The sequence below is a fragment of the Carassius auratus genome, linkage group LG36F (assembly GCF_003368295.1).
Source record: "Carassius auratus strain Wakin linkage group LG36F, ASM336829v1, whole genome shotgun sequence".
Lineage (NCBI taxonomy): Eukaryota > Metazoa > Chordata > Actinopteri > Cypriniformes > Cyprinidae > Carassius > Carassius auratus.
The window spans coordinates 1743268-1866459 of NC_039295.1; the positions used below are offsets into that span (position 1 = coordinate 1743268).

Here is a 123192-nt window from a genome sequence, read left to right on the forward strand (position 1 = left end):
ACTTTTCCATCCTGGTCCAGAGAGAGTTTTCTCAGAACTCTGCCGCAATTACTGGATAATTAGAGGGAGTCAAGCTGTAAAAAAACATCAGTGGTCTTGTTTGCAAGTGGAGAGCTAAGCCATCTATCCCTCAAATATCAGATCTGCCAAGCTCCAAGCTCCGGTTGTTTAAACCTCCCTTTTGGTCCACAGGAATGGACTGTTTTGGTCCTTTTCATGTCAATATTGGCCGTAGAATGGAGAAGAGATGGGGCATTCTTTTTAAATGCCAGACCACTCGATGTCTGCATCTTGATTTGTTGAGCAGTTTAAATGTGGACAGCTTTCTAATGGCCCTACGCCGCTTCATATCTAGGAGAGAAAGGCCTTATGAGATTCTTTGTGATCAAGGAAGTAATTTTCGTTGAGCTGCAAGAGAATTAAAGGAAGCTTTTCAAATCCTTACAACTGAGCTTCAAGTCAAGTTGGAAAGTCAGCAGATAAATTCAACTTTAATCCACCACAAGCTCCTCATTTTGGAGGGTCATGGGAAAGAGAGGTACGTTCAGTTAAAACCGCTCTGCGGGTGGTACTTGGCAGTCAAACAGTATCAGAGGAAGTCCTACGAACAGTTTTGACTGAAGTTAAAAGAGTGTTAAATTCGAAGCCACTTGGTTACACCCCTTCAAATATTTCAGATCTTGACCCCAACACTCCAAATCTCCTCCTCATGGGGCGGCGAGACTCTTCTCTACCTCAGGTGATTTATGCCAACACTAAGCTCTTTGGCCGCAGATCTTGGCACCATAGCCAAGTCCTCGTGGACCAGTTCTGGACATCCTTTATCCGATATTATCTACCAGGTCTGCAGCTAAACTAAATGACTCTGCTGTGGTGTTAGTTATTGATTCTCAACTCCCAAGAGCATAATGGCCCATGGGTAGGGTAGTATGTCTCTTACCTAGTCAGGATGGGCGTTAGATTAGCTGAGATCGTTATTAATGGAAAGACATATGTACGTCCAGTTGCTAAATTGATTCCGATACCTAAAATAAATTCACCTGTTGTGAATTTCACCCTAATCTTTAATTTTCTTTTTTTTTTCTTTTTCATATATATATATATATATATATATATATATATATATATATATATATTTGTACTACATATTCCACAATTCCAAGCAGACTACAATATTCATGCAAGTGCACTACATTACCCAAACACTTCCTGGTCAAGGTCTATAAGTAGACCTCACTTCCTACCATTGTTTCTCTTCCTTTGGTAAGGTGTGGGTGTTTAAATGGACACTCAACCATGTCCTTTGCGTCCTTTCCTTAAAGGGGGGGGGGTGAAATGCTCGTTTTCACTCAATATCGTGTTAATCTTGAGTACCTATAGAGTAGTACTGCATCCTTCATAACGCCAAAAAGTCTTTAGTTTTATTATATTCATAAGAGAAAGATAGTCTGTACCGATTTTTCCAGGAAAAACACGAGTGGCTGGAGGCGTGACGTGTGGGCGGAGCTAAAGAATCACGAGCGCCAGTAGGCTTTTGTGTTGAGAGCATGTGGAAGCTGTGACATTACCGTGAGGGAAAAACCATCATCCAAAACAAACCATGGCTTACAGTCAGATTCAGCCGTATATTTATGATCCAGAATCAGATCCAGAGGCTGAAACTGAACGAGAGCAGCAGCAGCAACGACTCGCTCTGAGCGGGGCTCGAACCCGGGTCTCTGGCATGGGAGGGGACGCACTAACAAGGAGGCAGAGATATTTTAAGCAGTTTTACTCACCGCCTGTGGTTCCAACACACGATCGTGACCCTTTTTCGTTGGGATTGCATCATCCTTAAGAAATAAACAATACGCAAATCCGTCGTCAAACTGGGCCTTGTTTGTATTGCCCTGGCAACCAAAAACACACTTCTTTTGTGACTTTTCGCGACGCTCTCGCTCTGATCAGTGAAGTCTGTTGTGCTCTCAGTACTCTGCTATACGGGAGCGCGCGCTCTTCCAGCAGAAGTCCCTTAGGGTCCATATAAAGAAATTCCACTCCATCTAACGTCACACAGAGCCATACTCGAAAAAAACTTTCAGAAACTTGGGAACAAAAATACTCCTTCAAACGTACAACTTAATTTTTGAAACTTTGTCCATGTTTAGCATGGGAATCCAACTCTTTAACAGTGTAAAAAACTCAGTATGCATGAAATAGCATTTCACCCCCCCTTTAAGATGCGTTAAGTAAGTTTGTTTGCCAATATATTGTTTGGATTGAATATATATATATATATATATATATATATATATATATATATATATGCATGTGTTGTTGAAATGTTTGTTGATGAATTGATTTCTTTTATTGTACTGTTTGTAGTGACTTAAGACCATCTTGTACATCTTGTACATTTTGTACATGTTGCCCATCCAGTTCATCCTGTCCATCTCCATGCTATGGGAATTATCTATGAATAATCATCTTGAACTTAAAATAAAAGAGAGCAAAGGACTGGTATCTGTCCTGTGTTTTAATCAGACACACCAAGTTTCTACACCTCCGATGAACTTTGGATATATTAACATCCGATATCCTACAGCAAAGATTTTACCCCTACTGTTAAATAATGTCTGTGTAATCATTTGCAATCAAGTCAACGATATCGCTGACCCCATTTATTGTCAGTTATTGAACAATTAAACATTTTTTTTATTATTAGCTAGTTAAACTACACATTCTGAACAATTACAGGTTTAAGCAATGTATTACTAGTTAGTTAGTATGCTACACTCCAAGAAGAATCTGTAAAAATAGGGCACAATATGAAGGAATTTTGTGTATTGATTTTTCTTTATTTTTAAGTTTTTGGGTTACAAGGTTAAAATGGTTTATGGATGCAAACCATTTCCATAACTGGAAAATAGTTTTTTTTTTTTCCTAGATATTTTTCTTACATCTACTGAATGATCAACAATCACAGGTACACGGTTCTAACAAGATAAAAACAGCCCGTTTCTGCTTCGATCCTAAACAGGCATTTTCAAAATAATATAATAAATGATATGTGGGGTATTTTGAGCTAAACCTTCACAGACATATTTATCTCCCCATTATTAGAATCCACATAAACAGCTCATAAATCAGATGATACATTTTTTTTTTTGGTTGTTACATATAAAAGCATCCGTTTTTCTGACAAAAGTTACATCTTGTTTATTTCATGTGACAAAAATTGTGATTGCAATAGGAAGCAGAAAGTTTTTTTTATTTCTAGGGCTGCCTTTTTAACTGGTCCCTGATTACAAGCATCAGAAGAATTAAGCATGCTCAATGTAAATTAATCATCAGAAGGTATAATATATTAGTCATCGGAGCATCAATGCAATCTGTGGCACCGTTTATTGACATAAGATGCACAATATTCATGAATAAAACAATCTCATCTGTGATAACTGATAAATGCATTAATGTTAGACTTAACCAAATTAACAAAATTGGCACCAGCAGCTACAAAAACAATGTAATGTGCATTGGCAACTAGGAAAAAACTAATTAGTAAAAGAATTAACACAATAAACACAAAAAAAGCAGTTTACTGAAGCACAACTAAGTTATGATTAGAAGGTATTTATGATACACAATTTAATATTGTTGAGAGTATAGGTAAGAAAGTCTCCTATCACCTTAACTAGCAGAAACACCTGCATTACACTCAAAAGTTTCTATTGTATGTACAATTTTAAATCCAATTTTTTTACGAGACCCCATGAGATTCCTTTTCTACAGATCTCTATTTTCTGCCTTAAAGAGTTAAGTAGTAAGTCAAAGAAATTAAAGTCCAACCTAAACTTTTAAATAAGATTTCAAAATCTACAGTCAAACAACATTAGGTCATCAGCTTGACAACATATCCAATTTTCAAAAATAAAATTAAGACTATCAAATCACAAAATATAATCAAACTATATGTAATCAGATTCATAATGAAGCTGCTGACACGTATTCAGCTCACAGATGTTTTCACGCTCATGACAATTACTTCTTCTCCTTTTTCTTGTCCTAAAAAATAATAAAAGAAGTTACTCACGGAACAAAACAGATACAAGTAATGATTCTGTTATGGACAGCACAGAGCTGATGCAGTTATGATGTTTCAAATACCTTCTCATTCATAGAGAGGATGATGAGAAGCTTTCTGAAGATGGTCACAAAGTCCAGGAAGAGGTCGACACAATGCCTTCATGAAAAAACAGAGAACAAACAGAAGCCTTGAAGCGTACGAACAAAAAACAGTGCCTCTCTGCATTCCTTTTCATTATGTACCACCTTTGGATGGTTAATTTAAATAATAATGAATAATATATATTTTAGATGCAATTAAATGGGACAGGATGAAGCAAACAAGAATTCTTAGTATATAATGCACTTGTGTAAAATGATAATTTAGATAATAATAATACAAAATGCACATTTGATTTCTTCAGTTTATCAGTATAGGCTGATATTGGGTATTTATTGGCAAGTGTTAGACTATAGTTAGGACTATTCAAAACGAGTTTAAACCTAATTTATAAAAAACCAAAGCAATATTAACCCAATTTACATTCACACAATACATCGTCCTCATGTCAAGCAGTTTAAAACCCCTGGGTTTCCATGAGGTCACGGAAATGCATAAGCTGTTCTTGCATTTACATGTTTAAAGACGCTACAGTAAAGTCACTTCACGTCATATTGTTATAACACTTTAAGCAGAAGACTGCTTTAAAGCAAGCAGCTTTACAGTACTAAACATGAAGAAACAGCATCAGTGTTGCATTTAGTTTGAAGTGATGTTTTTATCAGCTGTTTGGACTCGTTCTGACGGCACCCATTCAGTTCTAATGTTTGTTTTTTGTCTTTTTGTGGGGGGGCTGGGTGCAATAAAATCACCTCAGTCCAGAATCATGCACAATCATTAAGTGAGTATCTATGAGGTTAGCCAAAGCATTGCTGCTCAGATCATAACCTTTCACATAATGCATTTCAGCGAGTGCATATTAAAATGGTTATTTAGCAAGTATAAAATTAATTTTTAGCAATAACTTGAAAAGCTTTCAATATATGATAACTATTGGTACACATGTAAACACAGTAAACCTCTAAGCCTTACCAGATGTAATCTTTGTCTCCCATTTCTGCCTTCTCAATAATCAGCTGTGTGTCAAACAGCACAAAGCCACACATGACGACCAGACCCAGATACACATGAGCCTGAAACCAACAGACAAAGAAACCGTTACACAAACTAGCACACAACTTCATCCCCCTGCTTTCATACAGTCACATCATGTACCTTAAAGAGCAATTCAGAGGCGAAGAACATATTGAAGACTGAGACGAGCAGAAGAACAGTCAGCGCTGACATCAGTGTGCCTTGAGGAAAAATAGACCAAACCAAAGTTACAGGTCAAGACACAAACAACTGTACATGACCAATGACCAACATGAGTAGCAGATGTTTCAATGTTTACCTCCCAAGAAGAGATAACTTCTGCGCTGTGCATAGAGAGCGCTCAGGGTGAAGCAGGTGAAGATGACCGAGGTGCCCAGGAAAGCAGTCAGGATGATGCTACACAAATGAATACAATCATTAGCCACGTGTCGAAAAATATCATTATGTGCAGTTCCACAGAGAACATGTAATCAGTACATGACACACAACAAAATTAAACATTTCAGGGAAGCAACAATGCCAGTAATTGTTATTCTTCTGAGTTTTATTCCATTTTCACTCCATCACTTACTCACCAATGCTGCTCTACAATGGCAGAAGACCTTAACTCGCTAGACTTTAAGAGTTTTTTATTTGTCCAGCCAAATGTATTATAGATAGGCAGTGAATGGGTGCCATCAGAATGAGAGCTAATAAAAGTATCACAATTATTTATTTATTATAAAAAATTACAGATTATAGACTATGTGTTTGAGTTAAAATCATCTTAATGCTGGATGTGTTTCATCTTTTGTCTTCTCCAGATGTTCACTGATGGACAGGAGTGCAGTGGATTATTGTGATGTTTTATCAGTTGTTTGGACTCTCATTCTGACGGCACCCATTCGCTGCAGAGCATCCATTGATGAGCAAGTGATACAATTAAACATTTCTCCAAATCTATTTACATGAAGAAACAAAAGGATGTAATGGTGAAGGTTTATACATTTTCCCTAAATGGTCATTTTTGAATATTACCTCGGGTTGACACTTATGACGTAGTCCATGAGCGGGCCGAGTCCAAGACCTGTTTAAGGCACAGATTGAGTTTTAAACACATGATCTAGGAAATGAAGTTGCAGAAAAAAGCATATAAACAGCTCACCTGTGAAGAAAGCAAAAGCAGCGAGGATGGCCAGCCTCTTCTTCTCGGTCTGAGGGCTGTGAGGGGTCATGGCAAGCCAAACCATCATAGCCAGTGATCCAATCATGGTCAGCCCACCCTGAAAGACCAGATCATGATAATGTGTGTTAGAGAACCGCTTTACAAGAATCTGTGTACTAGCCGAGGTCCTTAAGTATTATATGCTCTACTTCAGCCCCTTGCGAAAGTATTCATGCCCCTTCCCCCCGGAGTCCATAAACTCATCAGTCAGCTAGAACAATAACTATAAAGAGAAGCATTTTGCTATATTTATGTTCTATTGCATAGTAATATTTTGAATATTTTAAACCTGCTGTCTAGGCTTACACGATAATAAATGCAGGAATGCAAGCTAAAGCTACAATTCAACTCCTCCTACAAAATAGCATGAAACTAATGAAGAAAAACAGGCTGGATGTGTCAAAGACATGAAACATTTACAGAATGCATTGAGGAGGAGCCCAAACTAGAGTGACCCTTATGCTTCATGATATCGGATCAGACTCTGTGGAACTGTAAAACATTTCTTTGTGGCTTCAAGTTAGAAAAGATGTTTAGTTCCCACTTCAAGGGAACCTTAGCTCCCAGGTCATCTACAAGATGGATTAAAATGCTGATAAAGTCGATAAGACAAAGCTACTGTTATAAGCTACTGTGTAAGTTAGGCTGCTTAAGAAATTGTATTCGCACTCATGCTCCTTTCCAGTTTGCATCTCTTTTTAGCCACTAATGCGAGTGAAATGCTCACACTGCTGAGCCCTGACAGTTAGGAGAGAGAAATGTAAAGCCCAGAGCTGTTACCTGAAACATTCTCGTGATGAAGAAGACGTATGAGCCAGCGGCTGCCACCAGCATACACAGAGCCAGACTGGAGTAGACATTCTTCAGATGCTGCTGAGTGGAGCGAGAGCTGGACACACACACACACACACACACAACCGTTTCAACACATCAGTCCGTTCTAGGGATGTAACGATATGATCAATATCTCGATATCTTGGTCACATGACAATATGAAACGATAGGTCTTCTGGGCAAAATCAAAGTTTTTAAATCATATTTGTTTTGGGTTTACTGTGACATGATCCAAAGTTTATAGACAGGAAAACGAGAAGGCAGAAAGTAGTTTTCTTTTTTTCTTTTCTTTTTTTTGTTTATATCTGTATACCAGCATTGGCTACCGCTCCATCAAGATACATTAATATGAAAACATCTGGATTTGTGCTGAATGAGAGGTGGGCATCAGTTTCACCTTAAATTCATTTGTTTTTGGCCTGACATTTATATAGCTTAAACATTTAAATTGACTCGACTTTAGAGGATTTGTTGTGCAGAGAAGGGAACTTCAACTGTGTTTATTATGTTTGTAAACATTTTACTTTTCTGACATTTTAGCCTGCATAATTTCTGAACGTAATCATAAAATGCGATGTGAGCATATACACGATTAACCCTATGTTTTTTTTCCCTCTCGAAATGCAATTTTATACGAGTAGTGTTGCAAACATTTTTAAATATCTTGAAAAAATACTTTAATATCTTTAAAGCATTGACCAATTTTATTTTTGTTTAGTAGGCTACATTTGGCCAAACTCTAGAAAAGGCTACAATTAAGCACAGCAGGTTAAGATACTAGATTTTCCTTTTTTTTTTTATAAAGAAAATGCTGTACTATATGTATTATTATTATTGTTATTATTATTATTATTATTATTAATAGTAGTAGTAGTTATAGTAGTAGTAGTAGTAGTATAAGCAAAGAAAAAGTTGAAAAAAATAACAATTAACCGGTATTAATTGGTTTCAAAATGGTAATAATAAATGAGGAACACAGGAACAGAAACATTAAAATATCGATTTTGCTTGGAGAGAACCAAATTATTATTTTTTTTAAGCCCTGGTTGGAGCTCTTAATTTTGAACTCTCAAACTGCATTAGATAGAATAATTTACCTTTAAAATGTATAAAATGTTCATTTTTTCCCAATTCCTCATTTCTCTTTTTAAATATCGTATTGAATATTGTACTGTGAGATTTTGATATCGTTACATCCCAATTCTTTCGTTACAATCTATTACAAGATTCTAGTTATTATAGTAATGAAATCAGAACCGTGGGCATCATGAATATCATACAGACCTGTACACATGTAACAACTACAGAGGTGATCAAAACACACTTACATCTGAGAAAACTTAAAGAGAGCGTCAAAGTTGATGCTGCGATCAAACACGTTCATTTTTCTGCTGCTTTAGTGATCTCAGGAAACCACCTACAAGAAGACACAGAAAACAGAAGAGATGAACGTCACTAACCCTAAATCCATCAGAACCAATCAAATGGTCCTGTTCTCTAAGAGCAGTGAGCATCAGCTACACCAAAGGAATATACATACTAGCCTCACAAGCCATGGTAGCCATTAACTTCCATAGTATGGAGAAAATAACAAATGGAAGTCAGTACCAGTGCTGGGAGTAACACATTACAAGTGAAGTGAGTGACATAATCAGATTACTTTTTTCAAGTAACTAGTCCTATCCTAATGATGAGAAAATCGTGTGAACATATTTAACTACAGTAACATCGTGAACATACATTTACTCAAACACTGTACCAAAACAGATTCAGTGTTCCTCAAAATGAATAAAAACAGTCAAATGCAAGATTATGACACAAACCTGCAATAGTTAAATATATATATTTTTTTAATTAACTGATGTCTTGCTGCTCACCTTCGCTGATTCAATTCAACTACACTAATAAGAAATAAAAAATACGTTCGATAAACTAGCATTTGTGCTTCATTGTTGTATTTGCTGAAGAGTGCTGAACTTTCTTCTCCTGTGTTCTACTGTACAGACGTGAATCTAGCTTTGCTTCAGCCTGGGGCTTTATATTTGACAACAGAACTGTTTATATTAAAAACAAATAAGCAAGCTACTATATAGAAAAAGTAATGCATTACTCTCCATTAAAAGTAACTAAGTAACCTAATAAGTTACTTATTTAAGGAGTAGACTAATGCAATATTGTAATGCATTATTTTTACAAGTAACACTGGTGACTCTTTCACAACCAGAAACAGTCTAATGGTCTATTTTTTTTTTTTAATGGAAACTGCAGTCTAGGTTGTTTAATTACATGAATAAAGGTATTATTAAGGCTGATATGATTAACAGCCCATCCATGGGAAGGCATGAGCAGCACTTTCTGGCGTTGCAAGCGGTAGTATATCTGGACTAGGAAAACAGGGTCAGAAAATAACAGTCCTGGGGGAAAATGACACCAGAACTTATAAAAATGCCCTCCAAAACTCAAGAAATGGCTGCCTCAGTATGATTTTTTTTAGTTTTTATAGACTAATTATAACATACAATTTATTTAAGCAATATCACAAGCAAGAGTGTTGTTTTTTCCTGAATATCAGCACAAATACGAAGAGATTTTAATATTCTAAAACCAGTTTACTAAACTAAAAGTTAACATTAAGTGACTTTGTAGATAGAGTATTAGTGGTTCGACCGATATAATCGCCCAAGGCCAATGTATCGGCCGATTTTTGGCTTTGTTTTCTTATCAGCATCAGCCGCTTAGTTTTTCTGCTTTTCATTAGGGGTGCTCCGATCACGATCGGCCGATCGTTAATGCGCATCTCATCAGTAAAGCCGGTTCTCTAATCAGCGTTTAATTCCATCAGGTGCGTGATTTCACATAGAGCCGTTGTTAACTGAGAAGATGCGCCAAAAAACGCTGAAAATTAACGTGATTTGCGCATCTTCTCTATTAACAATGGCTCTGTGTAGTAACAGCTGCTCTATGTGAAATCACGCACCTGATGGAATTAACCGCTGATTAGAGAACCGGCTTTACTGACGAGATGCGCATTAACGATCGGCCGATCGTGATCGGAGCACCCCTACTTTTCAACTATGATTAATAATCAGACAGAGCGTTTAAGGCCATCCTTAAAAATATTCTTGTTTGCCGTAACCCAACCGACCCTGTCAATTTAGGACCAACTCTATTATTATTGTTTTTTTGCTTTTAGTCCGACCGACTTGCCGGTTGTACATTTTTGCATCAAGGCCGACCAACGTTCTTTCTAAAAAAAAAAAAAAAAAGGAAAACCCGTGACATCATCTGTGTTTACACGTTGTTTTTCGAAAATGTTGCACTGCTGTTTGTCATTGTGCACGTAACTTAATGCCAATAAATCAGAAATATTGGTCTTTACCAATATATCGTATCTTTACGCCTGTTGTCAGTGGATTTACCTGTATTTGGTGTTATTTGCCGTATAAAACTTATTTAGACATGCAAAATAGATTTTACAATCAATGAACACTTGTCACTCAAATCAAACAGGATTTTTTTCACAAAAGTGACGACCCAAACGTTCTCTCATTTGTATGTTGTATTGACACCTAGCGGTGGATGCAAGTAAAACAGTATAATACCTCATTCTTTTTTAAATTCATGCAATTAACATGTTTTTGACAAAGATTTCAATTTGTTTGTGGACTATATAGCCTGCATCAAAATGAGGTTCGCAATGATGCGCCCGAAGGCACGGGTTGAAGACCCAGTCAGTGACGTCACGATATGCTAATTTGTTTAAATTCATACCTACGTCATCACCAAAATTGTCCTCTTTTTTTACATTAAAACTTGAAAAAAAAATATAGACCTATCTACTGATTTTTTTTTTTTTTTACTGTTACTGCAAACCAAAATATTTTTAAGGATGGCCTAAACAAAGGAATTAATGTATACAGAAAGTATAATAACGATTGCTTTTATATTATTAGTAATAGGCAAACATTGTAATACTTTCTCGTTTGCCGTCAGCATTAAGAAAATACGCATTTATATTATTTAAACTAGGGATGCACCGAAATGAAAATTCTTGGCCGAAACCGAAAACCGAAAAAGAGAAAACCAAGGCCGAAAACCGAAACACCGAAATAAATTATCCCAATTATTAGTACCATTGCATTTATTGCTATGACCGTGTACTAACTTTACTAAAATTAAGACATTGCAATTGCATAAATTAATATTAAAGTTTCAAAGATAATTACAATTACATAACTTATAAAAAAAAAAAACATAAAAAAACATAATTACAAATGATGTAAATATTTATTAAGCACATTGCAACAATGCACAGTATAAAATAAAATTCAAACTAAAAATTTATCCCACTCATGTGTATATTTAATAATAATGTACAGGCCTACTGGCCTGCAGAAAGGTTTTAAAATTAACAGTTCTCTCATAAAAACAAAGTGCATTTAGGTGAAGTGCATTTTAAATTTTTCTATGTAGGACTAGAAAGTGCATCACTTCTCCAGTTGGCAAGAGTGTTATCACTTCTGCGGATGGGGACTTCAGACAGATAACCATCTAGCTGTTGAGCAGTTGAGCTTGTCATCTGCCTGACATTTGAGAAATATTTGAGAGAGTGTATTTAAATAGGGCCAGGGCATAAATAAACATTTTTATCAAATTAAAGCAGAAATCTAGCAGAAAATCTAGCATAAATATGGCTACAATCTGATATTATGTATGTATATATGTTTGTGTGTGTGTATAAGAACAAAATAGCCAACGTATTATTATTATTTGAGGCACTTTCTTGCGGAATTCCACTGAACATATCAGACAACGATGGTGCATGCCACTCATCTGGTGCAGAGACGAGTCTTTTTTTTCTGCGCTCTGATCTGTCTCCTGCGCTTGGCGCTTCTCCGCATCCAGCGGCGCCTGGATCATTTCTCGTGCGCGCTGCCTTATTTCCGCATCCAAGTAATGGTCATTATAACGCGGATCAAGCACATTCGCGATGAAGTGCAGAGGATCCGAAAAGATCTCAGTGAGACGTGTGCTAACAGACTCTATAAGACTGTACTTTTCTTTGTTTTCACTTCGTGGTCCGTCTTAATCTCTTTGTTAGGAGACGTTTTAGTGCTGCGAATAAAGGAATACGAAGAGAGAGAATGTTCTAACTGGTGTTAAGTGAATGTCGCGCGGAGCTCGTTGTCTTTGCTATGCAGCACGTGCAGGTCGCGGTTTCTGTTTGCGTCATCACAACATTTCGGCCGTGTTGTTTCGGTGATACAAGTCTATCGGCCGAAAACCGAAAAGGCCATTTTCGGCCGAAAATTTTCGGTGGCCGAAATTTCGGTGCATCCCTAATTTAAACAAATATTTTTTATGACTAATGAACATTTAATTTCACAAACCATGCAAACAGCTGTGAGATCTTGTGAAGTGTGTATGTGATCTGCATGATCGTGTGCTCTCTGTGTGACAGTCTGTCCGTGTGAATTGAATACTATAAACTCATGATGTCAAATTATACAGTGCCTTATGCATTTGTCATATTCATCTCATATTCTCTGTGTTATGTTTGTAAAATGAGTTGAATAAGTGATTCAATGACTCACTCATTAAGACTCGTTAATGCACACACAAATCTTTGTGGGAGACCTGCATACAAATGTTTACATGAACAAATCATGATTCACTAAAATCTTCTGTACTAAAATGTATTCTAAATTTTTAATAATGCATCTTAACATATGTTTCACCTTAGGATGATAGTTAGCCTATTTTACATATAATTTATATATAGTTACCATAAAACATAGGCAACATTCCATCTTCAAAATATTTCATAAATGGTGAGAGAATATGAAACACTGCTTTAGTGCCTATCTTTTACAAAAATTAAGCATGGGTAAACTACAAAAAAAAAAAATAAGTGCAAGGTTCTTCTAAATGAACTTGAACAAGAAAACAAGGATACGGTTGACTGAATATGACAGAAAAAAACTAGCAAGGACATTTTAGGTAAGACTAAGAGTAAATTAAATAATATAAAATCAAAACATTGTGTTAAAGGTCACATTCATTTATTTATTGTTATGAAAGGATAGCAGGAAATTATGCCATTCGGAATGTTCACTGTGAAACATTTTCAGTTTAACCTTTGGCCTCATCTAACCACCATTACACAATCATCTGTCACCATTACACTTCTGAAATAAACGGAGAAAATGACGATGTGTTTACTACACACTGGGCCTCGCAGACTTTATATTGGTGTTTAAATCAGAAGTAACGTTATTTAACTCCGGACACCGAGAGATCAACACCGAACTTCCTCACGAAGAGTGAAAGTAAAATCTAGCGTTAAACAAATCTTCACCAGCAGCGGCGTAACGAAAGTGACGTTACAGAGAAAGCACCATATTTGGTTTGACCAACTTCACAAACAAACACGCAGCTGAAGCACTGTTAGCAGTTTAAACACAAACACTTACACATTATTCTCAATATTACGCGATAATACTGCTGTAACACAGACTCAGAAGTCCGTTATCAATCGATCTGATCGTGACGTGTTTAAATCTTCTGCGCTGCTCTCGCTCACTGCGTCGTGGCTAACGTTTACTGGTAATTTCTTTATCATATATATCTATATATATTATTTCTCCTCATTCCATAAACATTAAGTTCACTTTATTACCATAAGATGTGAACTTCCCGTCTGTTGTAAGAAGGCCTGGATCTGAATCAACGAGTCCTCGACACGTACAGCGACTGAGTGACAAACAACGCGATGACGTCACACGCTCGTCTTCTTCTTCTTCTTTAGTTTTTTTTCAACGAGTTACCCTATCAACATTATAGGTGCATACCGCCACCTACTATATCGGAGTGTGTCAAATAATGACTTCATTCATCTCATTTTATATTGTTTGTAGTCTATTTTTTCCCATTTTCTTCCTCATATTTCTTACAGGCTAATAGTCCTATAACATTCGCTACATTTTGAAACCTCACATCTATCTGTGTTTACGTTACTCATTAGAAATGATGTATTATTAAGTCTTGTGTGTCCTAGCCGTAGCCTTGTATAACCAAATTTCTTCTGTTCTGCTTTTAATATATATATTTTTTTTTTTCACTCAAATGACTTTTTGAATATCTAAGTCCCAAATCTTTGCCAGTGATTATCAATGTTACTTTTAAATATTGTTTTTACTTCATTTTCTCCAAGGGAGATATCTATTTTGTCATTCCGATTAACTTTTATTATTATTTATTTATTTATTTATTTATTTATTTATTTTTGCTAATTTGTCATTTGTTTCATTCCCTTGAATTCCTGTGTGTGCTGGTATCCAACAGAAATAAACATCCTTTCATGATCTCTCAGCGTTTAGTATTACAGTGTATATCTCTATTACAATGCCATCTCTAGTTAATAATAATTGGGATAACATTGGTGCAGAATACACATTCATTATTCATCACAAATAGATTTTCATTCTATCTATACTTTCTAAAAAATTATGATACATAGAATACTGTTCCATCATTAATGAATAACTACACAAATAATCAATAACTAGACAAGCACACGAGTAATGCAATATAAGCATTCTAGTAACTACTGTTATCTAACAAGAAACTCTGATTAATGAAATAGTAAGTAATAGGGCTTAGTCAAAAGTGGTAATTCACTATTAGCTAATCATCATCTACTGTTTTTTTTTCATACCTCCCAAAGAACTACTCAACACAGGTTCATAATTAATATGAATAATGCATAAGGTTGAATTAATTCTAAAATCAAGGTCATGGTAACCCACTAGTTATGACTTTTACCAAATTCTTCATAAAGAATTGCTAATTATTTGTTACAGTATTACTTCGTCCTTCTAAACGAATGACTCATTTATTAGATCAGTATTCTAAAGTGAAGATTGTGATAACTCCCTAGTAATTACTGGAATCATTTTAAACTTTTGATGTTTTTGTAAGGTTCTGGTTTGTAATTAATTTAGCTAGATTTGGTAATACTTAATTCATTACTAGTGGGTTAGATTAGTGAACTTCACTTTAAAATCCTGATCCAAACAAGTAGTGATTTCTTCAGAAGGATACTCAAAACCTTCCATATATCTCAAAAGCCCACAATAACATGCCCCATTACCAAAATTATCAATCTATCCATGTCCCAATTTCAAAAGTGGAGACCCTTATACCATTTCAAACTACAGACCCATCAGTATGTTGCCACTCTGTTTAAGACTGCAGAGAAACAGATAGTAAAACAAATGATCTAAAAACTACACCCTAAGCTCTTCACACTACACAGTTTGTCTTTAGAGCCAATTATTTCTCCGAAACTGCTACTTGCTTCTTTACTGAAAACATCAGAGCTTTATTGGATTGAGGTGGGGCTGTTGTATTCCTGGATCTTAAGAAGGCTTTCGACGCTGTCAATCATAAAATTTTGCTTACAAAATTATGTTGTTTTAATTTTTCTTCAGATGCACTTAAATGGATTGAGTATTTCCTCACTGACTGTTCCCAACATGTCAAAGTCCAGTCATTTAAATCAGCAGCTCTCAGTCTGTCCACCGGTGTCCCTCAAGGATCAATTTTAGGACCTTTGTTGTTCTCACTTTAAATAAATGACCTTCCCTCTGTCTGTCCAGATGTTTCTGTGCATCATGCATGCTGATGACAATGTAGTATATGTTTATGGTAGTAATATCTCTCAGGTAGCTGAGAAAATCACTAACTCCATGGTTAATATTACTGCTTGGCTAAAAAACATTCTTGTCTGCAGTTGAACACATCCAAAACAGTAGCAATGTTTTTCACCAAGTCCAATAATAATTTTAGTGTTGAGCCAGATTTTTTTGTGTCGGGGAAAGGCACCAGTTTGTGTCAGAATACGAATATTTGGGGGTTTTAATTGATTCAAAGTTGTCATTTAAATCACACGTAAAAAGGTTATGTAATCAAATTAAATTCAACCTCGGTAACTTTAGACATTCGCCATCAAATGGCTACACAGGCAGCAGAAATGAATACGCACTCTATGATCTTTTCACATTATCACTTACTGTATACCTATTTGGTCACAAGCTTTTGTTTCATCTCTGAAACCTACTTATGAACTGTAAAAATTCTGGATAAGAAACTAAGCATGTCTCATCATTGTCCAATATTATAAAAACACAGATTATTCAGTTGGGAAAACATGTTAACATTTTTAAATCTATGTCTTGTTTATAAATTTATTCATGTTTTATCATCACCTCCTCTCCATCAGTTAGTCAACATCTGAACAGCTGATCATAGTAGAATCAGAGATGCAGCGAGGGGAGATTCTATTATTCCCTTTAGGAAAATTGTATTTGGCCAAATGCTTAAAACATTGTTTACTTAATCAACTAAATCAGTGTAAGGTTAATTTTGATATACACTGTGTGTAAGTACTCCCTATTTTGTTCATTCCTCTGTTGGTTCCCGTCGTGGTTTGATGTATTTTTGTGTACTAAGTGGAACCTCACCCCCATAAACATCAGAAATCTAAACACAAATAGTACATTAAGATCCAGTTAAAGATATGGCTTGTTAATAATCAGTGTGTTACACATAATAAATGTGTTCATGTATTTGTCTAATGTTTGTTTGATTGTTGGTCTGTTGTGTTTTTAATATACATAATAGCTTAATATTACTTTTTATTAAATGTATTGTAATTGCTTTATTGTTATGTAAATATGTATTTTTACTTTCTTTTATGGTGACTATTACCGTCTGTCTAGGAACTGCAGGTGAAAAATAGCCTTCTGGCTAACTCTGGCATATTGACAGAAATGTTTATTAATGCATTGTCGCCGTAATAAATATTGAATTCATTGAATTCAGTGATGTCATCTCTGTTCAGTTTAAATCGTGTCTGTGCATTCATTTGCAATCAAGTCAATGATATCACTGTAGATGAAGTGACTCCAATTAAGCAAGCCAGAGGCGACAGCAGCAAGGAACCGATACTCCATCGGTGACATAATGGAGAAAAAACCTTGGGAGAAACCAGGCTCAGTTGGGGGCCAGTTCTCCTTTGACCAGACAAAACCAGCAGTTCAATTCCAGGCTGCAGCAAAGTCAGATTGTGCAGAAGAATAATCTGTTTCCTGTGGTCTTGTCCTGGTGGTCGTCTGAGACAAGGTCTTTGCAGGGAATCTGTATCTGGAGCTGTAGTTGTCCTAGTCTCCGCTGTCTTTCAGGGCAGTAGAGGTCCTTTCTAGGTGCTGACTGGTCTGGATACGTACTGGATCCAGGTGCCTGCAGTGACCCTCTGATCTGGATACAGACTGGATCTGGTGGCTACGGTGACCTCGGAATAAGAGAGAAACAGACTAATATTAGCGAGTGGGGCGTGGTTTGGCAGAGTATGTAACTGGAGAGAGACGATGGAGAAGAGCGAGGCGTAAGTAGGTCAAGTGCAAATAACGAACACGTGTTTGATTTCAGTAATTGCCTTGGAGAGACCGGATATAAGCCGGACCATGACTCAGAGAGAGAGAGAGAGACAAGCTGGGACCTCGTGTTGATGCTGGGGAGTCTGAGTTATTTGAGTAATATTGTGCAAAGGGCACACTGATCGCGCTTGAGGCGCAGTATTGTTTTATTATTATTATTATTGGAAATAAAAACGAGCGTCTCAGCAACCAGCCGACCCCTGTCTTCTTCCTTCCTGTTCATAACTGTGTCGAACCTCATCACACTGGTGCCGAAACCAGGGAAGACGGAAGATCACCGCCGCCATGCAGTCCCGTCAGGCACACCATTTGCGGACATCATCCAGTCGCTCGCGGGTCTTCACCAAGAACAACATCAGCACATGCTGGCGTTCAAGGAGGAGCAGGACAAATGCTTCGAGGCGCTCCTCCGAGCCCAGCATGAAGACCGCGAGCTGTTCCGGAGCTAGGTAGACCGGGAGGTTCGGGCCATCCCCTCATCCAAGGACAGCACATCTCCTCTGCCGCTCAACAAAATGGGGCCTCAGGACGATCCGGTGGCCTTCCTGGATCTCTTTGAGAAATCGGCAGAGGCTCGAAGATAGCCCCCCGAGGACTGGCCCATGCGACTCATCCCCCTGCTGTCAGGAGAAGCACAGGTAGCCACCCATCAACTGCCAGTCCAAAACCTCCTGGTCTACCGGGACCTCAAGCGTGCCATCCTCCAGCGGGTTGGTCGGACCCCGGAGCAACATCACCAGAGGTTCAGGACCCTGACCCTGGAAGAGTCTGGCCGGCCCTTCGTGATGGCACAGCAGCTCCGGGACTCCTGCCACAAGTGGTTGATGGCCGACAGTAGCGACGTCGAGGATGTAATCGATCGCGTGGTGCTGGAGCAGTTCGTGGCCAAGCTGCCAAGAAAGACGGCGCAGTGGGTCCAGTGCCACCGCCCGACATCGCTGAACCAGGCCATCCAGCTGGCGGAGGACTGCGATCCCTTACCATCGGCATCTCTCTCTCGCTCTCTCTCTTCCCCTCCCCTCTCTCTCTCCAAACCTGTCCCTCTTCCTAGGTCCCGTGGAGGGCTTCCGCCGAAGCCAGCGCCCAGGTGGAGGACAAGTTATGCGGCCGAGCCAGCAGCGGCACCCTGGGCTCCTCCCAGGGGAGGGCGTTCGCCCACGGGACTCTTCCCACAACCCATGCCCTCTCCGCTCTCTCAACGGCAATCGCTTGACCCACTTCCTGCTGCCAGGGCGGCGGCAAAGTCTGGGCCGGCCTGTTGGTGCAGCGGGTCATTTTGGTTTGGTCATTTACAGATCATTCAATCCAATCATTCAAAACATAAACACAATGACCTGGTTCAGGCAGAAGCTAAAGCTTATTGTGCCTGCCCTTAAAGCTTATTGTGCCTGCCCTATTTCATTGATAGATGTCCATTGATGGAGGTGGGGACATTGATCCGGGTCCCCGAAGCGCCACAGGCTGCCCTCGATCAAGCTGGCCTATACCAAATATCAGTATCAAGGGGGGTACATATCAGGCTTTGGTGGATTCAGGATGTAACCAATCCTCCATCCATCAAAGTCTGATCCATCCGAGGGCATTGGATAATAGCCGCATGGTTAAGGTTCGGTGTGTATATGGGGAAGTGGTGAATTATCCTATTTTGCCTGTGGATATTCAATTCAGGGGACAAAAGCATAGAATAGAGGTGGCAGTTAATAGGCACCTCCGGCATCCAATAATTTTGGGTACTAATTGGCCCTCATTTAATAAATTATTGGGGTATTTATATGCGGATGCCTCTTGGGGGAAAAGAGACAAGGCTATAGTAGCGGTTGCGCAGTTGGGAGAGGCTGAACCGGAACCTCCGGAGCCTGTTTCAGGGGAACAGAGTGCTCTGGAGCAGAACATCCTTCCTGAGCACGATGATTTTCCCCTGGAACAGTCCTGGGATGAAACACTGAAAAACGCCTTTGATCAGGTTTGTTCTATCGACAGGCAGCTTCTTCACCCTGATCAACTGCTCTCCTATCCTTATTTTTCAATTTTAAAAGATAAGTTGTATCGGGTGACCCAAGACACCCAGACAAAGCAAGATACAACCCAGTTACTGATACCTAGAAGCCGTCGGAAAATGCTTTTCCAGGCGGCTCATTGTAATCCAATGGCCAGGCATTTAGGTTCAAACGGCTACACTAAACCGTCTCATGGCCCGTTTCTTTTGGCCGGGCATTCATGTGAATGTGCGCAGATGGTGCGCGTCTTGTCGTGAATGTCAGTTGGTGAATCCACCGGCCACCCCAAAAGCACCATTGTGCCCCTTACCTTTAATGCAGGTCCCCTTCGAACGAATTGGTATGGACCTCATCGGGCTTTTAGAGCTGTCAAGGCAAGGAATGCTTTGCATTAGTTCTGGTGGACTATGCAACGCGATATCCTGAAGCAGTGCCTCTCCGCACTATTTCTGCTAAAAGTGTTGTGAGCGCACTGTTTCAATTAATCTCCCGGGTGGGGATTCCGAAGGAAATCCTCACCGATCAGGGCACAGCGTTTATGTCACGTACTATTCGCAAGCTCTACGAGTTATTGGGCATTAAATCGATTCAAACAAGCATCTATCACCCACAAACAGATGGGCTGGTCGAACGATTTAACGCACGTTAAAATCCATGATTCGTAAGTTTGTACATGAGGACGCCAAAAATTGGGATAAGTGGCTAGAACCCCTCTCGTTTGCTGTACAGGAGGTCCCGCAAGCCTGCACGGGGTTTTCCCCCTTCGAGCTTCTCTATGGACGTCAGTCCCGCGGGGTCCACGACGTCCTTAGAGAGGCTTGGGAGGACGGACCTTCTGATAGCAAAAATGAAATTCAATACGTCATGGACCTGAGAACAAAACTCCACATGTTGGGGCAGCTGTCAATGGAGAATTTGTTACAGGCTCAGGACAAACAAAGTCGGTTGTACAACAGGGGGGCTAGACTACGTCAATTCGCACCGGGAGATAAAGTGCTTGTATTACTCCCTACGTCTAGTTCCAAATTACTCGCGAAGTGGCAAGGACACTTCGAGGTCACACGGCGAGTTGGGGATCTCAACTATGAGGTAGCTCGAACGGATAGGGGCGGGACACATCAAATATATCACCTCAACCTGCTTAAAAAATGGTCTGAGGCAGAATCAGTGATGCTGGCGACGGTAGTGAGTGGGGAGGAGGATCTCGGTCCAGAAGTGAATTCAAAGTCTCAATCTCTCGCTCTGGCCCCTGAATGAGACCACCTCTCGCCCTCTCAGCTCACTGATATAAAGTCAATACAAGCAGATTTTGCTGATGTGTTCTCGCCCCTGCCTGGCCGAATGAATCTCATTCAGCACTATGTTGAGACTGAGCCGGGCGTGGTGGTTCGCAGCCGGCAGTATAGATTACCAGAACATAACAAAAAAATAGTTCAAGAAGAGTTGGAAGCGATGCTAGAAATGGGAGCAACCAGCAACCAACCGACCCCTGTCTTCTTCCTTCCTGTCCATAACTGTGTCAAACCTTATCACATAGTGTGTTATGTGTAAACTAGGTTAAAGAGATGGATCTTTAATCTAGATTTAAACTGCAAGAGTGTGTCTGCCTCCCAAACAATGTTAGGTAGGTTATTCCAGAGTTTAGGCGCAAAATAGGAAAAGGATCTGCTGCCTGAAGTTGATTTTGATATTCCAGGTATTTTCAAATTTGTTCAAAAATTAGTATCGTTATCAATAAATGAAATTATCGATAAACGTTATAAAAAATGAATTTTGAGAACGCTGTGGACGTGGAGGATTATAATGTTACAGGATCTCATTCAAATAATGAGGTGCTAAACCATTCAGGGCTTTATAAGTAATAAGCAATATTTTAAAATCTATACATTGTTTGATAGGGAGCCAGTGCAGTGTGGACAGGACCGGGCTAATATGGTCATATTTCCTGGTTCTAGTAAGAACTCTTGCTGCTGCATTTTGGACTAACTGTAGTTTGTTATGAAGGTATTTTTGATTCAAATTAACTGAGCACCTGTGGCAGTGCGATTTGTAGTTGTAGAGAAAAGCCACACATGTGTATCAGTAAATTTGAAGTCACAGAGTGAAATGTTTTAAGAGTTGCAAACCTGTAGCCTTTTTTTCTCTCCCACAAACACAACACAACAGTTACACCTTCTCAAATTCTTCATTGCAGGTGCACAAATCCTATTCTACAAATCACACATTTAGAAACTCGTACGCTCACATTTTTGAAACAATTGCTGCAGTGAATGTGGTGCAAAACGCATTTACACACCCGCATCAAGAAATGTGCAGTCGTGGAGAAATGTTGAACATCCGCAAATCAGTACGTGAATTCATCAAATGAGAGTTGCACACTTGTAGAATATTTTCTCAGAATGTCTTGTATATTTTTCTACCACAAACACAAAGTACATAACTACAGCTTCTTGAATCTGCTGCGATGAAGCTCAAACACTGTTTTTTCGCTTTCAAGCGACAAGTTTCGCGCTCTCCCTTTTGCACCGAGATATTTGGTTCAAAAGTGATTTGTGCATCTGTAGAGGTAGTGGGCGGGACTGTTTAGAGATTATAGAATTTCAGCCAATCAGAAGAGCTTACTGAGCCGGTAGATATACGCCCCAAGCAGTTTTACGCCCCTGTTGTTCCTCATGCGTCCAGTAGGGGGAGGCAGTATATTAGTATATGAGCCCAGTCATTTATAAGAACAGCAGACCATATCTATATGTATGATAGCAGCAGACCTTCTTGAAGCGATACGGATGAGGTATGTTAAATAATCTGCTAAAGTACTTGTTGTTGATTGCATTGTGTAATGATGCAACATTTATTATTTATAAAAGATTGATCAATTAAATAAGAAAGAATAGCGATATCAATTCAAAAGATGGATCAGTTTATTTCGAGAGGCAAAAGTACTTGATTGAGTCAGATGTTCTGTCTGACTCAAACTTAACTAACCACAGTCTATCATCAATGGACAAAAAAAAAAAACAATCAAAGTGACTTGACACTTTTTCCAAGTGTTCCATCAATATTGTTCATTGAAGATCAGGAGCGAATTGATGTTATCTACACTCAGATGACTTCAATTTTGGATGGCACACCTACACACACCCACAGTGACCAGATCAGATTCATTATGGATGTCCCTTTTCCAGAGGTATGGTCTTGTGTGTTAGTTGTGCTCTGCATGGTGTCATATTCACATTGTTTTTAATGTCAAATAGTTTATCCATAATGTTAGATAATTTCTATAAAATAATAGTTTTGTGCTTAATATAGAAAAGGAACTTTGGATTTTGTTGTAAAAAAAAAAAAAAGCAAAATGATGCTTGGCTTATTTGGGCTGTGATAAATCTTTCTCTGGTAGTCCATCATCTGTGCTCTTGCTGTTGTGAAAGATGTGTCCATCTTGGAGGCTGAGGAGAAATTCCTTCGAGGACCTGTCATTGATGCAAGCTACTGTAAGGATCCTATAAAGGAAAAAAAAAATTGAAACATGACATCCTGCCATTATTTATAAATAACCATTGTTTTCTACCACTATGCAACTTTTGCTTTTTTATTTATTTTTATCAGTGAGTGGGATCACTTTGACAGCAGGATAAAGAAACCATTAAAGAAGAGTGGCAAACCATTGGAGAGTCATCTACAGGAGTCATGCTGTTAAGAAATTTTTTTTGTGAACAACAATATTGTCTTTCTTTTAAATGACCCTTGGAACTTTAGAAAATTGTTAAATTTTGTTGGTCTTCATAAAATGCTATGTAGAACATGTTCTGTTGCTGTATAACGAGCAATTGTGAATTGTAAAGCAAATATTTCATTTAGGATCCATATGATTACACAGTACTGTATGTCTAATGGCCTGAATATGGTTAATATCTAAATATAACTTAATATAAATTCACAACATCATATATCAGTCAATCTCTGTATATAAAAACAGTTTATAAATATATATAAATAATACATTTTACAGTAGGTCATAGGTCTGCAGCCTCCCCCTACTGGACGCATGAGGAACAACAGGGGCGTAAAACTGCTTGGGGCGTATATCTACCGGCTCAGTAAGCTCTTCTGATTGGCTGAAATTCTATAATCTCTAAACAGTCCCGCCCACTACCTCTACAGATGCACAAATCACTTTTGAACCAAATATCTCGGTGCAAAAGGGAGAGCGCGAAACTTGTCGCTTGAAAGCGAAAAAACAGTGTTTGAGCTTCATCGCAGCAGATTCAAGAAGCTGTAGTTATGTACTTTGTGTTTGTGGTAGAAAAATATACAAGACATTCTGAGAAAATATTCTACAAGTGTGCAACTCTCATTTGATGAATTCACGTACTGATTTGCGGATGTTCAACATTTCTCCACGACTGCACATTTCTTGATGCGGGTGTGTAAATGCGTTTTGCACCACATTCACTGCAGCAATTGTTTCAAAAATGTGAGCGTACGAGTTTCTAAATGTGTGATTTGTAGAATAGGATTTGTGCACCTGCAATGAAGAATTTGAGAAGGTGTAACTGGTGTGTTGTGTTTGTGGGAGAGAAAAAAAGGCTACAGGTTTGCAACTCTTAAAACATTTATCTCTGTGGCTTCAAATTTACTGATACACATGTGTGGCTTTTCTCTACAACTACAAATCGCACTGCCACAGGTGCTCAGTTAATTTGAATCAAAAATACCTTCATAGTTTGTTTACTAACCGTGCAGAACAACCACCCAATAAAGCATTACAATAATCTAACCTTGAGGTCATAAATGCATGGATTAACATTTCTGCATTTGTAATTGAGATCATAGACCATTATTTAGATATATTTTTGAGATGGAAAAATGCAGTTTTGCAAATGCTAGAAACATGGCTCTCTTAGGAAAGATTGCTATCAAATAGCACACCTAGGTTCCTAACTGATGATGAAGAATTGACTGAGCAGCCATCAAGTCTTAGACACTGTTCTAGGTTATTACATGCAAAGTTTTTAGGTCCTATAATTAACACCTCTGTTTTTTTTTATAATATATATAATTTAGCAGTAAGAAATTTCTCATCATCCAGTTTTTTATATCGACCATGCATTCCATTAATTTTTCAAATTGCTGTGTATCACCGGGCCGCAAAGAAATATAGAGCTGAGTATCATCAGCATAACAGTGAAAGCTAACACCATGTTTCCTGATGATATCTCCCAAGGGTAACATATAAAGCGTGAAGAGTAGTGGCCCAAGTACTGAGCCTTGAGGTACACCATACTGCACTTGTGATCAATATGATACCTCTTCATTCACTGCTACGAATTGATGACGGTCATATAAGTACCATTTAAACCATGCTAATGCACTACCATTAATGCCAACAAAGTGTTCAAGTCTGTGCAAAAGAATGTTGTGGTCAATTGTATCAAACACAGCACTAAGATCCAATAAAACTAATAGAGAGATACACCCACGATCAGATGATAAGAGCAGATCATTTGTAACTCTAAGGAGAGCAGTCTCAGTACTATGATACGGTCTAAATCCTGACTGGAAATCCTCACAGATACCATTTTTCTCTAAGAAGGAATATAATTGTGAGGATACTACATTTTCTAGTACCTTGGACAGAAAAATGAGATTCAAGATTGGTCTATAATTAACTAGTTTTTTGGGGTCAAGTTGTGTTTTTTTTTATTTTTTATGAGAGGCTTAATAACAGTTTGAAGGTTTTGGGGACATATCCTAATGACAATGAGGAATTAATAATAGTCAGAAGAGGATCTATGACTTTTGGAAGCACCACTTTTAGGAGCTTAGATGGTATTGGGTCTAACATACATGTTGTTGGTTTAGATGATTTAACAAGTAAAAATTTTCCTCTCCTATAGTATAGAATGAGTGGAACTGTTCCTCAGGGGATCTATAGTGCACTGTCTGATGCAATACTGTAGCTGACGGCTGAATGGTTACAATTTTATCTCTAATAGTATTGATTTTAGAAGTAAAGTAGTTCATAAAATCATAACTGCTGTGATGTTGGGAAATGTCAACACTTGTTGAAGCTTTATTTTTCGTTAATTTAGCCACTGTATTGAATAAATACCTGGGGTTATGTTTGTTTTCTTCTAAAAGAGAAGAAAAGTAATCAGATCTAGCAGTTTTTAATGCTTTTCTGTAGGATAGGTTACTTTCCTGCCAAGCAATACGAAATACCTCTAGTTTTGTTTTCCTCCAGCTGCGCTCCATTTTTCGGGCTGCTCTCTTTAGGGTGCAAGTATGCTCATTATACAATGATGTCAGACTGGTTTCCTTAACTTTCCTTAAGTGTAAAGGAGCAATTGTATTTAAAATGCTAGAAAAGAGAGAGTCCATAGTGTCTGTTACATCATCAAGTTGTTCTTAGGTTTTGGATACGCTAAGGAATTCGGATAAACTTAAAAAGCAGTCTTTTGTGGTAGAAGTGATGGTTCTACCATCTTGTTTGCACAAAACTAAATAATGGTCTGAGATATCATCACTTGGCTGCATAATTTCAACACTATCAACATCAATTCCATGTGACAGTATTAAATCTAGAGTATGATTTCGACAATTAGTAGGTCCTGAAACGTGTTGTCTAACCCCAATAGAGTTCAGAATGTCTATAAATGCTGATCCCAATGCATCTTTTTCATTATCAACATGGATATTAAAATCACCAACTATTAAAACTTTATCTGCAGCCAGAACTAACTCTGGGGTATTTATGTGCTAAAATTACCAAACTCTTTAATAAAGTGTGTATGGTGCCCGGGTGGCCTGTATACAGTAGCCAGTACAAACATCATAACATTAACATTTGTTTCTCTGGATAATGTTATATGAAGCCCCATTACTTCAAACGAATTATACTTGAAGCCTGCCCTCTGAGAAATCCTGAAAACATTGTTATAAATTGAAGCAACACCTCCCCCTTTGCCTTTTAGACGCAGCTCATGTTTATAACAGTAATCCGGGGGGGGTAGACTCATTTAAAATAATAGTCCTCATTATTTTCTATACAATACTGAATCACAGTTTATTTAATTAAATACGCACAGCATTTTTATTTATCACCTTGTATTAACTGTATTAATTAAAATTACAAGACCCATGATTTATTTTTTACAATGTGTGGTTACTTGTTGCTAGACTATTATTGCGTTGTTACTTGTTACTACACTATAAATGTGTTGTTACCTGTTACTACACAGTTAATGTGTTGTTACTTGTTACTACACTATAAAGGTTTTGTTACTACACTATAAATGTGTTGCTACTTGTTACTACACAATTAATGTGTTGTTACTTGTTACTACACTATTAATGTGTTGCTACTTGTTACTACAATATTAATGTGTTGCTTCTTGTTATTACACAATTAATGTGTTGTTACTTGTTACTACACTATAAATGTTTTTACTTGTTACTACACTATAAATGTTTTGTTACTACACTGTAAATGTGTTGTTACTTGTTACTACACTATTAATGTGTTGTTACTTGTTACTACACTATGAATGTGTTGCTACTTGTTACTACACAATTAATGTGCCGTTACTTGTTACTACACTATAAATATGTTTTTACTTGTTACACTATAACTGTGTTGCTACTTGTTACTACACTATAAATGTTTTGTTACTACACTATTATTATGTTGTTCCTTATTACTACACTATTATTATGTTGTTCCTTATTACTACACTATTATTATGTTGTTCCTTATTACTACACTATCATTGTGTTGTTACTTGTTACTACACTATCATTGTGTTGTTACTTGTTACTACACTATCATTGTGTTGTTACTTGTTACTACACTATCATTGTGTTGTTACTTGTTACTACACTATCATTGTGTTGCTTCTTGTTACTAACTATCATTGTGTTGTTTCTTGTTACTACACGATCATTGTGTTGTTACTTGTTACTACACTATCATTGTGTTGTTACTTGTTACTACACTATCATTGTGTTGTTACTTGTTACTACACTATCATTGTGTTGCTTCTTGTTACTAACTATCATTGTGTTGTTTCTTGTTACTACACTATCATTGTGTTGCTTCTTGTTACTACACTATCATTGTGTTGTTACTTGTTACTACACTATCATTGTGTTGTTACTTGTTACTACACTATCATTGTGTTGTTACTTGTTACTACACTATTATTGTGTTGTTACTTGTTACTACACTATTATTGTGTGTCCTCTAAACTTCCATGGCTCTCAGTAGATTCAAATTTTGGAGTTGGGTTAATAATCCTTGACAAGTTCTGTTACTACTTTCTTATTATGTTTCTGGATACATTTAAAATTAAAACATATTGATAATTTAATAATTGTTGAAATGTTTGTTTTCAGTTTCCAAATAGGTGTCCTGTGATTGCTATATAAATATTTGATTCCTGAATATTGCACCCTAACTGAAGTAGCTGTTTAGTAGGATCATGATTTTGCATACCATTGCATGAATGACGGCCTGACACATAATATATTATTATATTTATAATTAAAATCAAATGTATAATTAGTTTGAAACTAGTTGCTGTGAATACAGGTGCCTTCAGGTGTCTTCTTATGAATGGCTTGTTTGTCACGGAGTCAGTGTTGCTGATGCAAAGTAGGCCCTTCGTTACCAAACACAAAGAAACTAAATTAGAATAGAATTATGAGTCATTCGCTGTTAAACATTAAAGTGTTGGTTGTTTTAAAACTTACCGTCATCTAGGAGATCACAGGCATATGTGAAAATTTGATGCATATGTCAGCTTTATTGCATGACTCAGTCCGAAAAAAAGCTTTTGCTATTCATTATTCACTTAATCAACTAAGTCAGTGTAATGGTAATTTTGATTTACCCTGTTCGTAAGTACTCCCCATTTTGTTCATTCCAGTTCTCATCGTGGTTTGACATATTTTGTGTTAGTTTTCTTCCAAGTGTTTTCCATGTTGGCTATTTGAAGTATTTCTTGCACTCGTTGCATCATGCATTTTATTTGCATTAGTTTGTATCTTGGTTCCACTTGATTAGCCTTCCCAGGTGTGTCTAGATATCTTGTTAAACTTGTTAGCCCCCCGCATGTACTACTAAGATTTCAGTAATAAAATCACAGTTGCCATCCATAAAACAGCTCCTTACTAAGATACATTTGATGCATCAACCTCTACTGGTTTAAAGTCCAATAATCCAATAATTTCAGGATTTGTTTTCATAGTTTTCATGACTTGCAGACGCTCTGGTTTTACATGGCTTATAAATTGTACACAATTTTATTGTATAAAAACATTTTCTCATGAACTTATGTCATTTCTTTTGATAAAATACATCATGAAATATAATTGTATATGGGTAATTATAGCTACAATTAGCTTCAAGCTACACATGACAATTAATGAGATGAATACATCACTTTCCTGATTATTTGTCCTGACTGTGATCCAGTGTCAAATAATGAAATATATTGAAATATATTGTTTAGTAACATTTTTAAATAATTTTATGGGGAAGATACATAATAACTAATGTGGGGCGTGAAATTAATGTAACTAGTATTGTAACTAATTACTGTTTCCAGAAAGTAATAAGAAAAGTAACACTATTACCTTTGAAAGGAGTAACTATAATGAGTAATAAACATACAAACATTTAGTTACTATCCCAACACTTTTGTCTTCTTTACATTTGTTTTTCCTGTGCATATTTCTTTCACAGCTTTCGTATCAGTTTTTATGTTATTCATTGACATGGTTATGTATATTATATCACATGTACACACTTTAGCCAAAAGTTGTGGTATAGATGGTAATGTTAATCGAAGAAACCATATGAGTAGAAAGATTCAAAAAAATTATTGCAAATATACACATTTTTATTTAGCTTTCACCAAAAACAGCACAAGTCCCACAATTAAACTGCAATATGATTACTGTGTCTGGAGTATATGATGGATTACATTAGTGATATCAATTATGACAAAAGATTTTGAACTAGGAAATATAGATGCATCTTTGTTCCCTCTTCCCACTACCAGCACTTACAAAACATACGTCACTTTTCAAAACAATCCATTTTGCTTCTTAATGGTCGTCTGTTTCCACTGAGGCAAGTTCTCAAACTGTTCTCTGGAGATTCCAAATATGGTCTGGAAATCGTCGTCAGAGAGATGTCTCTAATATACCATGAAAAGGAGATAGAAAATGTATGATGTAAATGTATGAAAATTATTTTAATCACAATAAGAAGAACTGTGTTAACTCGAATGAGGTGATGGGAATTCTAATGTTATATACAGCAGCACACATGGCCTTCAACAAAGCAACACCACACTTTTATTCAAATATATTTAAATATTTTAGTCAAATTTGCTCATAACTCCCTTTCTCTGCTGCACTTCATTTGGTTGAGGCCTGTGCCCTCTTGGAAGAATAACCAGCAATTTGTTTGGTATTTGGACAGTATGTTTTGTGAAATTGAAATACGTACACGACTCTGAATTTATAATTGTGTAACATTTGCAGATTTTAAAAGCATGCTAACGTTAAACAGCACATGCACAGAATGCATTTTCGCTGTCAAAGTCACTTCTCTGTGCACAGTGCAACATCTACATTTGAAGAGTTCAGATGCAAAAGAACCTATTCATTGACATTAAAGCTACATTTCTGAACCTACACATAGGAGCCGGATAAAAGATGATTCCAAACAGCACTTAATTATATTGCATCTGAACTCTTCATTTTAATTCATGGATGATTTTTGTCTGAGCTGTCTATCTGTGTGGTTCATACATTTCTTTGGAACTGAACTCATAACTTGGGATTTGTAGTTGTATGCTTCTTCTGTTCGAACTGTAGTAAGGCATATAGATAATGATAGCAACGCCAGGCATTAGACAGAGGCTCTGTACCAGATGACAGATAACAAGTTGGTTATGTAACAAGGCGTGTCCTTAAATAATTCATGTTAGACTTTGTGCAAATCTGAGGAAAATGATCCAAGAAAATTGTTTTGGAATAAAATCAAACTGAAAGTCCAGATTTTTTCTATGCACAAAGGTTTTGTTTACATCGAACCTAGCAGGATCATTTAAGTTAATTAATCAACATGGGCCATGCATGAAAATGGGATCGGCTCATAATCTGACAGGAAGATGTCAAGGTTTGTATAGTCTGCAGGTGGCAAAATTCCTGGGAACTCGATACATCCAAACGATGACAAGACTTTCTTGGTGGACAACAGTACTATTTAGAGCAAACGCTGCTTTTCCCCTGCTCACAATAGGATCAGCTCGTGTTGCTTGAAAGCTTGATGAAGCTCCTGTAAACCAAAACATGAAGTGTTACGCACCTCTTTGTGTGCGGGGTCCACGTTCTCAGGCAGCTCTCCAGACAGTTTGTTAATCAGCATTTCTGGTGGATATTGTGAGATGGTTTTAGTCTCCGCACCACTGGATCCCTGTCATGAGAAATTACAATTTGACGCAAATCTTTTATGCAAATCAGGCAGATATTGACTGAAATGTGTATTATATACAAAGGATCATACAGAATCAACTTTAGTGGGCAATGTAACTTCTCCTAACTCCTCCTTCAGCTGCTCATAGGTTTTGCCACCCTAGTACAACGATAAAAACTGCATGTGAATTACAGCAAAACGAGTTTCGTTCATCTCCTTAAACAGTAGGCCTATAAACCTCTTTCAGCATGTTTATACGATGCAAATCCAACCTACGCTCCATTTAGTCGTGTCCCAGGCCATGAACCACCCAGTAAAGGTAGGAGGCTCAAAGCCCTGCTTCACCAGTATCACAGGTGTGTCAGGGTCCCGGGATCCAGGGTGAGTCCGCAGGTATTCCTGGCAAGTTGTCAAAGATTCCTTACGCTCCACATCATTGGCTTCATTTCCTATCCAGAGAAAGACCTAGAAGAGCCGAAGGCTGTGTTTAGGACTCTAGTAATCTAATCCACTTCTCAAGATATTTAGGGTCAGGGCTTACATTATTATGACGACTGCTGTATTGTTATTATTCAGATGTTGGTATACCAGTGATACTATTGAAGAAGCATTGCCTTTCACCAACTTTACATTTCATTACAGAGGAACAGAGCTGGTCTACCTGATCCCACGTGTCCAAAAGCATGACGTCGTCCTCTCTCAGATCATCCTGTGTGAACTGGGTTACCTCAGTGGCAATGAACAGACCAGTCTTATTGGAGCATTCAAAAAGACGCGGTTGATGATCTAGAGTAACCTGCTGTAATCTTTAAGAAGATGTGACATCAACAGTCAAGAATGAAGAATTTTTCCCACATTCCCACAAAAGCTGTCACTGGGGTACCTTTGTAGCATTAGGAGCTTTCACACTGTACTTCTAGGAACTAGCCAAGCAGGGTGCTTCCTAGAGAACACGCTTCTCCCTCCGGCAGCCAACATCATTTATTTGATCTTTATTTATTTTGTATTTATTTGACATCTTTATTCGCTACATTTACAAACGTTAGCAACTGGTGAATGGAGGACGCAGTGATCAGAGCTGTTTTATGTCATGTGACATGGGTTTCTTGAAAATGGAGATGTTATGTAAATTAAAGGGATAGTTCACTCTCAGATTAAATTTTTTTATGTTTTAGCTTACCTCAAGGACATTCAAGATGTAGGTTTCTCTGTTTCCTCAGTATTTCCCATTTTGATATTTTTAGGTCCAACCGTTCTTGTCTGTGTCTCACATAATGGATGTCTATGGTCACCACCTCAAAGAGCATGCACAGAGGAGTCCAAATTAAACAATTCCCCATCGTAAGTACATTGATGACCTAAGACACGAAACGAGCGGTGTGTGTAAGAAAACGAACAGTATTTATATCGTTTTTACTTCTTGTACACAACCACGTCCAACTGATCTGAGTGCACGAGTGCTTTCTGATGTGACGTGCGCGCGCTCTGGCTTTAGTCTGCGCAAGCGCGGAAAGCGCCGGATGTGATCTCTCGCGTGCGCACATCACTCATTGTTTACACTTACTGCCTATGGTTTACACAGATTTCAGAAGTATTACCTTTCTCTGTGAAGATCTAAACCTATTTAGGCGAACAGGAAATTGCAATGGAAGACGATTTCAATGTATCCATGGACAACGTTGAATTTGATGGGGAATTGTTTAATTTGGACTCCTCTGTGCATGCTCTTTGAGGTGGTGACCATAGACATCCATTATGTGAGACACAGACAAGAACGGTTGGACCTAAAAATATCAAAATGGGAAATACTGAGGAAACAGAGAAACCTACATCTTGCATGTCCTTGAGGTAAGCTAAAACAAAGCAAAATTTAATTTGAGAGTGAACTATCCCTTTAAAAGAGCATGAAAACTGACAACTTGCAGTGTCATCACCAAGGCTGAGAAAAGAACACAATGCTGCAGACAACAGGTAAATGCTGTTATTGCTGTTTTCATGAAGTCATTTTTTTACATGGCTTTTTAAAAATGTATTGTGTATGTGCGAGTATTTGGTGTTTCGTTTATATTTCACATGTATTTAACTGTATAGAATTGTTTTAGACCCTACTCTGAAGTAGGTTCTCCCAAACCGAGTTCACACAACTTAATGTGTTCCTAGTCCCTACAGTGCAAACACGCCAAAATCAGTAATTTCCACCAATAGTTCTAGGAACTATGAAAAGGTTCCTCCAGTGCGAAAGACCCTATATTTACCCCTAAAGGGTGCATATTATTACCTTAAAGGGGTCATGAAGAGAGAAACCAAAATTCCCTTGATCCTTTGACATATAGTCATGTCCAAAAATTTGGCCCCCTTGGTAAATATGATCAAAGAAGGCTGTGAAAATTCATCTGCATTGTTAATCCTTTTGATCTTTTATTTTAAAAAATCATAAAAGTCTAACAGGTCTAAATGTTCTCCTATGATGCCTGATGAGGTTAGAGAACACCTGACAAGAGATCAGAGACCATTCCTTCATCCAGAATCACTCCAGACCCTTCAGATTCCCAGCTTCTCCTCTTCAGTTCACTCTTCTCATTTTCTGTAGGGTTCAGGTCAGAGGACTGGAATGGCTAAAGCAGAAGCTTGGTTTTGTGTTCAGTGACCCATTTCAGTGTTGTTTTTGAGGTTTGTGGTTGGATTATTGTACGGTTGAATGATCCAAACATGGCCCATTATACGATTTCTAACACAGTCAGTCACTTTTTGATTTTTTATCTGTTGGTATTTAATAGAGTCCATGATGCCATGTGTCTAAACAAGATGTCCAGGACCTCCAGCAGAAATATAGGCCCACCACATCAAAAATACAGCTGTATATTTCAATGTCCACATGGGGTACTTTTTATCCCTGTGTTCACCAAACCCATCTCGAGCTCATTTTTAGTTTCATCTGACGATAGAAGCCAGTCCCGTTTTAAGTTCCAGTCGTGTCTGATAACTGAATATGCTGGAGTTTGTTTTTGGATGAGCTAGGAGAATTTTTCTAGGTTCTGTTTGACAATTTTTTCAAGGTTTTCTGAACCAGAAACTCAACTATTTTCTGCAGCCACTCAAACTGACCTTCTCACCATGCATTAGTACGATATAGACACACGTCCTCTTCCAGGCAGTTTCGTAACATTTTCTGTTGATTGGAAATTCTTATGGTGGAAATTAGAATTGTCACTGCTCTAGCTCTATTCTTAAAGCCACTTCACCAATTTGTGAAACTCAATTATCTTTTGCTGCACATCAGAAATATATTCTTTGGTTTTTCTCATTCTGATGGATGATTAAGGGAATTTGGGCTTTGTTTTCCCTCCTCTTTATATTTCTGTGAAACAGGAAGCCATGGCTGGATAATTTCATGTTTATAATCATGCTGGAGTGCTCATAATTGTGAATATGAATGCGATATACTTCAGAGATATTTTACTCATAAGAATTTCTAGGGGTGCCAATAATTGTGTCCAATGAGTATTTGAGAAAAAAATGTTTATTCAATAATGATATTTCCCCCCCATTTGAAATTCTTATTTTCCAATGAAAGGATATATATTTTGAGATTTTTTTTAAATAAAAGATCAAAAGGATTAACAATGCAGATTAATTTTCACAGCCTTCTATGATCATATTTTATGGGAAGTCGTGGCCTGTTGGTTAGAGAGATTGACTCCTAATCCTAGGGTTTTGGGTTCGAGTCTTTGGCTGGCAATACCACGACTCAACTGGGTGCCGCAGCATAAATGGTGCCCACTGCTCCATGTGTGTGTTCATGGTGTGTGTGTTCACTGCTGTGTGTGTGCACTGCTGTGTGGGTTAAATGCAGAGCACGAATTCTGAGTATGGGTCACTACACTTGGCTGACCCCTTTAAAGATACATATTAGTCACTAACATAAGGGTACTGTCCCATCAACAGCTTTTGAACCATTTTCTGAGAATAAGAATAAAGTTCGGTGTACCTTCTGTCACTTGCATATGGTCCTTTTCCACCTAAGATTTCCCAGAACTCAAATGGCTCCTGTCCCTCAGCCATGATCTCCTCTGGTAAGCCTCGACCAATAAATGAGGCCACCTCCTTAGCCATGGCCCTTTCATCACCGCTGGACCCCTGAGAGGTTATATATAGAGCTAAGTGCTGCTTTCCCAATAATCTCCATTAGGAGGGCAGTAGTGGTGGACATTGCATGCTGTGCTTTACAACTGCTTTTTTCAATTAAACACTACCAGTGTGATGAGAGTAGAGAGACTGCGTACTTTGCCATACCACAGGAAGACGCCGCTCTGGCTTTTCAAGAGGAAGACATCGTTGGAGTTGAGCGAGGCCACCAGAGCTGGCACCTCTATAGCTTTTGAATTGGTCGGGTCAGAGCCGCAGATCTGAAACAGACGGACGGGCGGCTCTGGCTCCGGGGCGCTCTTTCTGGATGTCCCTCCCTAGGATGGAAACAAAGCCATATTTAAGAAAACAGAACATTTATGCTGTTCCTGTAGCTCAAGTGGTAGGGTATTGCCTTATGAAGCGTAAGGTTGGGGGTTTGATTTCCCGGGAAAACATGATGGGTAAAAATTGATAGCCTGAATGCACTGTAAGTTACTTTGGATAAAAGCGTCTGTTAATTGCATAAATTTAATTTAATGAAATTTAATGCACATTCTTAATAAAATCTTTAGCTCATAATATCAGCGTCTTTCACATAAGGTAATTGTATGTCTGAGAAATGTTATACGTTATGAACACATTGTAGCAAATGATAATGTTATCACAGTTTCTAATGTAAAAGCAGCACATTATGTATAGGTGGTAAAATGTTTAAACTTAATATCCTGATAGTAGTTTGTATTTTTGTTTTGAAAGAGGTTCTTGCATTAAAATAAATGTAGGTTTATTAGGCTACATAGCGAACACAAATGTTTTAATACATTTCTCTGTCATTTTGAGTTGTTTTGTGTTCCTCTGTTGTTTATTTTGGTCACACAACCAATTCTCACTATTAGTGTAACTACAACGTTTGCCTCAATAAACTGCTAATTAGCTGCTTATTAATCGTTAGAAAGGTAGTTGTTAAATTTAGGTATGAGGTGGATTAAGGGATCTAAAATATGGTCATGCAGAGTAAAATATTAATATGTGGTTTATAAGTACTAATAAACAGCCAGTATGCTAGTAACATGAATGCTAATAATCAACTAGTTAATAGTGAGAATTGGTCCCTAATCTAAAGTTTGACCTTTTTTTATGGTATTGGTCTTTTGGATGTTTAAAATGAAGACTAAAGTAGGACAGAACGCAAGGGGAAAGTCCTCTACTGTATTCATCTGAAATGATGATGATTGGGTTGTCATTGCAACAGATGCTAAATTAATGCAAATTAATCAATAGAAGTCAACCAGTGTATTAAGAACATTTCTGTGAAAATTAAAAAGAAAAAGGATAGAAGTTGAGCACAGAACCATGTCCCTGCTGCCAAATGAGTGTTTAAGCCACGACAAACGGTTCACTAACCAAACGTCTTTAAAACAAGTAATGTGCTACCTCGAAGATAACTATCTTGCCCCTGAAGATGGCCATGAAGTGGCGTGGTTCCTTCCCCATGCAGACTTGGGCCTGAACAGGCTGATCTCCGTACTGCTGGTCCAGGGTCACCGCCTGATAGGCACAAGCTGTCACCTCGTCCTGAGACGCATGACGGCCCTGCCAGCAAACACACCACACTCATTATTACCTGCCACGTGTCCTCCATCACTCAGCTGTCACGCATTAAAGCTCTCTGAGTTCACCACTACTGTGTGGATTCAACATCTGTCTACAGAGAAAATCACATCTGTTGCAGTTTTAAGTTACAAGGCAATTACAAATGAGTCCCTGCAGCACAGAAGCAGTCATCAGTAGCACAGGGATACTTGGAGCAAAAGACTATACATAGTATGGGTCAAAATTATGCATTTTTCTTTTATGCCAGAAATCATGAGGATATTAAGTAAAGATCATGTTCCATGAAGATATTTTGTAAATTCCCTACCATAAATATATCAAAACTTCATTATTTATTAGTAATATGCATTGCTCAGAACTTCATCTGAACAACTTTAATTTTGATTTTCTCAATATTTAGATTTTTTTGCTCCTCAGATTCCAGATTTATAATAGTTGTATCTCAGACAAATATTGTACGACCCTAACAAACCACACATCACTGGAGAGATGATGTATTCTAGAGGTATAAATCTCAATTCTGAAAATGTTTCCATTATGACTGGTTTTGTGGTCCTGGGTCATAAATGTTCAGGCAGAGAGACACGAAAGTAAAAAATATTCTGTAGATGTTTGTTTAAAGTGTGAAGAATTAAAAAACTAAATTTTCTGATATATGTTTGAGGTGCATAATCATAGAAGACCAGGATTTCTTTACACTACTTTTGTTTTATGTGTTTATAATAACATGGCTCTCAACAGTCATTAGTGCCATAAAACTCTCTTCTGCACAGATGAAGGAAATATGTCACTTCACCTTCCACATGTACAGAATGTAGCTCTTCCTGCCATTAACATCATAGGTGTACAGGATCAGATAGCAGTCGCCTCCATAGAAGTACCCATGCAGTTCAGGTTCCACCTCCACCATCTCCAAATTCTCAATGCGCCACACCTAAGGACGGAGAAGTCTTTCGAGATGACATTGACTGATGACTTTTTTCATGCATGTTCTTTTTTTTTCATTTTCTGTCAATTAATCCAACGTTACCTCAATGTGTATATTAGATCCTGATTCATAGGTATGTGCTGTTTTTCACATCTGCATTGATAACATAACTTCTTTAATAATAATAACTCATCTCCTCCTCACCTGCTTTTGTCCGCTGCCATCATCCACCAAGCGCTCCTGCGCAGCAACATCAGACATCACATGCATCCTAGCGGCATCAAACTTCTCTTGAGTGACGTTAGCTAATCAATGAAAGAACAGAGCAAAGCTTATGGTCATTCTTCTTCTGTTCATCATCACAGCATCATGAATACAGCTGCAGTAAATCAAGCTTCACAATGGCTTGTAAGTATAACAACTTCTCTACGAAATGCATTGGTTTGGTTCAGCTGAAACCCCATGCATGAGACACATACCCACTCTCCCCACGGTGTGTGTCCGGCCCAGACCTGCTGTCTGCTCTCTGACCGTCCAGCTCTTGAACAGCTGTTTGAAGAGAGCCGATTCTCCTCCGTCGCTGAGAGCCTCCACTTTAGTAGTGAGTGGGTAACCCTTTATTTTAATGAACTCCTGTCAAATTAATAACAATTGTCATTTGTAAGTAGTCTTATCATGAAGGCAGCTGATAAAAACAACACAATAATCCACAGCATTGAACATCTGGAGAAGACAAAAGATGAAACACATCTAGCATTAAGATGTTTTTAACTAAAATACAAGTCTATAATCCATAACAACACTTCCTCCAGTGAAAAAGTCTCTCACATATTAGTTTAGATCTGTTTAATCGCTGCTTGATCTGTGCAGATTTCTCTCCTGATTCAGACCAGAACACTTTTTCACTGGAGGAAGTGTTATCATGGATTATGCATTTTAGCTGGAGCCGTGATTTAAAGGTCTTGTTTCAGTCCCTGCAGTATAATGCAGCTCACAGTCTTTAAACGCTATAGAGATGAAGGGAGGATCACTCTCCTCCGGCGGCAGCTGTCACAACAGAAATGGAAATGAGTGAAACAGGAACTCACCAGAGCCCTGGTCATTGCTGCTTGTCTCTCTGCTTTGTTGGCTGTCTTTCCCTTCCACACAAATATTGACATCCCCCCCTGGTCCAAAATGTAGCAGTCCTGAAAGATATAAATTAAACTCAGCCATATCCCACCACAATAGCAGCAAAGGTGTTTTGCAAAATATATTATGACCACAATAAGTACAATGTACTTATTTTTTATGTACGTACATAGTAGTTATAGAAGTGTGATCAAATGAATGAATGAATGAATGCTCCATTTCCCATCAGTAGCATATTTTTGTAGCAGTAGACAACAATACATTGTATGGGTCAAAATTATACATTTTTCTTTTATGCCAAGAATCAATAAGATATAAAGTAAAGATCATGTTCCATGAAGATATTTTGTAAATTTCCTACTGTAAATATATTAAAAAATAATATACATTGCTAAGAACTTCTTTGGACAACTTTAAAGATGATTTTCTCAATATTTAGATTTTTTTTTTAAATTTCAGATTCCAGATTTATAATAGTTGTATCTCAGACAAATATTGTCCTCCTAACAAACCATACATCAATAGAGAGATTATTAATTAACTGAAGAATTATGAATGGTTTTGGGTCAGGGTCACATATTAAATCTTCATCAAAACCTATATCAAAGCGTGTTACAAATGTAGTAATCAGGGTCAGAAACGTTGTGCTTGTGTCACGTTCTGTTATTGGTTCAGTTTCATTGTCTGTTTTTTTAACTTGTTCCTACTTATCCTCAGTTTTCAAGATTATTCACTGTTATTAATAGAGCACACCTGAGTTTGTTTGCCTGTGTATTTAAGCCCTTTAGTTCTTTCTGTTCATTGTCTGCTGTTAGTTGTGTCTTAATACACACTTTAACTCTTCGCTATTCATCTTTTGTGGGTTGTATTTAATGTTACTCCACTATTTTAATGGATTCCTTGTGTTTGTCATCCTTTGTGGACCAGATTGTGACAGCAATAGTGTGGTAATGAATTATGTATGTCTCAAAGGGTCTGTGATTGCTGTGCAAACCTTTTCACCAAATGGTTTCTATACTTTAGACATTTTTGCGAACTTGCTTTCTGACCAACAAATTAAATACAAAATGAACACAATTACATGAAATATTTGATCAAATTATGTTTTGGATTGGCTTGTCATGGTCTAATAATGGGAGTAAACAATACAAGAGAGGATCATAATTACCGTATTTTTCGGCCTATAAGTCGCACCTGAGTATAAGTCGCATCAGTCCAAAAATACGTCATGATGAGGAAAAAAACATAAGTCGCACCGGACTATAAGTCACATTTATTTAGAACCAAGAACCAAGAGAAAACATTACCGTCTCCAGCCGTGAGAGGACGCTCTATGTGTTCACTGTAGGCTACAGGAGAACTGAGCAGCATAGAGCGCCCTCTCGAGGCTGTAGATGGTAATGATTTCTCTAGGTTCATTTCTCTCGGTTCATGTCAAATAAATTTTTATAAATAATTCGCACCTGACTATGAGTCACAGGACCAGCCAAACTATGGAAAAAAGTGTGACTTATAGTCCGGAAAATACGGTATGTATTTTACACAAATCACCACTTACATCGTGATTCAGCATGTCCTGTGTGAGTGGACTGGTTGCAATCTCTGTGATACTCATACTTCCATTAGCATCCGACACACTGCAAAGTTCAAGGTTTGTTAGAGGACTGGTAGACGTTCGAACTAGTTCCCCGTCAACATTAGGTGAGCTGATTAATCAATCAAATGAAATAAACAGCTAGTATGTAAGACACAAAACTGGGAGCTGACGGCACTTACTGATAGAGGGTGAGCTTAGACATTTGCTCCTGGTCAGTTATTTCATCTGGCGTCCCGCTGGGCAGCTTAGCGGGCCGTTCACCCAAAATGCTCACCATCAGTTCCATTAATGACGGGGACTTTGCTTCTGCATCCCCCTCAATCACGCCGATTTCTGCCCGACCCCCTCTCTCACGATCCCTGATGTCCTTGGCCAGCATCATGCCCTTACAGTCAACAAGGAGCAGCATGACACTAGGATCTACAAGAACCCAACACTTTACGATCTCTCTAGGAGCTCATACCTTCAGACGTTCTTGTTTGTTGCTTTCAGGGCCGTTCCACTGGAGAATGGTCTTGCCAAGATCCAGCAGAAAGACACTGCCAGTGTCAAAGCTCTTCCAGCTCATCTCCACCTGCAACGTGGCCAGCGCATTCAACCATTTGTATCTTCACAATCACATTACACTCTACAAAATAAAAGTCCTTCAAAAGGTTCTTCAAGTGATGCCACAGAAGAACCATTTTTGGTTCCACAAAGAACCATTCAGTCAAAGAACCATCTCTTTCCCAATTTTTTGATAATCTGAAAAACCTTCTTTTGCTAAAGAACCTTTTGTGAAATGGAAAGGTTCTTCAGATGTTAAAGGTTCTTTATGGAACCATTTAGACAAAGAAATGGTTCTTCCAAGCCATAGTGAAGCACCTTTATTTTTAAGAGTGTCAGGACCATGTTGGAACCTGTAGCACTAGTAGTTCATCCAAAAATGTAAAACAGATATTTTAGTTTAAATATGTGAATAAAAAAATGTGATTAAATCTGTTCATCTTATAAAATCTCTCCAGAAAACTGGGACTAAACAGCTCGATTAATGTGGATTGGTTTTACGATCTCTTTATGAACTCAAAGTGCATAGATGTGGTAGATGCATGGATTGTCAGTGGAGGGGCAAACATTTTTGGAACGATAAGAAGCTGAGTAGATGATGACAGAATTCTCATTTTTGGGTGAACTATCCCCTTAAGACAAGCAGTTTGCTCACCTCTGTGCCAGTCACTTTCCTTTTTCCTTTCACATGCAGCAGTCTCTGAATGTTGTAAGTGTTGGTCTCCACATGGTTCATTCCCGATGACACCCCTCCTGACTTATAACTAAAGACATACACATTCAAATGTGTGTCTACAAAAAGTTAGCAGGGCTGTTTCTTTTCGTCTTCTTTTTTAAAGCAATGCTTTGAAACTAATCAAAGAAACAACTCTACTTGACTGAATGCCTGGGGAGATGCTTACATTATGCCCTGCTTGAAATATCCGCAGAAGATGCTGGACTCGTGGTGCTGGACCTCGCGGTACTGGATCGGAGAGGAGCCCAGGAACTCATCCAGCTGAATGGCATAGACAGCAGCAGCTCCCTGTTCATCCAGCGTCGACATGGAGCCTATCCAGTAATGAATGTCATAGTATGCAGATTTGCCAGCTTTGCGTGTCTGCGTATGGATGAAAGACATACAATATGACACACATAAGCTGCTGAGGATCTGATGGACTCACTCCAAAAAAAACAGAGCCCTTCCACCAGAGCCCTGACAGAAACCACATGCAGTTTGATCTTTTCACAACAGAACATAGAAAGGTTCAGAAAGGGTTTCTCACTTACTGAGAGCAATAAATAGCAGTCACTTTCATAAAAGTGTCCATGAACTTTTTCTGGAACCAAAACGAGGTCCATTTTCTGGAAGAAGAATGTGAGGGGAAATTGTGAAAGAGCTTGACAGCCTGTCCAAAATCTTACTATTCACAAGAAATCGCTGCGGTACAGTCCAGCTGTATATACTGCACTTCTGTGTTTAGAGTTACATCTTCATGTTTATAGCCAAATTTATAGTGTATACAGTACTGTTCCTCATGTACATACTATGTACTTATTATAGTAATTACAATAACTACGTAATACTAAGCCTGAACCTACCCCTAAACCTAACCCTAACCCATGTAGTTACCTTGTGTTACCAGAACTTTCTTAGATAAATACACTGTAAGTACACTATAAGTACATGTTAGTACACGTACTGTAAAATAAAGTGCAACCGTACTTTTGATAACCCAATCAAAACATTAAAATATCAAACCAATCTTGAAATCAAGCAAAAAGCACCAAAAGAGGTTCGATGTAATTACTTTGAAACATCTCCACACTAACATTTGCATGATTTGCATATGGTACATCCAATTATTAATGCAAGAATAGTTGGCTTATATTCTTGTTTATTACACTGAAAGTCCATAATACTTTGATCAATAGATGATCCATGAACAAAAGTGAAATTGGACAGGCATGCACCTCTCATATTTCATGTTTTATAGAAAGCATCTCAATCATATGTTTCTTCAGCAGATTTTAATGATGTGTTCCACCATCAGCTTCTATTGCCTACCTCGATTCTCCAGATGAGTATCCCTGGAGAGTGTGTGATGGCTCTGAATGTGTGCTGCATGATTCAGCGGTGCGCACCAGACTAAAAACCAAGAGACAAAATGGGACACTGGGTTAGAAGCCTTAATTCAGCATCATTATATTACGCTCCTTTCATGTTTATTCATTGTTTTACAGGTTTTATTAGCTTTAGATACATGTAAAGTTTTATTAACAGCATACTGTTAAAGCAGTTTTAATTGGAACAAAACAAAAGTTTTACCTTGAAGTCCAAGCAGTGATTTCGAAGAGCTTTAGAGATGATTCTCCTCAGACGGATCGAGGCTGCTGTGTACAGTAAGTCCAGCCAGAGACAAGTGAACAAGTCCAGGATTGTCTCTGATGCTAACACACGCACAGAGCAAAATATGCCCTTTTTTGTCCAGGTCTTTTGCACCGATTTGACAAATACTTCATTTGGTTGTATTTGCCTGCTGTCAGTCGATGCTGAGCTCAACAACCAATCAGGATGAGACTTTAATACATTCAAGGCAAATGAGCAATGTAAACAAAGAGAGATATTCAAAAGACAAGAAAAGCGAACATAAGAAGTCAAGAGCAGGTTCGTCAGGTGCTTTCAGAGCTGAACTCCCTCCAATCAATGCAACAATATGCACTGTATCACTCTTTTACTGTCTGGGCCAGATTCTTACAGAGTGCTGTAAACTCTAAGGTCCAGTTTGATTCACTGTCATGCAAGCCATGTGCAGAATGTACAGGTGCATCTCAATACATTAGAATATTGTGGAAAGGTTTGTTTATTTCAGTAATTCAACTCAAATTGTGAAACTCATGTATTTAATAAATTCAGTCCACACAGATTGAAGTAGTTTAAGTCTTTGGTTCTTTTAATTGTGATGATTTTGGCTCACATTTAACAAAACCCACCAATTCGTGATCTCAACAAATTAAAATAAGGTGACATGCCAATCAGCTAATCAACTCAAAACACCTGCAAAGGTTTCCTGAGCCTCCAAAATGGTATCTCAGTTTGGTTCCCTTTCAATACTTTACCCATACTGCGACCAAGACGCAAATGGGAAAAACTCCCTTTTTCTCCTGAACTGAAGCCTTATTCAATCACGCAGTGAAACGGCCATTGGATCGTGCCGTGTTATTAAAACAAACCAATGGCCTGGCAGTGGTGTTGCACGAACCTATGGCAGCGAAGCCCGCCAAAGCCCGCCAAAATGGGCGGGGAATCTGGCTATATATTGCCCGCTTCGCCACAGGAAAAAAAGATTTCTTCTCCTTCAGCGACGACGTCACATCGCTTCGCTTATCTCCTCAGAACTGCTCACCGTTGACATGCCTTGCACTGGAAAGCGACTGCCGGTCCCCGCTGCAGATTCATCGCTTCCCTGCGGCCATCCGGCGAGAGAGAGAGAGATTAAAACAGCAAATTTCTCTAAAAGAGCCTTTCTACCGTGTTGTCGCAAATGCCGTCTCGCAGCTTGTTCAGAGCCCCTCTGCTTGGGGAAACCCCACGCTGACGCAGCACTCGCTGGGAATTCCTGTTCTCATTGCGAGAACATGAATATCGCCTCTCTGCGTTCGAGAATCGCTTTCTTTTCAGAGAGCAATCTCGCTCCTCGCGCCCTCCAGTTTTCTTCCTCCCGCGAGCCGGCAAGGAAAAAAAGGCGGGGCAGAGGATTAAAGCAGCAGGATGAAAACGAGCTCACACCGGCTCAGCCACCGCGTGTCTCGTTTTCCCCGCCCAGAGGGGATTCCCCAGTCCTCTTTCTTCGGCCAGACCAGTGTCCCTCTGCTGCCGCGAGTGATCTGGTTTTGTTTGGAGGGACTGAGGAAGAACTGCTAGAGGACAGCATGTCTCTAGCTGCTTCAGACGCTGAGGAGCTGTCGGGCTTGCCGGACCCCGCCCCCTCGAAGTCATCTGCACCCAGCCGCCCGAAACTCGGGATTGACACCGAACTTATCCGCGTTCTCTCAAGGGCAATGGATGAGCTGGTCTGGAATGGTCTCCTCCAGAGGAACCAGCCCTTAGCCGTCTGGATGAATGGTTTCTGCCGGGGCGCCAGCAAGCCCCTTGTCAGCGAACCGCCCTGTTCTTCCCGGAGGTCCACGACCAGCTCACAAAATCGTGGCGTGCCCCCTACTCGGCGCGCTTGCGTATTTCATCTTCATCCGCCCTCACCTCAATTGACGGCGCTGAAGAAAGAGGATACGAGCGATTGCTGCGGCTGGACGAGTCTGTGGCCGTGCATCTCTGCCCGCCAGCTATTGGATGGAAAGCCAAGGCCAACCATCCTTCCAAACCCTGCCGTATGACGTCGGCGCTCGCCGGGCGTGCCTACTCATCGGCAGGGCAAGCAGCCGCGGTGCTCCACTCCATGGCAGTGCTACAAGTCTTCCAGGCCAAACTTCTCGCCGCCACTGATGAGTCTGGCCCAGATGTCGCCACGCTCAGGGAGCTGAGAAGTGCAACAGACTTAACACTACATGCTACCAAGAGCACTGCCCAGGCCATTGGGCGCTCGATGGCTAACCTGGTCGCCCTGGAGCGCCACTTGTGGCTTAACCTCAAAGAGATCAAGGATGCTGACAGAGCCCAGTTCCTGGATGCGCTGATCTCCCCCAGCGGCCTCTTTGGCCCAGCGATCAATGGGGTTCGCTAAATGCTTCACAGAGGCACAGAAGTCGTCCCAGGCGGTGCGACACTTCCTGCCAAAACACGCTCGATCTGCTGCTGCCAGTCGCCCCAGACAGGTGCCGACTCGTCAGCCTCCCAAGTAAGCGCCCGCTGCTACCACCGCGGCCCAGCCTGTGGAACCCCAGCCTCGACACCGTTCTCGCTCTGTCACCAGACGGTTTCAGTTCCCTAAACGCATGGACCCCGGCCCAAGATAGTGCTGGACCCTGCGCCGCCGCCGTCATCCTGATCTACAGGAAAGAAAGAGGAGGGGGTTAAGTCTCGCTGCAGCCGGACCACCCCTCAAATTGCCCCATGTGTTCTGCTGTCCATCTCCAGATGTCGACGATGTTGTTCTTGCTGCAAACAATTGGCCTTTTTTAGCGCCCAGACAGCAAAGCGATGTTATAGTGCACAAAATAAAAAAACACACTCCTTCACAAAAAGAGCAGTTCTCCTCACTTAACACTCTAAAGTTCTATGTCCTCCCATGCCGGACAAACACTCGAGTTAATACAACCCCTGTCCATCCGGGCCTCACAATGGCAAGCCATTCCCAGTGTATCAGATTGGGTCATGGGAATAATAAAACATGGCTATTCCCTTCAGTTCGCACGACGACCACCACGCTTTCGCGAGGTGGTCACCACTTCGGTACACAACGAGAACGCTCACATTCTTCGTGCCGAAGTAGAAAATCTGCTGGTGAAGGGAGCTATAGAAATCGTTCCCCCAGCACAGGCGTTACTTCCTAGTTCCCAAGAAGGAGGGTGGGCTGCGCCCCATCCTCGATTTAAGACATCTGAATCGTGCCCTCATGAGACAGCGCTTCAGAATGATCACGTTGAAACAAATCCTCTCACAAATACGCTTAGGGGATTGGTTCTTTTCACTGGATCTGAAGGACGCTTACTTTCACATCCAGATAGCCCCCCATCACAGGCCATTCTTGAGATTTGCCTTCGAGGGTGTGGCTTACCAATACAAGGTCCTCCCCTTTGGGCTGTCTCTGGCGCCTCGCATGTTTAAAAAGTGCATGGATGCGGCTCTCTCCCCTCTCAGGCAGAAGGGAATCCGCATTCTCAATTACCTCGATGACTGGCTAGTTCTAGCTCAGTCAGAACTGAGGCATTGGGTTACAGAACTTTTCTCCTCAGCCATCTGGAATGCCTGGGGCTCAGGGTGAATTTTGCCAAGAGTTCGCTGTCCCCCAGCCAACGGATATCGTTTCTAGGAAAAGTGTTAGACTCAGTTACGATGAGGGCAACAATGGTGAAGGAGCACACCGCGGATCTACAGCGACTTGCTGCCTCTTTCAAAATAGGTACTTCTCTACCCCTAATGGCAGCAGCATCGCCGGTGCTGGAGCTCGGGCTGCTACGTATGTGCCCCCTCCAATATTGGCTGAAACCGCGTGTTCCACCTCATGCGTGGTGTCACAGACGTCTCAAAGCAAAGGCTTTCAAAGTGGATTGTTGATGCAATCCAGCTAGCCTACTCTTCTCTGGGCCTGCAAAGCCCAATTGGAGTAAGAGCCCATTCGACGAGAGCAGTGTCTTCATCCTGGGCATGGTCTAGTGGTGTGACTATCGCAGAAATTTGTGCAGCGGCTGGTTGGAACTCGCCATCCACATTTGCTAGATTTCACAATCAAGACATCCCGGCACTTCATGCTAGGGTACTTTCTGTGTGAATGTCACCTTTTTTGTTCCTCATTTTTATGCTCTTGGCCATTCTTGCCCAAGACTCAAACTATACTCGTATGCACTCGGTCCCTTTGGTACTGAGGCAATGCGAACACGCGATGATCAGGCTAGGCCAGACGTAACCTCATTGAGCTTATTCTGCTCCTAGTTGCTATTGTCATATCTTGGTTTCACAGATCAAGTATGATTGCGTTGGTCATCCCCCCTTCTTAGCATGGTGTGATTGAACTGGGTTCCCATATGCATCTTCGACGCAGTACGAGTGAAATATTGAAAGGGAACGCACTCAGTTACTAACGTAACCTCGGTTCCCTGAAATACGGGAACGAGTACTGCGTTCCTTGCCATGCTAAAGAAGGCTGCACGACTCAGTCGTCGCTTCAGTCGAAGTAACCTGAATTCCTGTGGCGAAGTGGGCAATATATAGCCAGATTCCCCACCCATTTTGGCGGGCTTCGCTGCCATAGGTTCGTGCAGCACCACTGCCAGGTCATTGGTTTGTTTTAATAACACTGCACGATCCAATGGCCGTTTCACTGCGTGATTGAATAAGGCTTCGGTTCAGGAGAAAAAAGGAGTTTTTCCAATATCGACGCAGTACTCGTTCCCGTATTTCAGGGAACCGAGGTTACGTTAGTAAACAAACCAACGTTAGTAACCGAGTACGTTCACTAGGCTACACAATTGGAAGAATTGACAGTTGCACACAACACAATCATTGATACCCTTCACAAAGATGGTAAGCCACAAACATTCATTGCCAAAGAAGCTGGCTGTTTACAGAGTGCTGTATCTAAGCATGTTAACAGAGAGTTGAGTGGAATGAAAAAGATGCACAACCAACCGAGAGAACCGCAGCCTTATGAGGATTGTCAAGCAAAACCGATTCAAGAATTTGAGTGAACTTCACAAGGAATGGACTGAGGCTGGGGTCAAGGCATCAAGATCCACAACACACATACGTGTCAAGCCGAACCACAGACAATGTCAGAGGTGTCTTACCTTGGAGAAGAAGAACTTGACTGTTGCCCAGTGGTCCAAAGTCCTCTTTCAGATGAGAGCAAGTTTTGTATTTCATTTGGAAACCAGGGGCCTAGAGTATGGAGGAAGGGTGGTGTAACAGAAATGACTCAGACCAGACAAATTCTATCAGGGCGGTGTTTGAAACACGAGCCGAATTCCTCAGGAAGTTGTAAAACATTCTGTGCCACAAGTCCCACGAAAGATAACCAACCAACCAACGCTTTCACAGAACAACTTTCAACATTAACACCACTATAACAATTATTGACCATTTTAATTCGCAGAAGAGATTGTCAAATTTGTTGTTCGTAATTGAAATGCAACGCTGGACATCAAATGAAAACCCATGAGAGTACTGCACAAGTTCCATTGACTTCCCCCACCCAGCAGAACCAGACTGAAATTCCTAAGGGGGGAAGGGCTTTGAACCTCTGGTCTCCACAGAAATATTTGTCAAGAGAATGGCAAAGAAACTGTCTTTTGTAGATTTATATTGACCAAAATGAACTCCAAAATGAATATCATTCCATCACTTAACCCCATATTCATTTATATGTAACCCACACATTTGACTATCATATTATAATCACTTATTGTGTTTGTCTTTTGATAACTATGGGAACTTAAGGGTACTTAAGGGCCTAGTATCTATGTAATTGAATCTGCTTGCTTGATATTGTCCTGACAATCAATTATTGGTCAAATCTATCATATTCGTGTTATAGGAATCATGTCCAAAATTAAACCCTGCAAGAGTGTTAAAATTCGGACCACATGCTTGGTAAGATAAACATATGATTTATGATGCCCCCGAGCCAAGACAATATCTGATTGGTCAAGACAACATTTGAGGTGTGGCCAACAGGCCAGTTTAAATACTTAGGACACCATAAAATCTTTGCCTTTAGTTGTTAGCTTTGCTTCTGCTACTTGTCATGCCTGCTTTTAGTTCTAGCCTTGCTTTTGCTATCAGTCATGCCAGCTTTTAGCTTTGCTTCTTAGCTTTATCTTTTAGCCATGCTGTTTGTCATCACTGTTCTTTGAGCGCGGTTCCAGCGTGCTTCAGTCTGCACGCCTGCTGCTACTTAGCCACGATGAGAAGGAACACAACCTAGTCTCATCAAACTTTACTTCTTTTCTTTTCCGTTTGAGAGTTTCGTGTTCTGAGTTAAGTTTGTAGCGTCGAGTTCAACTTCAACCAGCCACACAACTCCATCTTCAGCCAACGTCCAACCACGGGCTTCCCAAAACGTCACTTCAGCGACTACTGAACTTCCAGCCAATCAGCGACATTGGGATACCCCTTTCAACAGGATTCCCTTTTCACAGGAGACGCAAGTAACCTCCAGACTGTGACCTTTACTGGTGTATCTAATATAATTTTAACCTCATTGAGGAACTCAATGCGAGGGCTAATTACGTGATTGATGGTTGTTCATGTCTATGCAATTTAACGTATTGCTGTAAACTTGGGATTCCATGTTTCCATTCTCTTAAACTCATCTTTCCATAACTTTCGATCTTCCTGCAACTTGTGAATGTGTGAGTGCGTTTATGTGTTAGATTAGTTTATATGTCTTAGATTTATCTAATAAAGCCTTATTCATATTGAAAAGAGAAGTATCTTGTGTTTTGTGCTTACAAGTTAATGTCTTAAACTGCCGATCTTGTTACTGTGCTAATTGATAGTGTTTTCACTATACTTTGGATATTAATATCCAGCGCAGATTTGATGTTAAACGGCTTGTTCAGTGAATCGCAGGGCGTCTCAGTGATCAGCCGTGAAACAGTGATTCTGTTTAAATTCCCTTTAAAATCTTAAATGATTCCCTTTGAGGTAAATTGACCTGTTTCCCTTACAGTGGAGAAGCTCATAGCCCGAGTTGCTTGAAGTCCAGTGTTTAGTTTCCGCAGTCTTTGATGATTTGGTGTGCAATGTCATCTGCTGGTGAGGGTCCATTGTGTTTTTTTAAAACCAAAGTCACTGCAGCCATTTACCAAAGAAATCAAAGAAATCTTGGAGCACTTCATGCTTCCTTTTGCTGACCAGCTTTTTGAAGATGCTGATTTCATTTTCCAGCAGGATTTGGCACCTGCCCACACTGCCAAAAGCAAGACAGTTGGTGATCTTGACCGGCCAGCAAACTCACCAGACCTGAACCCCAGGGGAATCTATGGGCTATCGTCAAGAGGAAGATGAGAAACAAGACACCAAACAATGCAGATGAGCTGAAGGCCACTGTCACCTGGGCTTCCAGACCTCAGCAGTGTCACAAACTGATCACCTCCATGCCACGCTGAATTGAGGCAGTAATTAAAGCAAAAGGAGCCCCAACCAAGTATTAAGTACATGTACAGTAAAAGAACGTTCCAGAAGGAAAACAATTCACTAAACATTTTTTAAAATTGTTATTACTGGTCTTATGAAGTATTTTAATTTGTTGAGATTAGTGAATTGGTGGGTTTTTGTTAAATGTGAGCCAAAATCATCACAAATAAAAGAACCAAAGATTTAAACTACTTCGGTCTTTGTGCACTGAATTGATTTAATACATGAATTTCACAATTTGAGTTGAATTACTGAAATAAATGAACTTTTTCATGACATTCTAATTCATTGAGATGCACCTGTACAATATAGAAAAATATGTTGGAAGCACTGTTTGGCCTTATTGAATGTGCTTATTTGTGTAACATTAAATAACCTTTTCTGGATTTTGTAACAAAAAATAAAAGACTTTTTTACTGTGACTGTGTTTTAACAATACAATTTATTCACATTAATATTAACGGTAATAAATGCAACACACATAATATAGCAGGGCGAGCAGTAGCTGTGCAGTGTTTGCACCTTGTCAGTTGCTTCTAAAACAGCATTCATTCCTTTCCTGTCTTGTGTGCCCTTTCATTTAGTTGCTGATGGGCCTTTTACAGTTTAATCTTCTGTCTTCGAAGCATTGTCATGTCAACGGATGCTCTGCAGTGAATGGGTGCCGTCAGAATGAGTCCAAACAGCTGATAAAAACATCACAATAATCCACAGCACTCCAGTCCATCCGAAGCACATGTTCAGCTTTTGAGTGAACTATTGCTTTAAAATCACTGATAACAGTTTGAAACATTCAAAATATTTTATTTTGCATATTGATTTACAAACATTATATACACTTTTAAAAAATGATGAGGTGATGCATTGTTCTGCCGGTGCTTCTGTGGTCATTCAATTTTAATGTCCACCACAAAATGATGTCAACTGGCAGCAAAACATTAGCCAGCACATCCCAGAATAAAGCCTCAGATTTTCATAGGGATTCATCTGGCCATCCCTCCCTAATGCAATGAATTACAGATGCCATCCAGACAAGTTACAGCTGAAGAAAATAAACCCAGCGATGATCCCCAGACTGACCGCAGTGAGACCAGCTTACAGCAAACACAAGGAGCCAGACGAAGCATGCAGCTCATGACATCAGAGAGCCAATCAGATCATGCCAAGATAAAATATAGGGAAAACTACAGAAGAAAAACTGAAACAATTAAAGAGTGAGAACTGAAACTAAACTTTGTGTGAAATGTTGGAATGACAAAACAAGAATAAAAACAGATATTATAATTGAATAAAAAATCTCTAAAGTACGACTGGGCCTGTAGACATAGGGTGTGTGCAGTGGAAGTGTGTGTGTAAGAGCACACTAATCACCCGATACATCAACACAACCCGCTGTTGTACTCACACACTGCTTATCAACACACCTGAGACCGAGACATACAGGCACACGACTGGAAAACACACCGTGTGAAGTCTGATAGTGATACAATGCTTTAAACATTCTGGATAAAAGTAGAACACCATGGGAACAGTACACTCTAGTTCATCAGATTCATTCCATAAAACTAATTTTATTATTCAGTTAAACACACAGGTGTTACCTTTGTAATCAATTAAAAATGCCATCCATTCTGAGCATAAGCGATTTAATATATATTAAAAAAAACACACAAACAAACATTGGGCCCATTTCACAAATCAGATTAACTTTTTAATGAAGCCCACTGTCTTGTTTTAACAGCTCCAGCATTTCAGTGAACCATGCATTTGATAATGAGTTCAAATATAAAAACTACTTCGCTTAGTAGTAAAGACATCTTGTGTTGGATTGTCTGGAAGTCAGTAACAGCGATTTAGGATTAATAGTTACATTATTAGTAAGGAATCAGTAAGTTTTTGACATTTCCTGAGAAACTAATCTTTATTAAAAAAAAAAATAAAAAAAAATGTTTTTGATTCAGCATTGTGATCTTAACAACTGATTTTTTTCTTTTTTTTTTATTAGAAAACGGTTTAAACTTTGCCATATAAGGCTTTTTCCTGATTAGGATTTGTCTCATAAAAGCTTTTGAGGCGATTGATTGATCACAACTTCTACAGAATGATGAATTAAAGCATAAGACTTATAAATCTAGCTGTGTTATGGAATGTAAATAAAAACACACCAATATAAAACATACAACTTCAACAAAAACATCAATTTCTTGTACATAACTCTGTAAAGTATTAAATTAACTAGTACAAGTAGATAAAAAATAATATGAACGCGAGTTCATTTGATCAACAGATGGTGTGAGACACAGAGTATGGTACGAAACCCTGCGAAAAGCTCAGGCTGTTTTTCGGCAGCAACAAATGCACATGTACAGCTACTGAATCACTGTAATTAGGACACTTTACTGTTAAAGGCTCCAAAGTCGCACAAATACACAAAACTACATGCAGCTGCTGATTCAATGTAACTGATTACTTTAACTTGATTTTCAATACAATATGAAAAATTACATTCCATTTTTGATCGATATGTCTGACGTACTGATACAAAGTATTGCCTCGTGTCATGTTTAATAGCAAGGGGAACAGAAACGATACAAAGTCCAACACAAACACAGCTATAAAAAACGACCAGCAGAAACAAAAAAAAAGTGCAGATTTTCCTAAATAACTTTGTTGACTGAGGAGCATAACTAATTAGTCTTCATTTTATTATTTGTGCAAAGGCTGTTTAAGTAAAGGTAACTTGGATGAGTTACGATTAATCGAGAAATAAAATAAGTTTTTCTTTACATAATAAGTGTGTGTGTATTTCAGAAACTCACACACATACATACATACATATATATATATATATTATGTAAAGAAAACCTTTTATTTTGGATGCGATTAATCGTTTTACAGCACTAGAATAATTTAAGACAGAGCACAAGAATCTGAACTTTTAGAGAGGCTGGTCTCGGAGGGACTCGTCCCATCCTCTCCCTCTTCAGCCTCGCTGTCCAGCAGAGCTCCATCCGTCTGCGTGTCTGGAGTGGACGGACTGGGCGAGAACTCGGACGGAGCGTCTTCATAGCCGCTGCTTTCGTCGTAGTCATCTCCGCCTGGAGCACCAGGCTTCTGACTGTGAAACACCACATTCTTCAGCTGGAACGGCTGGCTCGTGTTCGGATCCACGGAGGTGCCTTCGCTGTGTGCGAGCGTATGTTCGTCTCGGTCCACTGATGTCCCCTCCGGAGAGGCCTGGAGCAAGACGGGTCTCAACTGAAGCGGCTCGCTGCTTCTTTCCTGCAGACGACACAAAACAACCTTGACACCTAGACATCAACAGTGACTCGTCGAACATGCCATCCGTGTGCCCGTTTTCAACTGTACACTACACTGTAAAAAATTACTGTGATTTTTACTGTAAAAAACTGTGAAAATGCTACAGTACAAACCTGTTAAATGGATAACGGTAATTTCCTGTAAAAAACGTAAACTGACGTTGCCAGAATTCTCTGCGTTGCATTTCAAATTTAGTTTGAATTTTGATGTTTTTTCTTTGAAATAACTATGTTTCTTCTTATTTTGTTTCTTGTCTGTTGTGTTTATTAGGGTTGTATGTTACATATAATGTTGTTAAATTAATGTTTATTGCATATTTCAGTTTAATGAGTCACCATGATGGTGTTTAGTGCTTGTGTGAATGACACTGTGCACCTTCTATGTATCTTATTGTTTAAAAACTGTTTGTGATGGGCTTTGTTTCATCACGTGACTTTCTCATCATCACCTGCCTTTGGTGGTTACAAAAGAACAAAACAGATTTCAGTACTTCAATAAGTTGGTATATTAATATTATATCAGTTCAATTTCGATATGAAACTGTAAGTTAAAACTGTTAAACCTAAAATGGTGTTACCGTATTTTTTAACGGTATAATTCTGGCAACCACAGCTGCCGGTTTTTACCGTATATTTTACGGATAATTGTTTACAGTGTATAAAAAAATCGGTACAAATTACAGTAAAACGGCAGCTGTCATTACCAGAATTTTACTGTAAAATATACGGTAGCAGCGTTTTAGTTTTTACAATTTCAACTTAAATTTACAGCTAAATACCACAATTTCATTAACTGATATAAATGTTAATATACCAACCCACTGAAGTACTGAAATCTGTTTTGTACCTCTGTAACACAATGAACCAAAAGCAGGTGGTGATTAGAAAGTCACATGATGAACCAAAGCCTATCACAAGCAGCTTTTAAATATAAACATATACAGAAGGTGAACAGTGTCATAAACACTAAACACCATCATGGTGACACACATTAAACTAAATAATGCAATGAACATTAATCCAACAACATTAGATGTAACATACAACCCTGATGTACACAAATGATAACAAAAAAAGTAACAAGAAGCATAGTTATTTGGAATTCTGGGAATTTCCATTTACGGCTATTCACTGTAAATTATAAAATCTTTTTCACTTCCAAAAACGGTATACTACTGTAAAATAGTAATGTAATGTCCAATACAGTTTTTCACCATATATAGTAGGGGAACTTACTGTTAATCATTTATCAGGTATTTATTGTAACATTTTTACTCTTTTTTACCGTTAAATTCAAGGTAACTTTTTATGGCAGCAGCTATTTACACTAAGTGTACATAGCAATTAGATTCAATTTACACTGATAAAGCAGCAAGATTTTCTGCTATTTATATTACTAATTGCAAATAATAGCAATTATCTGTACCTCAGTATTATAGCCCATTCTAGAACAGTTAACAATAATAATGTATTGAGTGTAAATTATAAAATGGATGCCACCTTATTTTTGTCCAACAAAAAATGTAAAAATGTAAACATACTCCACAACATCAGTCGAATGTTAGTAATAACTTCCTTTTGTGATCTGATGTGGCTTCTTATCACAGAATAATGCAGAAATCTACTGTAATAAAGGCTATGTTGATTATCAATGGAGTATAAATATATTATTATGAAAATACCGGAGACGGCTTAAAGCACCCAGATTAAATATACGTTGTTGCAGTCCAGTGTTTATTGTCTTTGTCATTTTGTCCAGCTACAGCAATGCCTGACTGTATTGTTGTACCCCTACTGTTCACTCTAAAATACTGTATAACAGGAATAGCACAAGGTGTGTGACTGAGTGCAGACACTGAGCTCTAACCTTTGGAAAGTTTTTAACATTAAATCTGGCATTTTCCACATTGTGTAAACCCAAAATTCCCCTCACTATTTGAGGCAGGTGATTGGTAGTCTGTTGCTAAGCATTTCACCGTACCCTGCTACACAACAGTATTTCACAATGCACTGTTTGCTCTGCAGTCTGTTTGAGTAGCAGGGTCAACAGTTCACCTGCTCTCAGTCTGCTGCTCTGTGTTCACATCATACAGTATTACTGATGCACCTCTTACCTGTCTAAAACATCATGCACTTTGAACAAAGTCCTGTCTTTTCACTGTTTTTAGAAAAGTGTGCCACTTTATTTGGTTGCTCACTGTGCCCTCTGGTTTTGTGTGGTAATCTCACACGAATGCACACAAAGGTCTGAAACATCTCTGGTTAAGATCAGGGATACAGGAGCAGTGTTCACTTACTAATAAGATCTGTAAGATGCCAGTCCTTTCTCAACAACATCAAGTTTCAAGTCAGTTATTACTATATTTTGCTGTCATGTGTCAGTAGTAAATATTTCCAAACATTCATTTGGCCATTAATTGTAATAATGCATAGAGATGTTTGTGCTGCACACAGACAAACTGAGACAGACTCAATCCGGAAGAAGTGTGGCAACGTCTCCAAGACTTTTGCAAGTACTGTACATCTCATTTCCATTTATTTGTTTATTTGGAAACAAACATTTTAGGTTGATCAAAGACCCTTCCACTCCACATTTGTCAGCGTTTTTAGGGTTTAAATTCACTTCATTATCCCTTACTAGCAACTGAACACTGGTAAAAACACATCCTCCAGAAGCTCAAGCCTCTTTCAGACACCAGAACACTTCCAGGCACATGATAAATGATTAAAAAAGCATTACTGAAACACGCTCGCTGCTCTCCAAATACGGTTGCGTAAGCACACAGAAACCAGTTTGTAAATGTGATTACGAAAGCTTAGTCTTCCCTCACCTCTCTTAACCTCTCCAGCTCCTGCTTTAATGAATCAAGCGTGTCCTCTGACTTCCTCCTCATCTCTCGTTCTCGCTCCAGCTCCTGCGGTCAAACAGAAGGACGTGAAGTCAATGCAACGAATCCATTACTCAGTCAACAGTAATCTTCTACAGAAGTGTCTGGACAGTACCATGGTGAGACTGTGGTTGTCTCTCTGGGCTTCAGCGAGCATCTCCTCCGTGCTCTCGAGGGCGTCCTGAAGACAGTCCACCTGAAACAGAAGCACGTCCTGCTGCAGCTCCAGGGTCCGCACCTCCTGAAGACGCTCCTCGTAGCTCGCTCTCAGCTCCGTCTGCACGGGGAACAAAACACCCTCAAAACAAGCACAGGCGGCAGAGACCCTCACAACGTCTCAGACAGGTTCTTTACCACAAATAAAACCAACAAACTGTGCTGTAGTTTAAACCATGCTAACCACAAATGAACCATGGTTTCGCAGCACTAACCATAGTTTAACAATCATGGTATTTGAGGTAAAAATGTGGTTATACAGATAATAATCAATGCGCCAAAAAACATGGTTACTTTTACTGTCATAAAACCATGGTTAAATCCGTAAGGGAGAGTTTGTGTGGTAGAGAGTCAGGATACTTTAACAACATGCTAATCACGCTAAAAACAATCACATCTATCTGTCTGTCTGTCTGTCTAAATTTACAACTGCTTTAAACGTTCAGGCTAGACTTTCTCAAGCCAACCTAGAGTTTTAAAAGCTTATTTATTAGAGATTCGATCTTTTAAAGGGGTTATATGATGCAATTTTTTCTCTTTGGAGTGTTACAAGCTCTTGGTGACTGAAGAAGATCTGTAAAGTTGCAAAGACTAAAGTCTCAAATCCAAAGAGATATTCTTTATCAAAGTACCACACCCCCAAAAACGCCTTGTTTAGACACGCCCCCACATGTCTACATCACTACGTGTTTCTTGATCCTGGTAAGGCTGTGCTCAAAGGTTGTTTGTATAAAGTGGGACAGTTTCATGTGTGCGAGGACAGTCTGGTGCGTCTGACTCACAGTCTGGAAGTACATTTACATATTTAAATAATTCGCCACTGTTGATTCAAATGCCAGTTTTGAGCAGTGTAAAGCTTGTTTGTTGTTTCTATAATCACAAATGCAGACATGGATTTATCTGCAATAAAAAGACAGTACAAGTCATTATAATCAATAATTACTGTATGTAAATTAACAGTACTTTTTGAAATGTAATTGAAATTATGTATAATCAGTAAAAATGGCTTGTTTGTAATGGGTTTTATTGGTTTTGTCTGGTCGTGCTGGGAGACTGTGTCACTGTATGTTAAGAGGTGTAACATTTCCATCACATGCTTTAGGTATTCAGCCAATCACAACGCACTGGATATCTGGCCAATCAGAGCACACCTTGCTTTTCAGAACGATGAGCTTTGTAGAAATCGACGTGTTTCAGAAAGGTGAGGCATAGAGGAGAAGCACATAATGTACATTACGTAGAAAATAATGTTTTTTTAACCCTTAACCCACAAACACATTACACTACACCAAATAATGTTATTTTTAAGCAACATCACTGTCATGCCCCTGGACTCTTTATTATGTTGTGTTTTCATTCCTCGTGTTTCCGTCTCGTATTAATTTTGTCATTATGTTCAGGTGTTTCTTGTCAATTAACCTCTTTAACGTTCCCCTTGTAAGTTTCATTCTGTTCAGTTTACGCGTGTTTCTGCTTTCACTGGATTACACTTTGTGGATTATTAAAGACTTTGGATCATGTTTCTATTTTCATTTGAAATTGTAATATTCGATATAAAACATATAGGCCTATTACAGTGCATGTGGCATACCATACATTCATTCACAAAACAATCAGTCAATTCACTTAATTCAACTAAATATCATATATGTGATTGACAGAGATACAGTAGAAACATTATGTGAAGTCTAGTATTAAATATTGTTTTGTGAACATTAATTTGCATCAAATATCTCCAGTAGATTTATTGTCAAAGTCCTTGAAACTCTGGACATTTTTTAAATCATAATAATAGACTTTTTTATAGAGTAAGAAATTATATCAAATTATAAAATATTTATATGCTCTTAATATTTTCTTATCACCTTATAATGCATTCACCTTTATGAATCAAGGTTCGACAAATATACAAAAACATGTCATATTATTATATATAGATGCTTTAACAAAACCACCAGTTTGTGGGTGATATAATGTTTCTATTGGACAGTACCTGGGGGGTATTCCAGAAAGCAGGTTATGTGACATCCCAGTTATGTTTAAGGGTGAGTAAGCAGATAAACTGAGAGGTAACTTTTACAGTATGTAAGTACACATAGCAACTGATTCTCTGAACATAACCTCATACAAATACATATCTGATATGACTTATATAATTAGCATCAAACCAACAATATAATTCTGATTCTCAAAGATAATAACTGAAAGATTTTTGTTATTTTTTATTAATCTATTCTCCTTCAGTTTTTCTAACATATAATGTGTTTCTCTATCTAATGAGAGCCAAATCTCAGTGGTGCTGGTGAGTCGGTGCATGAGTAATGCTCCTCTCCATGAAGCCTGGAGACACACCTGTTGATGACTCACTCAGACTCACCTGCATGAGTCACATCACCTGCACACCTGCTCCTCAAACACCCCAGACGTCATGTGTCTCAACACACCTGAAGGACTCGCTATAGATCGATACTGCATGCATCACATCACTGCCATTATCATGAAACAGCAGCTTATGTCATTCATAGCATTAGATAGAAAAGGTGAAAACTTACCACTTCTAAGTTTTCAGAGAGTAGATCATCTTCACTCTTAAAAAAAAAAAAAGAGGACACATTTTCATTTCTATACAAAACAAACCAAGGTTTAAAATCAGAGAACTCATCAGTACATCCTAATCAGCAAATAACGTTCTAGAAGAGAGACTTAAAGGAACGCATTTGCAGAAATGTGTCATTTCATCACTTGCTCAGCAAGTGAATGGGTGCCGTCAGAATGAATGTTCAAACAGCTGATAAAATAACATATAATAATAATCCAAAACTATATTCTCCTGTGACTTTTTCACTGGAGGAAGTGTTATTATAGATTATGGACTCTATGGTGGATTAGTTTCATCTTTTGTCTTCTCCAGATGTTCACTGATGGACTGGAGTGCTGTGGATTATTGTGATGTTTTTATCAGACTCTCATTCTGACGGCACCCATTCACTGCAGAGCACCCACTGATGAGACACTGATGCAATGCTGCATTTCTCCAGATCTGATGAAGAAACACACTAATCCTGATCTTGGACAGCCTGAGGATGAGCACACTTTCAGCAAATGTTCATTTCCGTCTGAATTATTCCTCTGAGCACACTGAAAGAGTGACGTTCTTCTCTGTTGTAACCCACTGCTTAAATGCAAACACTTGTGATCATCACAATACTAACATGGCTTTCTAGTCTTTGTCCTCTTTTTAATGATCCATATCTGCTATCGCTGCGTGACAGGTGTCTGCTCGATTCTTCTGCCTGCAGGACAAAAACAACAATTAGTTACAGAAATAACACAACAAAGAAAACTAAATCTCAAACTGCATTTCTGCATCATTTCCATTATTGCACTAAACCATGGCAAAAGATTGACTTTGAAGTGTGTTTTAATGGAACTATAATATAGATAGATAGATAGATAGATAGATGTTTATTAGTACCTATAAAGTTAATTAGTGTTTATTAGTACCTATAAAGCACATACACCTAATTCTGCATGATCATATCCTAAATATCTTAATCTATCCCATACCTACACTCAACCACTACCTTACTAACGAATAATAAGCCGCTAATTAGGAGTTTATTGATGCAAAAGTCATAGTTAATAGTTAGTTAATAGTGAGAATTGGTCTCCAAAATGAAGTGACCAATTCATTTAAAACAAATGTGCTGCTTTTTAATACTAATCAAAATTAATTGAGGTCCAGCAGCCCACAGTAGATGTTGCATTACATCATATAAACTTACATCTTTAAAGAACTGCTTTTGTTGTTCATTTTCAAACTATTCTTCACTTCAATAAATTAGCTCTTTCTCTTGTGATATGGGATGGAGTACATCATGGGCCTACTGTAGTTCAGGTTTCTCTGCTTTAAATAACAAGAACCTTTACATTTGTATATTGTTTAAAATCCCCCCACCCAACCCTTAAAATGCTGATTCATGACATGAACATTTTTATTTGTTGTTGTTTTGAACGACTTCTGGACTGAAGGTGATTTGTAGAAGAGCTTGCACAAACACACCATCACTAGCCTCACAGAGGGTTTATATAATATTGCGTTATTTAGGGAAAAGTTTGCCATCACGCATCTTGACAATAAAACATCGTGTGACTGAGAGTGACGTCAGTGAGTTGTTTTTTCTGAGCAAATCAGGGTTTCACGACATTATAAGATTGTAATATTCGTTTTTTTTAGTTAAGTCAAGATAAACACGGAGAGCTGAGCTAAATCCTATTGTTGTATCACGACGGTGTTTGAAAACCCCATCCTAAAATCATCTTTACACGTGTTTCCTCGCGAGATTCTGCATCATCGGAGGGTGTGATCTGTTGAAATACCACGACGCCCTTATTATTCACGAAGAATTACAGTAAAACTGTTACTAATAATCAAGTAAATTTAAATATGTGTGTTTTCATCGTTATCTGTCACATCGTGATGCTACAGTCAAGAGAAACCTGAAAAACAGCCCGGGTCGAGCGTTATGTAATGATTATGATTTTCATCGAGGCTGTGTGCTTTCTAACAGTTGACAGCTGTTTTATAGTCTGTGACACGAGCATCAGAGATCAGAAGTCGTCTCGAGGAACGACAAAGGAAAGGAGATGTGTGACTTACGTCTCTGATAATGTGCTTGAGAGACTCGTCTTCGCTCATTCCTCGAGACAGCGTCCGTTTCCTCAGAGAACCCGCTTTCTCAAGGCTGCCTGAATGCATCTTCCCCCGTGTGAAACTCGTCTAGTGTCTGGAGAAAGAGTCAGAGACCGCGTCTTGAAGTGTTTCTCTACCGGAGGACGGTGTTGTTGTTGTTTAGGGTGGGTTCTGTTGTGCTGTGGGCAGGGCGTGGAGACTCGAGTGGGCGGGGCGTGGAGACTCGAGTGGGCGGGTCTATTTCGTCATCCAGTTTATCTCATAGGGTACAAACAAAGAAACAATCCGCTGGAACGAACTCAGCTCTAGAATCAAATCACTGAGGCTGCTTCTTAAATAAGTAAGAGTGGTCTGGCTGTAATATAGTATATACACTACCAAACAAAAGTTTTTGAGTAAGATTGTTATTTTATTTTTTTTCGTCTCTTCTCACAAAGTCTGCATTTATTTGATCCAAAGTACAGCAAAAACAGTAAAATGTTAAAATAACTGCTTCCTGTTTAAGATGTTTAACCATCATTGATCCTTCAGAAATCATTCTAATATTCTGATTTGATGCTCAAAAAAATATTATTATTAATATTTTTTTGAGCATCAAATCAGAATATTAGAATGATTTCTGAAGGATCAATGATGGTTAAACATCTTAAACAGGAAGCAGTTTTTTTAACATTTTACTGTTATTTACTATAATTTACCCCCCACCCACCCGCTAAATAAAAATAAAACATTATATGACTACAAGCTTTTAAATTGTATAAATCTTAAATTGTAGGCCTAAATAAAGGTTTTAGAGACATCTATTGCTATGGTACAAAGAGTGCTCCCTTGATAATCACTAAAAAGCTGTCACTCATCTTAGTTCATTACATCTCACAAAGTTAGGTTATAATCAATGAAGTACCCTACACTGCTCAATAAATCTCTTATTTACATAAAGTCTACACTTTGTTATAATGAGATGATTTGTGCTGAACACAATCTGAATAAAAACTTAAGTTTTTAAGTTAGTAGGAGTTGCTTGGATTCTAGCTTAAATGCCTCTGAAGATTGGCTGTTCAAGAAATCAACAGAATTGTCTGTGATTGGCTACAGTGATAGACAAGTTGAAATACAGACCAATCACCAGAGCACAAACCATAACACACTGGATAGTCTTCTAAATCTGCAATAAAACACTATTATTATAGCTTTAACTGAGGGTGCTATCGGTTTAGTTTGAAGGGTGCTTAAAGGGGTCATATGATGTTGCTAAAAAGAACATTATTTTGTGTATTTGGTGTAATGCAATGTGTTTGTGTGGTTTAAGGTAAAAAAAAAAAAAACTTATTTTCAACATAATGTACATTATTGTTCCTCTTCTATGCCCCACCTTTTTACAAAGTTCATCGGTCTGGAAAGCAAGCTGTGCTCCGATTGGCCAGCTATCCAGTGCCTCGTGATTGGCTGAATACTTCAAGCATGTGAAGGAAATGTTACGCCTCTTAATACTGTAATGTTGTGTGTCCCGGAGCGATGACAGAACCAATAAAACCCATTATAAACAAGGCATTTGTTGCATCCAGTGGGGACATAATTACGGATTATAATGACTTATACTGTCTTTTTATGCGTTGCTTATCGTGCAGCAAAAACATAAAACCATGTCTGAATTTATGATCGGAGAAACGACAAACAACAAGCTCTACTCAGCACTGCTCAAAACTCAAGTTTGAATCATCAGTAGAAAATTCTTTAAACATGTAAACGTACTGTACTTACGTTTGCACTGCACACATCTGAATATTTGGGTTGATCTGTTGTTAATACGACTTAACCACTGAATTTTAGTTGTGTCCACTTTTGGAAGGCCAAACAAAGGAATTTGTCTTCCACAACGAAACGCACAGCGTCTCCACGACGTGGCGGTGGCAGGAACAGCGAGAATAAATGTCACGCCTCCTTTCTTTGCCTGAACATTTGGGAGGGATTATGCAAATCTTCCCAAATCATGTCGTAGACATGTGGGGGTGTGTTAGAATGAGCTGTTTTAGGGGGTGTGGACAAATCTTAACTTTGATAAAGAATATCTCTTTGAATTTGAGGCTTTAGTCTTTGCAACTTTACAGATCTTCTTTATGCACCAAGAGCTTGTAACAAAGTGTCTAAAGTATCTAAATCGTCCCCTGAAAAAGATGACTATGACTAGGACTATAATCTAGCATTCAAAGAAATAATTAAGTTCAAGTATGTCATTTTCCACTGTATGCACAAAATTTAAATGAAAGGTATGTGAATACTATAATTAGACTAACTAGCCAGCTAGCTGGCTAACATAAAATGTAGCCATTATTTTGTTGCCTTTGTTGTCTGTTAGACTATTTTAGGCATTTCATTTTGCTCATATTTCTCTTTGTTGTATTAAGTAGTTGTCACTGTAGGTATAACTCATGTCTGGTCTCTTCAATATGCTATTTTAACTGATTCACTCATGAAAAACCTACAAGGAGCTTCAAAATCTCCATTGTCAGTCATGCACAAAAGTATTGGCAGTGACACAAATTTAGTTTACTTAAGCTGTTGTGGTGTTCATTCACATTGTTTCTACAAGTATAAACAGTATTGGCAGTGACAGACATATTATAGTAAAGTTTTGCATTTTCAGAATACTTTAGTGGGGGCGGAGGGGCGGAAATCTAAAATCCCGCCTAAGGCACCAACAGAGCCTGGGCTGGCCCTACATTCAAATTCAACCAGTTGACAGAGAGTTTACTGAAGACAGACTCACATTTCCCCACAACTCCTGCAAACACACCATTAGATAAAACACTATGAAACTAAACACACCAATAGATAATAGACATATCTTTTAGCCTCAAGGGATGAGTAACATGATAAATACATCCACACAGAGCCGATATAAAATACTCATTGTCATATTTTACCTTTAACCAGCAGTGATGTTAAGTACATTTGTTAGTGGACTCAAAGAAATGCATTACAATATTGCTTTACTCCATTAAAAAGTGACTAATTGCATTACTATGCAATTAGCCCTCTTATAGTTCCCATGTCTCTCTGTCTTCTGTCAGATTGTTGTGGTTTATCCGGATTGCTCAGACTGTCTTGTTGGTCTCGCTCACCTGTCTCGTCTTGCTCCGTCAGGCTCCAGTGCTCGTAGCTGCAGTATTATTTCCTGTCCCTCCCGGTGCATTCAGATTCCCAAGAATTATCTTCGGGTCTCAGCGGTCTCATTTAGTGGATTGCTCAGCCTCTCGCTCGGAGTAGTGACCTGTCTTGCTGGCTTCTTCTCCTCTGCCGTCGTTGCGGCTTTTGCCAGCCACTGTTATCCAATCAACTGTGTGGCAGGAGTTTCCACGTCCACACAAGCTGTCTGTGGAAGGGCTGGTCACCTATTCAGATTATTTCCTATTCAATAAAGACTTTGTTATACCTGCATCTTAATCCAGCCTGTCCTTGACAGGCAGAGGGAGTCAATGAGGCTGTAGACATTTGGAGATTAGGCTAGGTAAATCTGGGTATTATCAGCATAGCTGTGATAGGCAATTTGGTTCTTTCTCATTATTTGTCTTAGTGAGAGCATAAACATGCTAAACAAGAACGGTGCAAGAATTGAGCCTTGTGGGACTCCGCATGTCATGGACGTCCACTTAGACTTATGCTCTCCTAGACTCACAGAATAGCTTCTCCCTTCTAAGTAAGACTTGAACCATTTGAGTACCATCCCATGACTATCAAAAGAAGATTTGATATTGGTCTGTAGTTGCTCAATATGGTGTTAACAAGATTTCTTTTTTCAGGAGGGGCTTTAAGGGGTCATCGGATGCTAAATTCACTTTACATGTTGTTTGAACATAAATATGTGTTGGAAGTGTGTGTACACATCCACCCATATAATAATAAGAATCCACCCTGTGTTTTTTTTTCTTCTGTATTTTAAAATCCCCTTTCAGTGGTAAGGGCTGTGTCTTGTTATGATAGATAGAATAGCTGTTCCTAGTTCCAAATCAAAAAGCATCAAGGCTGTCTTAATAATGAATTTCAAGTTTCATCTTCCACCACCACATCTGCTCAGCTTTTCTGCATTGTCTTTTCAGGACTCTAGCTGCTGCATTTTGGACTACCTGTAGCTTGTTTATTGAAGATGCAGGACAACCACCTAGAAGTGCGTTACAATAGTCCAGTCTAGAGGTGAATGAATGCATGAACTAGCTTTTCTGCATCAGAAACAGGTAAAAATTTTCATGGCTTGGCAATGTTTCTAAGATGGAAGAATGCTGTTGCTGTCTAATATAACACCAAGATTTTTGACTGTAGAGGAAGTAACATGGCAGTGTAAAAACTTTGGGCCACAGCATCTTTTGGTTTACTTTAACAAAAAACAGTTTCTGTTCTTTACACCATGACAATATCCATTCATTTAAAGCAAAAAGTCTTTTAAACCTTTCATGTCCTCATCGATACATGGGAAGCAGTCCTGACACAATGATATAACGTCCTGGGTGCATAGAGAAACACACAGAGTAGAGTGTTTGCAGCGTGTTGTATACTTACCTTGGTCTTGCGAGGAGGTTTCCAGCACGGTTCTCAGCTCTCAGCTGGGGATGCTTCTCCACGGCCGACAGCTCGAGCTACACCGAATCCAGGTCAAACGTGTCCTCACCTGCACTCAAAGGTAGACACACATCCACCATTAAAGCAAGTTACAGTGAGTAAAGCAATGGTAATGTGTGTGAATAGAGTATTAGCAATATAAGCGAGATTAACAGCAACCACGCTGGCGATGCTAACGGGCTATAAGCTAAAAGTGGACTCAGGAAATCAAAATAAAACTAGTGGTAACAAGGCCCTCTGATTGTTTTTATTGTAGAATACCATAAGGGATATATTCGAAAATGATGGTGTTTAAAATTGATTTTAAGATCAAAAATAGATGATTAAGAAGTAACTTGATGGAGCTCAAACTCAACACATGCGGCAGCAACCACGTGTGCTATATCCAATATATAAATATATATATATATATATAATTCTCACATAAGTAAAAAGGTTGCCTTAGCAATTAAAGAAAAAAACACTTCAGAAAATCATGGTCAGATCAAAATGTCTGAAAAACATTTGGTCCCATATTTGGATCAGTTTTACTGGTGGTCCACTGTATGAAGGATTTCTGAGTATAATATGTCACAGTTTATTTTGCTAGTAAAAAAAAAAATAATAATTTTTGGTTTGACTGTTTCAGAGATAAGGAAGAGTAGGATCCATGTGCAGTGAATTTTATTAAATAAATGAACATGCAACACAGATTTGAAAACCAAAAACCAAAGTGACAGAACTGAGGACGAGGACACACCTGCAATCTCTGACAACAACAGAAAGAAACTACAACTAGAAAAACTACAACTAGACTACAAACAGGCAGGAAAAGGGAATTTAATAGATTTCAAAATAAAAGACATGACCAAAGAAAACAGACCAGAACAACAACAGTAAAAAATGCAAATATTAATTAAGAGAAAAACTTAAGTGTTGTTTTACAGTTGGGTGGAACTTCCAAAATTATAAATAGCAATAGTAATTAAGTAAATATAGATAAAGCTTATCTTGTACAATTGTTATTTGTTACAATTGTTAATTACAAACTATATTGTAGTGTTATGAATATAAATTTAAAAGCAAAAGGTCTATGAGAGCCTGTAATACTGTTAGTACTGTTAATTGCTACATTAAACCAGATGTCACATGAGATGCATAGTTCTGTCATTTGTAATTTTTTTTATGTTGTTTCTGTAAATAAAGAAAATAAGTCTTTAGTTATTTCTGTTTAAATAAAATTGTGCTGTGGTTGCAATATGCAACTATTACACAAATATCAACATACAGATTCCTCACCATTTTGACAATGAAATTCCAGCATCTTTGCCATCTCATTGTAAACTGATTAGACATCCACATCCCCTCTTTCCTCTGCTCTTTGCTGATGTCCAGAGTTTAGTTCAGAGAGAAAAGCCTGTTTAGTACGCTAGAGAGTTTCAGTGAAAGGCAGCATTACTGTCATTCAGAGCGTCTAAACAGATAAAACACAGCCTAGTCTATGGGAGCTCGCCGTCTGCAAACTCACCAGTCATCAATGAGAGTCACACACAACGGGATAAGATCATTAAAAGATCATTAAAGTAGTAGCTCAGCAATTTTGTACTGTTTTGGCTTGTAAACAGTGGTTGATCTGTGAAGATTTTCATTGGAGGATCCACTGGTGAGCAAGTGACAGAATACTACAATTCTCCAAATCTGATGAAGATCTATATTATCAGCACTATTTCTTTAATCTTTACAGATATTACAAACACGACTGATGTTTAGGTGAAGGCATTATTTGAAAGTCTTGAAAACATCTCTGTCTCACTAAACCTCGTATATCATAATAAGGCCTCGTTACAAACATACTGTACAGGTATGCATACATGAAAAAGGTGAAAAACAAAACATCTTTTCCACACGATTACGTTCAGTTTTTCAGAAGTGTTTATAGTGTTCTTTTAATAGTCTCTGTGATTTCCTCTCTTCGTATGACATCACCTTTCTGTCCAGCGCTGGTTCAGTTGCTCAAATCCATCAGTAAAGCACGGCTTTGTTACAAAAACAGTGAAAATCACTTTTTGTGCTGAGTAACACATTCCAAGCAAGCAGCCTTTGTGTGTGTGTGTGTGTGTGTCTGTGTGTGTGTGTGTTTGTGTGTGTGTTACAAACATAATCTGTGGTGGAGGCTGTTTACATATGGACCACATTCTCAGCAGGGTTCAGAGCAGAACTATTAATTAAAGTGTTGTATGTGATGTTGAGCTGTCTGACTGATGGGCGGAGTCTTGTGATGGCCACGCCTCTCTTCAAAAACACAGCTACACTTCACTTAAATCTCTCTCCCTTCACTGTGCTGTTCACTTCATGGTAAGCTTGCATTGTCTTTCATTTTCATGACATATATCAATAATTCTGCAATGATTTTTCACTGCTGCTAAAACAAAAGCAATAAGTGTTTATGACCGGTGTAAGGATTACAAGATGGATTTCTTGACTTGTGGAGAGAAGGAGCCACTGTATGCCAAATACAGCACTTTTCCCGGATGGCATTCTTCACACACGTAAGTTCATAAAGATATTTATTTGAAATGTTTGTCACGTTCTTTGAGTTCGTCACTTAGTTTGAAAATAAAATCAGGAGTTGATTTTACAAGATGTTTACATGCACACAATTGGGATATTACACATAGTTATATAATTTGCATTCATATTCTAAAAAGAGCATTATTGAGAGGATCAGACAATGAAAATATATTCCTTATTATTGTGTATTAAAGATCCCCATTTCCTTCTGTTCTGTGTCTGGTTTTGTTTGTGTGTGGTGCATGTGGTTGTGTTTGGGTTTATATCTATTGGATTACCTGAGCTTTCTTTAATAAAACACTCGCCTCATCATCTTTGGATTAAAATGTCTCCATTTTGGACAGAAATGGAGATAGCCTCTATCAATGTTGCTTTGATGGGGAATGGTCACAGATCACAGTCCAAAGTGACTTACAAATGAGGACAATAGAAGCAATCAAAACCAACAAAAGAATAATAATATATACTAAATGCTATGAGAAGTCTCGGTTAGTATAATGCAGTACATGTAGCAAGGTTTTATTTTGTTTATTTATCTGATTAAGCATAGAATCAAGCAGATATAGAATACTAGTGTTAGAGGGTTATTTATTTAATAAATAAAAATAAAACATCTAAATAGACCAGAATACTAGTGTTAGAGGGTCAGTTTTGTAATAAATAATAAAAAAAACACAAGTACTGTAGAAAGAATAGGAAAAGAATAAAGAATGCTAGTGTTAGAGGTAAAAAAAATGTAAAGGGTCATGAAACCCTAAAACATCTCTGGAGATTTTGAACTGTGCAGGTTCCACATCAGTGAAAACAACAGTAGCAACAGTTATAGCACTCATTATGTTTATTATAAAGGGAAATGTTTTTTTTTTGTTTGTTTAGTTGTATCTTTTTTGGAGCAAACGTCATGAAAACTGATGTATGCGTTAATCTGGAGTGGTGATTGGCTGCCGTGGCTGGAGAGTATGCATCTTCATCATCAGTTTCCCAAGCGTTTCTAAGTATTACTGATGAGAAAAAAGTATTTTGATCCAGTCACTGCTCTGAATTCTGCAAGAGGTTGTAGTACAGCAGAGGATTCAAATGTCATACATGAGCTAAGTTCAATTCTATAAACATGACTGTAACAATATTTAATATTGTTACAGTCATGTTGAGCGCATCAAGTTGTATTTTTTTAATATATATATAAAGAAAAAATAGATAAAAGAGAAAACTAAGTAAGTTTTTCAGCATCAGCTGTAGCCACCGCACGATGAGATTCAGCTGATTGTACCTCAGTGGGATTCCTGCTGGTGGATTTCTTCAGTTCCCCCCGAATGGATTGATGGATGCCTTTTTACCACTTCAGAACCAGACCCAGAGGGCTTACATTTTATGATTCATTATTCCTCAAACATGCCTCTTTTTCTTCTTTCTCTATGTTATGTTTTCACTGAATTATCATATGCTTATGTTTTGTCGTTTGTATTATTGTTATTGTCTTTTTATGTGCAGACAACCAATACAAATTCTGCTGCCCAGATTCATGAAAAAGAAAATGAGTGAAATTAGCTAAATATTGTAATTGAAGAAGTACAGAGGCAAAATATATTGTATTTTTTATTCATAAGGTTGAACATTGTTAACTGAAACACGTGAGATGTCAGAAGCAGAATGTGAAGAAGTGGGGCAAGTAGTCCAGAGATGGTTAAAAATGCATCCACATCAAATGATAAAATCAAATTCAAAACCAAATATACCATACTCGACAGAAAAACATGGTGATAGAGTAAATGCATTTTAATGTTTTTATAAAACCCATTTAAGAAGTAAAATCTTCGTTTTTTTGTTTTGTTTTTTTTTACAATTTCCCACCTATGATGGTTAAAAAGATTAACATTTTGTCATTAGGTGTACATCAACATGAATAAAGAAAGGAAATATCTTTTTTTGTGCATAAATTGGTCATAAAACCTTTCTTCATCCAAGTCACAACCACAGACAAACACAGGTTGTGTCCGAAAGCTTAGGTGATAAAGTAAGTGAATATTTAATTACTGTGCAACTGATTTCTTGTTAGAAATAACATCAACTGTACAAAAAGTTGATCAGGAACATTTACATTTACACAAACTGACCACCAAATGCAATTTTCAGATGGTATCTTTAATATTTTAGCCCAACCATCACAGAATGAAAAACACAGGACTGTGGGATATCAAAGGCAGTGAAGGATACATCTATGCTGCCTTCAAAAATCAGTCAGATTAGGGTATGCCATGACAGGAAGCGAAGCTGACATTGGATTCGGACGTGCCATGATGGACAGGGCAGGGATCAGACTTTAGGTCAGCTGACTTTTCACTACAGTTAGCTGTTAAGAGAAGTCATTAACATGACATTCAGCCAAGTATGGTGACCCATACTCTGAATTTGTGCTCTGCATTTAACCCATCCAAAGTGCACACACAGAGCAGTGAACACACACACACCCGGAGCAGTGGGCAGCCATTTATGCTGTGGCGCCCGGGGAGCAGTTGGGGGTTCGATGCCTTGCTCAAGGGCACCTAAGTCGTGGTATTGCCGGCCCGAGATTCAAACCCACAACCCTAGGGTTAGGAGTCAAACTCTCTTACCACTAGGCCACGACTTCCCCTTAGGGGAACTTAGGGATTTGTGTAATTCTTCCTCTCTGCACTGTGAATGTTCATGTGGTGTGTTGTAACTCGTTCATGTGGACTGTGATTAGCTTGCTTCGACAGCTCAAGAACAGTTAAAATTTTAGAGAGAAATCAAATTATGTTTCTTGAAACTGTACATTACTCTTGTTTTTCTTAACAGATATCAGCACAAACCTTCTACAACCACTTGCTTGCAACACCTGTCGGAGTACATCGACTCAACTGGGGAGCCAAAAACTTGGGTGGCGTCAGGAACCAGAACTACCAGGGATATTTATGACCTTAACAAGCAGACTGAAATAGCATCAAGTGCAAATTTTCATTTACACACCAGGTTATCTCACAGAGAATTAAAGGACTACATTGGTGAAGTGAGAAATCCTGTACCGATAGAAAGACAGAGATCAGATAAGGGAAGGTATGCAGAAAGAGACTCACATGCACAGCACAAAGGGTGGGAAAACACATGGCCATTAAACTACAGAGAAATAAGAGAAAACTCTGGAACAAACAGTCATAATGAGATGCAAGCCTATGCCGATTGCTTCCACCATACGCCTTCCAAAAATACACCTCGTTTTGAGGTTGGGGAGTGGAGGTCATCTAGGTGTGCTTCGGACATAGAGGGAGTGTTGGGATATGACCAGTGGACTGTTAGTCCAGACACCTCTGAACAATTCCAGCCAACTGCTTTAATGTCACAGACAAATTACAAAACTGAGCTCACTGGGGAACATCGTTGGAAAAGGAGCCCCTGGAATTTAAGAAATACAGAGAGTGTTTTCCCAGAAGGATCTTTCAGACAGCCTCCATCCTACACGGCACCACCAGCATACAGCTCCCCAAAGAAGGGGGACAAGATAACAGCAATACCAAAGGTTACTTCAGACACAAGTGTGGAAGCATTTGAGCAGACATTTGAGAGCAGAAAAGCACCCTTTACAGATTTGACAGAAACACACTGTGATCATTCATCAAACAAAGGACATTATATAGAAAAAATTAACCAGAAACAGAACACAGAGAGTTATTGCAGAGTTATCACAGGTGGAAAACACTGTCTAGAAGCCGTAAATGGATCCACTGTCATGCGGTACACAACAAGAAACACAAAACCAACTTCAACTCAAGAACAGCTTCAGTACCGAGAGTCTCCACACATGACCCATCCTGATATTACTCGGATAAAGCAGAACAAACTTGGAAGAAGAAAAGGTGGTGAGACTGTGTTTTGTCTAGTTTCTCGAATGGGAGAAGTGTCAGGCTTGTCAAGTTCTCCAGAGGAGCCTCTTAAATCCCACGTGTTACCTCTTTTAACGGATTGCAAACTGGATGACAAGCCAACCACCACTGAGCAGACAAATCCACCTCAGCACAATGATGACAACAGACAAAACCAGGACGTGTGCTTGAATAAGGATGAAGCTCTAGGGCAGCTCCATGAATCCTTAATGTTTGGAGAGCATAGGCACACACCCCTAGCTCAGAGACCCAGTTCAATCCAGGATCTGGGTAATGCAATAGGACTAGATGAAAAGAAAGAAGAGTTGCATTGTTATGTCCAAGGGAATGACTCAGAGTCAAACTGTTTAGCCCAGAAATCACCAATGCAGACAGAAGGACATGAAAAACCATGCAGGGAAATCATAGATAAATTCCCATTGTGGAAAGAGCCACAATATCAACATCACTCGACAGGGACGACAGAGCAAAGAAGCCAGGGGATAAACGATGATCCTGAAGCTAGCAAACGTTCAACAAATGACCAACAGCAGAGTCTTGTGGTCATTGACGCAACTTGTGTTGTTGTCAAGGTGGAGCTTGTACTTCTTCCAGAGAAGGAGCATGTCCAGTATGTGTGTTTGACTGAGGAGAGTCCTTCACCAAATACTAGAGACGAGACCGAGGTGCAGAAGCAGCACAGCAGTGTCATCTCAAGCCTGGAGACTCCTGAAAACAATACTTTGGACGAGAGAGTAGAAAAGATTCCTGGAATACCACATGAGCTTCCCAGGACAAGTGTACAGACACACGAGAGCTTTTCAGAAAAACATGACCGCTCCTCTGAGAGTCACGTAGTGGATCCGGTAAAAGAGTTTGAGGAATCTCCATCCGCAGCTACAACTGTTGATGACCGGCGAGTGCAGGAAAATAAACTGATGGTGGGACATTCCTGGAGTGGAACAACACTGGAGAATAATGAAGGCGTAGAAGAAGTGCTCAACATAATGGAAGGGCAATCCACTGCGCAAGAAGACTTTGAGACTTTCACAAATGCAAGATCCACATCTGAAAAGACCTTAGATATGAATCAGTCCACAGGATTGGATGACAGGGAGGTTGAGCACAGTACACAGAAAGATAATGATAACCACCAAACAGATACTACTAAGGACCTCACCGAGGACAGCTCAACAGAAGACAACATCTCAGATGATAAACGAATACTTGCTTCAGATTTCTTTACACCTGTCCTTAGGAAAAGTGCTGAAAATTGCATCAAGGTTGTTTTACCTTCACCTGTGGGTTCCAGGACTCTCAGAAGGTCAAGCTCTTCACCTCATTTGTCATTCACCTTTGCTTCCAACACCTTGGATGTATCAAATGTTTCAGCTTCTCCTGTGGTTTCTGACACAGAGAATGAGCCAGTGTTGCCTCCATCTTTTACCGACACAGAAACCACCCAGTGCTCCGGTTCTCCAAGAGTTCGGTCAAGCTGTACATCCTCATTCCCCGCTCCTTCTTCTGCTCCAGTTCCAGAAGCTTCTGAAAATGCATCTCTCCCACAGACAAGACATGTTCCTTCTGATGATTTACTCTGCACTTCATTGCCCGGTGAACAAAAAATGCAACATGCCAAGTCTCTGTGGGATGCGGTAAGTCGTATACGCAAACACACTGCTCCTGACTCTGAGACCGAGGAAGAGGAGACGCTCGAGTTTGGGGAACAAACTGAAGGTGCAGACACTGACTTGCTTTATCAGAGACCGAACACAGAAGATGGAGGAGAACTGGAGGATAATACTTTAGAGAACTGAACAAAAACCAAATGTTGTTTCTATTCCTGTGCCAGAAAACACTGTGTGTATATTATCATTGCAAGCATTGGCTGTAGTGAAATAGGAACAACCCCAGTGACACCACACACCAATATTTCACTGCCGCAGTCAGTCTGTGTATTAGTATTAGGGATTTTACAGTGACACGTTCTCCAGTTTACGTTTTTATGCCAGTATATCTTAATGAGTGAGTAATTGAATCGTTCATTCAACCAATTAGTTCAAATATGGTGATTGGGTGTACTTAACACATGATTTTCTGCATGATCTGCATAATTTTTGTTGCATAAATAAATTTTAGTGCATAAACAATAATATACAGTGAAATTTGTTGTGCCTGTCGCCTGAGACTGGATTTGTCAAATAATAAAAACTAGGCCTGTACAATGAATGAATGAATGAATGAATGAATGAATGATAAAATATGGCTAATAAATCACTTGGTATTTATCTGTAGCACTCACAAATACAGAGTTTTTTTATTTTGATAAATAGTCCATAGTAATATATTTTCCTTACAGTGTGATTTTTACAATAGCAATAGGTCTAAAACTTTAAAGGTTCTCAATAATGCCTTTTGGAACTTTTACTTAATTTACTTTCTTGTATTACATGTTAAACTGTCGATGCAGCAGTGGTGTAGCGTCATATATGGATGGTATGCAGGTGCATATGTGCCTGGGCAGTTTGGGGGCACGCCGAGCTGGGGGGAACTTTTAACTGAAACGGGGGAACAAATATAGTCCTGCATGAGCCCGGCCCTTGTCCAACAGCTGGTGAGAATTCCCGGCCCAAGTCCGACTGGATACCATGTCTTTTTCTCTCTCTTTCCCACTGCACAGCTATTAAAATAGTTCAGCTTTAGTTTTTAATGGCAAAGTTGTCATATTTCTTTTTGTTTGTTTGTTAATTCAAGTGTTTGTTTTTTAAAGGAACGACCAAGCGGCAGACAGTGAGTTGAGCATTATTTTTGATCAATTTAGCCTTCTCAAACCAACACGAATTGCCTAAAATAAATAGACATAAAACACTTCATGCATGTCACAGTATTCATTTAAACATGTATGCTAGATAAATGAGCACTGTTAGGTGCATATCCAATCGTTTGAGGAGAGTGGAAGCTAATGCATGCTTTGCTTCGCCTGTGCGATCCCTTGCATTATTTATTTTTTAATAAAATTTTTTTTTTATTAAATATACACCAATCATTTTTGCTCATAAAGGTAAGATTAGGCCCATACATCATTCAGGGTCAAACAGCAAAGGGTCTACTTGGTGCTTCACCAACATGATAAATTCATCTATAAAATGCTTAAAATGACTATTTTAAAACAAAATAATTCAAATCGAAAACAAAAACTCTTTCATTATGTAATCCATAAAGATGCATTTCCAATGAGGAGATGGTGAGTCAGGGTCAAATTCATTTTTGCAACATCGATCAGAAAACAGTAGTTCAAATATTCCCTCACTACTTTTTTTCTGTTGGTTTGTGTTTTGTTTGTTTATTGTTTGTTTTTTAGCCTGCTGTGCCAAACTTGTATTTGCATTCAGTAGCCTATACAGCAGCATTTTTGTGCCATGTTGAAAAAAACAAATAAGATTAACTTCATAATATTTTTAGAATAAAGTCAAAATGACGATAATAAAATCATGTTATATTGTGAAGTTCATGTGAAAATTCCACCTGTAGACCTACTTCTGTAATATCCGTCATTTTGACTTTTTTTTTAAACTCTGATCGATTTAGAAGACATTCGTTTGTATTCAATTGTTCAGATTTTTTTCAACATGCATTCAAATATTCATGTTTATTTTGTGCTGCAAATATTCAACAGGAAAATCTATGTAAATGGGGGGCCGTGCTAATCATTTAGCATATGGGTCCGGGACTGACTCACACACAAACACAAATAGTATGGAATAACAGACTGAACTGTGTTAGAAAAGTGTTGTAGTGCAGTGTCAGCTTTTGTAGTTCAAACGCTATGGGTATTAAATTACAGAAACAACAAGACTTGTGCTTATTTGTGACCTTCTGTAATGACTGTCTGTGCCTGAGGGTCAGTTGTATTGAGATTGTTTGATATTTTACTTTCTCTTTATATCCTACTTCGTGATTAAACTTGTCGTAATCCTTCAGTTCTCATAATTTCAGCATTTTCCAATTTTGCATTACAGTGCCATACACAAGGAACAGTAAAATTCATGCACAGTTTTATTTTACATTTCTGAAATGGAAAGTTTACCTTTAAAGGTACTATTTTAAAATGCCTTTTTACGGCATTAATGTATTTAACAAGAGTCACACTGGGGCTTGTGGATCACTAACAACACCTTTACTTTAGCAACACTTAATGGTTAATCACACATGACTGGTTTTACTGTTTTACCGCATTATCGGTTTAATATTTATAGCTGCTGTATCTTACCCATATCTAAAAACTAGCATTATAATTATAACACTGTACATTCATAAGTGTTTGGAGAATAACCTCCTCTAAAACTTACTAAAATAACTAATTTCAAACCATATCTCAATATTGTATCATGTTCACACTTAATTAAATTAGTTGAAGTATAGAAATGCATATTGGGCTCAAAAGATTTCAACAGCAACCATAAAGGAATATTTTGTATTATAAATACATAATGGCATTATATGTGTTCTGTTACTCCCCAATATTCAAACTTCCCAGCTCCAGATATAAAATTAGACTCTAATAAGCTAATATGGAGGACGGATGGAGGGCTCATCTCAAAGTAGCTTTATAAATATTGATATTGCTCTCAGGATCTCTGTGCACGAGCTCCACGCCGAACATCTGCGGTAACATGCGGTCATAGAAGTCCTGAGCGCCGTGTTCTCTGCGCATCGATGACGCCAGATAGACAACAGCCCCGTCCCGGCACAGATGAACCAGTGTGTCCAAGAGAAGAGGGAAGGTTTCAGGCAGATAGACGATGTCTGTGCCCAGCACAAAGTCCCAGCTGGAGGAGAATCGGCGGTGGTCCAGGCCCCACGCCAGCGCTGACACCGTGGGGCCGTCCGAGGGCCATCCTGAGAGCGGCGTGTTCACCGCAATGTTCCTCTCGATCTGACAAACAGCAGAAGGTAAGTCTGTGATGGTCACATGGGCTCCTAAAAGACATACGAAGATTTACTGTAAGGTTTGCTTGAGCGAAAGATTTTCAGCTCTCCTTATGATCATGTTGAGATTAATTTTAATAATTTCAATTATTATCACACACATGAATCACAGCTTTACCTAATCGTGCAGCCACTATGCCAACCAGTCCTGTTCCTCCACCCAACTCTATGATCCGCGTCCCACTGAGATCCAGAGACTCCTTCTCAAAGAACTGACATAAATGCAGAGCCTGTGTCAAAACAAGGTAAATGACTTAAAGTGTCCTCCACTAATATTGGCACCTTTGTTAAACAGGAGCAAATGTGGCTGTGAAAATAGATCTGCATTGTTTAAAAAAACAAAAACAAACTCTAGCATATTCAGTTGTCAGACATGGCCTGAACTTCAGCACTGGCTATTGCAGTGATGCCATGCATCTAAACAAGGTCAAAAACCAACAGATAAACAGATGTTATTGTACCGTTTAAACTGACTGAACACGAAAAAACTCAGTTCTACACTGGGACCTTGAAATTATGCTTTTCTTTATTGACTCTGTCTCACACACACGCAACTCATGCACACACACACACTTCAAGAACTCCCAGTAACATGCTGAGCACAACTGGGTCAAAGTGAGCCAGAACAGGTGGTGTGGCGTTCTGCAGTCCAGTTCCATGGCTCATCTTTCTTTAGTAATTGATGGAGGGGTGCTGTGGTTCAGTACTGAGGCAGAAAACGAAGATAGTAGGCGGTCATGCCCTAAAAGGAGGCTACCCTGGGTTCTGGGATTCGGTGAACAGCCTTAGTATTTGACTGGAGAGGGGTTGATTCCTCTGGACGTGAGAGGAAACCCCACAAAATCATTGGCTGAGGTGGTGAACGTGTATTTCTCTGCATTCAGTGTAAGATTATGCTCCATGAGAGAACCAGCCGCTCTATCGAGACGTTCATTATGTGTCTGGATATCTGCTGCATGAACTACTGTGTCATCCAAGAAAAGTACGACTCCAGGAATACCAGCTGATTTGGGGGAGTGCAGGGCTGCAGCAGTGGCAGATGGGAAATACTTACATACTTGTGGTATGCACTGACATTGAGCAGAGACGCCGCTGCACCCGTATCCATCAATAGCGTAAGGCTCACCTTACAGAGAAGCACAGTACATGTCCTAAAGCAGTTTGGCCCGCTGAAACGTGTCTGATTTCATCAGAGGGAGACGGTTGTAGCTTCTGTGATGCTTGCGTAGCAGCTGCTGATCAGCGTTCTTTAGCGAAGTCATTTATATTTAATGCAATTCCTGCATGTCTGTCCCCATGCTGCAGAAAACTAAACTTCTATGATTTCCTTGAAGCTGTGTAAGCTGCACTGGAAAACATGCTTCTTCTGTGTCTATCTTATCTGAAGGAAATGGACCGTGGTGTGTAAGACAGACTGATCGCATTTGCTGTGTGAAGTGTTGGGGAGTAGCTAGCTAGAAGAAGCGACGCCACTAGCGCAAGTTAATATTTCAGTAGCTTTACAGTAGCGATGCTACTTTTAAAACAGTGTAGCTTTTCCATTAACTAACAACTTTTCCCAGCAAATAGCGATGAAGCGCGACCAAACGATAAATTCTGTTTTGCGCTCTCATGAGTCACAATAATGTCTAATATAATCTGTGCTTTACAGTTTTGCAATGAACACTTACTGAACAGAAAACACAATTGTGATATAGTAGTGTGCTTATCATTCTGGTTGCAGTGGTCTTGTGCACAGCTGATGATTGAGGTCTCCATTCACAGTCAGTGAATACCACATGAGCTGTGAGTTTAACCTGCTCTTTATGACTCCTCTCTATCCAGTTTAAGTTGCAAACCTTTTGATCTTCCATTGATGTTACATTAGTAGCAATTTTGCACTTTGACAGTTTGTTATTTTATGTCAGTTAAAGACAAAATAACTATATAACTATACAGTAGCCTATTTTATTGTGTGTATCGGATAGTTTACCAAATCAAATGATTGGGACACTTTTTGTCATTTAAATGGTTTGTAAAAGTGTCCCAATCAACCTAAATTCACCCTACTGTTTGAAATCATGATGTTTATTATTTAGTAAAAAATGAAAAGAAAAAAAAAGTAGTTTCAATGTAATTTGTTTGATAGCTAGCTACTTTTACAGAAGGGTATCTTGAATGTAGCTTTAATTTAATTCGTGAGTAGCTTAACATGTTTACACTCATTCTTATGTATGATCCCTTTAATTGCACTCTACCTGCACACTCCAGCCAGATGAATTCATTAATTAATTGCTACAGTGAGTGAGTGCTCCATGATAAATGTATATTGTATTGACTGGTAAAACCATCTTATGAACTAATATTGAAATATAACTGCGTTTAAATGAATATTGTATGATTTGTGATTATGCTACATTATATTTGTGGTAACATCAAGTTTGTTCAACTTATTATCCATCCTTAGTTTACACCAAACAACGCAGAGACAACCCTATTACATTGGTGCCGTGACCCGGATGGGACTGAAGTTTGGGATGGAGGGTGAGTGTAACGGAGGCCAGCGAGTAGGTGCTGTGCAGGTAAACCTCACTCCCCGATCTCAAGAAAAGCACTGTTAGTTCCTTGTTAGTGCGTCCAGCTCCCACGAAGAGACCCGGGTTCGAGACCCACTCTGAACGAGAAGGAGGTGTTGCAGTGAGGCCCGGGAACTCATGCACATTCACTTAAACAACTCTCTGTAACATGCTGAACACAACAGTTATGAATAATGCGGGTTTCAAATACATTCAAGTATTAGTTAGTTGCACATAAATATTCTATTCTACCTCTGCAACACTTTGTTTATGGTCAAAATGTGTGCAGCCAGTCTTATTATATCATGTTATATCAGATTATATCATGTTACAAATTTTAAGTGCATGGAGTGGCTATAAAGAAGACATCCATATACCCAAATGAGTATAAGATTAGTAAATAAATAAATACATAAAAACAATTTATTTGAATACAAGACAATTTTGTTTTATTTTTTTGTCCTTAATTTATCTATGTGCTAATTTATTACCAACATGTGTTCTTCACTAGAGGATCTGCTTGTGTGTAAATCTACTCATAACTCACGGAGTCCCAGACTGACGCAGCGACGCCCAGGCTCGCGCTGTAATCCTGCTGAATCCTGATGTTCAGTCCGTGGACTCTGTATGTGTTTTCCGTGCTGAACGTCTCCTCAAACAAACCATCTTCTGCTGGGAAAATGTGCGCGGCGTCTCCGATCATGACAGCAACAGCTGAAGACGCGTTTACATCTGAGAGTCAGTGCAGAAGTCTTGAGTACGGAGCGCCATCAGCGCCAAAAATCACCAGCAGGTTTTAGTTTGCTGCGCTAAATCGCCTTCACTGTGATATAGTTTAATTTCTCTGCTGACAGGCTCTGGTTTATGATCATGTAGATGCATTTCGTCGGCTGCAATTGAAAATGAATCCTGCATATGATGTTAAATACAGTTAACATTGTTATTAACTGTATTAAACTGTTCTTAAGTAAACGGTAAAATAGTGACTTTGATATTGTTAGGAATTTCGAGATGAACACTTCACTTTACTGATTTATTTATTTTTAAAACTAATTTAGTCTAAAATCTGATCGTCAGACTTCTGAGGAGCCTATATTTTTCATCTCTCAATCATCATTGGATTGCATTGCATGTTTGGATCATTTTAATCTCATTTTACTTAAAAAAAAAAAAAAAAAAAAAGAATATATATATATATATATATATATATATATATCAAATTCATATTTTTGTTCAAGTCTCCAAGGAAAATTGAATTGAGCAACCCCCCCCCCCCCATATTTTCACTATATCAGACTATATGAGCTATACAAATCTGATGGATTAAATATGATATAAAACATATATGCTAACTTGTTTTTGGAAGAAAACCGGGAGGCTTGAGACTGTTCCATTCAATCCAATTAAAATACACATCAAGGTCCAGAAAGTATGAAAGACATCATCAAAATAGTCCATCTGCCATCAGTGGTTCAATCTGACTTTTAATAAGACAATGAGAATACAATAAAACAAAATATCGACTTTATTCAACTCAGAATTGTGTTCCGAAGACCAATGATGCATTTACAGGTTTGGAACGACATGGGGGGTAAGTGATTAATGACAAAATGTTACCCTTTCAGATCTTAACCAACCTTCACCAGAAGATGTCATCCTTCCATCAGCTGCTGTTCATGGATGACTCTGTGATTGCGATCACACAAACACTTACAGGAACATGGATCACTCTGTGTTTGGTTCAAACTACCAAGAGATGAGCTTTGGACTGAGTTCAGTTCACCGCTTCATTTCCAAACAAAACGAGTTACAGACCACTAATGTCAATGAAGCATTGAATGTTCAATCTAGACGTGGCCTTTAGAGCAGACTTTAGGTTTAGAGGACTCTGCAGCTGTGCTGAAGTCCAGTGTTTTTAGGAGACTGATGTTCAGAGCACACGCTGACCCTCTGAGCGCTCGCTGGGAAACCCCAGAGCAAACACAGCGTGGCCTTGTGTCCACTAGAACCACACATCCTGGCACTCGCCTTCTCAGAAAACCTGCTGTTAGAGCAAGTAGGTTAAATGTGCTTTCGTGGAATCACCGTGGACTTCACTATAGCAGTGAGCCAGACAACGCAGTTTACCTTTAAAATAAAATAACAATTTTATTCAAAATAGAAAAATTGTCCAACTAAGCAAGCAATCATACTGCATGTAGTTTCAGCAGCCATTTTTCAAGTCTGATATTTTTCCTGAATGCACATGGCTGATCTTATGTCAGTTCAGAATTTCATGTGGGAAAAAAGCACTTTGTAGCAGTGGCTACGATGAACAACCTGGCAAATTTCAGACACAGTAGCACCAAATCTTCAATTTCTGATATAGACCATTAGCACAAGCTGCTCCTCATTTGTTTTGCACACAAGCATCTATAAATGAAGAGTTTTTCTCTCTTTCTAGTCTCTCCGTTGTGTAACAAACATCCCTTCATGAAGATCTGCAGCACGGTCTGCACAGCTTCATCCAGCGACGGACAAGCTTCACTCCTTTCTGGGTTATGTCTCATAAGTTAAGGAATCACAGGTTAGTTCTTGAGCTGGTGTCCGCTCACGTAAAGAGAGCGGCTCCTGCTGCAGACGTCCCAGCGTCCTCCTGGCTCTCTGTGATGGACAGGGCCAGTTCTGTCACAGCCGTTCACTCGGACTGTCACGTCAGCGCTCGATGAAGCGGAGGTTTATCTGTCTCTCTGGCACCAGAAGAGTTCTGGTCATCGGCCGGACCGGACCGCTATCCTCCGCCGGCTCCACGTTAAAGTGCATTAAAATCTGTGAGAAAACAAGCCATGCATTAGTGGTTCAGTCACGACCTTATGATTAAACGTTACGAGCAGTGTTGGGGAAAACGCATTACAAGTAACACAAGTTACTGTATGTAATCAGATTACTTTTTCAGATTATATTTTTAATATAACAAAAAAAAAAAAAAAAAAAAACAAGCAAGCCCTGCCCAGATTTAAAAAGTTACGTAACGCATTACTTTCCATGAAAAGTAACTGAAAAGTAACACATTACTTTCCATGAAAAGTAACGTAACACATTACTTTCCATAAAAAGTAACTGAAAAGTAACACATTACTTTACATGAAAAGCAATGTAACGTATTACTTTCCATGAAAAGTAACTGAAAAGTAACACATTACTTTACATGAAAAGCAATGTAACGTATTACTTTCCATAAAAAGTAACTGAAAAGTAACACATTACTTTACATGAAAAGCAACGTAACGCATTACTTTCCATGAAAAGTAACTGAAAAGTAACGTATTACTTTCCATGAAAAGCAACGTAACGCATTACTTTCCATGAAAAGTAACTGAAAAGTAACGTATTACTTTCCATGAAAAGTAACGTAATACATTACTTTCCATGAAAAGTAACGTAACGTATGACTTTACATGAAAAGCAACGTAACGCATTACTTTTAATGAAAAGTTACTGAAAAGTAACGTATTACTTTCCATGAAAAGTAACGTAACGCATTACTTTCCATAAAAAGTAACGTATTGATTTACATGAAAAGCAACGTAACATTATTTTCCATGAAAAGTAACTGAAAAGTAACGTATTACTTTCCATGAAAAGTAACGTATTACTTTCCATGAAAAGTAACGCAACACATTACTTTACATGAAAAGCAACGTAACGTATTACTTTACATGAAAAGCAACGTAACGTATTACTTTACATGAAAAGCAACGTAACGCATTACTTTCCATAAAAAGTAACTGAAAAGTAAAGTATTACTTTCCATGAAAAGTAACGTAACGTATTACTTTACATGAAAAGCAACGTAACGCATTACTTTCAATGAAAAGTAACGTATTGATTTACATGAAAAGCAACGTAACATTACTTTCCATGAAAAGTAACTGAAAAGCAACGTAACGCATTACTTTCAATGAAAAGTAACTGAAAAGTAATGTAACGCATTACTTTCTTCAAAAAAAGTAACTGAAAAATAACGTAACATATTACTTTCCATAAAAATTAATTGAAAAGTACCATAATGCATTAATTTCCATAAAAAGTAACCAAGTAACATAATTAGTGTAACGTAATATTGTAACGCATTACTTTTAAAAGTAACTTTCCCCAACACTGCTTACGAGGCTAAATACATACGCACAGATGAACCTGACAATAAGATCAACAGCATGCATTTAGAAAACCCCTGGGGTGAGTTCAGAGTATCTGAGATACCCGAGACAGCGCCAGGTAGAGCTCCAGTTCAGCGATGCGTCGGCCGACACAGCTGCGCTTGCCCACTCCAAACGGCACGGAGGCGTACGGGTGACTGCCCTCGGAGCGGCTCAGCCAGCGCTGGGGGACGAACTCGTCCGGATCGCAAAACTGCCGCGGGTCACGGGACGTGGCGTAGTGACACAGAGTGATCAGCGTCTATGAGGATCGAGCAGACACAGACCTTCACATCAGCATCACAAAGTTTACACCCACGACTGTCATGTGACGGCGTTCTTTCTACATTTAATCAGAATTATTGCACTTTCATGTAAGCACAAATCAAGGGAACATCAACTCGTAGTTTAGTTTATATAAACAAACACTCTTTACACTATGAAGAAAATTCCCAGCTGAAAAAAATTATAATGGTTTTCACTATAATACCATTACAAACCATCAACTTTTAACAATTAAAACAGTTAAAATTTTATTTATTTATATATTTAGCGATTTTTAAAGATGCATTTAAAGACTGGTAATATTCTAAGATCATACAATCCTCATCAATCGAGACATTTTAGGCTTAATATTAAAAAAATGTACATTGTGCACAAGTAGTTCTCCAAATAAAGTTTATTTATCAATTTTATACCACTAAGTCTTGAGTGATGTGTCAGTAAAAATATTAATAGATCTCAACTAAAAAATAAATGCATTTTAAATGTATTCTTTTTTTTTTTTACTAGGGCAGTTAAATATTGCACATTTATGCTTAAAGCGATAGTCATTAGTCATCATTTACTCTCATGTCATTCCAAGCCATTATGAGTTGCTTTCTTATGTTGAACATAAAAGATGATATTTTGAAGATTGCTGGTGTACAAACAGTTGCTGGTTCCCACTGACTTCCATAGTATTTTTTATTTTTTTTGGAACGACATGAGGATGGGTAAATGAAGAAATGAACTATTCCTTTAATTAATTGAGAGAAGCAATCCATCAGAGTTAGAGTGTGTTTTATAACCCTGCACCGGAGCTGCTGGAGTGTGCAGTACTCACGTTTTTTGGGATGAGGTATCCACCGACGGTGATATCTCTGTCTGTGATGACTCTAGCGTTGGCTGGGATCACTGGGTACAGCCTGGAGAGCGTTCAATGCTTTATTTTTATACAGCGCACAGGATGAACTGTTTGATGACACGAGAGAAGGCTCGTACCTGAGGATCTCCTTTATCACGGCCTTCATGAGCGGCATGGCAGCCACATCACGCGCCTCGGGGACGCTGCGGTCCTTCATCACGTGCCGAACCTCGTCCCGCAGTGCCGTCTGGACCTCAGGGTGCCGCGAGAGCTCGTACAGAGACCATGACAGCGTGCCGGAGATCTGCAGCACACATACACAGCGTGAACACATCCTCCACACACAGATGCTACACCAAAACACCAGTGTTCACTGCTCTCCAAGAATGGAGAGACATCAGATAATCAGGTCAGATCTTGCATCACCACAGTCAGAACTCCCTAAATCAGCTTTCATCACAGATCTAGTCTTCAGGAAATCAGCACTTCCTGTTCTAGCTTGACTGAAACCTTATATAACAGGCATTTCTAGTGTTCATCTTATGATAAATGGCTTGTTGTATTTCTCAGTTTTAAGCCGCTTTGGATAAAACATTGTCTGCCAAAGTGATTTCAGATGATTACGGTTCACAGAAATGCGGATTGATTGAAAGGTGCAGTCAGTGTGTTTTTTTGGTAACACTTTATTTTAAGGTGTTCTTGTTACAGTGTAACAAAACATTGAAGTACTAAGTAATATTAATTAACTAGTACATGTACAGTACTTACTATATGGTTAGGGTTAGGGTTTATGCATAACTTATTGTTATTATAATAGTAAGTGCATGTAATGTGTAACGAGAAAACCTTAAAATAAAGTGTTACCTGTTTTTGTTAATGCAACACGATTAACTTAAGTCCATTGTAGAAAACCTGTGAAATGTCTAAAGTGACCGAAGGATGATGACTATAATGAAGGGTTATTAGAGCTATTATAGTTATTATAATATACTTAAACTTTTCTTTCCAGCTAGTTAACAAGGCAACACTTCTCATTTTCATTTAGTTCAACTATCTCAATTCAATATAACTGAATAAAAACTATATTAGTGTCCATACCAACTCACAATAACTTTCGGTTTATGATAAACGCAGGAAATACATTTCTGAAAGTGATTTCAGTGAAATCGCATATTGAATATTTTATGTTTCCATATTAATCTGTCCTGCTGACCCTTCGTTCAGAAGGTGGGAAGTGTTTTCTGGCTCATACCGTGTCGACGCCAGCGAGCAGCAGCTCCGTCACATTGCTGTACACAGATTTGAGAGGAACCCCGGCCTGAGACAGGAAGTAAGTGAGGTATCGTCCCTCTAGACGCTCTCCTCGAGCCATCTTCTGCCTCTCCTCCTCGAGACGCTGGTCGATGTGACCTTTAGCTGCGGTGACACAGAGAGATTCAACATCAGAAACCTCTTACACATCCACAGCTCAGATGAAGAACTGTTGGAATGTCTTCTATAGAGATGTGTATATGATCTACTGGATTCCTTATGAAACACTACAGGAGTAGTGCAGCCAAATATCAAAATGTGCTCCCCTCAGATTTCATCACATGCAACCCAAGCGAAAATATGAGTGCATAATCCATAATAACAATTCCTCCAGTGAAAAAGTGGTCTGAATCAGGAGAGAAATCTGCACAGATCACAGCTTTGAACAAATGAGGATTTTGACGTGAGAGACAACAGGAGATGCACTTTCGCACTGTTATAGACTCCTATTTTAGTTAAAAGCGTCTTAATGCTGGATTTGTCTTCTTCTCTGCAAGGTGTACTTGTTTCAGTTTCACACTCATGAGGTTGGAGAAACTCCAGTCATGGGAACGGTTTCAGCTCCAGAGACACTCACCGAACTGGAACATGTAGTCCCAGCAGCGGCAGAAGGTGTCCCAGGGTTTGGGGAGCAGCCGGTGGAGCCAGCGAGGCATGGCCATCGTGAGGAGCGTCATGACAAACATGGTGTTGATGGACTGGATGAAGCGCTCCGTCTCCACAGGAACCACCGGGTCGAGACAGCCGATCCTGGACTCAAACAGCACAGACGAGATCCCTGCAGGAGCAGCACAAGACTTCTTTAAAAACCAGGAAAGAATGCGGTGGTTTAATGAATTTAAGACTTTCTGCTTGATTTAAGATCTTAATTAGAAGAAGCATGAATCAATATTTGTTCATTTTTCTGATGCATAAAGGTGCTTAAAAGCTTCTTCACAGCGATGCCACAGAAAAAACATTTTTGGACCATCCCTTCCTTGCTTTCTTATAATCTGAAGAACCTTCTATTCCAACAAAGAACCTTTTGTGAAACACAATGTTAAAGGATCTTTATGAAACCATTTAGACAAAGAAAAGGTTCTTCCATGGCATCGTGAAGCACCTTTATTCTTCAGAGTTGAGGACTCTTTTTCAGCTCAGTTGTAATGAAAGCTCGTTGTGGGTGTACCTTCCAGACCGAAGCGGTAGAACTCAGCAGAGATGTCTGTGACGAGGCCGCTGGAGCTCTGCTGCGAGCGTAGCTTGAGTTTGTGGATCAGGTCGGTCACGACAGCGTTCAGGGGGCCGTCATACGCCTCCACAGCTTTGGGCCGCAGCATGTGCTTCCCCAGGAGACTGCGCACGCTCTGCCACTCCTCGCCTTCACTGCATCACACACACACACACACACACATCAGTGCATGTCAGAACACACTTCAGACTCCATCTACAATGACTCCATGCAACGTCTTCTCTCAAGATTTACTCCAGAATCTCTCTTCATGGTATCTAGACACTCAATTATATATATTTTTCAATATATATATACTCATATATCAGTATGAGTAGCAAAATGCTTTCTGTGTGTCCAGATTTAACTTGCAATGAGAAAAACTGACACTTCAAATCAACATTTAAACATCTACTTTTACTTAAGTCTGAAAAGATATCCTACTGTGGTTTACGTCTTACATCATCACGTTCTCTCTCAGCAAGCCGTTTATGTATTTATATATATGTCTATACAGCCATATAGTGCTTACTTACACTGTAGTATTGCAATGGTGCATCATTTATTTAGAGGTTAAAATTTGGACTAAAAAATATTGAATTAAAATCACAAAAGCATAAATTGATATTCAATCTCATATAACTTCACTGATTTGTATGTTAATCTATAGGAATTTGGGATGTTTAATATTAGGCTTTTGTTTAAAATCCACCACCGTGGCTCCGCCTACAACATCAAGCCCCGCCCCCTGAAAATGTATTTCTTAATATTTTTCTGAACATTCAAAATATAATAATTTTTTAATAATTTATTAAGGCTTTTTTTTGGTTATGTGTTAATGTTAAGGACATTTTTGTAAAGATTATGGGATCGTTTTTTTATTTTTTGGATATTATTCTGAAACGAGAAGCAACATTTAAACAGTGTTGTGTGTTCATACAGCTTCAGTACAGTGAATAATTGTTCAGTTCTCATTAACCACTGAATTCCTAACACCTGCAGCAACCGATTATTACTCTACACGCTTCCCTGGTGTGTGAGATGCATGTAAAACTGGCTCCTGCAACCAGTGTTTTAACTGAATCATGACGGACGAGCTGCATGCATGCAATCTGCTTGTATTGCTCTGAGCGAGCGCTTGTACCCACGCCGTCAGGAGTCCGTATCCCTCTCCGCGGAGCCTGCGGTAGTCCTTCCAGGACGAGAGGTCGGAGCGCATGGGGTGCGTGCCCTCCTGTCTCAGCACCTGCTCGATCAGCTCCGGCTCGGCCACATGCACCGTCAGGATGGGCCCGAAGCTGGCCTTCCACACGGCCCCGTACCTCCTCCGGCCCTCCAGCTTCAAACACAGCCACAGAACACACTTTTAAAACACGTCACAAAAGATGTGGATTGGTCATCAGTGTCTGCCTCTTTTTCATACTCCTTGTGCTTGTGGTGTCAAAATGACAGACCTACAAAAAAATAGGTATCAGTTTCTCATATGCTATATTATTACCAAGTATCAGATTCGATCTTCTTTCAGCTTGTTTGCTCTCAGTTGAAACACAGGTTTTGGGATTGTTCCTGAAACTGATCGTCGGCCTCATTGATCTGAGCTTTTGCTCCTCATCTGTTCCACAAATAACGCTTGAGGAGCAAGAGCTCAGATCAATCAGTTCCTAACCCTGTGCTGACTGACAGAAAACAGGCTGACGTAAAGAACAGAATCCATCATGGAGCATAAAGAGAGATTTAGAAACTATTTGGCTAGGAATACCAAATTAAAATGACTTCCAGCACAGCACGGGTTAAAAAGAAAAACACTGATATTTTTCAGTTTGTTTCCCTAGCCAAAGAAAAGAATGCTTCTTATTAGCCTACTGTTTTTATACAATACAATTAATCTTAATAAACTGGATGCTTTCACTACAACTTTAACAGAATGTAATAAGCGAGCAGTGACGTTTCGACGGGAGATCGCGCGCACCTGCAGCTGATGGAGGCGCGAGAGTCCGCGTCTGAAGAGCAGGTCCCAGATGAAGCCCCCGGATGAGGGTCCGGGCATCTGCTCCAGCGTCTTCACCTGGCGTGACGCAGCGCACGCGATGACGTCAGCCCAGCGGTCCGCGCACCTGAGCAGCGGGAGCGCGCTCCTGCCGGCCATCCTCAGAGCCTGCGGTAGCATCCTTCACAGGACGCTCGTGCAGCGGGACTCTATTTATAGCGAGACTTCCGCGCACACCTTTCCTCGGCTCAGCCAATGGCGTGCCGGGGAGCGCCGAGGCCCCGCCCACCGGCCTGACCGATACGCGGAAACCTCTTCAGATGAGCAGCAGTCGATGGATCCATGAATCGACGGGTGATGAAGTAACCGGAGAGTGTTTTCCATCGAATCATGAGACATCACACAGGGTTCAGTGGTCTGTGAGGGTCACAGGAGGTCATGATGAGCTCTGACCTGATTCCAGTGATCGTGTCTGTGTGGGGTAATATATCAACAGTACTGAGAAGCACTCTCAGATGTGCACTGGGACAGATGCCTTTCACAGAAACCCGATGATAGAGAGGCGTATCTGCTGCAATCACATTAGGGTCATTCCTACAGTTTGGTCGACGTTATGTCCCCATTTAAAAAACGCAGAGTGGTGATTGTGCATGCAAAACATAAATGTATAATAATTAGTATACAGAAATCCCATGCATGCTTTTTTTTTTTTTTTTTTTTTTTTACACGTTCTTCCTACAGGTCAATCTTCTGCTAGTCTGTTGTTCTTCCCTAGCTAGTAATGGGCTTCATTCACCAGGTCTGTGTTTCCCAAAAGCATCATAAGACTGGATTGATCATAGCTTCACTGGTTTCACTGGGTCTACGCTGTACTTAAACATGCAATGATTTTGGGAAACACAGCCCAGTATGTTCTTCTGATAGACAATTTTTTCCCTCTGACAAGACAGACATGTAAAAAACCGACAGATAGAGACATGGAAAGATTATTCCAAACCTGCAGGAGTGACTCATTAACACACAGTCTCTATTATAATCAGGCACGAGTGTGTGTCGGTGAAGTTAGATGCGGTGGAGCTGCAGAAATGCACATGTGCTCAGTGTAATCAGTGCTGCAGAGATCCTGGGAACTGGCTTTGATTCCTGCACTGACGCAGCGTAAACACAAGCTTGAACAAACATCAGGAGCTCTAGTAACACTGCCAGGAAGGCTATTCCAAACGCTCCTTCTCTCGGGTCAGCCAGCTGGACTTTTTGTGACCTTAATGGACAGACTCTAGTGTGACAGAAGACCGATCAAGAGTGTTCGTATTATATCATATCATATCCATCATGCAAATGTGAATTTGAATGCAAAAGGAAGAATGACCCCAGACAGATCCAAACATAACATTCTGCCTTCGCTTCCTTCCACGGCAGGAGGTGAGTGTTTATCATCACTATAGACTGGGTTTATCCTTCAGGAGCGTGCTATATCCACACAGCCGAGCATACGGTGATACAAGAGCAAAAGACACAGTAAAGACCCGAACAGGTCAAACTAGGGCCTTTGCTTTCTAAGTATAGGAATGAGGTGACGGGTGAAGTTATGTGGAGGAAAGGTCAAAGGTCGTACCAAGAAAAGAGCATTCTGACTGTCCGCTGAACCTACCTGAAGAACACAGGCTTGATTCGTTTCTTCTTTCTCAGGTTGCACAGTCACTGTCAGCTATGTTTTTGATTCATTTAATGGGAGATAAGAGAAATAAAATACCTTCAAAGGCAACATGTGATTAATGTTGTGAATCTTCTAGCTACTTAAGCACAGAATGCATATATGTCAATATCTCTTTAATTAATTAATAACTAGAAAGTGCATTAAAAACAATATCTGTGTTAGCAACATACTGTATCTGAAAGATGTCAAGAATGACTCTACGGTGAGTGACGCATTGCTGCCACACACATTATATTTTCAACCCAAATATGTCATAATAATGAGAAGTTTTGTTGTTTTAACGTCTGTTCTTGTAATAACGAGATATTTCATTGTTAAAATCACATCTCTTTCTGATTAAAATTACATATTTTCCCATAATAACGAAATGTAGCGTCCTTAAAATTAGATATTTTCTTGTAAAAACGAGATGTTACGTCATTAAAATGACATTTTTGTCATTAAAACAACGTAGTTTCACATAATAATTCCATATTTTCTTTTAATAACAAGATCTTATGTCAATAAAACAACATTTATCATTATAAAACAGGATATTTGTCGTTAAAATTACTTCTCATAATAACGAGACGTTACGTCTTGTTCTTGTTAAAACATCATTTCTTGTAATAAAATGAGATGTTACTTTATTAAAATATTTTTTCTCGTAATAACGTGTTGTTACTTTGTTAAAATTACATCTTTTTCTCATTAAAATTATATCTTTTCTCATAATAACGAGATATGTCATTAAAATGACATTTTCTTGTAGTAATGAGGTTACATCGTTAAAATTACACATTTTTCTCATTAAAAGATATGTGGTTAAATATTATTATTATTAGCCAATTATTATTATTCTTTCATTTTGTTTGAGAAACAGAAAAAGGAAAATTAAGCTAGATTTTTGGGTAAAAAAAAAAAGAGCTTTAATATTTGTTTCGCACGCATTAGAATGTTTTAACAAGAATTTTATTTTTTTATGAGAACATCATGTAGTTTTAACGACATGATATCTCTTTATCACAAATAAAGATGTCGTTTTAATAAGAAAAAGATGCTGTTTTAACGACATATCGCGTTATTATAAGAAAATGTGGTTTAAATGAGAATTTCCCAGATCATAACAAGTCAAGGATTTGCGATGTTGCTCATTTACACTACATACAAAATGCAAGTGACAGAAATGAATCTGTTGAACTGCTATGTGTATGTAATTTAGGAGTCACTCCTGAAGATGTAATGCAGCTCAAAGCAGCCAACATGACACATGGCAGAACACATCATAAATAACTGAACTGTGTGTACACATGAAATAAGAGTTATGGTCTTATTGAGCTGCGGTGTGAACATGTGTCTGATGTGATTCATGAGCAGCAGGAACTGAACTGAACACGTTCTGTGCTGCAGTATTTCAGAGTCTGAGAGATGATTGACCATCAGACGTGTCAAGGATCCTGCGGTCTGAACGCACGTGTGTTTGATCTCAAGAGCGCTCGCATGTGCAAACATTTACTCTGTCATTGCTCAGGTACATGTGACCATACCAACATGTGTGTGCTGCAGCGAGCTCAGAAACACTGAATTTGGATTTGGCCAATGCTCTTTAAAGAATAGCTTGGCCAAAAAATGAAAATAATGTGCTCACCCTCAAGATCAGCTGATAAAAACATCCTAATAATCCACAGCACTCCAGTCCATCAGTGAACATCTGGAGAAGACAAAAGATGAAACATCCAGCATTAAGATGCTTTTAACTCAAATATGAGTCCACAATCCATCACACTTCCAAAAAAAGAGCATCTCCTGTTGTCTCTCACATATTAGTTTAGATCTGTTTAAACGCTGCTTGATCTGTGCAGATTTCTCTCCTGATTCAGACCAGAACACTTTTCACTGGAGGAAGTGTTATCATGGATTATAGACTCTATGTGTTTGAGTTAAAAACATCTTCACGCTGGATGTGTTTCATCTTTCGTCTTCTCCAGATGTTCACTGATGGACTGGAGTGCTGTGGATTATTGGGATGTTTTTATCAGACTCTCATTCCGACGGCACCCATTCACTGCTTATGTGTGTTTGTTTATGTTTAAACTCACTTGTATGAGAACACCACAGAAGCCTCATAATGAAACTCTCAGTACGGTGTTCAGCAAACTCAAAAGGATCATAAAGTATGAGTTTATTTGCATCGATATGTAAATCGAAAAAACAGAGAGAGGCACTTAATATAACAAACATTTAATATAAAGAAAATGTCACGAACGGTGTTCATTTTGCTTGCTGATAATCAAATCATTGGAAACAGAAGAGTGCGACGGCTTCATCCGTGGAGCGTCACGTTTGAGGATCTTCCACCCTGCGGAAAACTGCTAAGAAATTCTTGCCTCCGTTCCTCTGGACCTTCTTTCCCTCCTCCGTACACGTCCCCAGATGACTAATGATGATGTCATCAGCCTGCGACGCAATCAGACCAAATATCACGTTAACCAACCCAACACACAAATACAATCAACGTGCTTTAATACGATTCCTGTGTTCAGGAATTCAGGCTTAATAAATGAGGTCTTGGGTCTTAAGTCGATGTAAACGTACCAGTTCTTGATCAGACACTCTGCAGAAGAGAGGATGATCGCTGAAGTGTTTGACGATCCAGTGGTGAACCTCCTCAACATCAGTGTTTGTGTACACTAAACCCTGCACAGGAACACCAAGACCAACAGAACACACATTGAAGGACTGGCCACCACACGTTCATTCACTGAATGATTAAAGGGGTCTTCAGATGCCCATTTTCTACAAGTTAATTCTTTAGGGTCTTAATCAAAAGTCTGTAACATACTTTGTTAAAATCTTTCAAAGATTGTGTAGAACAACACCCTTTTACCCTGTCAAAATCAGCTGTTTTCAGCAAGCCGTTTCAGTGCATGCCTCTTTAAATGCTAATGAGCTCTGCTGGCCCCGCCCCTCTCTGGGGCCACAGAACTTACTTATTAGCGCATTAATAAGAAAGGCGATTTGCAAAAAAACTTCCTCTAGAGGTGAAACTACATCATGAACAATTTGCGCAAACAAATGCATTTCGGCAGATCGGGGGCGCACTTCCTTCAAAAATAAAAGCCGTCTTCGGCGACACAGATGTGGGGATATTATTTATAGAGATTAGAAGAATACCTCTGGGTGGATTTTATCCTTATAGGGTGGATGTGTTCACACACTGCCAACACACATTTATGTTCAAACAACATGTAAGTGTTAATTTAGCATCCGATGCCCCCTTTAAATGAGAATTTCCCTGCAGAGCCGTTCAGGACGTGCACACACAACACACACCTCTGCATCGCTTCATCTGAACTATTGATTTGACTCTTGCCCAGCACATTTTACATGAAAATCAATGCCACGGTCCTGCCTTAAATACTTTGAACTGTAACAGATTTCCATGACAGAGAGGGTCAAAATAGCAGCAGAGCAAACACGGGATCTTATCGGCCGTGTCATTGGCGTTTACTCTGTAGACAGCGCAGACAGAATAATGAGAAGATGAGATTCTGGGAAGTGACACAGGTCTTCAGCAGCCCCTTCGCTCTTACCAGCAGTGGGAAACTTTATTTGACGTTAATTGAGTCTCAACACACCTCATGTTACCTTTGTCCTCGCCGCTTCCATCTTCACTGAGGCCAGACCTCCATATACACTGCTGACTGTGCAGTCAGTCTGCATTAATAACCCACCATCACAAACACAAGCCTGGCATTGTTCTGTTCTCATCGACCTCCCCCAGCACCGTCACACGCACACACACACACACACACACACACACCTTCAGACAGATGTGCCACACGAGAGGCCATACAGAGATAGTATGACACGTTTCCTGTCATACCATATGAATAACACTAAGGTAAAGCAAATAAATAAAAATGGATGCTCTACAAGGCCTGACAAAGAGCATTTACACATTAAAGGACTGAAAGCTGTACTGCTCTGACTGCGGGAGGGAGGTGCGTTCAGGTCAGTGCTGCGGGTTAATTAAGGATTTAAACCGGTGCAAAATGTGCGGGCAATTAAAGTCTTGTGCTCGACATCGTGCATTCATTTATTTTAAATGGCTCATTAAAGAGGAAAGTGCTCTTACCCCGACTCTGAGTGTGTATGCATACTCCGCCAGTAACGTAGGGCTAATAATGCGCCACTTGTGCTTGGTTTTCTTGAAGTGTGGATCCGGAAAGAGAAAGAACATCTTGCTGAGCTGCGAACGACAGAGAGGAGTTATTTGTAACAAGCACACTGTAGGTGCAAGTAAGTGCACATACTATTAAATAGAGGACAAACCATAACTTTCTAATGGCAGGAATAATTAGAATGAATATATACATACACTCACATAAAGGATTATTAGGAACACCATACTAATACTGTGTTTGACCCCCTTTCAGCTTCAGAACTGCCTTAATTATACGTGGCATTGATTCAACAAGGTGCTGAAAGCATTCTTTAGAGATGTTGGCCCATATTGATAAGATAGCATCTTGCAGTTGATGGAGATTTGTGGGACCATCCAGGGCACAAAGTTCCCGTTCCACCACATCCCAAAGATTGGGTTGAGATCTGGTGACTGTGGGGGCCATTTTAGTAAAGTGAACTCATGGTCATGTTCAAGAAACCAATTTGAAATGATTTGAGCTTTGTGACACGGTGCATTATCCTGCTGGAAGTAGCCATCGGAGGATGGGGACATGGTGGTCATAAAGGGATGGACATGGTCAGAAACAATGCTCAGGTAGGCCGTGGCATTTAAACGAAATGGCATTAAGGGGCCTAAAGTGTGCCAAGAAAACATCCCCCACATCTTCTACTTCAGCTCTCAACGGAGGTGGTCACATTTCTTTCCTCTCCTCCCCTGCCTTGCCTGCTTCACCTGTCTCGTCTTGTCTACTTTGAGAGACTCTCTCTGCACTGCTTGCCTAAACTAAAAACAATTGGTCTCTCAATGCAATTGACACCATCTTCTGGACGAGGAGCTTGGGTTCGGGGGAACCTGACTGCCCTGCCGGAACGTTTGCAGCTGGCTACACGATGGACGCGTGGGAGATTTGGCGAGTCGTGTGTCTGCTGCCTCTTTCCGTGGAGGACATTGAAGACATCTACCTATTAGGAACCATGATAACAGGTCTTCTGCTGATTGGATTAGGCTTTGCCCGGGGTTATCGGAAAATTCAGAAGACGGGAACAGCTATCCAAAGCCTCACAAGGCTGCCCATCATGATTGAAGCAGTGGGCAGAGCGGTCAGCATTGAGACTGAGACTATTAACCGCAATATGGATACCATCACGGTGAAGCTCACGGCTTTGGAAAGGAAATTGGAGGATTTGGAGACCAAAAAAGACAATCATAGTGACCGTTAAATTGGAATGTGGCTACTAGACCAAAACAACTGGTATCTTATCTTCTTTCAGCTCCACTCCCAGCTTGGCCTTGGCTGGATAACAAATTTTCCCCTTGGAAAGCATGGTAACAAGACGCTCTGCGTTCCTCAACCCGTTTCCCACAGACACCTGCTGATTGTTGACTCTGTCTAGGACCTGACCAAGGCTGTCTCCATGGCGAATTGCTGTGACGCTGTATAATCTGCGGACTGAGGCATCCAGAGAGAATCACAACTGTCCAGGCCTTCTAATACACAAACTCTCACACAGATATGCACTCACCTCCCCACCCCATCCCTCACCTTCGCCACTTTGTACCGCCAGTCTGTCCAGCGGGTCCATGACCAGCGCTTTCTAGTTTCAGGTTTGGACGGCTGCTGCCTGCACTGGATTACCTCGACCCCCCCCCCCAATTACCATCCCCAGTTGCAAAGTTGTGTGTTTATGGTGATTATGTGCTTTTGTTGCTGAGGTGTTTTTCATATTCCCATACTGTATTCCCAAAAGGAGCATAATATGGGTGTTGGTTTTTTTTCTCCTCACTTTCCCAATTTTATGCTGTATTTCTTCCTCAATTCCCTGTCTTCCTGTTCTGTCTACCCCATTGTATGTATGTTGTGTATGTATGGACAGGTTGATGGCTAATTTCGCTGGTACTTGTGACTAGTGACAATAAAGGGCTACTACTACTACTATTACTATTACACCCCCACCACCAGCAGCCAGCCCAGTGGTAACAAGGCATGATGGATCCATGTTCTCATTCTCTTTTACGCCAAATTCTGACTCTACCATCTGAATGTCTCAACAGAAATCATCAGAGACTCATCAGACCAGGCAACATTTTTCCAGTCTCCAACGGTCCGATTTTGTTGAGCTCATGCTAATTGTAGCCTCTTTTTCCTATTTGTAGTGGAGATGAGTGCCCGGTGGGGTCTTCTGCTGTTGTAGCCCATCCGCCTCAAGGTTGTGTGTGTCGTGGCTTCACAAATGCTTTGCTGCATACCTCGGTTGTAACGAATAATTATTTCAGTCAAAGTTGCTCTTCTATCAGCTTGAATCAGTCGGCCCATTCTCCTCTGACCTCTAGCATCAACAAGGCATTTTCTCCCACAGGACAGCCGCATACTGGATGTTTTTCCCTTTTCACACCATTCTTTGTAAACCCTAGAAATGGTTGTGCGTGAAAATCCCAGTAACTGAGCAGATTGTGAAATACTCAGACCGGCCCATCTGGCATCAACAACCATGCCACGCTCAAAATTGCTTAAATCACCTTTCTTTCCCATTCTGACATTCAGTTTGGAGTTCAGGAGATTGTCTTGACCAGGACCACACCCCTAAATGCATTGAAGCTACTGCCATGTGACTGGTTGATCAGATAATTGCATTAATGAGAAATTGAACAGGTGTTCCTAATTAATCGTTTAGGTGAGTGTATATATAATTTTTTTTCTGAGTTAAATTTTACAGATAATTACAAGGTGTCACACTGTACTGTCACTAGGACCCATTGGTTAATACTTATGTCACTTTTTCAAAACTTCACAGTGAGCACAACAGCAGTCTATAATAGGGATGCACCGGTTGACCGGCCATAAATTGGAACCGGCCGTTTTTGGTCTTTTTCCGGCCGATTTTTCCGGAAGTGTGCTCGCGTGCACAGAGTCACAGACTACATTGTAATCGTTCGCTATGTCATAGCGCTCGCGAGCGTATACTGTACCGGTCCGCGCTCTGAACACGGGTAGACCGTGAAGAGATGTTCAGCTCAACTTCTCACGTGTTGGATGAGAAACAAAACGGACTAAACTGTGACAAAACTGAAATGGTTTTTTTTTATAATTATTATTAGAACTTGCATACACGTTTGAAAAGCCAGAAATAAACATCAGTTCTGCATTAGGATGATTATTTTTATTTTACCTTAAAATTTCATAGACTTTATTTGATTTAAAAATCACCTGCTGTAGCACACTCAAAAAAAAAGTGTTTCATTCATCCAATTAAAACATTTTAGGGTAATGATTCACATCTATATTGTTTTACTTGAGACAATAAGTTATTTATTTTTCATTGGCTCAAGTAAAAAAATATAGTGAATCTTTACCCTAATTTTTTTTTTTAATTGGATGAATGAAAAACTTTGTATCTTTGTTTTATTCGCACAAACATTATTTTATTTTAACATTTTGGAAAATGTATTTATATAGCATACTTTTATTTAGTCTCACTGGTAAAGACCTTTTTTTTTAAAACCAAATTTAAAAACTAAAATACTGAATGCTGATTAAGAAACATCTTATTGAATGTGTGTTGATTGTGTTTTTTGGACTGTAGAATTTTTTTTATATTTTATTCTTGTATTTTTATTGTTTACTTTTATTTCATTCCTACATGGCTATATTTATGTATATTTTCATCTGTGTTGTTTTCTTTAATAATTGCAATGTCCATGGAGCGGACCTGACTCACATTTCACTGCTGGTTATATATGCTATATATAATGTTGTATGTGACGAATAAAAATCTTGAATCTAGAACTATGCAGTTGTTGCCTTTAATTTCACATGGTTACAGTTAATCTTTTAATTTAAGGCCACTTCTATGTAGTTTCAACCCAATTCAAAAACCAAAGCTAAATGCTGATGTCTGTACCATCTATGTTTGTATTGAATGTAGGCTACTTAATTGTGCAGTTACTGCTGTTAATTTCAGATGGTTACAGTTATTGTTTTCAATAGCCAAAAGCCAGTTTAGCCTATTAAATACCAAATATCTTGTTTATGCACACTTTCCTTCTTTCTTGTTTGTTGATTAAAAAAAAAAAAAAAACGGAAATCGGTATCGGAATCGGCCAATTTTCTAGTAAAAAAATCAGTATCGGAATCGGCCATGAAAAAACATGAACGGTGCATCCCTAGTCTATAATAAAAAGACCCAACAGTCTGAACCCAGAATTTGGGTGAGAAAAATAACCCAGCATTTATTTAGAGTGTAATGTTCATATTTTGATTGTTGTTCTGTGTGATTTTTTATTTCCAGTCCATTTTAAGCCACGATATAATAATTTTTAAACAATAGATGACTTAAAACAACCCAGCACAGTGGGTAGCAATGAACGAAAAACTTTATATTGGGGACTATAGAGTAAATAATGGATAATGTAACATTTGAGCCCCTTTCACACTGCACGTCGGACCCGCAATATTCCCGTTAAAACTGCCTGGTCACCTTCTGTGTGAAAGCAACCACGTCCCGGAATTGATTACCGAATTGAACCCGGGTCGGGGACCTAGTAACATTTCGGTAATCGATCCGGAACGAGCGCTGTGTGAACAAATGGCAGATCTAATTCCGTAAGTGATGACGCGCGTTATCGCGCGACTCTTTTACCGGCTGTTTTGAAGGAAGATCAACATTCGCGACGAAAACATATGTGCAAACTGTAATGAAGCAGAGATCAGTTAGTTCCTCACTTTCCGCGCTGACGCCGAGATCACTTGCTTGCTTCAGTTAAAGTATAACGTGCCAAGCGTTGTCGACTCGTACATTACACGTCACGCGCTGATGTCATGTGTCGTTACATAAATCTAGCGACCAGGGAACAATTACAGGAACACTTTACCCCTGTATTTGCCGGAATGGCAGTGTGAACGGGGCTTTGGTGGCAAAGTGCTGATTAGTTGTACCTCTTGAATTCCCTCAGTGGCCAGGTTTGAGCACCTTGGTTTAAAACAGCCGCTCAATATGGTGGCCATGATTGTTCTCACCCTTCTGAGGTGGATTTATCCAGTCTGGAACACATCAAGTGTGCACAAACACAGGCTCACTAGAATGATACATCCTTATCTAGTGTCTGCACTTTTTCTTTCCAGTGTTAACAGTGATAATGTCTTTGTACTCGTATGAACTTTCCCCACACAAGAACTTGTCAATGTGGGTGTCTACTATTTCTATCCTCATAGGTCCAGCAGGGGAGCGGGGAAGGATTCAAGTATCACCAGATTCACTGGACCCTGAGCCCCATGCTGAAATAACGGCAGAAGGTCTGGGAACCTCCGCTGCTTGGAATGGCCAAGCCTGCCCAAGAGGCCATAGGAGTGACCGGTAAAACAACCAATCACGTTTACCGGTAGTATTGTGCCACGTCATGTTTAGGGATATGGAAATGTCCCTACAATAACAGACCTGTGTGTAAAACTTATGGACATATTTAAAAGGTTATATGCCACAAACTTTCAATTTTTCACAGGCTTTTGAAAATCCAGCATTTAGTTGATCATGATAAGCAATCATCGTCACAATTGTAAACGTGGTGATTTTCTTCTTTCTAAGGGGGTTTGGCATCATGGCATCTTTGTTTCCAGGCAGAATGTTAAAGAACCATACACAGACACCTCCCAGAAATCCTGAATAATTTATCCAATCCAATGATGAAACTCTTGAACTTGAGATTCCAGTCTTTCCAATCTTCTGTACAATATGCATCAGATGTTTAGCCAACGATCCATTGGTGTGATGTCTGAGACTGAGACTATCCTGCCACTGAAGTGCCATGGTTCCCCCGGACTGAATAGTGGAATCCGAATCCCCTCGGAAACCCTTCACAACTCTTAATATCAGTAGGGACACTACTATTCTTCTTTCCCATTTTAATATTTTGTTGGTCTCTAAAAGGCCTGATGCCATACCCACCATCTTGCATTGCACAGCGCAGCAGCCGATGGCATCGTCCTTTCTTGTTTGTAAATGTATGTGAAAGCCCGGTCTTGGACGGAGAATCAATAAAGATGTTTCTCCGGCATGATGTTAGAAGAAGAGCTGCCTGGACAGATATCCCTGGTCTGCCCTCTCCACATGGAGCCGGCTTGAGGAGGGAGCACTCCCAGGTGTTCGGTGCAAGGAAAAGCTGGAGGCCATATGGCGGGGACGATGCTTAGGGGGTGAGGGGGTTGTATAAGACTAAACATCTTAGATCACCCCCTTTACCAGGTTCCCAAAGGGAGTAGGTGTGAGAGAGGAGGGCAGCGTTGCAAACAGGACTGGTGGCATGTGATAAGGTGCACCTGAAGCTAATTAAGTCTTGTCTCTACCGTGGTTATATTCCCGATGTGCTTCTCCTCGAGAGACTCCGCATGCTGGAGTCCTCAAACGCCCAAGAGAAGGCAGAACTTAGACCTGTAGCCCTGTGCAGAAGCAATGCACTGCCGCCAGACAAGAGCAGAAATTGTCAAGCTATTCTGCTTCTCAAACGCTGTGCTTCCAGCTTTAAAGAAGCTGCTGTCCCTCGTGACCCAGTGATGGCTTGTGCTCTGGAGCACGAAACCCAAATTTCTGCTCACTGAAGCCCATGCAGACGTGTGAGGGGTTGAGGACTAACCTGCTGCTGGCCTGGAATTCCCCGCTTTCTGAGCGTTTATTACACAGCTGCTAATATTAGAATAACTCTGCACACTGGTTTTTATTAGCCAAATAAATAAAGACAAACTGTAGGATAATTACTGGGAGCAACAGGGCCTCTGGCTGTCTTTTTAAGCCCTATCTCACAAGGTGGAAAACACACTTTGTTTTAATTAAGGCTTTACTAAAAGAAAGCAGCGAGAAGGGTGCTGTAAATAGAACTGTGGGTCTGCTTTTGGGTTGTGCATGTACGTTTCATGCCAAAAGCCCTCCGGCTCTGAAGGATCAGTTCAGTCTCATTCGTTTCATCCTCTTGTCATGTTCAGGTGTGGTGACGGTATTATTTACATCCCTGAGACGCAGACATGTTTTGGTTTCGGTGGAGTTACGGATGTTCGAGCTATGAAAGACTTTGTCCCTTTAACTTTGTGCATCTCCGCGAACAGTTATTGCAATTTAATGATGCATGACTGAAGTCAAGTGAGGCTACAGACTCATTAGTGAAAAAAAGTAACTACACAACACTACAGTCAGGATGTAAGCCTGGCATTTTCTACAAAATAAATATGGCACAAAGCATTTTAAAGGTGTGGTTGATTGGGACTCCACTTTTTTAAGGTTAGTAAGTGTGTAATGTTGCTGTTTGAGCATTAACAACATCTGCAAAGTTACAATGCTGAAAGTTCAATGCGAACAGAGATGGTCTTTTAAAGTTACGTTAGTTTAATGTGTACAGTTACGGCTTGTAGGGACTACAACGAGCTTCTTCTCGTACCTCAGTTTTTACGTCAGGGTTCGGTATGATTTCAGTACAGAGAGGGAAAAACTAAACATGCTGTTGTTTAACTAAACAGTGGTTTACTGGATAAACTGCTCTTTTTTTCTTTATATAAATTGTTATAATTAAAATTTTCTAGTTTGAACTGTGGTGTTTACAGCAGTTTGTATCGCCACATCAAAGAGCACCAAAACAGCATTTATTGTTTACATTTCCAAGAAAAAAAAAAAAAAAGAATGGATATAATTTGAAAGATGATACTTTGTTTCTTATCAACTAAGAATATGTAACACTGAAAGATTCCAGTGAAGTTCCACTCGTGCAGTTGTTGTTTTTTTATCATTTGCAGTTACACATTTAGTTCATTACAAAAGCAGCTGTTAAACTGGAATTGCCCAGATCAGGCTTTTGAGATTTCTGCTGATTTTTGATAGGAAGAGATAAATAAGATCACCTTTCAAAATAAAAGAAAGGATCGTCACGAAAGGTCAAATCGTCTGATAATTGAAGAGATTCAGTGACCTTGATGAAAGCTTGTTTCCATCATGGGATAATGAAAGGAATTGCAACTTTATAGCTCACCAATCTGACTTTTTTCTCAGAATAACAAGAAAAGGTCTGAATTGTGAGATATCAACTCAGAATTATGGGATACAAAGGTTGCAAATCCCTTTATTGTATCCCCTCATGGAAACAGGCTTCTTTAGAGCTCTATGACATAATTGTTGTTTCAGTTTTGTGCATGTTTCTACATGTTGATAATTACTTTGATTTGCTAAACTTTCGTTTTTCCAGGAATAATGATTGAGAGGGGATCAGTTGATTGGCTGGTGATGTGAGGACTGAACCCGCTCTAGGAGTCTGTCTTCTGACCCTGGTTTGTGAGGTGCATGATGGATCTTCCTCTTCTCTGCTGGGCCGTGAACTTATAAAGGGCTTGTTTTATTTCCCTCATCTGCAAGTCTAGACAATCTTCTTTGCACTAGACATTACACATAAAACATGTCTTTGCTTCAGTATTGCGTCTTTGAATATACGAGTCCATGGCTTAGAGAGTGTGCTGCTGGATTGGACATATCCCAGGTTTATTAATGTTCAGTAGATCAGTGGCCTGCTGCTGTTAAAACACCTCCATATAGATCTGCTGCAGAGAAGACCTGAAGACAAGTCGAGGCAGAGCTGTAGGGAAAGTGTTTAGGTATTTATTCTGGTGTGGAAACTAAAGCATGTGGATTCTAGTGTTGGTGTGTCCCGAGGCTTGATGATATCTGCTACAACAAGACAAAGAATTGGTGAAATACAGGCCTGCGGTTCACTGTGCCTAACAAGCTTTGCATCAGGATCATTTCATTATGCACTGAAAAAATTATACAATTTTTTTTTTTTAAGATAAGTGGTTGCAAACAATTTTAGGTACATTTAATTAAAAAAATACATATATGCTGAAAGTTACTCAACTACATTTGTTCATTAAAATGCATCTAAAATAAATGAATTGCATCTATTCAACTTTAAAAAACTAAATTCAATTAATCTTTTTTCTTAGTGTGTGTTTGAACTGTGAAAGTGCTGCATTTTTGGCATTCAGTAACAGAACTGATGAGGGGATAAACAAAGCAGCGCTGCGCTAATAAATGCTGCTTTATCAGATCAATTAGAAATGCAATCAAGACACTCGGTTCCTTTCAGAGATAGGATACATATACCTCGTATCATTGCTCGAGTTATTAAGAATGAGTAATGTGTAAAACTATAGCTTGTAATGTTGAAAATGTACGAGGAGAGTCCTGTGATGAGTTTTGGACGGTGCCAGCCCAACTGAACACCTGCTCATGAGAAAGACGGAGACCTCTCAATCTAAGCTCCACAGCGGGTCTCTCTCAAGCATCACACAGTGGCTAATACACACTGCAAACAATGAAAGCCTCCACACACCTGTCCCTTGGTGAAGAAGTTGGGCAGGTACTTCATGGCGTTGCTGCGCAGGCAGGCGATGTTCTGGAAGCTGCCCGGCTCAGCCGCTCGCAGAGAGCGAATGCGGTCCTGGACGTAGTCTGAGACCTTCACCCGGATCTCCAGACCCAGAATCAGCTGCTCGGGGAACAGCTTCGACAACGCCACTGAGAGAGAGAGAGAGAGAGAGAGAGAGAGAGAGAGAGGGAGAGAGAGAGAGAGAGAGGGAGAGAGAGAGAGACACAGAGAGAGAGAGAGAGAGAGGGAGAGAGAGAGAGAGAGAGAGAGAGAGAGAGAGAGAGAGAGAGAGAGACACACACAGAGAGAGAGAGAGAGAGAGAGAGAGACAGAGAGAGAGAGAGAGAGGGAGAGAGAGAGAGAGAGAGGGAGAGAGAGAGAGACACAGAGAGAGAGGGAGAGAGAGAGAGACACAGAGAGAGAGACAGAGAGAGAGAGAGAGAGAGAGAGAGAGACACAGAGAGAGAGAGAGAGACAGAGAGAGAGAGAGATTCAGCAACATTTTACTGTAAAGAGCACTATTCACTTGTTGCAACCCTTCTCATTTTGGCCTCCGGTTCTTTTCAGCATACTGTGGCTTCTTTAGTTCTTCATTCATTATTTGCATGTATTTCTATCTGTATTTGAGATACAGCTATGGGTCATTGCTTGCACACTCAGCCAGAGTTATCAAAGGTCCCTCAACAAGAGGTGCTGGTGAAGAAAAAATAATCAAATTAGAATTAAATGTCATGGATCATTTTTTTTTTGTTACAGTAATGTTACGTTACTTTCACACAGTGTACAAAATCTGTTCAATTTGAGCAGTCTTTGTTGTGTGCCAGTGCAGATCATTCAGAAAAGGGAAAATTACTCTCAGACAGGTATTCAGTTTGTTTTGATAGAGGGAAACGAAATGAAAAGAAAACATTAACCAACATTTGGTTTTTGACAGGATTTAAGCTTCTACAGTTTGATTTGACATGACAAGCCTTAGAGATTTGATGCTTACATTTCCACAAACATCCACTTCTTGTTTACTATACAACCCTAAGAGTGTAGATGGGAAGACTGTGAGGTTTAGACCAGCTCTCCCTGTGATGAGGAGGAGATCATACTGATCCTGACCCCAGCTCTGTGAGTCGTGAGGCTCTATCTAAGAGCAGTGCTGCTAAATGTTGCCCTCTTGCAGCTCTAAGATGTAACTACATTAACCAATGACAGTCAGTCCACAACACAAACATTAACATTAACATGACAAACACACAGCCCTATGAATCCAATCAGTGACTCATCTTCTGTGCACTTATTCATTTTGAGCTGTTTTTTTTTTAAATTAGGCTACAAAAGCATAAAATTACACATGCATATTAAACGCAAGCGTCTAATAATTCAAACAGCTCTTGTAAAGAATTATTTTGACCTGTATTTATGAAAAAAAAAAATGAAAAGAAAGTGAGTTATAATACTGAAAAATGTCTTGCTGATAAACAGGTATAACCTAGTGGTTTGAAAGATAGTGTCAAAGATTATTAAAGATTTTAATTAAAAAATTACAATTAATTAGTATTTTACTGCTGCAGTGATCATTAACAAAAATAGTGTTTTATTTATTTATTTCGTCATCAAATGATTCTTGTTGTAGATAGATGTCTGACAAGATTATTTTATACAAACTTATTATAATGCTGAATTAAATTTTCCCCTGTATTTCATGGTAAAAATGTATGATAGTCTTCTTTTTCCTAATGGAAAAAAATAATAATAACACTTTCTCATACTAATTGTCTGTTACTCTTGTTTGTATTAATACTATTTTTCGTGTCATTATGAATATCCAGGGGTCAACATTTGAAATGGATCTAAACAATTAATCAAAGTTGCATTAAGACATGAATGCATTTTGGTTTTCGAACAACTTTAATTAAAGGAATGAATCAGCTGTTTGAACAAATCTGTTGAATGAAGGACTAACAGTCATCTGGCGCCACCTACTGGTGGTTTGGTTTCATATTTAAAACTCTCTACATGTTTTTCCCAACATTTCTTATTTGTGTTTAAAATATATTTAAACCAACAATTTTTATGAAATTCGTTATGCATTTTATATTTTGCAGTGTAAATAGCTGTAACTTAGTCCAAGATTGGGGGAATTGTGATGATTATTACTTTTTTAGGTCAATAAATTTTTGCATTGACATTTTTTTGTTGTTTGTATTTTTGCATATGTTATCAATTATAGTTCTTAGAAAGAGATCGGACTTGGCAAAATTGGGTATCAGCAGGTCACACTTTAAAAAAATTAAATAAAATCGACCAAGGAAACTGCAGTTGGTGCTTCTCTAGCTTTATACAGGTGCTGGTCATATAATTAGAATATCACCAAAAAGTCGGGACCTGGAACCTGCACAAAGTGCTACAGCTACCAGTACGTGGTTTAAGGATCATGGTGTCCCTGTTCTTAATTGGCCAGCAAACTAGAGCTGAAGATCTTTGGGCTCGGGCTTGTGCTCCGGTCATGTAATGCGTTTCGGTTAGGGCAACTAAAGCAAAGTCTGAGGTGTGGAAAAGTGTTGACCTGTTTATAATGAGAATAACGACATCATCAGTGAGCGCAGGAGCGCGCTGAAGACATCTACAGTGGATTCAATCATTTTCCTCCTCAAAAACATGCAGGTTTAGCCTAATCTAAAAGGTTTTTCAAATGATAACTATATATTCATTGAGTCTTAAAGCCATAATGTGGACAGAGTATTTACGCTAATGTTGGCATTATTCTTTTATTAAATGTCAGCTGATAGTGGAGAAGCAAATCCGGCGGAGCCTTTATCTTAATTTAGTTATTGCCAAATACCAATCTTAATTAAAAATGTATCTTAATTTACTTGGTTAAAAAAGACTGGTTTTTATTGGTGCGTTGGTCTATTTATAGGTTAAATGAGCCTATGTCTATATAGAGTGCTGAGATGTTACGATGCACAGAGGACTTGTTTTATTTCTTTATTCCAAATTCCAAGTGGTCTAGTCTACGTTAGTTATGAATAAATTATGTTAAAAAATGTATAAATGACTCATTCTTGACAAAAGGCAAAAGAGCTGTGTATGCGCACATTTGATTAATGTCAGGCTGTAAACGTGTTCGGGCTTTTAAAAAGCTGTCAATCAAACTGTACTTGTCGGGCTCGGGCCGAAACCTGTCGGGCCTAACTTTTAAGGCCCGATTACAGCTCTACTGCACACTCGCCTGACCTTAACCCCATAGAAAATCTGTGGGGTATTGTGAAGAGGAAGATGCGATATGTCAGACCCAACAACGCAGAAGAGCTGAAGGTCACTATCAGAGACACCTGGTCTCTCATAACACCTGAGCAGTGCCACAGACTGATCCACTCCATGCCACGCCGCATTGCTGCAGTCATTCAGACAAAAGAAGCTAATATTGAGTGCTGTACATGCTCATACTTTTCATCTTCATACTTTCAGTTCGCCAAGATTTCTAAAAATACTTTCTTTGTATTGGTCTTAAGTTATATTAGAATTTTCTGAGATGCTGAATTTGGGATTTTCCATAGTTGTCAGTTATAATGATCAAAATTAAAAGGAATAAACCTTTGAAATATATCAGTCTGTGTGTAATGAATGAATATAATATACAAGTGTCACTTTTTAAATTGAATTAGTGAAATAATGATGATACTCTAATTATATGACCAGCACCTGTATTAACCCAATGCTTAGATATTTTCTCCAATGTTAAATAAGTAAGTACAGGTTACCCAGAAGTCCTCCGTATCCGCAGCCGATGTCCGCGAACTCCACCTGCGCGTTGTGTTTGTCCGGTTTCCCGTTTCCGCCCAGCGGCCGGAAATACTCCGGGTACAGCTGAGACCAGTCCATCTGCTCAGGGCACACCGGGCTACCGACACACACACATCATCATCATCATCATCATCTCTCTCACACACACACACACACACACACACACACACACACACACACACACACACACACACACACACACACACAGAAAGAGAGCACGAGGAGAGAGCGCTCTTACTACTGGAAGCTGTGGTCCGCGATGGGGTTGGAGTGCGCTCTCTGCCGGTAATAGCGCTTCTGCGGCATGGACACACTCATCCTGCTGCTCACTGTGTGCGGTTTAACTCCAAATACAGCGTGCTGTCTTCACTCTCGAAACCTCACATGTGATGTTCTTCTTCGTCTGACAGACAGAGCTGAAGCAGGAGCGCGCTCACCCTCTGCTGGACATGCGCAGAGCTGCAGGCTCGTGACGTCATGAGCACATACGTGACCCTTGAGCACAAAACCAGTCATAATGTCAATATATTGAAATTGGGATGGATGCTTCATCTGAAGCTGAATAAAACATATCTCTATTGATGTCTGGTTTGTTAGGAGGAGAATATTTGTCTGAGATACAACTATTATAAATCTGGAAACTGACGGAGCAAAAAAAAATCACAATATTGAGAAAATCATCTTTAAATTGTTCAAATGAAGTTCTTAGCAATGCATATTACTAATCAAAAATTAAGATTTGATATATTTACAGTAACAAATTTACTAAATATCTTCATGGAACATGATCTTTACTTAATATCCTAATGATTTAAAGAAAAATGTATAATTGTGACTCATACAATGTATTGTTGCTCCAAATATACCTGTGCTACTGATGATTGCTTCTGTGCTCCAGGGACACATATAAGGTCAAACAGTATATATTTAGCATATACATTTGTAAAAGATCTGTAAAATCAAAATTATTTTGATAACGTTTTGTCACATGGGATGTCAGAGTTTCATGCAAAATAAACTAGTTTTTCGGAAAATGCAAAATGTTGAAAGATGACTCAAGAGTGTCACGAATGAGACACAATACACACCTCATGTACACTTATGCACTACACTCAAGTATGTAGTGTATGAATTATAAGGTTATGTTATCATTTATAAGCAGATACGTAAGTAAAGCTGTGACAGCTGAGTGCATGAAGTATTCAGTCTTACACGCTTTGTTTTTTGGTAATTTAAGTGCATCATCCGGGTAAGGTGCACTCTTTCTTTTCAGCTTTAAATACCAGTTGAGCCAGTTTTGTTCTGCAGCCCTGCCCTCAGTCCATCCAAGATGTAGATGAGTTTATTTCTTCACGGGAACTGATTTGGCTAAACTTGGCTATGATTACAGGGAGAGGACTATAGCAATGTCACTGGACAGTCCACAAGAATTTGATCACTGATATTGTTTTTATATTACTTTTTGACTACAAAATGAAAGCCGTTTCATGAAAAAACACTTTGGATTATACAGTTGAACCTCTTTTTTAAAAACAATATATAAAGAATTTTGATGAGTGAATTTACTGCGGTGAATATTAAATTTTGTAAGATGAAATATTAGGTTAATGATACACAATTCATTAATTTGATCTTTTTGTATATTAAAGAAGCCAAACAATGCATCATTACAAACCAAAGAGAAACCCTGGAGCACACTGTGATTTATAACATTAGAGAATTTATTCCAAAATAGCTGTATGAGGACAATCCCAAAAGATATGTACATCAGTTTCATTAGGGTCACCACAAGAAGAACAGTATCCTTGTCCGACTTAAACCTTTTCGAAAACACTTTAGCTGGGTAAAATCTGTGTATCAATTTGAATGAGATCTCTCTAACCTTGTCACTTATTATATATTTCAAAGGCAGAGTCCATACGTTTTTCCAGTCAATATGTTTAAAAACATTCTTCCAATAAGACATCACATATGGAGTTGTAACGAGCTCTTTTTGAAAGAGCCATCTAATCTTATAGTTACATGAAAGATGTGACAAAAAGCATAGTTTTCCTACTGGGATTTCAAATGGGTCTAAAGATAAAGATAAAGTGCTGGATGATCTAATGAGTCCCTTAAAGGCATAACAGCTCCTTTAGGAATAGCGTTTATGACAGTGGAGTTACTGGGAAATCAAATTTATATACAATTTCTTCGTAATTTAAAATAAGACCTTCTTTGGAGTTAAATAACTGGGAAACAATCAAAATGTTTTTCTCAAACCAATTACTAAAAAACTTAAACTATTAAAAATAGAGAAAAGATTTTCTCTTTTATACAATGTCTGGATTGTTCCAAATGAAGTGCTGGTGATTGGAGAAATTGTTCTTAAAGATTAATGACCATGCAAATAATGCCTGTTTATGAAATTTTGATAAATTGTAAAGGATTCTAGCAATATAATAATTATAGATCAATAGGCTGACACAAGTTTTACAGCCCGCTGCTCATTATTCAGCTCTTATTATGAAACGCACCGCCGCTGATTCAGCATTATACTGACATGTGACTTGCCTGTGCTCAGGACTCGTATTATGAAATGCATCGCTGCACTCAGGACTTTTGTTTTGAAATGCTTCTCAGCTGATTCAGCGTCAGACTGACAAGTGACTCTCCTGCTCTCAGGACTCTTAATATGAAACGCTGCACTGCTGCTGATTCAGCATCAGACTGACTCGTGACTTTCATGCTCTCAGGACTCTTATTATGAAATATGTCGCCACTGATTCAGTCAGACTGACACATGACTCTCCTGAGCTCAGGACTCTTATTATGAAACACGTCGCTGCTCTCAGGACTATTATTATGAAAGACTTCGCTGCTGATTCAGCATCAGACTGACACGTGACTCGCATGCTCTCAGGACTCTTATTATGGAACGTTTCTCTGCTGATCCAGCTTATACTTACACGTGACTCTTATGCATCGGGACTTTTATTATGAAATGCGTCGGTGCTCTCAGGACTATTATTGGGTGCGTTCGACTTGAATCTCGGCTACAGATGGCGATCGGCGAGAGTAGCTGCTTGCAGTTAGGGGCGGAGTTAAAAACAGACATGTCAAGCCGGACACCTTCAGCTCCCGTTAGTGACGTGGTGTTTGCATACTTTATCACAGATAAAGTGCATTAAATGCAATATTTGTAAAATACACAGACGTTTTAGAAACGTTTTCATGAGCAACAGAAACTTAATACTGCTTAATACTGCACCATATTTTCAAAAATAAAGTTAACATAATCATATACTATTTAAATACTAAGACAGTGGGGTATATATGCTTTTATCAGTGTTGAATGATAAACGTGACACAATACAACAGTGCGACTACAATACAAAAAAATGCTTTTACCATTCTAAAAACACAAATTTGTTACCATTATTGGAACTGAAAAGGTTCGTCTAACCCGAAACACACGTTATAATTGTCTCGTGGTGGATCTGGCCAATCGTTAAGCAGCTGTGTCGTCATCAGTGCTCCTGCAGCCGCTCTGGAGAAACTGTGGCGGCTGAATCAGCCGGCTGCTCTCGAAACACTCTCGCAGTACTTTGATGCTTTCTGTGCTTCAAGTCAAACTGTGATCGGTTTGCGCAGTGCTTCATGAAGTCGAACGCACTTAGTGTCAGTCTGACACGTGACTCTCCTGCTCTCAGGACTCTTATTATGAAACACGTCACTGCTCTAAGGACTATTATTATGAAATACTTCGCTGCTGATTCAGCGTCATTTTGACAGATGACCCTTCTGCTCTCAGGACTCTTATTATGAAACACGTCGCTGCTCTCAGGACTATTATTATGAAAGACTTCGCTGCTGATTCAGCGTCATTTTGACAGATGACTCTTCTGCTCTCAGGACTCTTATTATGAAAACTTAACCGCTGCTGATTCAGCATCAGACTGACACGTGACTCGCATGCTCTCAGGACTCTTATTATGAAACGCTTCGCTGCTGATCCAGCTCAGACTGACACTTGACTCTCATGCGCTCAGGACTTTTATTATGAAACGCTTCGCTGCTGATCCAGCTCAGACTGACACTTGACTCTCATGCGCTCAGGACTTTTATTATGAAACGCGTCGCTGCTCTCAGGACTATTAATAGGCTTGTTTAAGATGAGCAAAATCTGTGCAGAATCAATCACCAGTCATCAGCGCGAGATGCATGCCGGTTAGAAATGTGTCCGAGTGCGGTCTGCCTTGCTCTGATGTCATGCTGACATATGACAAAAATCTCTCGCAAGCGCAAGGCGCACGTGTCGGATTCTGCAGTCGGGCGCAGTTGCTCTCCACCGACTGCGCTGATCAAAAGCATGATGGGAAATGATTTGATGGAGACACAGCTTAATGCTCATTGGTTTAAATAACTGTGATATATTGTTCTCTTTTTAAAAAATTTATTTTAAAACTTGAATATCATGTTTTATAAAAAAAAAAAAAATTAATTAATAAATGAAAACACATATGTCTGTATTAAAGAAAATTTTTTTTATAATTATATTTATAACACATCTTTGGTATGTAATTAAATGGGTGTCTGGTTAATTTAATTTATTTTCATATAAAAGCAACAGAACTTGAATTACATCCAGTTTATTAGCAACACTGTGCATGGGCATGAATTCCGCGATAGCCATCTTTGATCTCACAGTTGTCAGATCCACCTGCGCTTTGTTCACTCCTCTCACTGCAGCCGCGTACTCTCGCATACATTTCAGGCGAGGCAAGGCGCATCTCAAACAAGCCTACTGCGGTGGCTGAGTCAGCCGGCTGCGCTCGAAAGCTCTCGCGGTACTTTGATGCCACACGTGATGGACAAAATTTCTAACCGGCATGCACTGCTTCAAGTCAGACTGCGATCGGTTTGCCCAGTGCTTCATGAAGTCGAACGCACCTATTATGAAAGTCTTCACTGCTGATTCAACGTCATTATGACACATGACTCTCCTGCTCTCAAGACTTTAATTATGAAAGCCGCTGCTGATTCAGCAGCAGACTGACACGTGACTCGCCTGCGCTCAGGACTCTTATTATGAAACTGCTCTCGTAACTTTTATTATGAAACGCGCCGGTGCTGTGCCGTCACCTTCGCGTCCTCATGGCTGGAGATTACAGCAGCTCTTCAGTTCAGTGACCGAGGATCTTCATCGGGCAGCGCATCCTCATCCTCAGGTGACTGTGTGAGTGAATGTGTTTATTCAGAGATGTGTTAGTGTTTCATCTGTCAGGATCGATCAATTAAACCCCAGCAGGATCCGAGAGTGTGCTGTAAAGCGCTGAACTCGTCTGATCTGGAGTAAGTTGCTAACGTTAGTTAAGTTGTGTGATAAACTCGAGTTAGACAGAAACAGCGCGGACTTTGGGAAAATATCACCCAGCAGACATAGCCACGAATCTAAACACAGGTGCTTTGCATAAGCAAACCTCTAAAAGAAACAAGACAAACGGGTTATACTGAGAATGGAATTCGCCTTTCTGTATACATGATATTTATAGAGTAGTTCTTCTGGACCGATGCTGTATTAATAAATACGCATTAATCTCAGGAGTGTGTGAGAGATCTGTCTTCAGTGCAGCTGTTTGATGAAGAAAAGTTAAGTGAGTGACACTTCTTCAGATCTTCATCATCATCTTCATCACGTGTCTTCTCTCATGACGGAGAGGGATCTGTGTTCCTTCAGATCAGTCCCAGTGTTGGAAAGAAAGCCTGATCAGGGACCCACTGAAGACAAGTCTGCTCAAGCCCTGCTCTGTTTTCTCTGTCCTCGTGGGATCTGAGTTTCCCCTTGAACCTTAGATTTACCCAAAACTAATTACACCTCATGTTCTTATGACCTCCTCCCAATACTCACTCCAGTCCATCAGTGAACATCTGGAGTAGACTAAACCTGAAACACATCTAGCATTAAGATGTTTTAACTCAAATGTGCAGATTTCTCCTGATTCAGACCAGAACACTTTTTCACTGGAGGAAGTGTTATTATGGGTTATATACTAATGTCGCGTTTCCACCGCAGGATCTTTACCCAGGAACTAGGGACTTTGGACTAGTACTCGGTGTGTTTCCACCGCAGGAACCAGGAACTTAATAAAGTTCCGGGTAAAATATGCCCCTCAGAAAGTCCCTGCTGGCGAGGTGGTACTTTTTCAAAGTTCTGGAACTTTTGGGGGCGGGACTTGGGCGCTAAACATTCTGATTGGTTGACTTCAACCACCATTTTTTCGGATCATTTTCAAAACATTACTGTTATTGTGTGATGAAATGTAATTTTAAAAGTATTTCAGGCGAGAATGTATTTGTTTAAAACTCAAATCTGTGGTTTATTTATAAAGACAGCGCCTATTTAAAAATGTGTTTCGCCGATCTCGGAGACGGTGAGCTCCACTCCATCAGTGGAGGCTCAGTCCTCATGTATCCACAGAGAGCAGCCTCTCCTGGGATAGACCTTCTGATATATGTGCCGCTGGCTCTGATGTCTCTTCAGTGGTTAAACATAAAATATAATTCAGCTGCGGGGTAAATCTAACAGGTTTTCTTCGGTCTGTATTCAATTTATCTATATGTTAAAATGAAAATAAAAATTTTCATTGTAATGGCTGTATATAACGTTACACATATCCCTGAACTAAGTACATTTCTGCAGCTGTTATCATGTTTAAATGAAAATGAAAGGAGGCAGTGGTATTTGATATCCGATTTCATTTTATTGTAAATATACAGAGAGGAAATTAGCAGTAGCCATGGTCAGCTGACTGATGCTATAAAGTACGCTGCTGTTTATAGATTTACCGGACTTGCGTCTGAACTACCGAGGATGCACGTCCAAAATCAACGTACTATAGTATTGAGAAACGCGCGCAGACCTATGTCACCAGTCAATTTGCCTAATCTTCCCGGTACTTTACACCGCGGTGGAAACACAGAAAGCAGCAGGTCTGGGGGGGGGGGGAAGTTCCTGGTACAAATGTTCCGGGTAATTTCGGTGGAAACGCGGCATATGTATTTGAGTTAAAAACATCTTAATTCTAGATGTTTCATCTTCTGTCTTCTCCAGATGTTCACTGATGGACAGCAGTGTTTTATAACCACACACTCATTAACCCTTTCCTGAAATGTTTATTAACATGATCATGTGAAAGAGTTATATACCTCCGGTTCCTGTAAAACTCAGTGATGAAGTCATATTTTACAAGATCAAGTTGTTCTCAGACTGAAGACCGGATGAAGCGGTGTGTGTGTGTGTGTGTGTGTGTGTTCTCTTTCTGTTGAGTGTGTTTGTTCTGTGTGTGTGTTCTCTGTCTCCGTGTGTGTTCTGTGTGTGTGTGTGTGTGTGTGTGAATCTGGGCGTGTATTGTGCCGTTGGACTTATCAGAGATGTTTCTTGCTGCTCTCCTCAGATTACAGCGGCGAGGTCACGAGCACTTCCTCCGTTTCCCACAATCCTCTGCTGCAGATCAGTTGAGCTGAAGTTCAGTTCAGTGCTGCTCTTCATCTCGTGTTGGATCACTGATCTTCTCCTGGGTTCGTCTGTAAGTAGACACTGCTCTCTCTCTCTCTCTCTCTCTCTCACACACACACACACACACACAGCAATCGTAGCTGATTTCAGGTTTAAAATGAAACTCTGTTCAGGTGTAAGTGTTATGAGAGATTAATAATGTGATGTATTTAACACACTGCTCCTCTTCAGTTGATTTCGTCTCTGTTATTCCCTCACTAGATCTCACACAGTGTGTGCACAGAGAGGTCAATCATTCACAGGCTGTGGAATAGATCAACATGATTTAATCATGAAAAACAGCTCGTTTTATTCAAACTCTTAGTCCTATCTCATCTCAAAGCAAGCTGGTTTTGTATGTTTCAGTAGATTTCAGAGTTGTCTCCACTTCTTCATTAATCTGAGCTCTGTCAAACAGTTAATCACATCCAAAATAAAAGTCTTTGTGTACATAATCTATGTGTGTGTGTACTGTCTATATTTGTGATGTGTTTATATACAAACAGTATATATTGTGAAAATACATACATGCATGAGTGTCATGCATGTATGTATTTTCACAATATATACTGTATGTTTGTGTATATATATTTATAAATCACAAATATACACTCATATTATGTAAACAAAAGCTTGTGATTAATAGTTTGACAGCTCTAATTGAAATGTAATCAGGCAATATGAGAGGCAGCTGTGTCTCTGAAGGACCCGTGACACACTCACTGTTTGTGTTATTACAGTAACTGACTGATTCAGTGTTTGACTAATACTACGAGAGCAAGATTTAGACTATTGCACACTGAGCTCTGTGTGTGTGTGTGTGTGTGTGTGTGTGTCTCTCTGTGTGTGTGTGTGTCTCTCTCTGTGTGTGTGTGTGTGTGTGTGTGTGTGTGTGGTCTGATCATGTGAGGTTGTCTCAGTTAATACTATAATCACTGCTCGTGAAGAAAAAAAACCCTTGAGGACTCTAAAACAGACAGACTTAATCATGTATGTAGTGTGGTGTGCAGGGTTTGTGTGTTTCTCCTGTGTCTGTGTGTGTGTGTGTGTGTCTGTGTGTGTTCTCCAGTGTGTGTGTGTGTTTCTCCAGTGTGTGTGTGTGTGTGTGTGTGTGTGTGTGTGTGTGTGTGTCTGTGTGTGTTCTCCAGTGTGTGTGTGTGTTTCTCCAGTGTGTGTGTGTGTTTCTCCAGTGTGTGTGTGTGTGTGTGTGTGTGTGTGTGTGTGTGTGTGTGTGCAGTGTGTGTGTGCATGCAGTGTGTGTGTGTGTGAGAGAGAGTGTGTTTCTCCAGTGTGTGTGTGTGTGTGTGCAGTGTGTGTGTGTGCGTGCAGTGTGTGTGTGTGTGTGTGTGTGTGTGTTTCTCCAGTGTGTGTGTGTGTGTGTGTGTTTCTCCAGTGAGTGTGTGTGTGTGTGTCCTCACCGTCTCCTCTGTGTCCTCTGTGTTTCAGTCTCTCGGAGGCACTCGTGGAGCTCATGAAGACTGAGCAGGACGGGGCTGGAGCGCTAGAAGGTGAGACACACGTCTGAAATCCTCCGGACACTCTGGAGATCACAGTAAACCAGTGCTGCCTCAGCTCTAGTGTGCACCCTAACACTGCTGTCAGACGCTTACTAACGAGTGACTTCACTAGATCAGCACTGCTGCTAATAAAACTGGTTCATTAATCAGAGGCTTACCAGAAATATATCAAAACTTCATGTTTGATTAGTAATATGCATTGCTAAGAATTCATCTGAACAACTGCAAATATGATTTTCTCAATATTTAGATTTATTTGTTTTTGCTCCCTCAGATTCCAGATTTATAATAGTTACATCTCAGACAAATATTGACCTCCGAACAAACCACACATCACTAGAGAGATCATTTATTCAGTGTGTGTGTGTGTGTGTAAAAGTGTATTTGGTAATTAGCTGTCGTAAGACTCAGAGGAAGTGATCTTGAGTTTACTGCTGTCGTTTCCTCATGTTTTACTGTGCTCATGATGTTTATGATGTGTCGTATTCTTCAGTGAACTCTGTGACTCTCACGAGCAGCTGCTGGTCACGGATGAGAGCGTGGCTGATGTTACAGTACAGAGTGTTAATGAAGTGTGTGTCTCTGTCCGATGTGTGTTTCAGAGAGCGGCTCTCAGGGGCCCGAGCTCTACAGCGCTGCGTCTCCCGGCCCGCAGCAGGAGCCCATCTCCACATACTTCGAGGAGAAGGTCCCCATCCCTGAAGATGACATGACCAAGGTACCTCAGACAGCACAACACAAACATTTGACTTTACAGCACTTGTTCCTCATCAGAGACACAAGTGAACCAAACTAATGCTACTGTAATAAGACAAGAGTACATGACCTTTCACCTTCATAATCCGGAAAAGAAACTAACGTGATGGGCAGGTTATGGCACTGCAGGTTTATGAGCGTGACCACCGTTAGCACGTGTGTGTGTGTGTGTGTGAGAGAGAGAGAAGGCTGATGGGTAAGAGAAGTGTTTATCAGATTGTGATGTTTATAATCATTAACTCATGAATTAGTCCAACAACAAGACGAACTTGAGGAAAAATAAACACATGCAGAGTGTTGTGAAACAGCACTGGACTCTCGTCATGTGACCAAACTCTCACGTGACCTCTGACCCTCCGTGCGGTCCTGCTCTGACCCCAGCTGCTGTCAGGAGTGTGATCAGCTCTTCCTCTCTCTAGCTGTTCAGCTTTCGTAAGCTCTGGGCCTTCACGGGGCCGGGCTTCCTGATGAGCATCGCCTACCTGGACCCTGGGAACATCGAGTCGGATCTTCAGTCCGGGGCTCGAGCCGGCTTCAAGGTGAGTCTGCTCCACTATCTGCTCCTGAATCAGTGCTTCTTGAGCAGATATAATAGAAGAATGCACATGTCTCATTTTCTGGACGACCCTGACGTGTGTGTGTGTGTGTGTGTGTGCAGCTGCTGTGGGTTCTGCTGGGGGCCACCATCATCGGGCTCCTGCTTCAGCGTCTGGCCGCTCGTCTCGGTGTGGTGACCGGGATGCATCTGGCCGAGGTCTGCAACCGTCATTACCCCACGGTGAGAGACCACTACTCCAGTTAATAACCAGTGCAGAAAACATGATTTATATAACACTAATACTAACTGAGCCATTCATTTTACACTCAGTACTATTCAAAAGTTTGGAACAATCAAGATTTTTCAAATGTTTTCCTTTAGTCTTGAGTAGCAGGAGTCTCTTCCTCTCACCTCTCAGCAAAAACTGTAATATTGTGAAATATTTCGTTTGAAACAGCAGTTTTCTGTGTGAATCTGTGTTAAAGTGTAATGTATTTCTGTGATGCTCCGCTGTATTTTCAGCATCATTCCTCCAGTCTTCAGTGTCACGTGATCTTCAGAAATCAGAATAATATGATGATTTACTGCTCAAGAAACATTTCTGATTATTATCAATGTTGAACACAGTTGTGCTGCACAATACTGTTTTGGAAACTGATACATTTTATTTTTTAATGATTCACAGATGAACAGAAGGTTAAAAAATAACAGGATTTTTTTTTTTAATAGAAATCTTCTGAAACATTATAAATGTCTTTACTGTCATTTTTGATCAATTTAATGCAGCCTCTATAAATTAAAGAATGATTTTTAAAAAAAACATGTGACATTCCGAGATACTGAATTTGGGATTTTCCTTAGTTGTCAGTTATAATCATCAAAATTAAAAGAAATAAACATTTGAAATATACAGTATCAGTCTGTGTGTAATGAATGAATATCATACACAAGTTTCACTTTTTGAATGGAATTCTGCAGTTTTCTATGATATTCTAATTATATGACCAGCACCTGTATATTACACTTTAACAGATTCACACAGAAAACAGCTGTTTATTTTATGTTTATATTTATCACATAAATGCAGTCTTGGTGAACAGAGGAGACTGTAATGCACCTGTAAAGAACAGAAGATTTTCAGAAATCTTGTTTTAGTAGAAGACCTGTTTTAGTGCAGATTGAAATGTGAGCAGAAACAGAGCAGCGCAGTGTGTTTTGTATTGAGTCTTCCTCTGAGCATCAGTGTGTGTGTGTGTGTGTGTGTGTGTGTGCGTGCAGGTGCCGCGGATCATCCTGTGGCTGATGGTGGAGCTGGCCATCATCGGCTCTGACATGCAGGAGGTCATCGGCTGTGCCATCGCTCTCAATCTGCTGTCGGTCGGCAGGTACATCCTCTTCTTCATCCTCATCCTCTCTTCAGCTGTGAGGATGTCAGCTAATGTGATCCTGATATATCTGTGGTTGAGGATGTGATGGCTGATGCTCTCCTGCAGGATTCCTCTGTGGGCCGGAGTGTTGATCACCATCATCGACACGTTCGTCTTCCTGTTTCTGGACAAGTACGGTAGGTCCGCGCCGGAGGAGGATCGCAGCGGCTGCTGTCGGGGCTCTAACGCGAGTCTGCTCTGTCTTCTTCAGGTCTGAGGAAGCTGGAGGCGTTCTTCGGGTTCCTCATCACCATCATGGCCCTCAGCTTCGGTTACGAGGTTGGTGCAGCTGCAGCACGTTGTCCGCAGGTGTGTGTGTGTGTGTGACGTGTCTCTGCTCTGGCTGTGTGCAGTATGTGCGTGTGGCTCCTGACCAGGGCGAGGTGCTGAAGGGCATGTTTGTGCCGTACTGCAGCGGCTGTGGACCCACGCAGCTGGAGCAGGCCGTGGGGGTCGTGGGGGCCGTCATCATGCCTCACAACATCTACCTGCACTCCGCTCTCGTGAAGGTCGGTGTACAGCTCGCATCACATGATCAGTGTCCTGCAGCACAGAAGCAGTCATCAGTAGCACAGGGATATCTGGAGAAATAGACAACAATTATACATTTCTCTTTTATGGCAAACATCATTAGGATATTAAGTAAAGATCATGTTCCATGAAGATATTTAGTACATTTCCTTCTGTAAATATATCAAAACTTCATTTTTATCAGTAATATGCATTGATAAGAACTTCATCTGAACAACTTGAAAGATGATTTTCTCAATATTGTGATTATTTTAGTTCTCTCAGATTCCAGAAGACACAGTTCAGTGTAAATAAACCGTTGTAGTGAGATTAAACCAGTTAAACCAGTGACTTGGGCTGTCAAGCGATTCATATTTGAAATCTACTGTATTTTTCGGACTATAAGTCGCACCTAAGTATAAGTCGCATCAGTCCAAAAATACGTCATGATGAGCATTTATTTAGAACCAAGAGAAAACATTACCGTCTCCAGCCGCCAGAGGACGCTCTGTGTGTTCAGTGTAGACTACAGGAGAACTGAGCAGCATGGAGCGCCCTCTGGCGACTGGAGATGGTAATGTTTTCTCTTGGTTCATTTCTCTCGATTCATGTCAAATTAATTTTGATAAGTCGCACCTGACTATAAGTCGCAGGACCAGCCAAACTATGAAAAAAAGTGCAACTTATAGTCCGGAAAATACAGTAGTTATAGGCTAATTAATTATTCAATTGCATGATGTGCTGATATGTTCATCTAATTCATTGCACATCAGAAATTATTTTATTATTATATCATTATTGTTTCAATTTAGAAAAGCATTGGATAGACATTTACCAAAAATAGCTTTAGAGATAAATATTTTGATTCTGCATAGAACTTTTAAGGCATTTACCTTGCGATTAGAATTACTTAAGTAATGCTATAAGATAAATGGGTTTTCAAACATACTTGATTATAAAATATTAACTTGTTAAAAAAAAAATATATATATATATATATATATATTCTAAATCTGAAACCAAAGTTGCCAGTGAGTCACTGTCTTAATGAGTGAGTCGTTGAATAATTCACTCAACCGATTCGTTCGAGCACCCAATTCATTCTGGAACTGATTCACTGAATCACTGACTCACTTGTTCAGAACTATTTTAGCTTGTGAACACACTTTCTTGTTTATTGAACTGTTGTATAAGTCAATCACATTTGTTTGTCCTCCTATTTTGAGTTTGATGTTCACTCGAAAAGACTCCTACATCATATTCATCAGAAACTGAATCAATCCTTAATCATTTAAACATGTTATTTACCCCGTAATCAATCTCACCCAGTTAAAGCACTAAATCAAGTTTGTGCTGATTG

General features: G+C 39.4%; 8 protein-coding genes across 12 annotated transcripts in view; 2 read left to right on the forward strand and 6 right to left on the reverse strand.

Annotated features, from left to right (window-relative positions):
* Positions 1 to 2922: 2922 nt before the first annotated feature.
* Positions 2923 to 14071, reverse strand: tegt (testis enhanced gene transcript (BAX inhibitor 1)). Its single transcript, XM_026240810.1, has 10 exons — positions 13918 to 14071; positions 8567 to 8655; positions 7185 to 7293; positions 6345 to 6462; positions 6218 to 6266; positions 5499 to 5596; positions 5321 to 5400; positions 5138 to 5238; positions 4147 to 4222; positions 2923 to 4044 (listed from the first exon to the last, which is right to left on the reverse strand). The coding sequence occupies exons 2-10, from the start codon at positions 8620 to 8622 to the stop codon at positions 4021 to 4023; spliced, it is 711 nt and encodes a 236-aa protein (XP_026096595.1). The 5' UTR covers positions 8623 to 8655; positions 13918 to 14071; the 3' UTR covers positions 2923 to 4020.
* Positions 14072 to 29648: 15577 nt separating this feature from the next.
* avil (advillin) lies at positions 29649 to 43623 on the reverse strand. The gene is made up of 20 exons (XM_026240811.1): positions 43472 to 43623; positions 43211 to 43291; positions 42433 to 42507; positions 42066 to 42262; positions 41819 to 41927; positions 41081 to 41191; positions 40797 to 41002; positions 40579 to 40657; positions 38978 to 39076; positions 38369 to 38522; positions 38094 to 38194; positions 37758 to 37895; positions 36782 to 36940; positions 35503 to 35682; positions 35208 to 35356; positions 31881 to 32025; positions 31496 to 31684; positions 31310 to 31378; positions 31112 to 31219; positions 29649 to 29933 (listed from the first exon to the last, which is right to left on the reverse strand). Exons 2-20 carry the CDS (start codon positions 43268 to 43270, stop codon positions 29820 to 29822), a joined length of 2442 nt encoding a protein of 813 aa, XP_026096596.1. The 5' UTR covers positions 43271 to 43291; positions 43472 to 43623; the 3' UTR covers positions 29649 to 29819.
* Positions 43624 to 52507: 8884 nt separating this feature from the next.
* LOC113068161 (leucine-rich repeat flightless-interacting protein 2) lies at positions 52508 to 62267 on the reverse strand. Its single transcript, XM_026240812.1, has 6 exons — positions 62041 to 62267; positions 60593 to 60673; positions 59933 to 59968; positions 57280 to 57441; positions 57108 to 57191; positions 52508 to 54238 (listed from the first exon to the last, which is right to left on the reverse strand). Exons 1-6 carry the CDS (start codon positions 62137 to 62139, stop codon positions 53867 to 53869), a joined length of 834 nt encoding a protein of 277 aa, XP_026096597.1. The 5' UTR covers positions 62140 to 62267; the 3' UTR covers positions 52508 to 53866.
* A 6558-nt stretch (positions 62268 to 68825) lies between these two features.
* Positions 68826 to 75349, forward strand: si:ch211-159e12.5 (uncharacterized). Of its 2 annotated transcripts, XM_026240813.1 has the most exons (3): positions 68826 to 69021; positions 69127 to 69215; positions 72055 to 75349. In XM_026240813.1, exons 1-3 carry the CDS (start codon positions 69019 to 69021, stop codon positions 74930 to 74932), a joined length of 2970 nt encoding a protein of 989 aa, XP_026096598.1. In that variant the 5' UTR covers positions 68826 to 69018; the 3' UTR covers positions 74933 to 75349. The 2 variants fall into 2 exon arrangements, with proteins under 2 accessions (XP_026096598.1, XP_026096599.1); XM_026240814.1 differs by lacking the exon at positions 68826 to 69021 and having other exon boundaries at positions 69030 to 69215.
* An 8-nt stretch (positions 75350 to 75357) lies between these two features.
* On the reverse strand, positions 75358 to 81450 carry LOC113068163 (EEF1A lysine methyltransferase 3). The gene is made up of 3 exons (XM_026240815.1): positions 81207 to 81450; positions 78223 to 78334; positions 75358 to 78095 (listed from the first exon to the last, which is right to left on the reverse strand). Exons 1-3 carry the CDS (start codon positions 81360 to 81362, stop codon positions 77707 to 77709), a joined length of 657 nt encoding a protein of 218 aa, XP_026096600.1. The 5' UTR covers positions 81363 to 81450; the 3' UTR covers positions 75358 to 77706.
* Positions 81451 to 82125: 675 nt separating this feature from the next.
* cyp27b1 (cytochrome P450, family 27, subfamily B, polypeptide 1) lies at positions 82126 to 90675 on the reverse strand. 2 transcript variants are annotated; one of them, XR_003279489.1, is made up of 9 exons: positions 90454 to 90675; positions 89633 to 89823; positions 88443 to 88639; positions 87852 to 88052; positions 87216 to 87379; positions 86101 to 86267; positions 85943 to 86024; positions 84828 to 85099; positions 82126 to 83467 (listed from the first exon to the last, which is right to left on the reverse strand). XR_003279489.1 is itself a non-coding variant. In XM_026240816.1 (9 exons), exons 1-9 carry the CDS (start codon positions 90649 to 90651, stop codon positions 83354 to 83356), a joined length of 1512 nt encoding a protein of 503 aa, XP_026096601.1. In that variant the 3' UTR covers positions 82126 to 83353. The 2 variants fall into 2 exon arrangements, 1 of the variants encoding a protein (XP_026096601.1); XM_026240816.1 differs by having other exon boundaries at positions 84902 to 85099; positions 90454 to 90651.
* A 3659-nt stretch (positions 90676 to 94334) lies between these two features.
* mettl1 (methyltransferase 1, tRNA methylguanosine) lies at positions 94335 to 110041 on the reverse strand. The gene is made up of 6 exons (XM_026240817.1): positions 109786 to 110041; positions 109505 to 109644; positions 105714 to 105898; positions 96306 to 96419; positions 94763 to 94864; positions 94335 to 94624 (listed from the first exon to the last, which is right to left on the reverse strand). Exons 1-6 carry the CDS (start codon positions 109863 to 109865, stop codon positions 94505 to 94507), a joined length of 741 nt encoding a protein of 246 aa, XP_026096602.1. The 5' UTR covers positions 109866 to 110041; the 3' UTR covers positions 94335 to 94504.
* Positions 110042 to 114626: 4585 nt separating this feature from the next.
* The window catches only part of slc11a2 (solute carrier family 11 member 2), a 13448-nt gene continuing 4882 nt past the window's right edge, over positions 114627 to 123192 (forward strand). The window contains exons 1-10 of one of the 3 annotated variants that reach the window (XM_026240818.1): positions 114627 to 114757; positions 116984 to 117115; positions 118531 to 118592; positions 119204 to 119319; positions 119777 to 119896; positions 120016 to 120135; positions 121174 to 121280; positions 121389 to 121459; positions 121534 to 121601; positions 121676 to 121831. In XM_026240818.1, coding sequence (XP_026096603.1) covers positions 118556 to 118592; positions 119204 to 119319; positions 119777 to 119896; positions 120016 to 120135; positions 121174 to 121280; positions 121389 to 121459; positions 121534 to 121601; positions 121676 to 121831 — 795 coding nt within the window. In that variant the 5' untranslated portion in view covers positions 114627 to 114757; positions 116984 to 117115; positions 118531 to 118555. The other 2 variants (XM_026240819.1, XM_026240820.1) reach the window with 2 other exon arrangements.

What these genes read in the sequence shown, in the direction of transcription:
- cyp27b1 (XM_026240816.1), bottom strand. Translation starts at nt 90,651, where the DNA reads ATGCTACCGCAGGCTCTGAGGATGGCCGGCAGGAGCGCGCTCCCGCTG. An exon ending in TGCTCGCTGGCGTCGACACG is followed by an intron (nt 86,268 to 87,215) that starts GTATGAGCCAGA and finishes TGTGTGCTGCAG; the next exon opens with ATCTCCGGCACGCTGTCATG. An exon ending in GATACCTCATCCCAAAAAAC is followed by an intron (nt 85,100 to 85,942) that starts GTGAGTACTGCA and finishes CGATCCTCATAG; the next exon opens with ACGCTGATCACTCTGTGTCA.
- mettl1 (XM_026240817.1), bottom strand. Translation starts at nt 109,865, where the DNA reads ATGAGTGTGTCCATGCCGCAGAAGCGCTATTACCGGCAGAGAGCGCAC. An exon ending in CGGATACGGAGGACTTCTGG is followed by an intron (nt 105,899 to 109,504) that starts GTAACCTGTACT and finishes TCTCTCTCTCAG; the next exon opens with TGGCGTTGTCGAAGCTGTTC. An exon ending in CATACACACTCAGAGTCGGG is followed by an intron (nt 94,865 to 96,305) that starts GTAAGAGCACTT and finishes GTTCCTGTGCAG; the next exon opens with GGTTTAGTGTACACAAACAC.
- si:ch211-159e12.5 (XM_026240813.1), top strand. An exon ending in GGATGGCATTCTTCACACAC is followed by an intron (nt 69,216 to 72,054) that starts GTAAGTTCATAA and finishes TTTTCTTAACAG; the next exon opens with ATATCAGCACAAACCTTCTA.
- LOC113068161 (XM_026240812.1), bottom strand. Translation starts at nt 62,139, where the DNA reads ATGCATTCAGGCAGCCTTGAGAAAGCGGGTTCTCTGAGGAAACGGACG. An exon ending in TCAAGCACATTATCAGAGAC is followed by an intron (nt 60,674 to 62,040) that starts GTAAGTCACACA and finishes TTTGTCCTGCAG; the next exon opens with GCAGAAGAATCGAGCAGACA. An exon ending in GACAAAGACTAGAAAGCCAT is followed by an intron (nt 59,969 to 60,592) that starts GTTAGTATTGTG and finishes TTTTTTTTTAAG; the next exon opens with AGTGAAGATGATCTACTCTC.
- avil (XM_026240811.1), bottom strand. Translation starts at nt 43,270, where the DNA reads ATGCAGCACACATTCAGAGCCATCACACACTCTCCAGGGATACTCATC. An exon ending in TACTCATCTGGAGAATCGAG is followed by an intron (nt 42,508 to 43,210) that starts GTAGGCAATAGA and finishes TTCTTCTTCCAG; the next exon opens with AAAATGGACCTCGTTTTGGT. An exon ending in AGGACATGCTGAATCACGAT is followed by an intron (nt 39,077 to 40,578) that starts GTAAGTGGTGAT and finishes TATATCTTTCAG; the next exon opens with GACTGCTACATTTTGGACCA.
- LOC113068163 (XM_026240815.1), bottom strand. Translation starts at nt 81,362, where the DNA reads ATGATCGGAGACGCCGCGCACATTTTCCCAGCAGAAGATGGTTTGTTT. An exon ending in CTGCGTCAGTCTGGGACTCC is followed by an intron (nt 78,335 to 81,206) that starts GTGAGTTATGAG and finishes GTTTTGACACAG; the next exon opens with GCTCTGCATTTATGTCAGTT. An exon ending in CATAGTGGCTGCACGATTAG is followed by an intron (nt 78,096 to 78,222) that starts GTAAAGCTGTGA and finishes TATGTCTTTTAG; the next exon opens with GAGCCCATGTGACCATCACA.
- tegt (XM_026240810.1), bottom strand. Translation starts at nt 8,622, where the DNA reads ATGAACGTGTTTGATCGCAGCATCAACTTTGACGCTCTCTTTAAGTTT. An exon ending in TCATCACGAGAATGTTTCAG is followed by an intron (nt 6,463 to 7,184) that starts GTAACAGCTCTG and finishes CTGGTCTTTCAG; the next exon opens with GGTGGGCTGACCATGATTGG. An exon ending in AAGTTATCTCTTCTTGGGAG is followed by an intron (nt 5,401 to 5,498) that starts GTAAACATTGAA and finishes TTTTTCCTCAAG; the next exon opens with GCACACTGATGTCAGCGCTG.